Here is a 130,249-nt window from a genome sequence, read left to right as displayed (position 1 = left end):
CTTGCAGCCCATCACACCCAGGGTTCCACAAACACTAGCTCATGAGAACTTAGCTGGTGAACTGCCTGCCCTGGGGCGGGGGAGCTGACCACTGTTCCGGGGAGAAAAGGGTGTCCCCAGCCCAGAGCTGCAAGGCACACATGGGCCCAGACTCAGCATGGAGGCTGCCCCAGATCGACTGGGCTGGGCAGACAAGGAGCAGGCCAAGGTCCCACTCCCTTACAGACAGGGACAAGGAGACCGACCTGTGAGCCAGCCTACAGAGGACTCCAGCGGCCTGCATTTTCCAGATGAGGAATTGCATTTGGAAAAGAGAGAGGTAGCCCTTCATTTTCTTTTCTTTTTCTTCTATCATTTTATTGGGGGCTCATGCAATTCTTATCACAATCCATACTTACATCCATTGTGTAAAGCACATTTGTACATTCGTTGCCATCATCATTCTCAAAACATTTGCTCTCCACTTTAGATCCTTGCATCAGCTCATTTCCCCCCCTCCCCGCTCCCCCCTCCTTCATGAATCCTTGATAATTTATAAATTATTATTTTGTCATTTCTTATACTGTCCGACGTCTCCCTTCACCCACTTTTTTGTTGTCTGTCCCCCAGGGAGGAGGTTATATGTAGATCCCTGTAATCATTTCCCCTTCTCTACCCCACCCTCCCTCCACCCTGCCAGTATCGCCACTCTCACTGATGGTCCTGGAGGGATCATCCGTCCTGGATTCCCTGTGTTTCCTGTTTCTATCTGTACCAGTGTACATCCTCTGGTTTAACCAGATTTGTAAGGTAGAATTGGGATCATGATAGTAAGGCAGGTGGAAGCATTTAAATACTAGAGGAAAGTTGTATGTTTCATACACTGCACCCTGACTGGCTCATCTCCTCCCCATGACCCTTCCCTAAGGAGATCTCCAGTTGCCTACAGATGGGCTCTGGATCCCCACCCCGCACTCCCCCTCATTGACAATGATATGATTTTTGTTCTTTGATGCCTGATACCTCATCCCTTCAACACCTCATGATCACACAGGCTGGTGTGCTTCTTCCATGTAGGCTTTGTTGCTTCTGAGCTATATGGTTGCTTGTATATCTTCAAGGGAGGTGAGCACACAATGATATGATTTTTTGTTCTTTCATGCCTGATAACTAACTGATCCCTTCAGCACCTCATGATCACACAGGCTGGTGTGCTTCTTCCATGTGGGCTTTGTTCTCAGCTAGATGGCTGTTTGTTTACCTTCAAGTCTTTAAGACCCTAGATGCTATATCTTTTGATAGCCAGGCTCCATCAGCTTTCTACATCACATTTACTTCTACACCCCACCCATTTTGTCTTCAGTGATCATGTCAGGAAGGTTAGCATCATGGAATGCCAGTTTAATAGAACAAAGTGTTCTTGCATTGAGGGAGTACTTGAGTGGAGGCCCAATATCCATCTGCTACCTTAATATTAAACCTATAAATATATCCACATAAATCTATCTCCCCATCCTCATATATAGAATATTTACATATGTACATGCATTTATTTAGACCTCTATAAATACCCTTTGCCTCCTAGATCTTTCCTCTATTTTCTTTTATTTTCCTCTTGTCCTATTATCACACTCAGCCTTCATTTGGGTTTCAGCAATTCCTCTCAGTTACATTAACCTTGATCTACCAGGCCTCCTATACCCTCCTCACCACCAATTTGGATCACGTGTTGTTCCCTTGTCCCTGGGTTTGTCAACACCACTACCTTTCTCCCCCACCTCCCCCTCTCCCATGTCCCCCCGGAACTGTCGGTCCTGTTGTTTTCTCCTCCAAATTATTCATCCAGCCTATTTTATTTGGACAGACCTCTGGAGATAATAACATGCACAAAACCAAGACAGAACAAAACAACAACAAAAAGCCAATGACAAAAAAAAAAAAAAACCAACAAAAAAGAACACATCCCAAAAACAACCAAGAAAGAAAAACTTGTAGTTAATTCAAGGACTGTTGGCCTTTAGGAATGTTTTCTGGTCAAGTCTTATGGAGTGCCAAGCCCTGGTCCCAAAGTCTATTTTTGGTATTCCCTAGGGACTTCGTTGCTCTGTTCCCCTTGCTGTTCTGTTGCACGCCCTTAGTGTTTTGCCTCGGTGTAGTGGGATCAGATCGGGACAATTCCCACACTGTGTCTCCAGTGTTGTACCCTGTAGGGCTATGGGTCAGTGAGGGATGTCATGTCTCACAGTGGGGCCAGCCATATGGTTTTCTCTGTGCATTGGCTGCTCTGAGCTGGAATATCATCCTCAGGGCTTGGTGGGCCAGGATGTGCTCCACTCTCTCTTCCTCCCCCTTCATTTGCTCCCGTGTGCTCTGATCAGACATGTCCCTCTCCCTGAGCTGCAGCTTCAGTGCTGTCCTCTGAAATAAATTCTCCTGGGGGGAGGGAGAGAGGTAGCTTTTCACTGGAGCTCCTGGGTGGCACAGTGAACACACTGGGCTACTAACTGGTAGGTTGGTGGTTCAAATCCACACAGAGGTGCCTGAAAAGAAAGATCTGGCAGCCTTTGAAGATCTGATGGGCGTACATGCACACGTATATGGCTACGCATCCATGTGGCTGTGTGCGCGTGTATTCATGTACATAACAGAGCACACAGAGGACACGGTTATAGATTCAACTTTGACACAACTGTGCGTTTCATAAGATTCATTTCCCGAGTCTAGAGAATTAGACCTGTAGTGTTCTTTTCCTTCTTTCTTTTTATGTTTTTATTTTCTTTCCATTGGCATTTAATTCTCATATCATACAATTCAAAATTATAAGGGAAATGAATGTACGAATGTGCTTTACACAATTGATGTATGTATGGATTGTGATAAGAGTTGTATGAGCCCCTAATAAAATGATTTTTTTTAAGTTCAATCACATCAAGAAGGGTTGTACAACCATCACCAGTTTCAGAACACATTCTGTACTCTTGTGCTCATCGTGTTTAGCTCCCTGTTTCCCACCAACCTTCCCTGACAGGCCCCCAAAGAGCCATTCATTCCGTTACTGTCTCTGTAGGCTGACTTCGCTTGGATTTCACATACAGAAAAAAACATTAAACTAACAAGAATAACAAAATAAAGCACATAAAAACCTCAATTGAAAAGACAGCAGAAGAGATTAAGAACTAGAAGAAATTAAAATGACTCATATGGGAGATCAGGTGGTAGGGTGATACATTGTAACCTAACTGCATCTGCAGCAAGCCACTTTCCAATGCGCCCTGCCCAGTAGCAAGGCTGTGCACAGCCCTGGTCCGTGGTGGTCGGAGGAGATGCACCGGGAACATCCTCCCCGTGGACGGCCCCTTCACAGAGCCATAGTCTTGTGGGACATCTTAGTCGGTGAGTGAACTATAATTCACACAGCCGTGCTACATGGCCCAACAATCAATGGTCTTCCCTCGTCCAGAGAAAGAAGGGAGCCACAGACTCGGAGGAGAAAGTGGTCTGTAGGACGGAGGGTCTAGCCCAAGGCTCGGCAACCTCTCAGATGGGAGAGCAGATCCTCTCCCCTCCCAACAGTTTAAAAATTATTCAAGAGCCATAAATACATTTTCACAAACAAATGAAAGTGCCGCTCTCTAAATAATGCCCTTTGACGCGTTTCCATTTTACTTCAGAGCCACGTGTACACACCAAGCAAGATGCATGTGGCTCGAGAGCCTCGTTTGCCTATCTCTGGACAGGATGCATAGATGCATCACCCGGGAGGCCAGAAGCATTAGATGGTGCCTGGCCTCTAGTATTGACTGTTTGAATCGGGGTCATGAGAGAGAGTCTCTGATAGGACAGAAGGAAATATATAGGACAGAGCCTCAGATTCCGTCAAACAAACAAACAACAGACCTACTGGCTTTCGTGGAACTGGAAAACTCCCGAGTTCATTGCCCTGAAATACTCTTTACAGGCCCTGCGCCCAAGCTAAGCCCTGCGGCTTAGAACAAATCGCTGAGGTACAAAGTGGCTCAAAACTAATGAGCATGACCCGTAAATACTATGACCCTTTCAAGGAGTCACCTGCAGGAGGCCAGATGGTCCTCAACTCAAACCTCACTGCCTCAGCGCCCACGCTGACCCGTGACTACCCAGCAGGACGGGGCACAACTGCCCCTGGGGGGCCCCAAGACTGTCACTGTTTACAGGACCAGTCTTTCACCTGTGGAGCTGCTGCTGGTTTAGAACTGCCGACCATTTGGATCGAAGCCCAGCTCGTCAACCACTTCACCACCAGGGATTCATAAACAGTCGTTACTACTTTAACATAAAGATGAGCATGCGGGGGGGGGGGGGGCGACGCAGGGAGACTAGATGGAGGAAAACGGAACAACTAGAATGGAAACGGCGAGGCCTCAGACCTTGCGAAGACGGTCACCAACATGGCTGAGCGTCTTGGGGTGGGAGTGTTGAGTGGGAACCTAAGCTGCTGAATACATTTGGTAAAAACATTTCCAAAGAAGAATGAGAGAATCTTCCAACGTTGCCACTCATGGGTCACCATAGGTCCGAATTAACTGCTGAGGGGTGGGAAGGCCCCAAACCTGCATCCTCCCTTGGAGAAAGGACTCTTTCCAAGAACATTCCCGACACACTCAGTCTGGGTGCTGAGAATGCCCCGGGGGAGCGGGGTGGGGTGGGGGTGCTGTACCTGGAGCGCTGGCTCCCAGCGGGCCTGGCTCCCAGGGCGGAAGTCGCAGGCCTACTCCCTTGGCCAGAGTAGATGTCCAAGCAGCCCTGCAGAAGGACGGGAAGCATCGGGCCACCCACAGGAAGCCCTGTATCCAGTTGGGACAGGAAGGGCTGATCTCAGGTGGGCCTGGATACAACTGCACGTTGCTGTGGTGGCCGCCCAGCTGCTGCTTCCTGGAAGGAGGCTTTCCTAGTGGAAGGCAGATGCTTGCGTTACCCAGAAATGTTTCCACAACAGAACAGGCAGTCCTGACCTTGGGTCCCTCAGGGTCCTCACTCGGAATCCAAGAGGCACCTGGCGTCATCCTGAGACCTCCGTGCAACGTGCCAGTGCCAAACTGGGACCAAGGAAGGCCTCTCTGCCCCTCCCCCCAACAATCCCCCACCGGCTCCCCTCTGCCATGCTACAGACCCCAGACTGAGAGAGGGGTGCCTCCTGCCTCCCATAACTGCTTCGGGTGAGCAGCGAGGCTGGCAGCATGCCAAGTTCCAGAGGAGTGGGTGACCCTGGGGCCCTAAGACAGGAGAAGGGGCTGGACTTGGTGGGAACCAAAAGGGTGCAGGGCAAAGTGGGGCAAAGCCAAGAGCAGCTTTGTCAGGGAGGAAGGGGGTTGGTGGCACCGCTAGGGAGCAGGCACAGAAGCCAGCGTGCCAAGAAAAGCCACCAGCCAACGTGACCCAACAGGTCAGCGAGCAGCTGGGCCAGAGCCGAGGCTTGGCCGGACCCCCAGCCCGCAGCCCATGCCTCCTGTTCTCCTGTGGGCAGTCTCTCCATTGGCCCTTTAAGCCCAAGGACCGCCTCCCCCTGACAAGTGACCGGCCTTGACTGTGTTGGTCTATTTCTCAACCCGCCACCAAGCCGGCAGCTTTCCAAGTTCGCCAACAGCTGCTTCTGACGCTCCAACCAGGGCAACGGGCAGCTGCAGAGGGTCATGGGTTCCAACCAAGGCGTGCGCCCCTCCAGCCACACAGTGCCTTATGAATCCAGTTCGTGGCAACTCCCAGATGCACTCTGTGCCCTGGGCTTCTCACACGTGGCCCTCCCAGCACCTGGGCCAGAAAGCCCTTTCCCGTGGGGTAAGTGGGGGTGGCTGTCCTGTGCCCTGTGGGGTGGTTAGCAGCATCTCTGGTCTATGCCCACTAAGCAGCGTTTCCCTAAGCTCGTGGAAGAGTCACTTTTAAAAGTCCGCTCGACTCCAGCCCTAAGAGTGTTTATTCTACACTATTGCGATGCGAAGCAGCCAGCAGCCTGCACCTTGAGAAAGCACTGGAGTCCTTTGGGGGCAACACAGGCCCTCACCCCCACCCCGCAGGCACCTGGTTCCCTTCCAGTCCTTCAGCACGGGCTCCCTAGGACATCACCTCCACCCGCTGAACTGGAGGAGCCCGGGGCGAGCTGTCTCGACTGCACCCGACCTCACCCATCATCCAGCAACCAGGCACCCCAGCCTGAAGTGTTTGCTCCCCACTGAGGTTGTCCCTGCGGAGACCACTGCTTCACAGGCCGCCTGGCTTTGATTGTTGCCTTGGGTTGCTGGAGGAGCCCCAGAGGCCTAGTGTGACGCGTTGGCCTGCGATCCTCCAGGTGAGCAGTTTGAAACCACCAGCCGCTCCTCTGGAGACAGATGGGGCTGTCCACTCCCATAGCGAGTGTCAGTTCTCCCCTGTCCTGCAGGGTCACGGTGAGGGTGAGTCGGCCTCCATTGGATGCTGGACAGCTTGGGTGGTTGAGAGCGAGTTTGGGGTTGTTGTCCGTGGTGCCTCAGCATCAACGCCAAGTGTCTGCATGGGACAGAGTAGAACTGCCCCACCGGGGGCTTGGGGAGGGACTCTCCTTGGGGTTCCAGGCTGCCAGGTTTACAGGAGCAGGCAGCCAGGCCTTTCTCCCGCAGAGCAGCTGGGTGAGTTCAAGCTCTCCATCCTGCGGTTGACGGATGAACACTTAAATGTTTGTGCCACCTGCATCCTCTTCAGGATAAACTCACGGTCACTCGCTATGGGAGCAGACAGCCCCATGTGTCTCCAGAGGAGTGGCTGGTGGTTTCAAACTGATCACCTGGAGGATCACAGGCCAACGCGTCACCACTACGCCACCGGGGCTCCTTAGGTTTAGGATAGGGCACCGTGGTTTATATTGGAAACCAGGAGAAAGCAAGGCCCCAGGTGACAGTCCTGAACTCCTTTTTCGTGCCTGGCAAATCCTGAAAAGAACCCTCAACGATAAGGTCAGTAAGCCACACCTCACCATGGATTCCCTCCAAGAAAGCACTGCTGCTTTGGCCTCGAACGTGATTCCAGTTTAACTGGGTTATCGGCCGAGCGTTGGCTTGGCAGGAGGCTCTGGCGCCCAGCCAGCGTGGGAGAATGGAGTCGGCTGTGGGCAGCCCCATACGCAGATCTTCGACCCTGCCCTGTATAAAGACTCCGCTGAGTCCTCATGGGTACCCACCTTCATGCGAGACAGCTGTCCACAGACTTGCCAAACTGAGAATCCCAGACCCTCTCTCGGTGCCCCTCCTGAGCCCCAGGCTGTGAGGACAGACCCCATGAAGCCCACACCACGACTAGGTGACCACAGAGCAGGACCCCACAGGGTAACATGGGAGCATGGTGCCTGACTCTGCCGATGACTGGTCAGATGGGGACACCAGCCCTCCGCACCACCCAGGCCTGCCCCTGAGTCACAGAAGTTCAAGGCTGGGAGAGACCTTGACAGAGTTACCCCTGAGCCCCCAAGTCAGATCACAAAGGTGAAAGTGAGGTGGCAAGGTAGGAAGGACAGAGGTCCCTCTGCAGTGCTGCCCGGAACCAGGCCGACTCCAGTGGAGGCATCCCTCACTCAGGATGAAAGAGGGATCAGGGAAGTGGGTTCAGCGGTTCTCAGGGTTCAGGGGAGCAGGAGAGGTCACAGACTACAGCATCACATGCGCCCTGCCTCCCCATCTATCTGTCACCCTGGGCCCTCTGCCCCCCATCTGCCACCACCCCTGGGCCAGGACAGGCTCGACCCATCCAGTCAACTAGGTAGAGGTGCCTTGAAACTGACAGGGTTTTAAATTCCTCGATTTTTCAGAACGTTAACTGATATCCTTTAACTCGGCGGTGAAAGAAGTGCCGGTGATACCAGGAGATGCCAGGACAAGAACTGGGCTGGGGATAAGAAAACCCAAGTCTGGTCCCAAGTGTGCTATTTTCCAAACACGGTGGCATTCGGAAAACAGCCAGTGCTGGCAAGGGTGTGGGGGCTGGAAACCCGGACGCTGCTGGGGCGACTGGACAAGGTGGAACCACTGTGGGGAATAGCCCGGTGCTTCTTCGAAAGGTGGAACCAGAAAGACCACGTGATCCAGCGGTCCCACGCCGCCGAGGGTGGCTAGGGAGCTTCAGAGAGTCTGTGGAATGTGCTACCATCTTTTAGTCCGTTTGACACCAACACGTCATTGCGAGCTAATAACAGATCTCATACTATGCCCTCGTTCAACCACACCAAACCGTGTTGTACAACTGCTGCCATGATCCATTTCTGTTACCTGCTCCACTCCACTTGTCCCACGAGCTGTGTGAGCCCGTGTTAGTCCAGGTGGACTAGAGAAACAAATTCATAGACACTCATGTGTGTATGTGTAAAGGAAGAACTTTAGATCAAGAGTAATTGTACAGTAAGAAAACATCCCAGCCCAGTCCAGATCAAGTCCATAAGTCTGTTATTAGCCCATATGTCCAATACCTGTCTATAAAGTCCTCTTCAGACTCACAAAACACTTGCAATGATGCTGAATGCAAGGCGATCACAGGCCAGTGGGTGGAAGGTCTTGCGGATCCAGTGGCGGTGGACGCATCAACACCGGCATTCGTCTCCATGTGGCTCCTCCAGCTCCAGGGCTCTGCCATCAGCAGAACTCCATGTGGCTTGTCCACAGGACTGTCAAGCAGGGGGGGGTGTCCCGCCTCCAGGAAGGAAGACAGCGGTTCCCAGAATCCTCAGGAGAGGGCCATGCCCACACAGGAGCCTCATTTACTATGTCCTGATAGACAGGTTAGACTCCACCCCTTTGCTCAAGTTGACAGTAGATGATGTAACTGCCACAGCCCCCCTTGAATGGTTTACAGAAACGAGAGCTGGGCCAGGACCGTGCACACCCCTGTCCATCATAGCACTGAGCCAGAAATAATCCAAAGTGCCCATCCACTAGTGAATGAACCAGCCAACTCGGGTGCACCCACACCACAGGGGGACACTCTTTAATGCGCTGTGAGAGAGCACCTGGGAGTCAGTGAAACATCTCACACTGTGATGAGTCCAGAGCAAATGACGCCCAGCAGAACTGGTCGGTCATAAAAGGACTCTCGTTCACGGAGACCACTAGAAAGAGCCAAGGGAATGTTTATACGCAGAAAGAAACCTTTGGACGCTACCAGGGCTGGGAGGGGAAGTCGCTCACTAGAAGGTGGACACATATTAACTTGGCTGAAGGGAAGGGCAATACAGAACAAGCGGGAGCCTGCTCAGCACGATCGAGGCAAGGGAAGACACTGGCGGGCGCAGCGTGCTAGAGGCAGCGTAGGTGAATGTGATTACACGCACCAGTCTTCACGGACAGGGCTAACGGAGGCCTGGCACCGGATGCAGACGCAGTCCAGCTCCGCAGGTGGGGGAAAGTGATTGGGACTATGTTCCACAAGATACCTCTACCTCTGTATGTACGTGTGCTACAAATGCACCGTGAGCATAGCAGAGCATACAGGAGGTCACGTGGAGAACACCCACCTTGAGGGTCTTGAGGCTCAGGGCCACAGGCTTGGGGGACATCGAAACCCACAGCATAGCACGGTGCACGAAGTCAGTGTTCTACATCCTACTCTGGTGAGTAGGGACTGGGATCTTAAAAGCTTTCCAGCGGCCTTGTAACACACACCTATTAGTCTCTTCCCACATGTGTGAGTCCGGGTGGACTAGAGAAACAAATCCAGAGACACTCATACGTGGATAAGTAAAAGCTTTATATCAAAAATCAATTGTATATTGAGAAAACATCCCAGCTCAGGTCAGATCAAGTCCATAAGTCCGGTATTAGTCCATAGGTCTGATACCAGTCCATAAATTTCTCTTCAGACTCAAGCAACACATGCAATGGAAAATCTCAGGCCAGTGGGTGGAAAGTCTTGTGGATCCAGTGGTGGTGGAAGCATCTCAGTGCTGGTAGGGGTCACCACGTGGCTCCTCCAGCTCCAGGGCTCTGGCAGCGTGGCTCCATGTGGCTTGTCAACAGGAATGTGTAGCTGAGAGTGTGTGCATGGCCTCCAGTGAGCCGTTTATCTCCATCACGCCTCCAAATGAGGCCATCAAGCTGCGACCTGATTGACAGGATAGATTCCACCCCTTCACAAGTGGACAGGAGATGATGTAGCTGCCACACCACCCAAAGCAAAGAAGAGCAAGGATGTGCAGCAAACAGTTAGGACCCTGCTCACCTCAGTCTATATCACCCTGAGACCCGAAGAACTAGACGGTGCCCGACTACCTCTGCTCATCACTCTGAAGTGGATCACAAGAGGAAGTGCTGGGCAGAGAGGGAGAAAAACAGAAAACAGAGCTCAAAATCACACGAGATCGTACTTCCAGGTTGCACAGAGGCTGCTGAAATCCTCAAGTCGGTGGCCCTTAGACACCCTTCGATCCTGAACTGAACCCCAGAACTCGGCTTTCAGCCAAACAACAGACAGTCCTAGAAGGGGTAGAATCACAAATGAGAGCAGCATTTACCCAGGGATCAAGCTCAGAAGGCAGGAAGGGCTGAGAAAGCAGGTCCAGTGTGGGCATGAGAAAAGGGTGGTGACATCATGTGGACAGCCATCCATGCCCGAAACGACATGTGCATGCAGTGCTACATGGGAAACCAATGTGATGTGTAAGCTGCCACCCCCAGAAGGCACCCAAAAAACCATTGTCTTACCATGTCAGAAATCCAAATTGGGGTCTACCTCTTGAATATTTGTTCTGTGTTTTTCTGTTTATTAGGATTGGTGACCCTATAGAGACAGCAAGTAGAATACGGGTTTGGGGGGACATGTTAGGGGTGCAGTGGGGGAGGGGAGTCAAGGGGAGCTGATGTCAAGGAGTCAAGAAGGAAGCGTGTTTCGAGACTGACTGTGGCAGCAATCACACAACACTGCTTGATGTGATTGAACTACGGAATGATATGATATCTGTATTAGCTCCCAAGAAAAAGGGGTTTGTTTTTTTTGGTGGGGGGAGGGAGTTAAAATTCTATGCTTATTTACTTTGAAATACCAGTGATACATCCACTCCAGGTTAGCCAAAAATAATACATTTTCCTTTTGATAAAATACATTATTTATAAACATGTACTAGAAAGAAAATGTCGCTGTTTACATCTTCCGAAACCTTGGTGATGGTTTAACTGACAACGGCTAGCTTCTCCCATCTTCTTCTGCATCCCATCTGTGACGATATACTTCTTTGGTTGGGAGGGGGAGAAAATCCGCCGTCAGATGTCGGGAAAGGGAAGTAGAGCTCCCAGAAATAAATATTTCATAGCGCTTGCCCTGGTAAGTGGTGGGTGAGCAGCATCCAGCTGTCTCTCCAAAGGAGAGAGCATCCTAATATTGGACTCGGCGAGAGGGGCCGCCAGACAAACAACACAAGCAGTAGAAAGTACTTTACCTGAATAAATAAACAGAGGCAGGGAGTATCAAATAAATCAGGATATTGCACACACACACACACACACAAAATCTACCAAAATGTGATCACTGTATTGGTCCTATGAAAACACTTAGGTTTCATATGTTTCCTGTCTAAAGAGAAATGTTGTATTATGAACATGTTATTTCTAATTCACAAAAGAAATAAACCTCCAGAATGAAAGAGGGGTGTGGGGGGAGATATTTGAATTCAAAGGGGGAGTGGGTTTCCGGCCCCCAGGTGGACACAGTCACCACGCCACAGGGGAGGCATGACTTGCGTGTCCTTTGGAACACAGCTGTGTAGCAGCCAGGAGCGGTGAGTCAGGATCACCGGGACGGAGGGTGACTGAGTGAGAGGGTGGGTGGATGAGTGAGTGAGCAGGTGAGTGAGTCAGCCAGCCAGGCCTGGGCAGGTGGACAAATCCTTGCCCTTGGTGGAGAAAGGCCCTCTCATTCCCTGACCCACAGTCCACAACAGGAAAAACGGGAAGCAAACAGGGAGCTTACTTAGGAAGCACAAAACTCCTTTCCCTTGAAGAACCTCTCACATGGGAGCAGAGGTGGACGCTTCATTGAGCAATTCCTGCAGACCTGTCTCGCCCCAGATGTTGGGAAACCCCAAGTGGCAAGAGGCACGCTGACCACGTGCCGACTGCAAGGAGGGGCGAACACAGGCAAGCTGAGCTCACAGTCACAGGGGTTGTGGTTGGGGCTGTTGGGTCCACAGCAGCTCCACGTGGCAGAACACAGAAGGGTTCCCTGAAGGCTGCCCTTGACCATGATCTTTAGGGGGCCTTTCTCCCAGAGTCTCGAACCACTAACCTTTTCCACTGTAGCCTTGTGCCGGCAGGCCATGGCAGTGGGGAGGACGGGGAGGGCAGAGGGAAGGGAGATGAGAAAGGAAGAGCCAGAGGCCATGACTCGGCCGTCCAGCCAGCAGCAAGAAGGCTCAGGCAGCCCAGGCTGCTGCTCTCTGAACTGGTCTGTCCCCGGGCTGTGCCGAGTCCCAACCTCGGAGGACATGACCCAGCCAACGGGCAGCAGGGACACACTTCAAGCACAGGCGTGGTTTAATCATCAGAGACTTTTTTAAAGGCAGTGATTCCTTTATTTTTTTTCTAACATTATTTTTGAAAATGCCAAGCGTTAAAAAAAACTAAAACAAAGAAACCACCGTACACCCCCTACTTGGACTCGTGAGCTGATGACGTCCTGCAGTAGCCGTCTTTCAGAAACATTAGTGCACGCCCCTAAAAAGGGGATGTCATCACTGCCAGGCGCCATTGAGTCGGCTGTGACCCACGGTGAGCCTGGCACAACAGAACCAAACACTGCCCGGTGCTGGGCCATCCTCACCATCGCCCCCAAGCCTAGGCCTAAAAAGGCAATGAGTAAACTCTATATTATTTATTGCTTGAAACAAAATGAAGAAAACGTATCTATAGTCACTAAGCCTTGTTGTCAATTCCGACTCAGAGTGGCCTGAGAGGACCGAGCAGGACGCCCCCATGGGGTTTCCACAGCTGCAATCTCTACAGAAGCAGCGGCTGCTGGGTTTGAACCATCCACCTTTCAGTGATCACTCAAGCACTTAACCGTGGTGCCACTAGTCTGGGTTTCCCCCCTTCCTTTTGGTACAGGCAAGGAGGCCTGGTGGCTGAAGGCTGGTGGCAGAGCAGGGTCGGGGTTCAACCCCACCAGCTGCTCCTCAGGAGGAAGAGGAGGCTGTCCGCTCCTGTGAAGGTTTACCGCCTCAGAAACCTTGTGAGCATCACGCGGCGTCAGCATCGACTCCATGCAACGGGTTTGGTTTTGTGACATGTACAAATGAAATTTCTGATAGCACAGTTAGGTGCCTCAAAACTCACTGAGTTTTGATGCTGACTCTCAGTGACCACCGCCCTGCGTGGGTACCCGAGACTCACTGTGGATGGAAGTAGCAAGCCCAGTCTCTCTTCCGAGTTGCTGCTGCTGGTTTCGAACTGCTGACCATGCAGATCGCAGCCCACCGTGTGACCAAACCACGACCCCACTGGGGTGCCCACAGTTAGGGAGAGCCGAATTAACTTCTACATATAACAAAAAGAATAAAAACTACATACAGCACTACCAGTAACAGTATCTACCAAAAAGCAACTTAATTAAGCCCAATGGGTCATCTATGGGGCAGGAGACCTGTTTAAAAAATAAATGGGGCAGGTGGGAGCTATGAAATTAATCTAGGTTATTTGTGGGCCGTGGGGCTGGGACTGCACTTTGAAAAAGTCATTTCAAGCAAGGGTTTCATTTTTCTTTAAAACAAAGCAAAAATTCACAGCCATGGAGTCCGTTCTTTCCAATAGAGACCCTGCAGGGCAGAGTAGGACTGCCCCTTTGGGTGTCCAGGGCTTAAGCCTCGACAGGAGCAGCCTCATTTCCCTCCCTCAGAGGGGCTGATGAGTTCAAACCGCTGACCTTATGGTCAGCAGCCAGAGGGCACCCCGCCATGCCACCCGGGCTCCTCTCATTTTCCTTCAGCAAACCTCTTCTAGCAGAATCGTTAATGGCCTTGGTTAACGTGAACCCTCCCCACCCCCTGTCCCCGAAGTGAGAGCAAAGAGGCCTGTCCCAGGCAGGCAGGAAGGCACTGCTTAGCCTGGGGGCTGGGCAGGATGGGCCCCTCGGGAGGTGGTGCCCATCAACTGGACTGGAGGGGAGCAGAGAGACCAGGGCAGACCACATGCCGCTCCCCAGTTCTGTGTGGCGGCCAGGAGTTGGCCCAACTTGGCATGTCAATATTTGTCCTGACATAGCCCAAGATGGTATAGAGCTGCTGAGTCAGAACCGAGGGGAGGGCAGCGAGAGGGCAACGGGCTTGGTTTTTCTGCCCCCGTTTCATTCCAGTTGGAATCCAGGAGTGCCTGGGCCACCCTCAAAACAAGATAAACTCCCCCTGAAAAGGTGGGGGCTGGGTGAAGGTGCGGGGGCTGGGACGAGACATTGGTGGTGTGTCTCATGAGACAGACCTATTGGAATGGCAGGGAGGTAGATGCCAACCGGGCAGCACGCTCCCTGGGGATGGCTGGGCACCACCGGCTTTTTGGAAAGAGTCTGGAGATGGTGTGAGGCTGAGAGTCTAGAAGCAAAGGCGGCAGCGCCTTCAGCCCGGGAGGCCAAAGCGTCTGGAAATGTACTGATGTTTGGCTAAAGGGCACAGCGGGGAAGTGAGTGGCCACGGCGGGCGCTGGGGCAGCTGAAACTGTGACCAGTCACCACCCTGTAGCATGGGTGTGGGGCCGGACGGTGGGAAGGACCGGCATTTGTTGTTGTAATCCCGGCTCTTTTACTCTTGAAGATTGGATGACAAAGCTGGAGAACAGGGAGAGACGCAGCTGCAGGGTCAGGTGTGCATGTGGGCGAAGCCCGAGGTTCCAACGACATGCATGTCTCCTCATGCCAGGACCGTGGGCACCTGGGAAAGGCCTCCAGGGAACCCAGGAGGGTGTCTGCAGCCCACCGAGGTGAAGCACAGGGCGGCTCCGGAGTGACACACCCACAGGTGCCCCCAGTGTGGAGCAACTGCTGGGATGTAGCCCTCGGGGACCCTAGGGCAGCCCCTCCCTGGCACTCAACCCTCCTGGGTGGGCCTCCCTGATGGAGGGACGAGCTGGCTTTGAGCGTGTCCTGTCGGGTGGGAGGTGCCCGAGGGGGTTGGCTTCCGCCCTTTTTGCAGGATTATTGATGGGGATAGGTTGTTCTCGGCACATTCTTTGGCCAAGTTCCACCTACAGCTAAGGGCATACCCTTCAAGATGGGGGGGCGGGGCGGGGGTGACAGCTGCAGAGGGTGGGTGGCCATGATGGGTCACACGGCCAGCTGGGGCTCCTTGAGGATTATGCCCTCTGCCATCGAGTGCCGAGCTCCCTGGAGCAGTATGGCCCTACGTCGCACAACTCCTTAGCAGCAGGGTCCCGGCTGGAACCAGGTTACACACACACACACACACACACACACACACCCCATCTGCAGGAGTCCAGCAGAGAGGGGCCAGCTGTGGGTGGAAGCCCCTGCATCTCAGCAAAGACCTTGCAGTGGACAGAACCTGTGACCCCCAGGGAGAAGCAGGCCCGTGGGCTAGCCTGGGGCAGAGAAGGGGAAAAAACAAAAGCCGGTGTATACTCATCGGGCAACATAATCTGTGATTATAAATAGTTCATGGGCAAAGGAAGCTGCCTTGGCCGAGTGGCTCGGGTGGGGAGAGTGGACAACAAATTGGATCCCAGTTTGCAAAGTGATAGGGCGGCTGGAAACAAAAGCAAAGCCGGGGCTATTCTGGGCAGCATGCTGCGGGCCTGCGTCACCCAGGGGGCGTGTGTCCGGTCACCCGGCTCGGTTGATTGAAACCACAGGCTTCCCGTGGTCAGCACGCAGCACCTCGGGAGGAGAGGCTATGCCCGAGAGACCCGAGGTAGGGACAGCGAGGACAGGAAGGGCAGCTACTCTAAGGGCTTTGGTCAACCTCGGCTGTGGAAGCGGCGGGCGATGGGGTGCCGCAGAGTGGCCGTGGAGCATGTGAAAGGACAGTGACACCACAAAGGAGAAGCAAGCCTGACCCCAGAGAGCAGGGGACCCGAGACACCACAGGGCAGCTCAAGCCGAGTGGGTGGGCTCGGAGCGCAGGCCCAGCTCCAGAGCAGGTCATGCCAGGCTGAGGATCACAGGCTGGCATTTCCTTTGCCTTGGGGAGGGGGACCAAGAAGCAGCCCAGCAAACAGAGCAGTGGTGGACGGGCCTGCTGGGACTCCTCGCCTCAGGCCTGGATTTCCCCTGCTCCTCGGTCACATGCACCATGGTAGCAGAGCATGGCCACCACCGATCCCAGAGGGCCAGGGCGTTCGCCCTCCTACTACACAGAGGTCACGGGGCAGGCAGTCAGTGGTGCCTGAGCCTCTTCTGTCTTGCATTCAAGGCTCACTTACAGGACACCGAGCTCCATGCGCCCCCACTGGATTTAGGGACACTCAGAACACCACCCTCTAGGTCCTTGCCCATAAGAATCCCCACAGGATGGACAGGACAGGTCAACTACCAAGAGCAAGACCCGACCATGCAGTGGTGAGATTCCCGACCTGGACATCAGGGAGCTGGCTCTCAGGCCAGTGTTACACGCACACACGCATGCGCACGCACGCCGGCAGGCTGCTCCCAGGGCACCTCCGTTGGGCGTGCCCACAGCTGTTGGTGCTCATCCTTCTCCATCCTCAATCCCGGCCTCTCCTGCGTCACCACGAGGGCTTCAGCTCACCATGGCCCTCCTCCTCAACCCAACCCACCACCAGGGCAACCGCACCTGCTCCAGGTGTCTGTCTGGCTCCCCCATCCGACTCCGATGCCAAGGTCTTGTGCTACTGCACAGGCTTGCTCTCATCCTTTCTGGCTTCTCTCCACCTCCTCCTCTCACACAACAAAAGGAACTCACTTCCCCAGCCACTACCCCAAAATCAGCTGGCCATCCACCTCCTCTGCACGAGCCTCCCAGTCCTCAGGACCAGAAACGGCCCTGCTCCCCTGGCCACCATGTGCGCCCTCCATCCTGCCACAGGCTCTCTCTGGTGCCAGGGCATCTTCCTCTCCTCGCACCCAGCCAATGCTTACGCATTCATTCCTCATTCAGGTCCAAAGCACATCCCGTGCACTGAGTGCGAGAACACGCCTCGTGTAACTTCCCACCCACATCTGGAGCGGTCCCTCCACCCCACCTGCTTCCCAGTCCACCCCCCACCCCAGGTGAGCACTCCTCTGTGACCACACTGCTGTTCCTTCTCCAGCCTGCGACCCCAGGGACAGAATCTGACCCCTTACACAGGCCTGGGGGTTTACGTGTGTGTGATTGTGTGGTTCGCATGGGGCTCCAGGGGGACAGGGTGGGCTCCGTGAGGGCCAGGGCCATCTCGGCCTCCCCTGCCTGTGCTCACACACATGGCACTGACAGCAGGAAGCAGCGCATACCCACGCCACACTGGCCACTGCCAGCCACTCGGCTCCACCATACGCCACCACCAAGGGCGTGATGCCATTATCATGTGCCCATTGTACAGGCGCAGAAGCTGGGGGGGCCAGGAAGCCAAATGGGTGGTCAGTCAGTAGTGGGGCGTCAGGACCCCAGCCTTGCTTCCGAGGCCTCTCATGCGGACCTGGAGAGGACGCGCTCAGGGCAGGCTGCAGGGCTAGCTGAGCGTATTTACAGACAGGTGACGAGATCATCAGAGGGATCATGGAAGCTAGAAGCAAATGAAGGTGAGCTGCCCTTGGGCCACCTGCACGGGCCCAAGATTACATCCTCTAGTTACTGCTCCGGCAGGCTCCCAGGCTCAGGACAGCTGGCTGATCCCTGGTGGCAGAACTGCAGTGGGTCTTGCTTAGCCTAGACTCTAGAGCAAGGGTCCTCAAACTTTTAAAACAGGGGGCCAGTAACCCACCCAAGGGGTATTGTTTGTGTCTCCACAGGGAAAGAGAGACCAGACTTCAACCGATGCTCCAAGATGTGAATGCAACATGCTGGCGTGGAGTGGGGGACCAGTGGAGAGGTCTGGGGAGCTGGCCCCAACCCCAACTACTAAGGGGACATCTGCCTCTCCCCCCAGAATTCATGTCAAAGGACAGCACTGAATCTACAGCTCTGGGAAAGGGACCTATCTGATCGGAGCACTTGAAGGGGGAGGAGAGAGTGGAGCACATCATGGCCCACCAGGCCAGGTCAATGCTCCCAATTAGAACAGCCAGTCAACAGAGTGGACCACATGGATGTCCCTCACTGATACATAGCCCTACAGGTGACAACACTGGAGACACAGTGAGGGAATTGCACCCGATCGGATCCGCCACACCGAGGCAAAACATGAAGGGATGCAACAGAACAGCAAGGGAATGGAGCGGTGAGGTCCCCAGGGAAAGCTGAAGGTGGACTTTGGGGCCAGGACATGGTGCCCCAACAGACTGGGCTGGAAAACACTCCTAAAGGCCAACAAACAATCCTTGAACTAACTACAAGCTTTTCTTTCTTGTTGTGTTTTGTTTTTGTCATTGGTTTGTTGTTGTTTTATTGTATATTATTGCTTGGTTGTGCTGTCTTGTTTCTGTGTAAGTTATTATCTCCGCAGGTCTGTCTAAATAAGATTGGCTGGATGAACAATTGGAGGAGAAAACAATGGGACTGATAGTTCCGTGGGGACATGGGACACGGGGAGGTGGGGGGAAAGGTAGTGGTGTTAAATCCAGGGACAAGGGAACAAGCAATCCAAATCGGTGGTGAGGAGGGTGTGAGAGGCCTGGTAGGGCATGATCAAGGGTAATGTAGCTAAGAGGAATTGCTGAAACCCTGGTGGGGACTGACCATGATAGTGGGACAGGAGGGAAATCAAAGGAAATAGAGGAAAGAACTGGGAGGCAGAGGGCATTTATAGAGGTCTAGATAAAGACATGTATATATGCAAATATATTTATACATGAAGATGGGGAAATAGATTTATGTGCATATATTTATAGGTTTAGTATTAAGGTAGCAGGACATTGAGCCTCCACTCAAGTACTCCCTCAATGCAAGAATACTTTCTTTTATTTAATTGGCATTCTATGATGCTCACCTTCCCAACACAACCGCTGAAGATAAAGTGGGTGAACAACTAAATGTGGTGAAGAAAGCTGATGGTGCCTGGTTATCAAAAGATATGGCGTCTGCGGTCTTAAAGGCTTGAAGGTAAACAAGCAGCCATCTAGCTCAGAAGCAATAAAGCCCACATGGAAGAAGCACACCAGCCTGTGTGACCACGAGTTGCTGAAGGGATCAGTTATCAGGCATCAAAGAACAAAAAAATCGTATCATTTTGTGCTCACCTCCTGATATGATTGCTGAAGACAAATGGGTGCACAAGCAAATGTGATGAAGAAAGCTGATGGTGCCCAGCTATCAAAAGATATAGCGTCTGGGGTCATAAAGGCTTGAAGATAAACAAGCAGCCATCTAGCTCAGAAGCAACAAAGCCCACATGGAAGAAGCACACCAGCCTGTGGGATCACAAAAAATCAAGGGATCAGGTATCAGGCATCATCAGAACAAAAATTTTACCATAGTGAATGAGCAAGGCAGTGCGGAGTGGAGACCCAAAGCCCATTTGTAGGCCACTGGACATCCCCTTACAGAAGGGTCTTGGGGAGGAGATGAGCCAGTCAGGGTGTGACGTAGCAACGATCAAAATTACAACTTTCCTCTAGTTCCTAAATGCTTCCTTTCCCCTCCTCCCACTGTCGTGATCCAAATCCTACTTTATAAATCTGGCTAGACCAGAGGATGTACACTGATACAGATGGGAACTGGAAGCACAGGGAATCCAGGGCAGATGATCCTCTCAGGACCAGTGGTGTGAGGGGCGATACTGGGAGGGCATAGGGAGGGTGGGTTGGAAAGGAGGAACCGATTACAAGGATCTGCATGTGACCTCCTCCCTGGGGGACATACATCAGAAAAGGGGGGGAAGGGAGACGTGGGACAGAGCAAGATATAACAAAATGATAATTTATCAATTATCAGGGGTTCATGAGGGAGGGGGAGGGAGAAGGAGGGGAAAAATGAGGACCTGATGCCAGGGGCTTAAGTGGAGAGCAAATGTTTTGAAAATGACGAGGGCAACGAATGTACAAATGTGCTTTACACAATGGATGTATGTATGGATTGTGATGGGAGGTGTATGAGTCCCTAATACAGTAAGAAAAAGAAAACACACAAAAATTTTAAAAATTAAAAAAAAGAATTTAAAGAATGCACCCCCCCAAAAAAAGAGGGGGGCCAGTTCACTGTCCCTCAGACCATTGGAGGGCCAGACCATAGTTTTTTTTTAAAAAAAACTATGAACAAATTACTATGCACACTGTACATATCTTATTTTCAAGTAAAAAAACAAACGGGGCAAAAACACTGGGCAGGCCAGATAAATGTCCTTGGCGGGCTGCATGTGTTTGCGGACTCCTCTGGAAGAAAGGTCCCTCCTGTGCGCGGTGGCAACATTGGGAATGTCCAGAACTACTTACTATCTCCAGGCCTCTGATGGACGGACAGACGCCCACCGGGAGAAGAGCGCTGCTCAGATAGTGACAGACCCCACGGTGCCTTCCTCCTTGGTTGCACCTCCAATGGCCGGGGCCAGACTGCCCTAGAGCAACTCCCGTTACAGGCACCCAAGCTCCACTGCGAGGCCCGGGCCTCGCACCACAGCGCCTCCTGCCAAGACGCCCATCTTGTCTGGCCTGTCGGGGCCGCCATCTTTTAACTTCTCATGTGTCACAGGCTTCATGACGTCATCCCAGAGAGCTCAGGAAGAAAACACACTCGAAATTCAAGTTTATTTTCTCACGGGACACTCTGATCGCCCTCCTACCCGATTCTCCCCTCAGCTGAGACATGGTCCCTGGGCGGCCTGCAGCCCGGTGGCTCCTCACACGAAGTTCTGGGCGATGGCCAGCACCTTGGAGTATTCACCTTCCCTCTGACGAAGGCTGGTGGGGATGGGTGTCTTGATCCGGGTGCCCACGGGATTCCCGTTGTCCTCCAGGAGGACCACGTTGTTGGAGTCAAACCTGGGGGTCATGCGGGCGCCGGGCATGCGGTGCCCCACAATGAGCGCCTTCTTCTTCTGCCCCTTGATGGCCAGCAGGATCCGGTCGCCCACCTTGCCCACGCCGTTCTTGGTGTACACGTGGATGCAGCGCGGAGGGCGGTGGTAGGAGGTGCTCCCCAGGGCGCTGTTGTCCACCACACGCACCCGGGTCATCTTCTGAATGGCGCCCATGCCCCCGGTGGTGCTGGTGAGAGAGACAGACAGACACAGCCTGAGATCCGCGTCTCTCCCTCCTCGGAGGGCAAGACCTGGGAGAACTGTGCATTCACTACAGCCCCCCCAACACAACGGGAGTCACGACAGCAAGGCAGAGGCCCTTGCCAGGGCCCCTGGTGGTGCCAGGGCTAAGCACTTCACTCAAAAGTCGGCAGTTCAAAGCCAGCTAGCTGCTCCGTGGGAGAGATCGGTGATGTGCCTTAGAAAGAACAGAGCCTGGGAAACCCTGCGGGTCAGTTATTCTCCGTCACAGGGGTTCTGTGGGATCAAACCGATGCGATAACATGGGCGCTTAGTGATGGGAAGAGACATTAAAAAATCAGACTGGCGAGTTCTCCCTGATGGGTGTCCAAAAGCAGCCTTCAAGAACCTTCCTTCCCTGAAGGACTCTGAAAACCTCTAGGCACCCCACACACCCAGTGTTTACACCCTGCAAGACCTGCGCGCCCAGAACCACACATGGATTCCGTTTTTCCCTGGCGGGAAAGTACGTGAAGCGTTGGGAGATGATGTTTTCCTGTGGTCCTGGTTCCCTCTCCCGGTCATGTTGTCCCTCCTGGTAATGAGGGAGCGATCGGGGACAAGGGATCCCAGTGGTCCCGTGGGATACACATTGCTAGCCAAGAGGTGTGTGGTTCAAACCCACCGGCTGCTCTGCAGGAGAAAGATGGGTCTCTCTGTTCCCATGAACACTGACCGTCTTGGACCACGGCACCCCGGGAGCTCCAGCTCGCTATGAGTCGGCACTGACTCGGTGGCAGTAGGCTGGGGACCCGCAAGATGGAAATAAGTCTGTTTGCCTAGGAAGTCCGTCAGAAACTAGAGCTGAATCCGTATGATGGCATTTTGTTTTTTTTGACTTTTAGATGATCTATTTTATTAAAGTAGACTGATCACACATGGTCCAAGAAAACTCAAAGAGCAAACCAAATACAACCAGATGTTAAAGACTGGTCTTCAAACATCATAGCCAATGATGCCTCGTTTGCCTATGATCTCGCCAATATAAAACCACATCCACACTTCAGTGGCCACCAAACCACTCAGCAGAGCTTCCTTAACTGTGAGCTGCTTGAAGCGCCCAGTCCTAGCACTCTCGACTACTTTTTTCAGGCTCTAGATCGCTGCAGGGACCTCTGCAGGGGTCGGAGGAACCAGCTCCACCCGGGCACAGTGCCAAAATGTGGCTAGTCGAGGCTTCGAGTAAGTCACAGCAGCGTTCACCAGCCCCGGGGCCTTCTCCACCAAGTTACGGATAAACTGGGCCATGGTTCGAGGAGAGAAAGCCCGTGGCCCGAAACGGCCGGTTGAATCGATGGCATTTTGTTTGAACGTGTTCCACACGAGGAAGGAAAGAAAGCCACACCCACTGTGACCAAATCAATTCTGACCCCTGGAGGCCCTGCAGACAGGGCTCCCGAAGCTGTGAACCTTCCGGAGAGCAGAGAGACTCATCCCTTCTCCCACAGGGCGGCCGGGAGGTCTGACCACCGACCCTGAAGTCAGCAAACAATCCAGCCTGGCTCATCCGACAGTGCCACCGGGCTCCCTACTGGACAACCACTGGTTTTGTTGTGTGTGCTTTGTAACTCCTCCCTCCCAGGAACTGCTCTTTAAAGAGTTCCCATTAGAAGACGGAGCTCTTGTGGGGTAGCGGTTATGCGTCGGGCTGCGATCCGTAGGGTCGGAAGTTTGAAACCCACCAGCTGCTCCTTGGGAGAGAGACGGGGCTTTCTACTGCCATAAACAGTTACAGGCTTGGAAACCCAGGGAGCAGCTCGACCCCGTCCTACAGGCTCGCTGTGAGTCGGCATCAACTCGCTGCCTGTTGAGTGTTTGCGCATTAAAAGGCAGATAAACTATTGAGGCACCCGGCTGAAGTGGGATTTCAAATGTCCCGATGTGGAAGCCTCCACAGCTGGTGTTCTCGCTGACTCGGGCAATTCTGTCTGTGTCCACTGCTTCCAACCAACAAACTTCATCCCCACCCCACCTGGCCCTGCATTCTCGTCCCTTCTCCACCCTCCTGAAGCCTCCACTCAGCCCGGAGCGGCACACTCGGGGCTCCCGGAGGACCCCCTCCTGCCATTAACAGCTTTTTCAGAAGTCCCTATGTCCCAGCAAGAGCCTCTCCCCACCAGGACCCTCCAGCCACCAAGTCTCGCTGATCTGATCTTCTGAGCACCTCTCATTTCTCCCGACCACAAAACAAAACAAAACTCTCGCTGCCATTGAGTTGATTCAGACTCACAGTGAGTAACAGGACGGGGTAGACCTAACTGCCCGTGCAGGGTAGACAGAAATCCTCCTCCCTCTTCCTCAGAGAGGCTGCTGATTCCAACCTGCTGACCTCGTGGTCAGCAGCCAGTGTGTTACCCCTACGTCGCCAGGGCTCCGCTGGCCTTGAATTCAGCAGCTTTCCCGTCCCAGCAAGTCCTGCTGCTCCTCACACACGCCCACAGCTCTCTTCAGAAGACCCAAGAGGTACCCCCCAGCCTGGGTCAGGCTTGCTCGTGGCTCCCCCCGTCCCACACGATGACCCACCTGACCTGCCTCCCGAGACCCATCCTGTGCTCCCTGCACCAGCCAGCCAGGCACCACGCGCCCCCACCTCCTGCCCCCCTGCCCAGAGCCTGCTCCCCATTCCCTGCTGAGAAGGCTACCTCCACTGCCCTTCCACGTCCTCCCCTCGGCTTGGGTTTGCCAGAGCCATCCAAACCTTGGTTATTTATTGCACCTGGCAAATTTTCTTGTAGGTACTGGTTCCCCAGCCTGCTCTCCTTGGCTGTGAGTTCTCTCTGGGCAGAAGGGATTCTTATTCATGCCTGTCTGCTGCTCCACAGGGTGAGCAGGAGCATGGACCCGGGAGGCAGGTTTGCCTGCGGGGCGAGACCCGTGGTCTCCATTTCTGGCCTGGCCAAGAAGGGACGTGAAGCTGTCACACTTCTGACCTCGCTGGGGTTGGGGGCAATCAGCATACACTGCTATGGCCTTTAAAAAAAAAAAATCATTGTGTTTTTGAAAGGGAGGGTTCGAATGCACTTAGGGCAGGACAGGGGCCAGAGCTGCTTTATCCTTTAGCGAGCTGAGTCCTGCAAAGGACAGCCGCTTCTCCCACATCCCACTCTGCTCCGCCCCACCTGCCCCTGCACTGTGACCCCAGCAAGCCCCACCGTGGCTGGACTCCCCACTCCTCTCCAGACACGGTCCTCCGCAGCCTGGCTCCCACCTGCACCAAGGACTCCGGGACTGATTTCCCATGCACCTTTGCACGGTTTCCAGACAAAATCTACGGAGAGGGGGCTCAGTGCTTACTTCAGCTCAGGCTTTTTGCTGTCTTTGTTTTTTGGGGAGGGCAGCGGGGATTTACCTGAAGCAGCGCTGACTGAGAGCTCTGCCTACATGAGCGAGGGGCGCCCAGAGCCTGGGACAAGAAGCCATGGTGACCCGCAGCTGGCAGCTCCTGCAGGAAACAGGGAACAGAGGGTCTCTGAGTCCGAGTTGTGCACACAGAGGGAGTTTGCTTCCTGGAGGACTGGGGGGCAGGGGAAGAGGATGGCTAGTCGCTCAAACCCACGGCGGTTAGAAGAGGCACAGGGTGGGGACCCAAGGAACCAGCCCCATCTGGCTCCCATATGGCTGATTCCCATTCTAACTCGGGCTGGAGAGCCAGGCTGGGCTGGCTCACACGAGACAGCTCTGAGATGCCATCCTTTGACCACTGCCGCAGGCTGGAGGGCGGAATGAACCTCATGGTACACCCCAGCCAGCACCTCTCCCCAAGTCCTCCAGGGAAGAAGAGCTCCGCACGGCTGCCCAAGCCCAGCTCCCCGCAAGAGAGCTGACAGTCTGAACCAGCCAGGCCAAGTTTGCTGCCCAAGCCGTCGGTTCCCAGATGTCAAAGCACAGACACTGGTGCAGCTCAGAGCCAGCAAAGAAGATCTGGGAGGGCTGCCTGGCTGAGCCACAGAGCTGCCAGCTCTGGCACATGGGAAAACCATGGAGTGTGACCGCTGCGAGGGCAGGGTTGACGAGCACATGCGTGGGGGACAAAAACCTGAAAGCCAGCCCAAGACACAGGGCTCCAGCCCGCAGCACCTCAAGTGCACGGTTCCCAGGGATATGCCGTTTGTGCCCGGGTGAAGGGCATATTTGAGGTAAGCCGACAGCCAGTAATTCGAGCTACACCACATGCCTGCTCTCCCATCTCATCTGGCTGCGGAGCACCTGGGTCAAGAGCCCTGTTGAGAAAGACTCCGGGCCCGGGCCGACCACAGCGGTGTTTGCACATAACTTTGCAGGGCTTCAAAGCACCTCAGGTGAGGGCTGGGTCGCTAAGAGCTGGGGGGGGGGGGGAAGCCACCACAATTTCCTCCCACAGGAACCCCTGGACACGCCATGGACAAGAGGCCTTCAAAAAGTTCATAGGGGGAAGAAATAAAAAAAATGTTTGTGGATGATTGTATCAATAGACGCAGAAAAAGCATTCGACAACATCCAACACCAATTCCTGTTTAAGACACTAGCGAAGATAGGAATGGAAGGAAAATTCCTCAAGACAATACAAGCTATATATGAAAAACCAACAGCCAAAGTGGTAGTCAATGGAGAAAAGACTAACACAATCCCACTGAAAAAGGGAACCAGACAAGGATGCCCCTTGTCTCCACTCCTATTTAATATCGTGCTGGAGGTTTTAGCTAACAGCATAAGGCAAAGAAGTGACATCAAAGGTATACGTCTGGGGAAGGAAGAGGTGAAACTATCGTTATTTGCAGATGATATGATTTTATATATGGAAAATCCCAAAAGTTCCACAAGGGGAGTACTGGAAGCAATAGAGGAGTTTGGCAGAGTGGCAGGATACAAGATCAACAAGCAGAAGTCCATCGGACTGTTATACACATCAGATAAGACCACAGAAGAAGAGATCAAAAAGGTGGTACCCTTCACAATAGCCAAACACAAACTGAAATATCTAGGGATACACTTGACTGAAAAAACAAAAGATCTATATAGGGAAAACTATAGAACACTATTACAAGAAACCAAGAGCGACCTCAACAAATGGAAGAATATTCCATGCTCTTGGATTGGGAGAATTAATATAGTTAAGATGTCAGTTCTGCCAAAAGCACTGTATAAGTTTAATGCCATCCCGATGCAATTACCATCATCTTTCTTCATAGAAATGGAAAAACTGATTACCAACTTCATATGGAGAGGGAAGAAGCCCAGAATTAGCAGAGAACTCCTCAAGAAGAAGGACACCGTGGGAGGGCTTGCTTTACCTGACTTAGGCACTTACTATGCAGCCACAGTTCTCAAAACTGCATGGTATTGGTACAATGACAGATATTCAGACCAATGGAAAAGAACTGAAAACCCAGAAATAAAAGCATCAGCATACACACAGCTGATCTTTGACAAGGGCCCCGAAAATATCAAATGGGAAGCAGATGCCCTCTTTAACAAGTGGTGCTGGAAAAAATGGATATCAACATGCAGAAAAATGAAGCAAGACCCTTATCTCACTCCATGCACAAGAATAAACTCAAGGTGGATCACAGACCTTGAAGTTAAACCCCAAACTGTTAGGGCCATCAATGAGGGAATTGGGACCAACTTGAGAACTTTGGCGCAGGGAATACACAGGCTATCAGAAATAGGGAAGGACACAAACACAGAGGAGGCACAAATCGACAAATGGGATATACTGAAGATAAAACACATGTGTACATCTAAAGAATTCACCAAGAGAGTAATAAGAGAGTCCACAGACTGGGAAAACATCTTTAGCAATGACACATCAGACAAAGGTCTTATTACTAAAATCTACAATACTCTGATAGCTTCCAAAAAGAAAAAAACCAATGCCCACTTGAGAGACGGGCAAAGGACTTGAACAGAAATTTTACAGGGACAGAAATCCGAATGGCCAACAAACATGAGAAAATGTTCCCGATCTTTAGCCATAAGAGAAATGCAAATTAAAACAACAATGAGGTACCACCTGACACCCTCAAAGGTAGCCCAATTCAAAAAATCAGAAAGCAACAAGTGTTGGAGGGGCTGTGGGGAGACAGGAACTCTCATCCACTGCTGGTGGGCCTGTAAGTATGTACAGCCACTATGGAAATCAATCTGGCGATACCTAAAACAGATGAAAATAGAGTTACCATATGACCCAGCAATCCCCCTACTGGGCATATACCCAGAAGAGGCAAGGAACAAACCAAGACCAGACATCTGTGCTCCAATGTTCATTGCGGCACAGTTCACAATTGCAAGGAGTTGGAAGCAACCCAAATTTCCATCAACTGACGATTGGATTAAAAAACTGTGGTATATACATACAATGGAGTACTACGCATCACTAAAAAGCAGTGATGAACGTATGAGGCACATAGCGGCATGGGAAGAACTGGAGGAAATCATGCTAAGCGAAGAAAGTCAGGCACAAAAGGACAAGTACAACATGAGCCTGCTGAGGTAAGTGTTAAAAAAAATTTTTTTTTTAAGGCAAACGTGGCATAGGGGAAAAAGCTACTGTATACAAACATTTCTGGGGTGAAGACTGTGTAGTATGGCAGAGACCAGATCAAAACCAGGGATGCACATGGTAGACAACAGTGTAGGAGGTGGGGAAAGGAAAATAAAAGGATGAATATAAAGAAGAAAAGGGGAGTGGGGGCATGGGGCGCTAACCCACCCAAGGGGAGGGTATTGTTTATATCTCCACAGGGAAAGTGGGACCAGGCTTCAACCCAGTGCCGCCAAGGTGTGAAGGCAATATCCCGGCGTGGAGTAGGGCCCAGCACCAAAAGTTAAGTGGATTCCTGCCCCTCCCCCGAAAAGAATTTGTTTCAAAGGACGACATTGATTCTGCAGCTCTGGGAGATGGACATATCTGATCAGAGCACACGGGAGCAGATGAAGGGGCAGGAAGAGAGAGTGGAGCACAGCCTGGCCCACGAAGCCGTGAGGATGATGTTCCTGAGCAGAGCAGCCAGTCCATAGAGAGAACAACATGGCTGGCCCCACTATGAGACATGATGCCCCTCAGTGACTAAGGGCGATACAGGGGACAGCACCGGAGACACAGTGTGGGAATTGCACCTGACCTGATCCCACCACACCGAGGCAAAGCACTGGGGGAGTGCAGCGGAACAGCAAGGGAATGGAGTGGCAAGGTCCCCAGGGAATGCTGAAAGTGGACTTTGGGGCCAGGGCGTGGTGCCCCAACAGACTGGACTGGAAAACACTCCTAAGGGCCAGCAAACGATCCTTGAACGAACTACAAGCCTTTCTTTTGTGAAGTGTTTTGTTTTGTTCTTTGTCAGTGGTTTGTTTTTGTTGTTTTGTTGTCTGGTTGTGTACTGTTGCTTTCTTTTCCTCTGTCTTGTTTTCGTGCATGTTAGTGTCTCCACAGGTCTGTCTGAATAGGACAGGCTGGATGAACTATCTGGAGGAAAAACAATAGGACAGTTCTGGGGGGACAGACAGATCTGGGTGGGGGAGGGGGGAGGAGGGTAAGGAAGTGGTGTTAATAAACACAGGGACAAGGGAACAACATGGGACCCAAAATGGTAGTGAGGGGGGAGTGGCAGGCCTGATGGGGAACGATCAAGGGTAAGGTCGCGTAGAGAAGAGGTACAGCTGTAGCCCAGGTGGGGACGGAGCATGGTGGTGGGGCAGGAGGAAAGTCAAGGGAGAGGGAGGAAGGAGCTGGGAGTCAAGGGGCATTTATGGAGGTCTAGACAAGGACGTGTACATGCAAACATATATATGAGGATGGGGAAATAGATCTAAGTGTCTACATTTATAGGTTTAATATCAAGGTGGCGAAAGGACCTTGGGCCTCTACTCAAGCACTCCCTCAATGCATGAATACTTTAGTTTATTAAATTGGTACTCTATTATGCTCACTCTCCCAACACAACTGCTGAAGCCAAAGTGGGTGAACAAGTAAATGTGGTGAAGAAAGCTGATGGTGCCTGGCTATCAAAAGAGATAGTGACTGGGGTCTTAAAGGCTTGAAGATAAACAAGCGGCCATCTAGCTCAGAAGCAACAAAGCCCACATGGAAGAACACATCAGCCTGAGTGAGCGAGTGATCCCAAAGGGATCAGTTATCAGGCATCAAAGAACAAAAAATCATCATATCATTGGCTGCACACCTCCATGATAGGATCGCTGAAGACAAATGGGTGCATAAGCAAATGTGGCAAAGAAAGCTGATGGTGCCCGGCTATCAAAAGAGATAGTGTCTGGGGTCTTAAAGGCTTGAAGATAAACAAGCGGCCATCTAGCTCAGAAGCAAAAAAGCCCACATGGAAGAAGCACACCAGCCAGTGCGATCACGAGGTGCCAAAGGGACCATGTATAAGGCATCATGCAAAAAAAAAAAAAAAAGAATATGTGTGTGTGTGTGTGTGTGTATATATACATACCACATTAAATGAAGGGGGAAGTGCAGAGTGGAGACCCAAGGCCCAAGTGTCGGCCACTGGAGATCCCCTCATAGAGGGGTTTAGGAGAGGAGATGGGTCAGTCAGGGTGCGAGGTAGTACCGACGAAGAGCACAGCTTTCCCCCAGATCCTGGATGCTTCCTCCCCCCAACTACCAATATCCGAATTCTACCTTGCAGGGCTAGATAAGGCAGAGGTTGTACACTGGTACATATGAGGGCTGGAGGCACAGGGAATCCAGGGTGGATGATACCTTCAGGACCAAGGGTGTGAGGGGCGATGCTGGGAGAGTGTAGGGTGAGTGGGTTGGAAAGGGGGAACTGATTACAGGGATCCACATGTGACCTCCTCCCTGGGAGAGGGACAGCAGAGAAGGGGGGGAAGGGAGACTCCAGATAGAGCAAGATATGACAAAATAACGATGTATAAATTACAAAGGGCACATGAGGGAGGGGGGAGCAGGGAGGGAGGGGAAAAAAAAGAGGACCTGATGCAAGGGGCTTAAGTGGAGAGCAAATGCCTTGAGAATGATTGGGGCAGGGAATGTATGGATGTGCTTTATACAATTGATGTATGTATATGTATGGACTGTGATAAGAGTTGTATGAGTCCCTAATAAAATGTAAAAAAAGAAAAGTGAAAAGAAAGAAAAGAAAATGATGAGGGCAAAGAATGTACAGATGTGCTTTATACAATTGATGTATGTATATGTATGGACTGTGGTAAGAGTTGTATGAGCCCCTAATAAAACGTTTAAAACAAAAAATAAATAAAATAGAAATATTACCTAGAAGAAAAAAAAAGAAAAACAAAATTTAAAAAAAAATGTTTGTGGAAAGATAATGGAGCTTTGCCCAAGACAGCGGTTCTGCAGTTCCAGAGTATAAGCTTTAACTACCAGTAAGCCTCAAATCCAAATCCGACGCGCAGGGTCAGCAGTTCGAAACCACCCAGCACTCTGAGGGAGACAGACTGGGCTTTCCACTCCCGTCAAGTTACGGTCTCGGCAACCCACAGGGGTGGCGATGACTCGGTGCGGTGAGTGTGGTTTGGTCCGGAGGGTTTTCCTAGGGCAGCCCGTGAAGCAGCGGGCAACACGTCACTGCGGCCGGACGGCTAAGTGCAAAAGGCGGCAGCTAACTTCTAGAACGGTCACGCCGGACGCTACAGGACCTGAGGTCACACGCTTGTCAGGTTAGGCTAGCCTGCCCTGATGAACTCGGTACCCGAGAGACGCCGGCTGGATCGTGGTTTCTGTTCGATGGTATCGAGCCCGCTCCGATGCAGACACTGCCCGGTGTCAGGCCATTGGCTCAGGCGTCCTGTGTCAGAGCCCATCCTCTGTCTCATGGAGCTCTCCTTGACCAAGCAAGACGTCCACCTCCAGGGACCGTGTCCGAAGCACACAGGAAGCGCCCCGAAGTCAGGGCGCATTCTGACTGCCCTTCACCCAGGACAGATCTGCTTGTTCTCTGGGCAGCCGTCCATGGCGGGCTCGCTGTTCCTCGCCAAGGCCGCGATTCTTCTCCGGTCTTCCTTCTTCCTTGTCCGGCGCTTGCGGGCTCCGGAGGGAACTAAAACCACCGCGTCTTGGGCCAGGGGTAACTGAGTCCTCAAGATGGCACCTCTCCTTCTCGGGGAGCCACGGTGGTGCAGTGCTGAAGCGCTCCCCTGCGAAACAAAAGGTCGGTGGTTTGAACCCCCATCTCTCTGCGGGAAGAGAAACGGGGCAGCGACGTTACGGCCGCAGGCCTGGCTTTGCATCAACCCCAACAACCGCCATCAAGTCGATTCCTGGGACTACGAACCCTCATGGATGCAGACAGCCTCGACCTCCCTCCACAGAGGGGCTGGGGGGTGTGAACCACCAACCTTGTGGTCAGCAGCCCGGTGCTCGTCCAGCAGTGCTCCCAGGCAGCGCCCCTGCGTTTGGTTTGTTTTTTGCGGCAGTAGGAGCAAGAACAGCAGGTTTGCCCGAGTCAATGATAGCTGTAGGACTGCTTCCCTCCTGCTCCCGTGGGCACTGAAGGTGGGTCCACGCGACGTGACGCACTTGACAGCTCCCGTCAGCGGGATGTGGCTCCTCTGTCTCTTTACGGTGAGGCCTCACCCATCTGAACGCTGTGTCGCCTTCGACCTTCATCGGTGTCCTCTTGCATTTCCCACGAGGAGGGCTGATAATGAGTCTTCCTCAGCGCACAGACCGACTGAGAAGGGCGCAGTGATTACCCAACGGGGCTGCTCACCGAAAACCACCAGCCGCGCTGTGGGAGAAAGACGGGGCTTTCTACTCCTGTCGAGTGACCGTCTCGGAAACTCACTCCCAACTCCCTGCCAGCGAATCAGCGGGGACTCACAGCAACCCCGTGGGTTCCCGAGACCGCAACCACTAACGGGGGCTGAGAGCCCGGCCTCCTGCCTGGGAGCGGCTGGTGGTTTGGAACTACCGACCGTGCAGATCGCAGTCCAACGCGTAACCACTCCGCCACCCAGGCTCCTTTCCAGGGCAGTTCGGTCCTGTCCGACAGGGACTCGGCGTTGACTTGGTGGCAGTAAGTTTGGGTTTTGGGGGGCCTGATATCCCCTTAGTCTGCTCAAATAAGCGCTTCTCGGTCTGTGTCCAAGCTCCAGGTGAGCACATTGAAGTGTCCCTTAATAACGCCATCCACAGTTCATGGTGATCCGCACAGGACAATGCCTCTCTCTGTGCAGCCAGTGAAACACAGGCCAACCGCCCCCCCTGGTAGTCTCTGCTCTCAGCCAAGAGGTGGTGCGCACACCTGCTCACAGGCTGGTCACGAGGCCTCGGTGAGGTGAGCCTTGCACAGCACTTGGCCGGGCACTCGGTCCGCGGCCCTCGATGTCCACTGGCAGCAGCGTGGTCAGCCAGTCACAGCTCACTTCAGGATCGAGACACCATGGCGCACAGAGAGTCAACAACGCGTTCGACCTTTGCCGCTCACACGGGAAGAACCGGAAGCAGGCTGAGCCTCGGGTCTTTCAGTCACGTTCATCACCCCACGCGGCTGTGCAAACCTCATGCCACCCAAGGGTGCTCAGGATGTGGAGCCACTAGCCAGGGACCGGCTCTGGTTTCTTTCCTTACTAAGGTGCATCAAAGCCACCGTGTGCTGGGCACTAAACTGCTTTACACTCACTGTCACCACCGAGGTCTCACGGCTGCTCCCGAAAGAGACACACGTGAAGAAATGAGGCTGGAGAGGATCAGTAACGAGGGGTGCTGTAAATCCAACCTCAAGGGTCCCACGGGGAGGTGGGCTGCGATGCTATGAGCCAGCACTGACTCAATGGCCGCGAAAGAAGCAGGAGGGTAGGCCAGATGCCGAGACACAGGGGACTCTCCGAGGATTCGGGAGGCAGAGGCTGGAGAGACAGCTCCCTCCAGGGCTGACGGCGGAGAAAGCCTTCCCCAGAGCCAGGGCGCATGAGCAGCCGTCAGCAAGACGCACGTACTCTGTTCTGTTGTGCGTGGGGCAGGACCTAACGACAAGCAACAGTGGCACTGTCCCCAATGTGGACTTTTCGCCTCCTGAAGGGAGCCCTGGCAGTGTCGTGGGCCGCATCCGAGCTGCTCACAAGATCGGTTACAAGGATCCACATGTGACCTCTTCCCTGGGAGAGGGACAGCAGAGAAGGGGGGAAGGGAGACTCCGGATAGGGCAAGATATGACAGAATAACGATGTATAAATTACAAAGGGCACATGAGGGAGGGGGGAGCAGGGAGGGAGGGGAAAAAAAAGAGGACCTGATGCAAGGGGCTTAAGTGGAGAGCAAATGCCTTGAGAATGATTGGGGCAGGGAATGTATGGATGTGCTTTATACAATTGATGTATGTATATGTATGGATTGTGGTAAGAGTTGTATGAGTCCCTAATAAAATGTAAAAGAAGAGAAAAAAATGATTAGGGCAAAGACTGTACAGATGTGCTTTATACAATTGATGTATGTATATGTATGAACTGTGAAAAGAATTGTATGAGCCCCAATAAATTGTTAAAAAAAAAAACAAAAAAAAACTAAAAAACTGTCAACACAGATGACTACATCAGCAAAAAAAAAAAAAAAAGATCGGTGGTTCAAACCCACCCGTCGCTCTGAGGGAGAGAGACGAGGCTGTCTACTCGTACTCCTGTAGAGAGCTACAGTCTGTCTGGGGCTCTCTTTTTACCTGTTCTTTGTCCTCGCTTCCTATGTTTTTCTGCACAGGGAAGCCAGGATTCTGGAAGATGGCAACAGAAACAATTAACCACCTGGGGGCCAGCGGGGGCAGGGAGGAGGACATGGGGTGTCGGGAGCAATGGGAAGGAGGAGGAGGAAGATGTCCACCGCAGATTGTGGTGGTAAGTGCACAGCCCTGGAGATGACGGAACCGCTGAGTGGTAGGCCGTGCCGATGACAGCTCAGGGAAACTCGTTTGCAGGGAGAGACACAGGGTCAGACACCCGAAGGGGCAGCTCCGGGCTGTCCTGCAGGGTCGCCATGAGTTCGCATCCACTCGATGGTAGGGGGCCTCCTCTCGGGTGAGGGGATCCATGTGTTGGTGAAAGCCATCCTGCAAGTGCTCGGTCAGTCTGTCTGTCTGTCTGGTAGCGCAGCACCGGGAAAAGGAAGGCAGAGCCAGGGAGGAGGAATGACGAAGCTGAAATCTGAACCCCTGCTGTCTGCTTCTGAAACCTGTGCTCTTCATCAAGAGGGCAAACCTGATGATTGGCCTTAAATGTCAATGCCGCCCCAGCGGTTCCCGCAGCCCCTCTGGGCCCATCCCCAGCACTCGCGGCTGCTCGCTCACACGCCACACACCACGTCGGCCACACACCACGTCGGTCTGCTGACTCAGCGGAAACGCAGACACAGCCCGGGAGGCGCTCTCATCAGCTCCCAGCTTGCTCAGAAGACAAGTCGTCCCGTGGGTGGGAGAAGCGCACCCCGTGCTGGGCAATAAATAAAGCTTGGCTTAGAGGGAAAGAGAGAAAACGCCAAACAAAGCTCGGGAAGCAGCCCTTCTGGTGCAGGCTGCGGTTCCCTCGGGACAGAGGCGGCCGCTGCACTAGCCCACAGCTCCCTCAGGATGGGCCCACCCTGCCTCTCCACTCGGGCGCAGCTTCCTCAGGACGCTGAGGTCAGGCCAGGGACCCACTGCAGGGTGCTCTGTGCACCCCCGCCCCAGCCGCCTCCTCTGGGGACCTGCTCCCGAGCCGCCCCCATGGCCTGCACTCATCTCCACCCAGCCAGAGCCAGTGGCCCCGCTCCAGACGCACCTCCCGAGGCTGAGGACATGCAAGCCGCCTCCTCTCCCTGCTCCAGCGTCCACTGGCCAGACTCAGGCACTGAGCGCATTCAGGAGCTTCTCTGGGTTGTTTTCAGATACAGCTGAGATTCCCCTGACATCCTATTTCTTGCTACTCCCTCTCCCAGGCTCGGGACCCAGAGAGGATGTCATGGCCCGTGAGAACGCCCCCACAGGAATTCAGGAACCAGACGGATTCAGGGCTGAGGACTTCCAGGCCTGCCTTCAAAACGCACAAGTCACGTTTCCAAGGCTCCGGGCTCGTTCCAGTGTCCTGAGAGGAAGCTGCCTGCTAGGCTTTGTGGGGTGGGGGACCTGTTCACCACCAGACTCAGACCCAGGGGACCCACGGCGAGTATGGGCACTAAAGCACCAGAAAAGCGAATAGGGTCCCGCCCCCTCTGCCCCTACCCCTGGAAAAGGACTGAGCACAGTGGGTCTCAACCTTCCTGATACCACAACCATTTCATACAGTTCCTCATGTGGTGGTGACCCCCAAACATAAGATTATTTTCGTTGCTACTGCATCACTGTCATTTTGCTACTGTTATGAAAGGGTCGTTCGACCCCCAAAGGGGATGTGCATGACCCACAGGCTGAGAACCGCTGACCTAACAGATCCGAGCCTGGAACCTGGTCTAAAACCCAACTCACTGCCAGCGAGTTGTAAGCAGTCTCAAACCCACTGCCAGTGAGTCGGTTCTGACTCAAAGCAACCCTGTGGGGCAGAGTAGAATGGCCCCTGTGGGTTTCCAGAACTGAAAATCTTTACAGGACCAGAAAGTCTCGTCTTTCCCGCCCAGAGCAGCTGTGGTGGGGTTCGAACTTCTGACCTTGTGGTTAGCAGCCCAATGCATAGTCCACCAAGGCTCCTTTGGTAAGCAGCAGGGGTAGGGTAAGCAGTTGTTAAATAAAAGGAACAAAGTAGCCAGCAGGGCCCACCCTGCTCTACACAGAGGAAACGGGGACGTGGCAGTCTGTCTGTGCGCCGGGTACCCCCAACAATCTACAGGACCGCGAAGGGGCCACACAGGGACACCAATGCTTCCGGACTCCAAGGATCAGCTGCCCGGGGCCTGGTGCCTGCCCTGCCCCCTGTGGGGCCCACCTCATCCCACCACTAAATGATTGGTTTGCACTGGGGGCTGGGTGGTGCAGACAGCAATTCACTTCAAAGCCACTTGTGAGTGACCTTGGTATATTTCCCAACACATCCACCCTACAGACACAGCCCCAGTGGAAGGCCCGGCTGCTTTCGCAAGCAGTGTTGTTCCGAGCCTGTGTTTGCACAGGGTCCGCGCTTGCTGAGACTCCCCCTCCACAGCTCTCTCATGAGAGCCACACAGTGACCTCAGAGCCAGAGATGGCTTTACAGGCCACTTCCTGGTCAACACAGGAGCAGAGCCCTCCCTGCTCGCCATGTCTGAATGACCACCTTTCTCTTCAAAACACAAACGGGGGAGGGGGGGGGGAACTGAGAGAATGACTGCACACTATCCTGAGGAGCTCCTATGTAAGGTCCATCTCAGTGTAGCATTCACATCCCCCTGCAGCGTCGGGGCCAAGAAAGGGCTTCAGAGACACAGCGGAATGCTGGCCTCGGCTCACGGCCACCCTGGGGCCACCCCACCCCCCAGTGCCTGGCACTGGCGGTCAATGAGTGTGTATGTATTCAATGAACAGAATTACTCAGCAAGTCCACCTCTTAGATGATCTTAGCTACAGTGACTCCACTGCACACGTCCATGGAAAGCACCCACCCTTCCGGGGCTTCCCGGAGGGCTGGCAAAGTCCCCTGACTTGAGCTTTGAAGAGCAGCCAAATGCTGTTACTTAGTATCTCCGACCTACACTTTAATTAATTATACATTGTTTCAACTTGCTAATTCCAGTTTTTAGGTGCCCATGTGCCTCCGTGGCAGTGTGTTTGGCTTGGGTATTTTTTTAATGTGGTATCCTGGTGGGGCCATCTAGGAAGTGTCAGGCTCCTAACTCAAACCCGTCCGGCACTGGGAGCAGAGCTGAGGCCATCGGCTGCCAGGAAGACTGACAGTCTCAGAAAGCACACCTCGGGTTGTGACCTATGAGCTGGAACTGAGTCAGTGGCAGGCTTGGTGGGTGGGTTGGTTTGGTTTAGCAGGGGGAGTCAATTAGTGGAGACCTTTCTCGAGCAATGGGCCTGGGATGAAAAGATAATGGAATTTTCCCAGCAAATTTCTGAAGGCGCCTCACAGAGCCGGAGCCCAACAAAGCACACCCGGGCACACCCCGAAGGCCTCGTCAAAGGAGCTTCTGTCCGTGCACCACAGAAGGGATAAACAGGACGAGGGCTCGCTCAAGTGCAAAGCCCAGGCGCGAAAAGGGCACACGGCACCGAGGATGCAGATGGGCGCGTCCTTCCGAATCAGAGCAGGGACAAGCAGAGCCTGGACCCCTCAGAGGCGCCCAGGAAGGAGCTCCCAGGAGCCTCCACCCAGTCAAGCAGGCACACCCCCTCCCCAGGCCTGTTCCGGACTACTCTCCTTGGTGGCTTACACATTCCCTTCTACTTCACCGTGCAACATGGCTGTTGCCATCAGGTGCCATGGGGCCACAACCTGTGCACAACAGCACGGAACCCTGCCCGGTCCTGAGCCCAGTGTTGCAGGTGCCACATGTCCATCCATCTCCTCTAGAGCCTTCTCTCGCTGCCCCGCCACTTTAACAAGTGTGACGTCCTTCTCCAGGGGGACTGGTCTCTCCTGACCACGTGTCCGAAGCACGTGAGACGAAGTCTGGCCATCCCTGCCTCTGAGGAGCGCTCTGGCCGTACTTCTTCCAGGACAGATGGGTTCGTCCTTCAGGCACTTCCAACACGATTCTCGGCATTATCCTTCCACACACAGCACAGCGTTCTGAAGATTCCACCAGGCGCATCCAACGGAAATGCAAAGGCAAGAGAGCAATCCATGTGGCAAGAGCGGGATCGGCTCAGACTCACTCCATGGAGTCAGACGTGACAGAGGCTGCTAGGCCATCCTGCTCCCTGCTGCGTGCAGAGGCTGTTCTGACCACTACAATTTCCCGGGAATAAATACACCACACCCGGGGCATGGACTCCCCACTGGTAAACAGTCTTTTGAATGAGGCCGCTGTGGGGTCCTGGTTTACAACTGCCGGCACCAGCACCATGACAGGCCATATAAAACCAAAGTCTGGGGGCAGGCTTAAGCTCTAATTTCAAATTTCTGGACACTGAGGTAATTCTGTCAGAGAAGGCATCACCTGTCCCAGACTGACCAGTAGGGAGCAGCGACCACCATCCCCAATAGACCAGTCAAGAGAATACACCCCCGCGGAACTACTCGCCCACCACCACTGGACAACGCTGATGCCAGAAGTTTTCTCCAATAAGTTTAAAGAACAGCAACACTGGACTGCCCTCGGTCCCTAGCCCCATAAAAGCCCAGGGAACAAAGAACTCGGGGCTGATTCCCTTCTGGACGCTGGGTCCCCGCTGCGCTGGGCAGTGGAGGGAAGAAAGCCCTAGCTCGAGCTAGAAAAAGAAATGCCGTGTTTGCATCTCAACTGGTCGTAATTCTTCCGTGCGCCCAAGGTGAGCTCGCGTTCCCTTCCCCAATCCAACAGCCACCACATCATCTGAATGTTTAAAACGTAGGCATTTAAAAGGTGCCTTCTCAAGCTTTTCAATAAAGAGGGGCACCACATCCACCAGGGCCTCAGACCAACACTGGAGCTGGCGATGGCTCACCTCGCCGAAGCATGAGCACTTGGCACCTCTCCTAGGCAGGGCCTGGCAGGCTGCATCTCCCGCCCACCAGAATATAAGGGCGGTCCCTGTAGCTTCCACCAAAACAAACTTTTCGTGAACCTGTCTGTCTGGGTACAGAGGTGGGGGAAGAAACCTGGAAATTGTCCACAGGCTTCAATTGTCCACGGTCGTCCTGAAACCCCAAACTCACCGCCATCAAGTCGGTACTGACTCACAGCAACCTTGTAAGTCAGAGCAGAACTGTCCCTGTGGGTTTCCAAGAGCAGTCTGTAGGGGAATAGAAAGCCTCATCTGTCTCCCTCGAGGGGGCTGATGATTTTGAACTGCTGACCACACGCCCTTAGCAGCCCCAGAACCAGGACGCCAGCAGGGTTTCGGCTGGGTATAAAATGATCCCCCGGAGAAGTGGAGAAATGGGCCTCGTGACCAGCCAGGGCCAGGGGTAGCGCGCAGTTCCTGAACCCGAGGTCCATGTGCAGGGCCCCTCCAGCTGTGGCATCCATCAGAGGGGCAGAGCGGGGGACCTCCCGGCCCACGGAGCAAGGAAAGCTGAGCTTTGGGGCAGGAGGCTGGCTTGTGGCACGGGGTGCCTCTCGGTCCTTCATTGGAGGAGCTAGGCTGGCAGATCCAGGGAGCTTGGGCAGAATGCCTCCAGGCTGTGACTTCCAGAGGAGGGGCATGCTCTTTGAAAGAACTTTGTAGCATGCTCCTGAGCACTTGCGCATTGTGACCTATTACTCTCCTTGATGGAGCTTGTCAGCGTGAGCCCCGTCTGAGTTCTACGCAGCCACTGCAATGAAGCCTCACATGCAGGAGCTGGAGAAGCAGGCGGTGAACGGCAGAGCGCGGCTGGTCCCCACTCACGGGGCCCCTATGAGAGGCAGCGCGGCAAAGAGCCAGGCTTTTCTTCCCAGGGTGCCCACGGCCCACATTTTGGTTAGCAGCTGATCAGGTAACCATCTGCGGAAGAGCCCATTCCTCAGTGATTGACAAAAAGAAAAGGAAAAAAAAGCTTTTATTTATTTCACTGATACATCCTGGTGCTATGAAAGAACTTAATCCAGAGATTCTTAGAGGTGGTAGTGGTGGTGTTTTCGTGCTAATTTTCCACGATTCCAGCTGGTTTTCCAAGGTGAAGTTTTTTTTTAATTAAATCATTTTCCTGGGGGCTCGTACAACTCTTATTACAATCCACACATAGATCCATGGTGTCAAGCACATTTGTGCATTTGTTGCCATCATCATTCTCGAAACATTTGCTTTCTGCTTGAGCCCTTGGTATCAGCTCCTCAGTTTTCCAATGTGAAGATTTTAACGACACTAGCTCTGTGTCCCCACCTCACATTAGGAAAACCCCTACAGTCCCAAACACCTCGCATGTGGAGACAAGGGGTACAGTTGAGCTCTACTTACTTATGCACACGCACAGTTACTGTGAAGGCACTCCGGCGCTGTGGTTAAGCGCCTGGCGGCTATCTGTCAGGCTGGTGGTCTCACGCCTTCCTGGCTCCCCAGGAGAAACGACGTCCCCCAGGCCCAGGAAAGCCTGCAGGGCAGTTCCTCTGTCACCCAGGAACCCTGTGAGCCAGAATCAACGTGATGGCACCAAGCCACCAGCCTTCTCAGGAGGGCAGTGGTGGTTTGGCAGTGGGAGACCAGGGTTCGAGTCCTGGTCAGTGCCCCTCAGGCACAGCCACCACTCTGCCAGCCAGCGCAAGCTGGCATGTGGCTCGGAGGCTGGCCAGGTTACCACAGACCTCGGAAGCTAGCCACGAGCAAAGCCCGGTGATCAGCCTGAAAGAAATCAGCCAATAACACCCCCGGTCCCCAAGGAACGACCCCCATGCATGGGGACACCATGATGGGTTGACTTGATGGCAGCTAACGGCAACCCTTCGTGGTAGAGCCAGGCGTCTGGAGAAGGCAGGGGGCGCAGAAGACAGCAGGGAGAGAGAGAACAGCCCAGGGGTTCCTGGAGTCAGAGCAGGGATGCTGTTCATGGAAAACCTCTCCTCCAGCCCTCCTCCCGTCCCACTGTCATTCCGCAGGCCTCCCGACTGGGTCAGGCAGGGCCCTGGGGAGGGGTCCCTCAGACACAGGCATGGAGGGGCTTTAGCCTAGCTTGGGTCAGGGGGGAATCCCTCCCAGAAGTGCCCAGTAGGAACCAGGCCCAGGGAACAGCACACTGCTCCCCCGACCCTGGCCAGGGAGAAAAGTTTGCTCCCAGATTCCCAGGGTAGCTCACCAGGGGCCCCTTAGGTCACCCCGCCTGGAATGTGGGCGCAGACACACACTCCCTTTCTCTTCTAAAGACATGGGTGAGTTTTAGAAGTTTTTGAGGAGGGGCCTTTCTTATGCTGACTGGAGTCAAACGGCGAGCTTCCAGCCGTCACTTCCTAGGACAGCCCAGGACATGCTGCCGAGGGGTGTTCCTGAGATCGGAATTGCAGCCCTCTCTCACACCATGAAGGAGTCCTGAGGGCCGCTGCCAGGTTAAGCATTGGACTGCCATCAGCAAGCTCGGCGGTTCAAACCCACCAGCCGCTTTGAGGGAGAAAGTTGAGGTTTTCTACGAAGATTTCCCAAACTCCCCCAAACCCTCTGCTACCGAGTTGATCCAGGCTCCTGGCGAGTCCACAGGACAGAGTAGAGCTGCTCCCGTGGGTTCCCAGGCCTGTAACCTAGTATAGAAATAGAAAGGGTTCTTCATCTTTCTTCCCTGGACAGATTTACAGCCTCAGAAGCCCACAGGGGGCAGTTCTACTCCACCCAGTGGGGTCGCTACGAGTTGGGATCAACTCTGCAGCAGTGGTTTGGTTCTGGTTCACCCAGCGGCCGTCACGTGAAAAGATAAACTCAAGAGCAACCACTGATCTCTAAAAAGGATAAAAAATGCAACCTATTCTTAAACACCGGCCCCCACCCCGACACAACCGTAAGAACTGTCCAGAGGTCTAAACAATAGGGAACCCCACCTTCGATAGGTCTACCGTGGCAAGCCCTGCGGATGGAATGAAGGACGAGCGACGGGTCTAACAAGCTGGCTTCCCCTCCGACCCACGAGCGAGCGGTTGAGTGCAGTAGCACCCAGCGCCTGGACGGTTCCCGACAGCCAGCATGCTCAAACCACGGCCACCTGCGCCCCTCGACTTCATCACATACCCTCAGTTGACGCTCTCCAAACACGCTCTCCATAAAAGAGGGCTTCATCTGGAACAATGCTCTGCAGGGATCTGTCAGGTTTCCACGGGCTGGTTTCCAGCGCCAGATCGCCACGCCTTTCTTCCTCCCTCGCTGACGTCACCCCGTTTCCCCAGGGAGACCCAGCTGGTGTGGGAAAGACCGGTGGCTTAGCGTCCGGCATCTTAGCAAGGCGCAAGCTCGGACCAGCCGGCAAACGTGACAGCGGTAGCTAAGGGGCTCCAGAGAGTCTACAGCATGGACACCGCAACACGGGCTCCGGAGAGGGTCTTTCCTGAGGGCGCTTTGTGGAACCCGTGAAGGGACCGCGGCTACTGTGTTTCCTTCCGGCTGACTGACATTGGAGCCTGTCCGCTGACGCACAGACACTTCGCCAGCTTGATGGCAACAGACGGCGTGCAGTTCCTAACTCAGGGCGGACAGAAATAGATCAGCAACCCACCGCCTGTTCAGACTCACGATTGTGTGACCAAACAAGCGGGGGAGAAACGGAGGAAATACATCTCCCAGAAGCCTCCATGTCTACCTTCCCGATACCCATGCCAGCACCATGTGGTTGCAAAGGGAATATCACTGTTCCACACAAGGAACAGACCACCCGGTCCTGACGACCATGGAGTCAACAGTCTCCTAAAAGTCCCACAGAAGGTATACATCCAAAAAGTTTAAGGAAGGCTACGCCATGTCTTTCAAGAAAAATAAAAAAATTCAGATTCCATTTCACAAAAACCGCCGATTCCTACCCCAAACAATGCCAAGAATAATAAAAAAAAAATGTACAAGGACATCCCCCACCAGGCAGCCAACCATTTCCATCTTCAATCACACATTTTCAAAAACGCTTGTTGTCAGTTGCCCTCCAGGTAACTCCGACAAGAGCTGATGCTCGCTGGCATGCACAGTGGAAACGCTCCGTGGGGTTTTCAAGGCTGGCTAACCAAAAGGTCAGCAGTTCAAAGTCACCAGCCACTCCAGGGAAGAACAGGGCTTCCTACTCCCATATTCACATGCACTCCTGTTAACCTACAGGGAGCATCACTACCCTGTCCTATAGGCTCACGAGGAATCGGAATGGCAGGTTTGTTGGGTTTTGTTTTGCTAGGTTGTGTTTTGTTGGGGTTTTTTTGGGGGGGGGCCCTTTTGTAAGCAGAACACCAGGCCTTATTTCCAAGGTGATTCTCTGATCAAACTGACACCCCGTGAGCTAGTGGTGACGAGCTAACTTATATGCCATGCAGGGACTCCTAAGGGAAAATGCCCTTCCCTTAATCCAGCCAATCTACTTCCTGAACAGAGTCCCTGGTGGTGCACACAGGTAGCAAATTCAGCCGCTAGACAAAGGGCTGGGAGGTTGAGTCCACCCAATGGCACCACAAAGGCAAGCTCTGGGGAGCTGCGCCCCAAAGTCAGCCAGTGCAAAGCCTACGGGGTACAGTTCAACTGCCGCACATCGGGTCGCCATGAGGCCCCAGGAACTCCACAGAACCTGTTTTCTTCTCCATGTCCCGATTCCGATACCAAACCCTGTATACATTTTCTATGCCCAACCAAGTCTTCATTTTTCCATTGCACTTCCTGACCACCGAACTGCCTGTTGTCTTGGGCATGTAGGAACCTGCCTGAAGAACAAGACCCATTCCTTACCATGATTTCTAGGACGCCGACTGAAAATTCAAGACAAGGGGACTGATGGAAGCACCCAGAACCCTGATGCTTTGCAAACGTTTCTGGGACACACAGACACAAGTCCAAAATGCATCCATCTACAGGTGAGGACATACCTGAGGCCGCTGTCCAAAACAATACCTAACCTTTACCAAGGGCAACACACCCTGCGCTTGTCTGCTGCTGTGTTTTTGTTTTTATAATGGTCCTGAGCCACTCCTCTCATTTCCAAGCAGGGTTTCCAACTGGTTGGAACTAGTTCAGGCGTGGCTGAGGAGTAAAATCAAAACAGACCCAAACGTTTTACATTTGGGTCAATGGGACCGGATCTGGAAAAGCAAATAGTTTGGGTCGGAGCCTGGCCATGGGAGATGCTGGACAGGCCTGACACACCGCACTGGGATCCTTGCCAGGGCTGTGCAGTCACTCACACTCAAAGCCTCCATCTAGCTGTCACCTCAGAGCAGGGGTTCTCAAACTTCCTAATGCCGCGTGACTTTAATACAGGTCTTCATGGTGTGGTGACCATAAAAAATTATTTTCGTTGCTAGTTCATCACTATCATTTTGCTAGTGTTATGAATCTGGCGACCCCTGTGAAAGGGTCATTTGACACCCCCCCCAGGGGTCACGACCCACAGGTTGAGAATCACTGCCTTAGAGCCTGGGGTCTTTCTTTCCCTCTCTGCCAGTCAAGAGATTTGGTTGCTATGCTGCCCTTGTTTTCTAAGAGGAAAATTGTTTCCTCCTTTCTTTTTTCTCCCCCCCATTCCGCAACTTCAACCTGTACAATTCAGTGCCAAGGATTATACTCTCCGTGTTGTACAATCATCATTAAGATCCTTTTCCAGATTATTCCACTGCCATTAACATAACCTCAACGCCCCCTAAGTAACAACTGTTTGCCCTTCACCCATGGTAACCGTTGGTCAAGTTTGGTTTCTTTCTTTCTTTTTTTAAGTAGTTTTCTCGACATAGTATTCATATATCAAACACATCCATGGTTAAATCGCTTTTAAAATGAGTTGCACATACATCACTTTCCCCCATCAGGCTACCTGTCAGTTCATTCTCAATTTACAAAAGGTTCCATTCCAGTCCAAAGCCTCCTTTCTAACTCAGTAATGGCACTCGGTTTGGGACGAGTCCTTTGAGAAGCCAGCAGACAGCAGAGATGGGGGCAGTTGGCAGTAGGTAGGTAGCTCCCAAACTACTCGGGTAACCCGGTGGTGACTCTAGCACGTGTCCTTTTAAGAATTCCTTGATAAATTCCAGCCACCCCATCTCTCAGGGAGGAAAAGCTGGTTTACAGTCCGCTATGGGAAGCTCCCTCTGAGCTCGAAAAGCAAAATGCCTCTGGGAATCCAGAATGAAACCGAACAGGCTGGCGCGCCCGCCACCCCACACCCGTGCTTTTGCAGTCTGGGTGCGTGATCCGGAGAAAGGGGCTGCACACGTAGGCCCCGCGCGCGGGGGTCACCGAACCAGCCTCGTTGCCGGCGAGTCCCGGGAAGCCCCTGGCGCCAGAGCCACAGGTGGGCACGCAGAAGTGAAAGCGGGGCCTCCCTCCCACTGCACGGAGCGCGGGCCGGTGAGTCACGGGGTCATCTAAGACCCAAGCCGGGAGAAGGGAAGGAGGCACACTGGAGCCAAGGCGCCGGGTGAGAAGGGCGGCGCGCAAAGGCCTGCAAGCGGCGCACCTGCCCCAGGAGGCCGCACACCCCCGGGAGGCAGGTGAGCGCGCGCAGGGGCGCGGGGACCACCCCACCGCAGGACCCCAGGCCTCCCCTCCCCGTCCGGGCCCTTCCTCGGACCCCAAAGGGCCTCCGGCCCTGCCGCTGCGGCCTCTGGTCGCCCACCCCGCTCCGAGGCTGCGCTTCCCCTCCCGCAGGATGGACAGGGATTGGAAGGAGGGGTTAGGGGGATCGGCCCGCCATACCGCTCTCGCCGCCCCGGCCTTTCGCGCCGCCGCGGTCTCGGCACCGGCTTCGCCCCGCCCCCGAGTCTCCCCTTGCGCCTGCGCGCCGGGCCGGGCCGGCGGGGGAAGGTGGCGAGCGGAGGGTGCGCGCGCGGCCTTGCGTGTGCTGGCGTGGGGGGCGGGACCCGCGAGGCCCTGCCCCTCGTCCTCCCCCTCCCTCCTCCCGCTCCCCCTCCCCCACCCACTGCCGCGGCCGCCGCAGGAGCCCGGAGCTCGAGCCGCCCAGCGACTCCCCCTCCCCCCTTCCCCAGCCCCGCCCCGCCCCGAGCCGGGGCTCCAAGCCGGAGCCGAGTCTGCGCCTGGGGGTGAGTACGCGCCCCCTCCCCAGCCCCCGTGCTCCGCTTGGAGGAGCCCACCGCCACCCCGGGGCGGGGAGGGGGGGTGGACCAGAATCAGCTGCGCGTCCCCTCCCTTCCACCTCCTGCGGGACCCAGCGGTGGCGCGCGCTCGCCCCAGCCCCGCACCATCCCGCACCAGATGTGAGTCCTCGGGCCCGGCCGCGCGGCCAGATGTGCACCGCCCTCCGTCCCCAGCCCCCTGGAGATCCCAAGGGGTGGGACCCCCTGGGCGCCACTCTTCGTCCACCTGCCAGGTCTAGGTGCGCCGCGCGCCCTCCGGGGCTTCCAGCTGCGCCCCGCCAGCTCGCCGCCGGGGTGGGGAGGCAGCCGCCCCCGCCCCCAGGTTATTATTCCGGGGACCCGGAGTCCGCTGCCTTCGGCTGCCTGATCCTTTCTTCGGCTCTTCGGGTCGAACGTCCCCGCTGCCGGCCCCAGGTTGGGGCAGGTTTCCGGGTGCTGGCTCAAGGCCGGCCCCTGCCCGCGGCAGCCTGGGGACTGGGAGGCGGCCAGCCCTGAGTGCGTCCTCTGCTCGCTCCCCGCACAGGGCAGTTCAATCAGGAGCCCCTCGGGCTTGCGTCGGAGGGTGCGGCGGGGAGAAGGCTGAGCCTAGGAGTGAGCAGGAGGAACCCAGGCCCACTGCGGGAGGGGGTTCGCTTTGTCCCTCCTGGACAGCCCCAGAGCTCTGGCTCCTTGCTCCCCAGAAAAAATGGAAGGACGCTTGGGAAGTGGGGATAAGAGGTCAATGGGGCTGCCTGCCCTTGGAGCTCTGTCTGTGCTGCCTCCTGCTTGGCTCCCCTGGGCAAAGGCCTGACCACTCGGGGCACGGCTGAACGTGACTCCACCCTGGGGGGCCAAGTCGACCCTATTCAGCCCCACTCAGTGTCTGCCTCTCCCTGGGTCTCCAGCGACCCAGGAAGAAAGAGACTAATGTGCTGCCCCTCTCAAGAGGGGCTTCAGGCAAGGAGGGGAGTGGTAGCGCCTGCCAGCCTTCAGATCTGGTGTTTGGGCAGCCTGGCTCTTCCAGGGCACCAGAGGATCCAGGCTCTGACATGTCCAGGGTGACACATGCTTCTGTCGGTTCACCCGATGACAGTCCCTGCCTGCTGTAGGTGCGAGGGTGGGAGAAATGTGGCAAAGCAGAGGCAGGTGGTGGGTAGCCAGAAGCCCCCCCCTTCCTTTGGATATCCTACAAATGCCCTCCAAGGATGACAGATTCATAGAGACCTGGGTTCAAATTCCAGCTCTACCATTCTTGAAGCTGTGTGACCTTGACAAGTTACTTAACCTGTCTGAGCCTCCTCCGCTTCCTTTAATAAGTGCCTTTACTGCCACTTCCTTCCAAGGTTCACGGTGGGGATCTAAACTGGGTGACACACGTTCAGAGCCTGACACCTTGCCTGGCAAGCGATCAAAAAACGGGTCCTCTTCTTGGAATCAGACCCATCTTAGTCTAGCATCACCCTACCTGACTCCTCCCAGCCTGCCCCAATGGATCAGGTCTTATTTGAAAAGTTTGGGAGCGTTCCCTGCCACTCCGAGGCAGGCTGGCTAACATAGTACAATCCCTCAGACCTCAACAGGTCTCTCTCCCCTGCCGGTGGAGGGGCTCTAAGCATATTAAAATCGCCGGGTTTTGTATTCATTTCTACCAGTTTCCTTCCAGTAAACCAACTCCTTTCGTTCCATACCTTGTTTAAATAGGGGGGAGGGCAATTTTAAGAGACCATTTACCTTGAACTGCACTGAAGAGCTCTACACGGATCATCTTGTTTAATCTTCCAAACCGCCACACAGCTGGGCTCCAGTGCTCCTTTTGCACAAGAAGGTGGTTAAGTCATCTGCCCAGGTTAGAAAGGAGGGGGGCTGTCTCCCCGCCCCCTGAGGCTATTCAGCTTGCCCCCCTATGCTTACTCAGACAAGAAACTCCAGGCAGGGGTCAGCGAGAGGGAAGTTCAGAGGGTTTTAATCCTGGGTGGCATTTCTTCGGAGTGAAAGCTGCCTCCCCGGTGGAAGTGGAAGTGGCCCCTGCTTGGACTGGGCAGCAAAGTGCAGTGGCTAAGGGCATATGTTCCAGGACCAGGCTGCCTTGGTCTGGAGCTGCATCTACCACAGACTGGCTGTGTGACCTTGGTCAGCATTGGTACCCTCTCCGCTCTTCGGTGCCCTGTGGGCTGTGATGGCGAGAGGTTGAGTTAGTGTCTGGGAAGTAAACTGCTCCTGGCACCAGAGTAAGAGTTAAGTAAGCCCTGAATGAGTCCTTTTAACTACTCTTTTATTCCCCCTTGTGGATACATTTTTGCTCATCCTTGTAAACAAGGAGGGCGACGATGTTGATATCCTCTTGCTATGGGATTACATAGCTACATAGTAACAGAGCTTACCTCCCATTCAACGACCCTGCCTTCCCGTGGTTCAAAGCCTTCGATGAAATCCTCCCGGAACTGAATTACTTCCCAAGTCATCCTGTAGGAAAATAAACCAAAGCATAACTTTTAACTCCCCTACCCCCACCAGGCACATGCTTCTTAAGGGTAAAATAACAACCATAAGTTCACCTAAAATGTAGCAAGCCTCTGCCACACACACACACACACACACACACCACGCACACTCTCTCTTCACACTGACAGCTAAAACCTCAGCTCTTCAGTGTCCGACTGGAGACATTCCATGAAACAGCTGGCTGGAGCACCCCTGTGGAGGGAAGGCACTCTCTCCCCCACAATATTCTGTCTCCGGTCCCTCTCTTCCTTCCTTCATAAGGCCTCTCAGCCCAGTGCTGGCTTTGAGAGCAGCTACCCAGGATGAAAGAACCCAACAACTCCACCCCCACAATTAGAGCTTAGTGCAGCCTGGCCTCCACCCCTTCCTGCTCTGCTCTTCCCTGTAATGTGGGATTATTGGCCAGCATGCAGCCTGCCTGCCCTGTTTTGGGACTGGAGGGAGAAGGATGACCATAGCCACTCCAGCTGGGAAGCATCCTTCCTCTGCTGTGCCCCCTTGGGGAGAAGCTCCCAGAATTGTCCACCTTCCTTAGGATAGAAGTGCAAATGGGTAGTACTGGGTGCACTGATTGCAGCCTGGTCAAGCCTCCGGGAGTCTGAGAAGAGAGAGACAGGAGTGGGGAATGGCTGTCTCCATCACTTCTGGGGTGCACTGAAGTCAGAAGTCGAGAAGGGAGGCCAATGTAGAAGCCTGGTTACTGACCCCAGAGACTTGCATTTACCTTCCAGCTTCCCCGGTACACAGCCCTGTGTACATTCTGTGTGTGTGATGTTCACACACACCCATACCAACATGTGGAAGCCAAAGGCTCCTTCCATTTCCATAGGCTGCGTGAATTCACCCGACTCTTCCCCCACCACACACACACATTTACACACCTGAGCACAGCCATCCCCAGAGTGCTCTGACCTGAAGCCCTTTAATAAATACTTGTGAAGCAGCCGTGATCTGCAGAATCCCCTCCCAGACCCTTGACACAAGCATCCTGGCGCTAAAGAAGTGTCCTGACTTTAGGAGGAAAGTGAAGTAGGTTTGAATTCCAGGCCCATTCTTGAACTCAGTGTGACCTCTGTAGGACCTGCCCCTCTGTGCCCCATCACAGCCATGGCCAACTCAGAATTGTCAGGGAACTGAAGCCAGGGCTGTGTGGCTCCGGGATCGGTGGGCACTCAGTAAGTGGGGGCTCACTGCGGTGCTAAGTTTGTGGGAGTTGATTTGGGGGGTTTTGTTTTAAATGGCAGGTTTGCTGCAAAGGAGGAGCAGGGAGGCACATCCCCCAGGGCAGTTACTGGCCTCCTCACTGCACCTTCTAGAACCCATGCTGTCTGGGACCCCTGGGAGCAGGCCAAGCCCAGCCTCCCCTCCAATTTGACCTGCAGCTGGGGTGATAGGGGGCACACTGAGTCCCCCTCCCCGCAGCAGGCTGAAGGATGCTGGCCCTCAGAGTTGCTGTCATCTGCTGGAGGCTTGTTGTTCTCTCTTTGTCTGGTTTCTTCTCCCCCCTGGGAACCCCTTTCCCCCAAGGCAGAGCTTCAGTGTTGTCAGCAGCTGGGGCCCCAGGGGCCCCTCAGTTGGATGGGGGTGGGGCAGCAGTGCCCGACCACACTTTTCCACCTCCTCCCCTCCCTGGGAACCTCCCCAAGGCCTGCTACGCTATATCCCCAGGCTCTTCCAAGAACCCCTGCATCCGGGCCAATGACTGTGCTTATGGGGGAGGTGGAGACGGTGTCCGTCCTCCCCCTTTCCCCCAAGGTTCACCTTGAGCTGCCCACAGGACAGGAGGGCAGCACCGTGCCTGCCAGGGGCTTAGGCTGGCTAAGAGGTGTCCCCCCCCACACACCTCCTCTAACCTCCTTTGCCAGAGGAAAGCTCATTGGAGGACATGTTGTTCCCAGCCTGCCCTGCTCTGGAGGCAGGAACATAGCACTCTGGGAGTTGTAGTTCCCACACAACTCTGGTGACCCCTGTGCACAGAGACTTGGGGAGAGGTGAGGTGGCTGCGGGGGCAGATAGGAAGGATACAGGTGAGCAGCAACAATTGGTGCCAGGCGGGTAATACTAATCTAGAAGCCCTGCTTTTTAACTGACCCGCTACTCTGACCCCCAACCCTGAAGGCAGAGGGACTGGCGGCTCTGGAAGTGAGCTCTGTATTTGGAAGGGGCGGGGAAGGGGGGGTGGGGAGTGGGGGAAGAACTGCTGTACAGAATTGAAGGCCCTAAGCCAGCAAAAGCCGGTCATTTTTTAATAAGGGCAGAAAGTGATTGCTATGTGTCCACTGCTCCTGACCCTTCTGACCCCTCCCGGCTGCCCCCTGCAGGGAGAGTGTGTGTCTGAGTGTGTGCCTGTGGGGTGGTTGGTGGATGTCAGAAGTGCAGACAACTAGCTTGTGGAAACCAGTCTCCCCAGTTCACGCATGGCCTAGCATCTTGGCCAAGTTCCCCCCCACCCCCTCCCCAGGCCCAGGGTGGGGTCACAGCCCAGACGCTGAGGAAGGTAAATCCATGGGACTCCACCCTCTCGCTCCCCAAGCCCTTATCTCTGGAGGCCAGAGCTTCCAGCCCCTCAGGCAGCCAGAACTGGGGCGCCCCAAACCTACCCTGGTAGGGGGAGAGAGCTGGGGCAAGCCCGCGGACCCCTCTGCCCTCTGCCCAGGAGGACCATGCGGCAGTAGCGGCCATGCTGCCCTTCCTGTTGGCCACACTGGGCACCACGGCCCTCAACAACAGCAACCCCAAGGACTACTGCTACAGCGCCCGCATCCGCAGCACAGTCCTGCAGGGCCTGCCCTTCGGGGGTGTCCCCACGGTGCTGGCCCTCGACTTCATGTGCTTCCTGGTGAGTGCCCCACCCATGCATGTGAGACAGAGATCGTCAGGACTGACCACTGCCCCACCTAGCCCTGACTCCCAGCCTGAGCAGCAGGGAGAATCGAAGCCACCAAACCCAGACCAAGGCCTTGCCCCTGGCCAACCTTCCCCTCCTAAGAGCATTCCTGCGGGTGCGTAGCCTTTACCTCTGCCAACCAGCCCCTCTTCCCTCAGGCCCTGCTGTTCTTATTCTCCATCCTGAGGAAGGTGGCCTGGGACTATGGGCGGCTGGCCTTGGTGACAGATGCAGACAGGTAAGGCTCTGGGGCCCTTTTCCATCCCTGCACATGCACTCGAGAGAACCCCGGTGGCATAATGGATTTCACGTGGGCTGCTAACCTCAAGATCAGCAGTTCAAACCCAACCAGGCATGCCTCAGAAGACTGAGGCTTTCCGCTCCTGTAAAGACCTACAGCCTCCGGAGCCCCCAGGGGCGGTTCTGCTCTGTCCCACAGGGTAACTGTGAGTCGGAAACCCGATGTCAGCGAGGGTGGTGGTGGCGGTCTTGACGCATACCCATGTACGTGCTCACACACACACAAACACACACACACACCATGGTCCACAGTCCTCTCCAAGGACAGGAAAGAAGAGCCAGCCCTTTCTCTCTCTCTCTCTCTCTCTTTCTCTCTCTCTCTCTCTCTCTCTCTCTCTCTCTCTCTCTCTCTCTCTCTCTTTCTCCTTTGACAGCAAGATGAGGCGGGAACCAATCCTCGAGGAGCAGGCATGGGGGTGGGGTGCATGCTGGGCCCTTGATAGGGCCCCTGCTCCTTGCCAGGCTTCAGGTACCTGCCCCCGCCCCTGCTAACCCTGTCTGTTCTCTGCCCCCTTCCCCCCTAGGCTCCGGCGGCAGGAGAGGGACCGAGTGGAACAGGAATAGTACGTGGGGCAGCAGCCCCCTCACCCCCACTAAACTACCTTTCATTTTTCTTCTCTCCATGCTTCTGCCCCCTCCCCCACCTCACCCCCACCCCCCACCCCCTGATCCTCCCCTGCAGGTTGCTGGTTTCTTTTGCAGTTCTCTTCAGACTCGGGTTTCGGATTAACTCTGGCAGGCAGTGTGCTTTGCCGAGCAGGGGGCTCCCCAACTTGTCTCTGCCCCACCCACCCCTGTCCCCCTCGCTGCTCCTTTGGCTCCGTGCCCAGATGAGATCCCTTCCGGGCCATGGTGTGCCCCTTCCAGCGTGCCCTCTGCCTGCCTGGCCCCTGGTTGGTTGTAAGGGAGGGGCCTCCTCCAGGCAGTGCAGCACCCTCGCCCTTTTGGCAAAAGAGACAAAGTGGGGCGTCACCGGCTTCCCTCCCGGCAGGAGCTAGCTCTTCATCTTCCAGGGTTCTCTGCTCACCCCTTCCAGAGCCCAGCAGGGGGGCTGCCTGAGGAGCCCGGACTGTGTCATGTGGTGGTCTTTGTCTGTAGGGCCAGAGCTGGAGTTGAGGAGGAGGGAGGCTAGCAGCTCACCCTGCAGACTGCCTCCTGCCCCTTTCTGACCCAGCCTCTCCAGCGATCTCTTAGTGTCCCCACCCCCGCCTCCACTTTGCATAATCTTTTCTGATGTGCCCCCTGATGGTCAACCCCGGAACTGCAGGGCCTCTTAGCGTTCCTGCTTCACCGGCCAGAAGCAGCAAGCCCAGGAAGAGGCCTTCCTTCCTGCCTTAAAGGCTGCAGGTGTTGGGTCCCAGGTCTCCCTGAAGGGCAAGGGAAGTTTGAGGGGAGCAGGATAGAGGGCATGCATTCCTCCCTGCTTCAGCCTCTGTGCTTTCTGTGCCTTTCTCTGTCCCTGGAGGTAGAGTGGGGGCCTCCCCACTGCATCCCCACACCCAAGGGCTCATATACTCACTGGGCCTCCACTCTCTCCTCTCCTCTCCCCACCCCCAGTGTGGCCTCAGCTATGCACGGGGACAGTCACGACCGCTATGAGCGTCTCACCTCAGTCTCCAGCTCCGTCGACTTTGACCAAAGGGACAATGTGAGTGCCCTCCATACCCCCTCAAGCTGCCGGGCCACAGTGTCAGGGAGGCCGGCCTGGCCTTCTCCTTCACTCAGGGCAGCCAGCCAGTCCCGGAGCTCCCAATTCATGTCCCGTACATCACAGCATCCCATCCGCTTGGCTCAGCTCCTGGGAAATCCAAACCCCCTGCCACGGTCCAGGGCAGGCTCCAGCCTGCTCCCTTGCGCTGGCTCTTTCTGCTGTTGCCGGCAAGTCCCTCCCAGCCCAGTGGATTCACTCAGTGCTGCAGTTAGCAGCTGAGCAAGCGCTCAACCTGGTGGGCCACCGGGGTCCTTGGATGGATGTTTAGCTCACTGCCATCGAGTCGATGCCGACTCACAGCAACCCTGTAGGACAGGGGAGGAACGGCTCCTGTGGGTTCTGACACTGACTTCATGGGAGCAGAAAGCCTAGTCTTTGTCCCTTGGAGCAGCTGGTGGTTTCAAACTGCTGACCTTGGGGTTAGCAGCTCAACGTGTAACCCACCATGCCATTGGAGCTCCTTTGATTGGTCCTAAGGGCACCTTTTCCCCTCCAGCATGGTTTTAGAAATACTAAGGGTCTGTCCGGCCGTGCTGAGCAAAACATACAGGCTCCGTGGAATCTTCAGGAGGCGTGAGAGCCCGTGACCCTGGCTTGTCTGGGGCCAGTTGGCCCGCTTGTGGATTGGTGTGCGTGTGGTGGTCACAGCAGCCCGTCCCACCCTTCCATGGTGCACCCTGCACATGGTGCTACCTCTCTGGGGCCCCCAACATTCTTTGTGGTGGGAACTCTGCTCAGAACTTGATTCCTTAGAGCCCAGGTGGCTGGGTTAGTCCAGGGGGAACCTGGGGCCCCTGCAGCTCCCGTACCAGTCCCAGTGGCCAGCTTCCTGGGTGGGACTCCTGCCTGTGAGTGACACAGCTAAAGCAGTCCCCTGTCAATGCCAGCAGAGGCCTCTGGGGGTCTCCGGGCGCAGTCAAAGTCCTGCCTGTGTGGCTGGAGGACACCTTTCTCCCCAGCCTGTGTGTGTGTGGGGGGGGGGGGAGTTCTCTTTGCCCAGTCCCTCCCCCACACCCCACTCCCCTGCCTACGGCAGGCCTGGGGGCTGAAAGGCAGAAAATTGCCCCTGGAGCAGTCCCGATCACGGTGACCTAGAGGATAGATGGAGGGATTTGGAGAGCCTGGCCTGCTCTCTCTGGTTCTAGAGATCTGGGCCCCCTACCCTACTGAGAAGTCCAGACCCTCCCTACCCCCCGGGGTGTTATCAGGGTCCAGTGCCTGAAACATGGGGGTTTCCAGGTGGATAACCTACCTTGGCATTGGTCCTTTTTCTTCTTGAAGCCTGGAACCTGCCCTGTCCTCCCTCCCTCCCACTGCCCACCACGGGCTCACTCATGGGGTGTGGTTTGGTGGTTGTGTGGGGGGAGGCAGGGAGTGGAGAAGCAGGGGTGTCCTGTGTCTGGGAGCCACTGTGAATGGATGGGTGGAACTTGGGGAGGGGCATTCCGGGTGGGCGGGCTGGGGGCTCCGGCTGACAGTCCTCTGTTCCCCCCCCCGCCAGGGTTTCTGTTCCTGGCTGACAGCCATCTTCAGGATAAAGTAAGTGCACAGGCTGCAGACTCTAAAGAGAGACACACAGGACAAAACTCCAGGCCCATCAGCTCCCACAAAGACTGGGAGCCAGAGGCTCTGAGGGCCTTAGTACTTCTAGGCAGCCCGGCACCCTCTTTCCCAGGCCAGGAGGCCAAGGCCTGCATCTGTCCAACCCCTCCCCTGGTCTGTGCTGTCCCCGAACGCTCCCTTGCCCCCCAGTCTCTTCTGTGACCCCTGTGTCGGGGGTGAGGGTAGGGAGCCCTGCCCTCATCTCTCCCTGCCCCTTGGCCCCCTTGAGAGGAGGGACTGGAGCCCCCTGGCCTGGAGCCTCCTGGGGCAGCCAGCAGGTGGGGGCAGCAGTCAGGCTGGAGGCAGCCAGCCAGCCACAGGCAGGAGCAGAGCCGAGCAGGCAGAACTCAGGAGGCCAAGCCAGAGTCCAGCAGGCAGGCAGTGAGCGCTGAGAGAGGCAGGAAGCTCGGACAGGTCAGCACCCCTGCCGACCACTCCTCCTGGCCCCCAGGGCCCACCCAGCACCCACGGAGTGCTACTGCTTCCCCTGACCTCATCCTACTTCCCTTCTTCTTCCTCCTCCTCCTCCTCTTCCCCTTCGAACCTTTCTCTTCTCTCCTTCTCACCCCCTTCATTTTTTGTCTTCCTTCTCTCTCTCCTTCCCTCTCCAATCCCTTACCTTCACCTTCCAGCCCTACCCTCTCTTCCTCCCTCTCCCAGGAAACAGGGGACTAAGAGGTTCCATTTCATGAACCCATACTGCTGCCAGATGGGCTGGGGCGTGGGTGTGGGGGCGGGTCAGGTCAGGGAGAGGTAGCCCCCTCCCTCGCCCGGCCCACACCCTGCCCCTACTCCGCTGTCCCCAGGGACGACGAGATCCGGGACAAGTGTGGGGGCGACGCGGTGCACTACCTGTCCTTCCAGCGGCACATCATCGGCCTGCTGGTCGTCGTAGGCGTCCTCTCCGTGGGCATCGTGCTGCCCGTCAACTTCTCAGGGGACCTGCTGGGTCAGCGAGGACGGGGTGGGGTGGGGGGGTCAGGGGTAGGGCAGTGGAGTGGACATGCCCTGAGCCGATGCTGCCTCTCTCCACCCCCTAGAGAACAATGCCTACAGCTTTGGGAGAACCACCATTGCCAACTTGAAGTCAGGGTAAGGTTGGGGAAAAGTGGTCTGTGGACGGAAATCTCGCCCCAAAAGGGAGGGGGTTGGATCTGCAGAGAGGCTGATGGTCTGGGGTGAAAGTGGAATGGGTAGATTCTGAAGAAGGTCCCCATAAGGAAGAGGGGTCTGGCGGGGGGCAACTGGAGGGCAGAGTAGCCAGCAGGTTGACCAGTGAGGATGGAGCACTCTTGGCTCCTGGGCTAGAGGGCAGACACACACACCTACAGACTGCTGCCAGTGGAGGGGCCTGATCACCGGGAAGTTGAGGGGCAGCTGATGGTGTGTGCAGTCCCAGTGGCTCCCGTGGGCTCCCTGAACCCCCGTGCCCGCCCCCCAGGAACAACCTGCTGTGGTTGCACACCTCCTTCGCCTTCCTGTACCTGCTGCTCACAGTCTACAGCATGCGGAGACACACCTCCAAGATGCGCTACAAGGAGGACGACCTGGTGAATTGGGGGTCCCCCACCACCTCACCCAACCCCACCTCCAGCCTTTGGCCCCCTGGCGAGTTCAGCCAGCCAGCTGTGACTCCTGGCTCAGCTTCCCTGGTGGGTTCCTCTTTGCAAGAGGGTCCCCCATAACTGCGCTGAAGGCTGAGCTGAAGCGGAGGGCCCTGTGCGGGCCTGGCCCTCAGGAAGCAGCAGCCAAGGCCGATGGAGGGAGTGCTGCTTCCCTCCCCTTCTCTGAAGGTTGCTCTGTGGCAGACTCCCCTCCCGGGAAGGGACTCCTGTCTAAGGGACCAAGCACTCCTGCATGAAGCTCACTGATTTCTCCTAGAAAGCTCTTCCTTCCCCGCTTCCCCTGGGAGCAGGCTAAGACCTGCTCCCACCCCTGCCAGTTCCTCTGCTCACCCTGCTCCCATCGCCCCAAACACAGGTGAAGCGGACTCTCTTCATCAACGGAATCTCCAAATATGCAGAGTCAGAAAAGATCAAGAAGCACTTTGAGTGAGTCAAGCCCCACCACCCAAGGCCCAGCCCTGCAGCCCCCTCCTCACACTTCCCTCTCAAAGCTACCCTCATACTCCTCATCTTGGAGGGGCAGGCAGGGGTTGGACAAAGAGCGCCCCTCTCTGACTCCAGAGGGGTCTAGCACCTGGACTGAGTGGGAGGCCCCCAGAAGAGCAACAGAAAAATCTAGAAATGTCTCTGGCCTCCCCTTTCCCCTAGAGCAGTGGTTCTCAAATTGGGGGTCGAACTACCCTTTCCCAGGGGTCACCCAGTATATAATAGCAGCAAAATGACAGTGATGAAGTAGCAATGAAAATGTTATGGTTGGGGGTCACCACCACGAGGACCTGTATTAAAGGGTCACGGCATAAGGAAGGTTGAGAACCACTGCCCTAGAGTGAGGTGGAGCCCCAGCTCGGGCCTCAGGGTCTGTGGGTCCTGTGTGGAGTGCGTCCCCCTCCGGACTGTTGAGACATTGTTCCCGGGGTCTTTGGGGGAAAAGCTGGGCTGCATCTTCCCAGAGGTTCTCTTCTGTCTGGGAATCTGACTTAGGAGGGAGATGACTCCGCACCAAGCTCTGTAAGATGGTCAGAAACTAGAGAACAGGGAGGAGCCAGGAGGGGCTGGGCTGGGCTCACCTGCTCACCCCTGGGGCAGAGATCATGGGGGCCGGGGTGCAATGACATCAGAAAGGAAGGACCGCTGTGGGGACATGGCCTGTGCAGGACTAGGAATCCCCCCCCCCCCTCCACCCACACACACACCTTCTGCTCACTCGGCTAGCTTCCTCAAGAGCCAGAGATTTTCAAAGGGTCCGCGGTGTGGTGGTCAGCTTCAGGAGCCTGGCCAAGCGCTGGTCAGAGATCGGCCCGTCAGTGGTCAGGGATCGTGATGACGGTCATTGGTGTGCAGTCAGGTGAGGGGCAGGGGCGTGTCACAGGCTCCCACAAAGAGGTCCTGACAGCTGACCTGGCCCATCCACTGACGACTGAGGGCCGCCGTAGTCTTGGATCATAGTGCTGTCCCGGAATGCTCCCTTGCCCCATGCCCCCTGCCTCACCCCCCGCCCATCAGGATCTGCTTCCAGCCCCGTGCTGAGAAGGACGGTGGGTCCGTGTACAATCAGTGTTGGTGGAGGAAGACACATGTGTGCAGCACGTGTTCCGTGTGCTGGCCCTGCACTGCTCCTGTCCTCAGAACAGACTGAGCTGGCCCTCAGTCAGCATGCGGGAACATGGGGTCAGGCCGTGACGGAGGGTCAGCCGTGATGTCAGGCCGTGACGGGCAGCATCACCTGCAGTGGGTGCTCAGAATTGGAGGACGTTGGGCCAGCTATCTGTTTAGTCGTAGACGTCCATCAGTGCACCTGCTATGTGCCCGCTGGGGACACAGCACTAAACAATCCAGACAAGACCCCAACCCCCATGCTTACATTCTCATGGGGGACAGGCACCTACAAACGGTGAACAGGCGAACTAGGACCAGACGCTGTGGAAAGCAGGGGTGGGTGCTAAGAAGCACAGCAGGGACAGTTGATGGTGCTCAGGAAGGGTCAGAAAGGGTAGGCAGGGCAGGGGCTCCGATGGGGTGACCTTTGAGCAGAGATCCAATACTTTGGCCTACCTGCGTTCATACCTGTCTGCTGCGCACCTACTGTGTGCTTCAAACCAGGAGACCAAGACCAACTAGATAGACCGTTGGCCCCTTTGGACTCATGACCCCGGTCGATTTTAGCAGGTGGTCTGTGATTACAGTGAACCCACAAACATTGTAGGGGAACCCACACTGGAATGTATGGGGTATAGAAGGAGCCCTGGTGTGGTGGTTATGCATTGGGCTGCTAACCACAAGATCAGCACTTCAAATCTGTCAGCTGCTCCTCTAAAGAAAGACGGATTTCTACTCCTGTTGAGTGCCAGTCTCCGAAACCCACAGGGGCAGTTCTACTCTGCCCTGTGAGGTCGCTGTGTATCAGACAGATGCTGGCAGTGAGCTGGGAGGGCGGGGCCTTGACGTTTGCTTTGCGGGGAGGGCACATGCAGAGACAGTCTGGTCAGAGATGTGGGTCAGACTCTCAGTAAGGCTGGGATAAATCTCAGGTCAGAGTGAGGGGCCAGTCTTGAGTTAGGGTTAGAGGTCAAGATCAGGCTTATAGTCCCTGGCCATGGTTAGCGAGCACTCTCAGGTCCAGGGCCAGGGTCACCAGCCAAGGTTAGAGAGCACTCTGCAGACTGGGGCTTGATGGGTGGCTGATCGGAGGGGTCAGCCTGGTCCCGGCTGTGGTCAGGCCTTCCGGAGCCGGGCTAAGGGGTCGGCCTTCCTGGAAGGACTTGGGTGAGTCTGCATACAATGTGCACTCTCCCCAGGGAGCTCCCCCTCCCAAGAAGCCCCACCCCCATCGGGAATCTCATGGGGGCTCTCATTGGTCAGAGAAGGAAAGGCTCTCAGACCAGGACTGCCTGTGGGAAGGTGGGAGGGGAGGGTCGGGGGATGTGCCTGCCCGCAGGAAGTGATAGGCCCCTGTGTTCCAGGGAGGCCTACCCCAACTGCACGGTTCTGGAAGCCCGCCCCTGTTACAACGTGGCGCGCCTTATGTTCCTGGATGCCGAGAGGTACTGGGGTGCGTGGGCGGGGAGGGTGACTCTCAGGGTGCCCAAGCCATAATGGGGGGGCATCCCGGCCGCCACCCAGGAACTGGTTCCCCTCTCAGATGGTTCCCAATTCTGCGCGTGGGAGTGCCTGTTCATTGGGCTCTGCCGAGAGCAGAGCCTGGGTGAGTGTCCGGTTGTTCCAAGTGGAGGAGGAAGCCTAAGACCCCGCTCCCTCTGAGCACAGACTCTTCTTCAACTCCAGCATGAGAAATTCAGGGCAGACCATAGGGCAAACTTCCTGTATCCCAAAGGATGGCTGGGGGAGATCGTGGGTTTGGTGGCATGTCTGAACCAGGCATGCTTGCTCTCGGGAGGCGGGCACGGTGGGCCCCTGGCTGGGGTGGTGGGTGACTGGGTGCTCGGGTCCTACAGGAAGAAGGCCGAGCGGGGAAGGGTCTACTTCACCAACCTGCACAGCAAGGAGAACGTGCCCACCATGATCAACCCCAAGCCCTGCGGCCACCTCTGCTGCTGTGTGGTACGCGGCTGTGAGCAGGTATGCGCGTCAGGGACCAGGAACCCAGGGTGGCCCTGCCCCATCACCCAGGAACATGAGCACACAGTGGGCTGAGGGAGTAAAGCCTGGTTCCCGCTGGCCAGGCAGTGACCAAAGTGTCCAACCTCCAACCAGCGTGGGGCAGCCATAGCAGCCTTGTGCAGTGAGCCTGGGCAGGTGTCCCCACTGCTCTGTGCCTCCAGCTCCTCATCCGGAAAACAGGGACAAAGTGCCCTGGTGGTTAAGTGCCCCGCTGCTTCTGCCCGGCAGCTCTTCAAGAGCAAATCCTAAGTGATCAGCCTGTGTAAGGAGTACAGCCAAGGAAGTCCCACGGGAACTCCTACCCGGGGCACATGGGCTGGTCACCTCGAACACTTACAGCAACATCAGGGGCCATCGCACCCACCTCACTGGGGTGCTATGGGGCGCGGGATGGAAAGGCAGCAGCGTTTCCCTTCGTGATTACACGCTGGCCTGCTGACTGCAAGGGTGGCGGTTCAAAACCACCAACACCTCCGAGAGAGAAAGATGAGGCTGCCTGCTCCCGGAAAGAGTTCACCTCAGAAACTCACGGGGCAGTTCTGTCTGTCCTGCGGGGTCACTGTGAGTCGGCAGCGACCCCACGGTGGGGTGGCGTTTCCCCAAGACCATTAGGAAGTCCTCGGTATGGGGCCCGGCCCAGCGTGCGCTCAGGTGAGCCTCCCCCCCACCCCCGCTGCAGGTGGAGGCCATGGAGTACTACACGAAGCTGGAGCAGAAGCTGAGGGAGGAATACAAGCGGGAGAAGGAGAAGGTCAACGAGAAGCCTCTTGGCATGGCCTTTGTCACCTTCCACAACGAGACCATCACGGCCATGTGAGTCCCCGCCGCAGCCCGTGGGTCCCCCGTGTCCGGGGCGGGGAGGCAATGGTGGGGTCTCCGGCCGGCAGTAACCAGTGCTGCCCCCCAGCATCCTGAAGGACTTCAACGTGTGCAAGTGTCAGGGCTGCTCCTGCCGGGGGGAGCCGCGATCCTCCTCCTGCAGCGAGTCCCTGCACATCTCCAACTGGACCGTGTCCTACGCCCCCGACCCCCAGAACATCTACTGGTACGCGAACCCCAGGGGTAGTCAGGGAGGTAGGCGGGGACCAGTCAGGCACTAGAGTGACCAGCTCCCTGTCCCCCACCCCAGGGAGCATCTCTCCATCCGCGGCTTCATCTGGTGGCTGCGCTGCCTGGTCATCAACGTGGTCCTCTTCATCCTCCTCTTCTTCCTCACCACCCCGGCCATCATCATCACCACCATGGACAAGTTCAACGTCACCAAGCCTGTGGAATACCTCAACGTGAGGCCATGCCCCACCACACTCCTTGTACACCAGCACCAGCCCTCCCCAGCAGGAGGACCAGAGCGTCCCATGCCCACCTGCTCCTGGTCCGTTCAGGCTAGCCCCGCCCCACCCACCCACCTTGAGCTCCTATCCCCTCCCGGTCACCTCTCCCAGTGGCCTTGCACACACACCCACAGAGACCTCCAGGAGCCCTGGTGGCACACAAGTTAAGCATGGTGGCGAGCCGAGGGATGCGTAGTTCAGACCCACTCAGAGTCACCTTGGAGGACAAGGTCTGGCCATCTGCTTCTGGTGGGTCACCTCCTGGGGGGTCCTACAGGGCAGTTCTACTCAGACACTGGTCGCGCTGAGTCAGAACCGGCTTGGCACTAACACAGAATCGCCTATTGGGGGAGCCCAGGCCAGTCTTGTCCACCTCATGACCTCAGATCAGCCCCTTAGGAAAAGTTGTCTGACAGGAGACCCGGCCCAAATGAGGAAGGGAGGGGGCACTCTGCCCATCCTCCCTTCTCTCCTCCTGCCTCCCACACAGCAGGCCCCTGTTGTGCCATGCTGTTCAAAGGTCCACTGTGTGAAAACCCGGGAAAACCCGGGTTGCCTTGGCTCAGACCCCGGCCCTACTGCCTACCAGCTGGATGAGAGAACACCAGAAAGCCAAACCCACTGCCATGGAGTCTGCAGCGACCCGCTAAGACAGGGTACAGCTGCCCTGTGACTCTCCAAGACTGTAACTCTTTTACTGGAGTTCAGAGCCTCATCTTTTCTCCCAAGGTGTGGCTAGGGGTTTCAAAGTGTTGACCTTGTAGTGAGAAGCCCCCAGTATAATCACCATGCCACCCACTGAGACAGAAAGAGGTGCCCTCGCCGGGTCCTTTTGCCCCCCCTCCAGGAGCTCCTCCTTAAGGAGCCCTGGTGGCATAGAGGGTGCACATGGAGCAGCTAACCCTTAGGTCAGCAGTTTGAACCCACCCGCTGCTCCTTATGGGACAGGTGAGACTTGTTTCTGAGAATCCTAGGGAGCAGTTCTATGGTAGGCAGTCAGTGCCTGGCACACCGTAACTACCCTAAATGCTGTTCTGTTATTTACCACGGGGCTCTGCATGTGACACTGGACTCCCCCTGACCCCCATCAGTCACATCCCCCCCGTCTTCCTGCAGAATCCTATCATCACCCAGTTCTTCCCCACCCTGCTGCTGTGGTGCTTCTCAGCTCTGCTCCCCACCATCGTCTATTACTCGGCCTTCTTCGAAGCCCACTGGACACGGTGAGACACCCCCCCACCCTGCGCCCCAGCTGCCTGTGGCCTCTCGGGTGGAGTCCCGACTCCATTGCTCCAGGAAATCCCACAAGAAGCGGGGAATGGGTACCCAGGATCCTGCCTCGGGTCACCCACATCACTCCAGGACCCACTTGGAGTGGTCTGGGTTGACCTGGCTCTTCCCACAGCTCCGGGGAGAACAGGACAACCATGCACAAGTGCTACACCTTCCTCATCTTCATGGTGCTGCTACTGCCCTCGCTGGGGCTGAGCAGGTGCGTGCAGGAGGTGGGGGCGTGGCTGATGCAGGGAGAAGGGCATGGCCCGCCCCATGTCTCGGAGGCTCTCCCCGCCCCTGCGCACATCCCGTTCCAGCTCCCTGGCCACTTCTCTCCCCTGCAGCCTGGACCTCTTCTTCCGCTGGCTCTTTGACAAGAAGTTCTTGGCTGAGGCCGCTATTCGGTTTGAGTGAGTGACGGGGCCCCAGATGGCAGCTGTGGGTGTGGCTGTGGGGACACCCTTAGGACCCCTGGAGGCAGTACTGGGCATTCCACCCCCCAGCTGGGGAGGAGCCACACACAGGTGCACCCAGTGTGCATGGGGGCTTGATGTCGGGGCCCATCTCTGTGTGCTCAAGTTCACCTTCCAGGCAGATTGGGGACTTTGTAGCCCACCCTTGAGGGATTTCTGAGGGGTCTCTGCCACTCATAGTCTGTAGAAGCTTCTAGAATCTCCACGGTGGGGATTTGGGAGGAGTCTTTTGTGGTATCTGAACTCATGCTTTCGGAGTGGCTTAGGGACCCTCGTGGTGTCTTCAAGGTGTCTGGAGTCTCCATTGCCACTCTCTGTGGTTAGCTCCTGGGCTCACAGCTCTGGGAGGGCTCTGTGGCTCAATGTGGGGTTGGATCAGACACATGTTCTGGGAGCCCCTTGGGCTCTTTCCCAAGCATGACTGTGGCTTCTTTGGGATCCGTGTGGGGCTGCCGGGTCACACACTGGGGCTGGGTGTATGGGTACAGCCCACCCTGGTAACCCTGGGCTCACACTGGCTGTGTCCTGAGCAGCTACTGAGTCTCCTGGGCTAACCGCTCCAAAGATGGTCTGACGCTTGTCCTCTGGAGGTGACAGGCCCATATTGGGTCTCAACAAGGGAGACCCTTCTGGGTGCTTGGGGACTCACACAGCTGGAGTGTTTGTTTGGGGCTCTCACTGGGGAAGTCTTGGCCAGTCTTAGCTGGTATCAATCCTAGTGGTCTTAAGCACTCTTGCTGGGTCTTTGCTGGGGTACTCACACTTGGTTCACACCCGTGGCATGCCTGTCCTTCAGCATTCTTGGGGCTCGCTTTGGAGCTGTCTGCACACTGCGTCTGTCTCTGGGTTCGCATATGGGAGGCCGGGGGCACATGGGGCATGGCACGTGGGGGGTGAGGGCACGGTGTGGCAGTGATGGGCAGGCAAACATCAGGCACCCTGGGGCGCGCAGCCAGTGCTGGAGCACCTGGTGCCCGCAGGTGCGTGTTCCTGCCGGACAACGGCGCCTTCTTCGTGAACTACGTCATTGCCTCCGCGTTTATCGGCAACGCCATGGACCTGCTGCGCATCCCGGGCCTGCTCATGTACATGATCCGGCTCTGCCTGGCGCGCTCGGCCGCAGAGAGGCGCAACGTGAAGCGGGTATGGCTGCCTGGGGCAGCGGCGGCCCGCACAGCGCGCCCTGGTGGGCCCGGCCAGGAACAGCAGCAGTCAGCTAGGGCTAGGGCGCGGAGTGCAGGGTGGGCCGGGCCTGGGGCGCCCCAGTAAGGCTTCCACGACGCATGTGGCCCTGGGCCACCCCTTTCCACCCGGAGCTTCAGTTTCCCCTTGTGGTCAGCGATGGGTCAACACAAATAACCCTGCCAGCAATAACAGCCTAGCATGCTAACAAGGGCCACGTCGGGCTCCCTAGGCACTCAGCTCCCCAGCCCCACACCAGTCCCGCCCCTCGTACTCACTGCCGCGCCCCGCCCACTCCCAGCACAGTCCCGCCCCTCTCTCCACCTGCTTGCCTTCCCTCCCCCAACCTATGGGCCCTATTTCTGGTGGCTGCTCCCCCTGACCCCCTCTGGCCCTCCCTGCCTTCCCGCCTCCGGCCCCACCCTGAGCCACCTCCTGCCATCTCCCCCCCAGCATCAGGCCTACGAGTTCCAGTTTGGCGCAGCCTACGCCTGGATGATGTGCGTCTTCACGGTGGTCATGACCTACAGTATCACCTGCCCCATCATCGTGCCCTTCGGTAGGCACCGCCGCGCCGGGACCTGGGCCCTGCTCGGGGGGACCCAGGACCTCACCTACGACACACTAGCCAGGCAGGCCACCCCGAGTGGACAGAGCCCTGGTTGGGAGCCCGGCCCCTTGGGCCTCCCGCCTGGTCCCTGGCTCAGTCTGGGGCCCAGCCTGCAGGGAGGAGGGGGAGAACCAGCTGGGTGCAGGCAAAACTCGGCTGGTATGCTGGGTCCCCCGGAAGGAATCACCCCAACACAGCCCATTCCCCACTGTTTCTACTCCTCTGGGTATACTTGGATATAGTCCAGGCACTAGCTCACCTCTATAGGAACATATACTTCATAGGTACGCACGCGTACACTGGGCAGCCCTGTATATACAACCCCTTAACCACCCACCCCCCTCCCTGGGATACAAGGCTCTGGACTCCCAAGTGAATTTCCTAGTCTTCCTCCAAAAACCTTCTTGTTAGCTTCTAGGGCGACGGGCCTTGTCATGATTGGAACAGGATTTACAATTCCTCTGTGGGTTACGTGTGGGGCTGCTAACTCTCAGGTCAGCTGTTCGAAGCCATCAGCTGCCTCGTGGGAGAAAAACAAGGCTGTCTACTCCTATACAGAGTTACAGTCTGGGAAACCCACAGGGGCAGTTCTACACTGTCCTACAGGATCACAGTGAGTCAGCACTGACCCCATGGCAGTGAGCTTACGGTTTGCTTTCTGAGTGTAGGGACAGCCAGAGGGAGAAGGATACGGTTTTCAGAAGATTGTTGGTTGAGCCAAAGGGATATATTTCAAACAGTAGAAGGTCTAGTGAGGGCAGCAGGAAGAGGGTTGATCCCAGGAAGCAGATGTTCTGTGAGGCTGCCCGCTGTGGGGTGCCCCACCCCCCTGCGCTGGGGCCAGAGGAGGGAGCCTGGCCTGTTGGCCACCTCAGAAGGACCAGGACACCAGTGGTTGAGTGGCACTGGTTCCGAGGCCAGGCCTATGTGGCTGTCCCCAGGGCTCATGTACATGCTGCTGAAGCACCTGGCAGACAGGTACAACCTCTACTACGCCTACCTGCCGGCCAAGCTGGACAAGAAGATCCACTCGGGGGCTGTGAACCAGGTGGTGGCAGCGCCCATCCTCTGCCTGTTCTGGCTGCTCTTCTTCTCCACGATGCGCACCGGTGAGGGGTCGCACCCGGGGATGTGGGTGGAGAACAGATGGGACGGGCCATGGAGGGCCACCCTGGCGGGGTTCCAGGGCAGGGACCTCGGTGAGGTGCAAGTTCTGGGAGGATTGGGGTGGCATTCAAGAGGTAATAGAAGAATAGAAGCAGAATGTAAAAGAAAATGGAGATTGGTGGGGTGGTGGCTAAGGTGCCAGCTGTCCCCTGGCAGGAACACTGTAAGAATTTACTAGCTCTTCCTTGGGACCAAAGACCCCAGTATGAGCTCCCCTAAGGCTGACAGTCTAGGAAACGCTATGGGGCCACTGTACTCTCCCTATTAGGATCACGAGTGAATTGGAATGGACTTAACATGACTCCACGGTAACATGTAAAAGGATAAAACTTGGAATGTTTCAAATGGATATTACAAAGAAGAATAGAAGCTCAGGGTGGGAAGGGCTTGGGAGGCCCCAGAGCCTAAAGAGCTTCCCCACTTTCTTTCCCCACCACCACCCTGGCAGGATTCCTAGCCCCCACATCCATGTTCACATTCGTGGTCCTGGTCATCACCATCGTCATCTGCCTCTGCCACGTCTGCTTCGGACACTTCAAATACCTCAGTGCCCACAACTATAAGGTGTGGGGAAAGGGGGACAACTGGGGCAGGAGCCAGAGGGCTGCAGGGGGTAGGGGTGAGGAGCTCCTGAACTGAGGCTGCTGGGAGCAGGAGGGATGGGGGTCATGATGGGTGCAGGGTGAGGTCGCCCACTCCCTACTTTATTCTGGGCCCCTAGATCGAACACACGGACACAGAGACAGACTCCGTGGACCCCAGGAGCAACGGGCGGCCCCCAGCTGTTGCCACTGTCCCCAAGTCTGCAGTGAGTGCCCCATGCCAAGGCCGAGGGGCTGCTTGGACTCGGAGAGGGTGGGGGGGGGGTCATGTCCTCATTGACCCCAGAAGGACAGCTGTCCACCTCACACTCCCTCTTCCTCTCCACCCTCAGAAATACATCGCTCAGGTGCTGCAGGACTCAGAAGGGGATGGGGATGGGGGTCCCGGGAGCTCCGGGGACGAGCCCCCGTCAACCTCCTCCCAAGATGAGGAGCTTCTAATGCCACCGGACGAGGGCCTCACCGACACAGACTTCCAGTCTTGCGAGGACAGCCTCATCGAGAATGAGATCCACCAGTGAGGGGGGGCGGCCCTGGAGGCCACCCCCACCCCAGCCCCATGGACACTAAAATGCTAATAATTTATTAGATCTAAAGCCCCTTTGCCCCTCACCCCTGCTTTCATTAAGGTATTCATACCTGGGGGATCTCGACCCCCTCCCTGACCAGAGAGGGAGGGAGCCCCCCCAAAAAAAACTCAGTGAGGAGAGCCCCGAGCCGGCCCCGGGGCAAAGAGGGGTATGGAGGGAGCCCCCGCCCCCGAGCAGTGCCCCCCAGGCTAGCAGTGTAGCTAGGAAAGGGTTAATGCGAGGCAAGAGGGAACCTGGTTCCTGGCTGGAGACCTGGGGTGCACAGTAGATTGAAGGGCCACCTCCTGGCCTGACCCCCAACTCCCCCCTGGGCCCTGGCACCCTGCAGGTGCATGAGGGGGTGGGGGTGCTGGGTGGGCAGAAGCGCCAGGCTGGACCCCATAGGGGGAGTGGCCGGGGGGAGGGGCGGGGGGGCATGACTGACTGGAGATGGGTTTTTGCACTGGCTGGCATTTTGGTTCCTTTTTTTAATTTGGGTTTGTTTGGGGGTTTTTCCTTTAAAATAAAAATGAAAAGAAAAGTTCCGAGGCAGGATTTGTGCTGCTGTCCAGGCCACAGGACAGGCTGGGGGGCTGGGGGGAGAGCCAGTCCCTGCACCTTCCCACCAGGTGGCTTCCTGCACGGAGCCTCTGTTTCTCCATCTGCCAGGAGTGACTGGCAGGGTGGGGGAATCTCTGGGAGGCAGCAGTGGCCCTCTGCTCCCCAGGCCCTTTGACCTTGCCCAGCGCCCCCACTGGGTTCCCTGCCCTGTGGGTAGACATGTGCCCGTACTCAGTCCCCACGAGAGATGAGGGGCAACGGAGACAGACTGCGAATGCCACACTGGCGCAGAGAACCGGCTTCTAGCAGGGCTGCTTTTCAAAGGGGCCTCTGTTCGGCTGCTCTGCTCTGTGGCAGTGGACAGCAAGAAAGAGGGCGTGGCAGCTGGAGGAAATGCTGTGCTTGATTAAGTGACTACAATGGGTGGGGCGGTGGCTTATCTGGCAGCTCCCAAGGTTGGCAGTTCGAACCCGCCAGCCCCTGCAGAAGGATGTAACCTGTGGAGCAGTTCTACCTTGTCCTGTGGAGTCACTGAGTCCAAACCAGCTCGGTGGCAATGAGCTTAGCTCCCTCATGTGGCCGGGGTGGTGCTGAGCGCCTTCCATGCTGACCTCCTGGAGAGCATTCAGGCCGAGAGCGTTCCCTGCCACCACATGATGCTGACTCATAGAGACCCCTGTGGGTCTCTGAGACCACCCTAACTTTACTGGAGTAGGAAGCCCAGTCTTTCTCCCACGGAGCTGCTGGGGGTTTTGAACTGCTGACTATGCGGATGGCAGCCCAGTGGGTAATCCCTACACCACCAATAGCAGCTGTCCGCAATACCCGGAGTATTGCTACAGCTAGTCAGGGATCGCAGTACGCTGGGGCAGCAGACCTGTTCGTTCACCAGCTGCAGGTCAGAGGGGAGCCAGCGAGGAGAGGAGATTAACAGGAACGCTGTGTCCCAGGGGCATGTGTCCCTGCTTGAGGTCAGAATAGGTACCTTTCACTGTGGAATCTACACTCCACTGGGGAGACACAATGTGTCGCCACAGGAAACGATTGTTGACCTCGAGCAAGCAGTTGTCTAAGTCAGGCCAGTCTCAGGCTAGCCTTTGTTGACTTACCATACCACGTCCTAGCTTTTGATCACTAACAAGCAAACCGGACTTTCCCCAGTTATCTGCAGCCACCTGGGTTTGCCTGGGAGCAGTGTAGCAAGTTACAAAAGTCCCACAGCGTCATGTAATTTGGGCTACTTTGCATCCGCCCTACAAGGCTGGGTGGCTTTCTGTTGGGGGTGCTGGCTGAGGCTTGAGGAGGCTGTGTGGTTTTCCAAGACTATCAGCAGGGGAGGGATCCTCCAAAGTCCCTGCTGAGTGTCCCTGGATTCCAATGCAACTGTCCCCCAGAGACCCACCCCCACTTCCTGTCTCTAAGTCAATCTCACCCACAAGGCCCTCAGAGCCTAATGGCCAGCCCCTCCCCCATGTACTCCAACACCAGAGAGCAGGGCTCAGGGCTCCGTCCCTGTAAACCTGGCAAAACCTGCTGTCCCTGCTGGACCTGTTTCCTCCTCAGCCCAGGAGACCCCTAAGGCGTCTCCCCGTACCCTGCCTGTCCCCCATCCCCCACCCTCCAGAAGAAATGACGTTCTCCAGCCAGTATGTGCTCCCTTAGGAGCCTGGTGGGACAGGGCCGGAGGCCTTCCAGGGCTCTAGGTGGGCAAGCAGGGCCCGGTGTGGAGCCCAGACTTCCTAGCAGATGTGGCAGAGAGGGTGTTGAGCTGCCGCTGACTGCAGGCAGAAGGGGTCAGAGTCAGGGCCCTGGCCTTGGCCTTCAAGTGTGCATCTCACTTTCGGGCCTGCAAAAGGACAACTCCCAGGTGTGCTTCTCAGTGCCTGAGGGTGCAGGGAGCTGCCAGACGGGGGTGGGGGGCGGGGGGCGGGAAAGCTGGCTGTGAGTTTGGAGCAGGGAGGAGGCCAAACCATAGCCTCACTGTTGGTTGCTCCATCAAACCCTCCTTAAGACCTACTGCCCGCCGGCCCTGGGCACTGGACACGGAGTCCGCCTCAGAGCCCCTGAGCAAGCCAGACCTGCAGATGCCATTCCCCCCACCTGTCTTGCACAGCCGCCTGGGGCTGCGTGAGTAAGGGAATGCATCACCTCTTACTGTGTGCGGCCGGGAGCCCTGGAGGTGTAGTGGTTATGAGTTGGCCAGCAGTTCGCAGCCACCGGCAGCTCTCAGGAGAAAGCCTGGGCTTTCCACTCCCGTAAACAGTTACGGGCTTAGAAACGCCCAGGGAGGTTGCTGTCAGTCAGCATGAACCTGCTGGCCTTGAGTCTGGGCTTTTGGTTGGGACTCAGAGGGGCTCTAAAGAATGGAAAACCATTTTCTCCACTGTTTAGAGGTCCAAGTTCGGGGCGCCACTCTAGGGGGAGGCCCTGGCTTGAGCTTCAGGAAGCCGGCCTCATTGCTCTGTTCCTCCGTGACCTCCAGGAGGAATTGATCCGGCCCACATCCCTGCTTGGTTTATCTCCATGAATCTGCTCCACTGGGTGTAAATCAAGCCTTTGCCTGCCTTGAGCTGAATCTGAAGCATATGGGCCCAGTAGGACAGGGCAGAACCATCCCACAGAGTCTCCAAGGCGGTAACCTCAAGCTTGATCAGTCTCCCAGGGAGCAGCGGTGGGTTCTACAACCAGGGAATTCTGGTTAACAGCACTTAACCACACTCGGCTCCCAGCAGATAAAGATAGGCATCACCAAGAAAGACCTATTCCCAAAGAATGGGATCACACTCACAGGTATAAGGGGTGGGATTCCAACCCAAATTAGGAGGTGGGGATGGCGCGGGGACACAATTCCATTCACAATAAAACCTCTGAGGAGAGGAGACTGGCACCCCCAAGGGGCTGCCACCACATGCTCAGCTAACCCAACTGGACTGGAACACAGCCAGCAAAGCTGGAATGAGAGGGAAGAATCCTGGGCGCCTCGTCCAACCTTTTCACTTAACAGTGGAGACCCCTGCGCTCCAGAGGGGTGGCTGCTCAAATGCCCACAGTGCATAAGGCCAAAGCGTGCCCCAAATGGTGCCCGTCGCTGGATTCCAACCAAAAGCATGCCAGCATCTGGCCTGAGACTGGCCACGGGGGTGTGGGCCACCACCGACAGCAGGGCCCACTGAAGGGGAAGCCACGCAAGGCCCGGGAAGTGAGGTGGACAAGGGGAAAGGACAGCCGGGCGGGTAGGAAATAGGGTCCCAGGTAAGGAGTAGCTGCCACTGGCCAGAAGAGCTTTCAGGACTGGGGGCTCGGGGGGGTGGGGGGCAGCAGTGGTTTCACAGCCTCCAGATGAGTCACTGTGAAGGTGAGCAGCAGTGGGGACAAGCTAGCTGAGCTCTGGAAGTGACAGCCATGCGGACTGAGAGTGAGGTCCGAGAGCTGCTGTTTGAACAAGCTCCCAGGAGCAGCCTGGCCCTGCGAAGGCTCCTTGGTGCCATATTGGAGCTTAAACTCCGAGCACCCCGCTTGCAGAGGGCTGTGGGTGACAGTGGAAGCCCCAAATCCAGTTGAGGAGCCCCCATGAGGATTCAGCCCCAAATCCAGTTGGGGAGCCCACATGAAGTTTCAGCCTCCACTGAATTCCTTCAGACCACCCAGCAGGGGCTGAGAACAGTCCTGCCCTCCAGCAGAGTGCATTGGAAAGTGGACTGCCCGCCTCCTCTCCTGCCACCCAGTCTCCCTTAAGGACTTGCCTGGACATGAGAGTCCAAGTCACTAGTCCTGCCCTATGAGTCCCGTCCGAACATAATGTCCCACAGCCATCAAGTCGATCCCAGCTCAGAGCCACCCGCTAGCACAGAGTAGAACTGCCCCTGTGGGTTTCCGAGAGGGGCTCTAAGTCTTTATGGGAGTAGAGAGCCTTGTCTTTCTCCCTCACTGTGGCTGATGGGTTCAAACTGCTGACCTTGTGGTTAGCCACCCAACAAGTAACCCACGGCACCACCAGGGCAGCTTCTAATATGACGGGCATGCCCCCTTCTGTGGTCCCACCTGCCACTGTAATGAACCAACTGCTACCAGTGATGAATTTGTGTCCCCTGTGTCTCTGCCTTATTTAAGTAGCTGCCTGAGTGGGAATGCTCAGAGGCCGTTAGGACCTCCGTCCTCCAGATGATATGTCTCTGTACCCGGACTTCCTTCGGCCTGTTCAAGCTTCATAAATGTTCTCCTTATGGTATGTTTGAGACTCGGGTCTCTTTTGGGCCCTAAAACGCTGCCCCAGCACCTGTTTTCTACCCGGGTGGCAGATGTGCTATTGCTAACTGCCTGGCAGTCCATTGTCCACACAGCAAGGCCCGACAGACCTCAGCCCAAGCCTCTGGTCAACCGAGACAACCTAGCCAGCATGCCTGCCTTCCTTCAGTGGGGGCTCTCCCCGACCATGGTCTCCCAGAGGCTCCTGGCAGAGCTTAATGTGCAAAGTGAGGCTCAAATGTTTCCAGATCAGGCCCAAACAACACAGAGAGGGCCAGTAGGAGCAGGGCCTTCTGTTGGGTGGGAGGCTATAATAGTAGACGATGCCCACCCACACCCTGCCCCTGTGTCACCTCACAGACAGGACCTCAGACCAGAGGGGGCACTACTGGGTTTGAGCAATGCTCCGTGAGCAGAGCCGAACTCAGGCTCTGGGTGGGCTGCGTCTGAGAGGGACACAAGGGTAGACTCACAGAGTGGAAAGGCCAGGGAATCCCAAAGTCCATGTCACTTGCCTCTTTTGACCGCTGGGGGCAGCAGACTGATGAATAAAGGCTGGGACGTTAGGTTCAAGTCCTAGCTGACCAAGTGCTCAGGCTGTGTGACCTTGCAAAAGTTACAGGTCATTCCCGGGCCTGGCTGTTCTCATCTGTAAGATGGGAATCACAGCACTGTTGCAGCCAGCTGTTCAAGGATTCACTAGGGGGGCGCTTCCTCGCTTCTACTGGGTGCCATCGCATCCTGTGCCCCCTGAGTGGAACCACCCCACAGGGTTTCCCATGCTGTGACCCGTCCACAAGCACAGGGCGGGTCCTTCCCTGGGTGGGGGTGTCTCTAACCACCTTTCTGTGAGCAGCCAAGCACTTAGACAGGTGTGCTGCCAGGTCTCCTTACTGAACACTTACTATGAGACGTTGGAATCAACTCGATGACTGACACAGAGTTTGTCCAAAATTTAAAAAAATACAAAAAACTCTCCCTGCCCTGAGGGCAATTCTGACTCACAGTGAAAAGGTTGGAGATGTCCCTCAGTGTGGGATTTGGTCTGTTGAGAATTAGGGACCCAGGATGTGACAGCCCCCACCTCCACAGTAGAAAATGCCTTTTAATCTGTTACTCACTCAAAGATGCTCTAATTCTAATTCGGGAAAGGGGAAGCAGGACCATTGATTTAGATAAGCCTGCCCCTGGAGTAATCATGACATAAGCCGTTGGGGGAGTGTAAACCGGTTTCCTGTGAACCCTGCTCCTTTGCCCCTTGGCTCAATAGTCCTCCCACTGGAAAACCTGTTCCTTACCTCCTGGGACAGCTGCAAAGCCTGCTTTTTGTCACATCCTTGAAGGCAGTGGTTCTCAACCTTCTTAATGCCGTGGCCCTTTCACACAGTTCCGCCTGGGGTGGTGACCCCCCAACCATACCATTATCTTCGTTGATACTTCATCACTGTCATGTTGCTACTGTGATGAATAGTCATGTAAATAGCTGATAGGCAGGATGTCTTGTCATTGTTACAAATTGAACATCATTAAAGCATAGTGATGAATCACAAAAACAGCATGTCATCATCTATTGTGAAATATTTATTTCTAAGTATAAATAAATGAAATTTTGTCTTGAAGCATGGTGCAGCATGTGTAACAGTCTTAATACAACAACAGTAAACCACATTGCTACATTTTGCGACAGTGCATAAAAAGCCAATGTCAGTGTGAAGGTTGAGATCACTTCTATGCTGCATGTGGGCGGACCCGCCTGGAGACGGATAGAGGAGTGGTGTCTCGGTTCCTAAGACCCTCGGAAATATGTGTTTTCCTAGTGTCTTAGGTGATTCCTGTGCAAAGGTAGGTCAATCCCCAAAGGGGTCGTGACCCACAGGTTGAGAACCATTGCTTTAGGCTATATAACTTGCTGGATTTTAACAGAAATTTTAAACTGTGTGCAGGTAGAAACCCCGCTGATTCCTTCTGTCAGCATCTGCAGGAAGAAAACTTTGGAGTTTCTCAAATCAAACTGGTTTCTGTCTGTGGCTGAACCAGCACCCGTCTCCCGGACCCCTGGACAGCCACCAACAGTAGTGGACCTGTGTACGGTTTCTGAGGGGCAGATAGCCCCATCTTTCTCAAGAGGACAGGCCAGGGGGCTTTGTTTGAGACCTCCACTCTCAAGTATAATCTAAGGAAAACATTGATTAAGTCTTAAAAGGGACAAAGACACGGCAGGCATTGACATGAGGTCCAAATGGCGTCAGAGGTTGCACGGTCAGGACGCTGGTCAAGGGAGGCATGGATCCAAGGGAATGGTCACAAACTCGTGCATCACAGTGGCAGGTAGGACTGCAGAGCGGGAACAGAGCCACAATGGGACGCGCCATTATGTCAGAGGAGCTTACAAGGCTGGTCCAGGGCCTTCTGACCAAGGCAGTCAGGGTGACACTGGAAGGACACGCCTCGTGACTGTGTGAGCCCTGTGCTGTCCCCGAGCCCTGGTAGGGGACATGTTGACCTGCTACCCGAAAGTTCAGCAGTTAGAAACCACCAGCCGCTCCTTGGGAGAAAGACAGGGCTTTCTACTCCCTTAACGAGTTAGTCTTGGAAACTCATGGGGGCAGTTCAACCCTGTCCTATAGGGTCACCAACAGTTGCATCAGCCCAAGAGCAGCAGGCTTGGTTTGGATGGGTTTGGTTTGGTTGGGTTGGGTTGGTTTGGTGCTGTCCCCGGAACTTCAATCTCATGACTGTGTGACCCAAGCACCCCAAATTCCACCAAGGACACACTTAGGCAAGTCTCTAAGGCAGCGGTTCTCAACCTGTAGATTGCAGCCCCTTTGGGGTTCGAGCATCCTTTCACAGGGGTCTCCAATTCATAACAGTAACAAAATTATGAAGTAGCAACGAAAATAATGTTACAGTTGGGGGTCACCACCGCATGAGAAACTGTATTAAAGGGTGGCGTCATAAGGAAGATGGAGAACCACTGCTCTAAGGTCTCAGCTGCCCAGCTGGTTAGGGGAGTAGTTAGCAATCCGATTTTAACCCAGTCTGCCTGAGGGCAACCACTGTGCAGTTCAGGGTCCTGGTGGACTCCAGGGTGTGACTGATCCTGTGTGGAGACTCAGAATCGGTTTGGGACTTTCTCAGAAGCCCTAGTACTCAGAATTTACACTCCTCCAGGCTGGAGGGGAGGGCTGAGCCTGCCCACCAGCCCACCGCAGGCTTCCCAGGTGGGGCTGCCGACCACCTGTCCCCACAGCAGGTGGACCTCCGGTTTAGGCAGATTGAAAGGAACTGTGTTAGCAAGGCAGTCAGCAACTGACAAGGGAGGAGGAGGCAGGCAGCTGTTAAAGTGCATTCTGAGAGTTCTGGGGCGGGGGTGGGGTCTTCCTTCCCCACCAGAACTTTCAACTGTCAAGGACCACGCTAAGCCACCAGCATGTTCTGCTCTAGAGGTAGGAGGTAATGGTCCGTCCGTCTCCCACTCCTCACCGCCTCCCCCGCCCCCCATCCGACCAGGTGTTCCTACAGGATGGGGAGGGCATCCTAAGGGGTTGGGTACAGGTAGGCTTCCTGCTTCTCTGCACTGAGAGGTTGGAGAAGCAGGGCCTGTCAGCAGCTGCCTTGAGGGAGTGCTTGTGTGAGCCACGGAGCTCCAAGAGACTGCACACCCACCCCCCTCATCCAAAGGGACCCAGACCTAACACCAGCTTCCCTGGGCTGCCTCGGAGCCCACACCTGGGCCGAAAGGGGGGGTGTTAAGAGTTGGTGTCCCCCATCTATGGGGCCCTGCTCTGGGATGGGAACCGCTGGGTGGTGCCAACCGTCACCAACTGAAAGGTCTAGTGGCACTGGGTTGGAGGGGTGGGGTGTAAGGGGCACCCCTAGTAGATGGGAGGCCCCCAGAGATGAGCCCCAAGCACAACTCTCTTCAACAGATAGTTTTGGGGGCTTTTCCGGTGAGAGAAACTAAGAAGAAGCAGCCATTCAAACCTTCCTGCTAACTACCAGGTAGGCAGTTCAAACCCACCCACCACGCTACAAGAGAAAGATGAGGCTGGCTGTTCTCAGGAAGATTTCCAGACTTGGAAAGCCCCCTCTCTAGGGCTGTTTCAAGAAGCCAGGGGCTCATACCCTCACTTGTAGCGACAGGTGTGGCAGTGGCTACACCTGGTGGACCTGAGAGGGTCTTGGCAAGGGGGAGGGCTCATCTTGCTTTTCTATTGGAGAATCCTGTCCTAGGACAGTGATGATGGCCGTGGACAATCAGCGTCCAAGGACAGGACCTTCCTGGGCAAGACTGCATGGCTTTTTGACGCAGAGTGAGGATACACCCTGGTGGTATATGGTGGAGTACGGTTTGGGCTGCGTAACCGCAAGGTCCACAGTTCAATACCATCCGCCACTCCTTGGGAGGAAAAACGAGGCTTTACAAGCTGGAAACCCACAGAAACAGTTCTACTCTATCCTGTTAGGCAACTATGAGTCAGCGTCGACTCAATGGCAGTGAGGTTTGCTTATTGGTTGCGGTGGTTGTTTTGGGGGGAGAGTGGTCATCATGTCCAGCACTGAGGCCGTCTGGAAGGGCCCCGGAGCAACTGGAGGGTTTGCTGGTCGCGCAGTAAGAAGGGCTATCGAGAGATAAGGCTGGGCAAGTGAACAGAGATGGCCCTCCCTGCTGAAGAGAAATGTCTTCCCCCAAGAAGCCACGCAGCGGCAGCCCCCCCCCCTCCCCGTTCACACAGTCTGGAACCTCTGCTTACACTGAATCCCACTGTGACCTTGGGCCTCTGCTTCCTGTTGTGTTTCCGGGGCTGCTGCTCCTGGCACAACGACTCTCCTTGTTCGGTTCACTGAGACCCTCCGTTCTTGCTCTGCGGGACTCGCCCTCGATTCAGCCTAGGTACGGGCTCTGAACAATCCCAGGGCCCTGTGCCCTCCCTTCTTCAGGTTTTTAAAAATGGTGTGTTTTTTTTTCAATTTTTTAAAGTGTTATTATAGGGGGCACTCACTTTCCCACACTCTAAATCTTTCTCAAGGAGCGCCCCCCCTGCCCAGAAGGGGCGCTAGTGGACATACACTGGACTGCTGACTTCAAGGTCAGCCATTGGAGCAGCTCCAGGGGAGGATGACTGGGCTTTCCTACAGCCCCCAGGAAGAGGTGCAGTCTCAAGCTCACAGAGGCAGCTCTACCCTGACTGCAGGGTCACTGTGAGTTGGCATGGACTCCAGAGGCGCTTTTGAACTCTCCTACACACACACCCCCCTCACCCCCACAGCTCCATCTGGGATTCATGCAGACCACAGATCTCCCTCCTCCCACCTCCTCCTCCTTGTGGTCCTTTCAACAGAAGCTGTTGTGACTCCTGCTCAGGAGGCAGAGGAGGGAAGAAGGGGGACAACAGGCTGGCAGGTGGGTTTGGGTCTGTGTCTCCAGGCTGCACCTCACTGCCTGCTGGACCTGCTCAGGTCAGAGAGGAAGCGGGTGGGAGTGGGGTGATGATCGCTCTCATATATTCGTCACCTTCTCGGGGAGCAGAGAGCCCTCAGGGAGGGGCCTTTCATACCCTGAACTGTGCCGCACCTTGGAGATGTAGCAAGGGGACCTTTGTCCTCAGGCGGGTCTAGGGCTCTCCTCCCTGTCTCACTGTCGGTGCCAATTCACAGGGACCTTCTAGGACAGGGACTAGGCGGAGCCGCCCCTGCAGGATGCCCGACAGAAAGCCTCCTCTTCCCCCACCCCCACCCCCACGCCTGCAGGGCAGCCAGTGCTCTCCAACTGCTGACCTTGAGCCCAGTAGCCCAACTGGAAACCCGCCAGGGCTCCCTAGATGCTCTGCAGAGGACTCCAAATGGAGGGCCTTTCTTACACCCAGCAGTGTCCCTCCCATTGTCCGCCCCCCTCCAGGGCTCAGTCCCTAGGCCAAGACCTAGAGGTGTGGCTTTCGGACTGAACTCAACCTTTGAGTTGGTAGGACCCCATCCCCTAAGGGGAGAGGGGTGGGGCAGGGGGCATGGAGCCTCCTGACCGTCTGGACACTCCCACACCAATGGGAGCCTCAAGTTGACCTGCGTGGTCCCATCGTGTGTGCAGGGTGCAGCCTGGGGCTCCAGGTGCTCCCTCCAGAAGGAGTGGGCCGGTCCCCACCTCTCTTCTCCTCAGTGTGCACCCTTACTGCCTTGCTCTCTTCCGGGGGTTGAGGGGAAGCCTCCCACATCTAAGTGTGTTACCCCAAACTGCCAGTCCAGGTGCACCCCCGGTGGGTGTGGTTTGGATCCATGAAGACAGGCTCACAGGGGCAAAGTGGGTGATGGGGGGATTCTGGCAGGAGTGAGGACGCTGGGGGTACTCAGACTCAGTCCCCCTACTTTAGCCAGGCTCCCCACCATTTGCTGCCCACTGGCCAAGGTGCTGGGCGGACATGCGGCCTGGGCCCAGAGTGGTAACTGTGACAGTGGCCACCTCCTCTCCCACCAGGTCCCTGCCCTGCCCCAGCACCCACACTTCAGCTCTCCCATCACACCCCTCTATGCCTCAGAACAGATGGTTTAGAAGGCTGGCCCCACAGTGAATGTTGACCTTTCCCTGTATAGGGGAGCCCTTTGAGCTACTTAACACAAGGTTGTAGGTTTGAAAGCATCGAGCCATGGGGGTGGAGAAGGGTGGGGAGGAGGAGATAAGGCTGTTTGCTCCTGAAAAGATGTAAAGCCTCAGAAACCCAAAGTGGGGGGGGCACTTGTACCTTATCCTCCAGGGGCACTCTTACAGGGTGCCTATGAGTCGGAATGGCAGTGGGTTGGTTGGTTTTTGGTATTTGGTGTTTGGTGGACCATGGGCCAGGGTTTCACAACCCAACTGCCAGGAAACGGGGGGTAACAACACTTTTTAAAATGTGATCATCAAAGCATTTCCTTCATAAGCCCAGTCCAGAGGGGGTCGCAGGGGAGCGTTAGCTGGAACAGAGGGAGGGAAGAGAACACAGAAAGGGAAGCAGGAGGGACGGACGCTGGGTTACAGACAGGGGATGCCCGTGATGTCTTCAAGGACCTTGGCTCTCCAGTCAGCTGAGAAAGCGGGGCAGTGAGGGGACAGTAACTGGTAGGAGGGGAGCTTCTCAGGCATGCAGCTCTGTGGCCCGGCAGTCCCATGGGTGGGGTGGAAGCCCAGTTGGCTCAGCCCCGGACTTGCCCTCTCAGAGCAGCCCTCTACCCCCACAAGGCCACTTTCTCCCGCTGGCTGCTCCCTTGAGCTTCCCTTTTGCCTGCTTTGCTGCTGCTGTCCCCACCTGCGGGGAGAGACAGAGGAGAACTGATCCACGGGGTCTCCTGAATGTAGTCTTTACAAGAAGGGCCATGGTGCCTACTAACAGGAAGGTGAGCCGTTTGAGCCCACTCAATACCCTATGGGGGAAAGACGAGGCCATCTGCTTCCCTTAAAGAGCAGCCTTGGAAGGCCTGTGGGGGCCCTTTACCTCTGTCCTCTGCGGTTTCCTGGGGTCAGAATCTGCTCAACAAAAATGGGTTTGAAGAAAAAAAAAAGAAAGAAAAAAATTTTTTTTGTGTTTGGTGGATTTTTCATCTTTTGGGGGAACAGACAACTAGGTCTTTTCTTGTTAATCATTTTATCGGGGCTCTTACCATTCTTAACCGCATTCCATACATCAATTGGATCAAGCGTATCTGTACATATGTTGCCATCATCATTTTTAAAAAATCATCTTATTGGGGGCCCGTACAGATCTTATCACAATCCATTGTGTGTCAAGCACATGTGTACATTTGTTGCCCTCACCATTCTCAAAACATTTGTTTTCTACTTGAGCCCTTGGTATCAGCTCCTCATTTTCCCCCTTCCCTCCCCTATCATCATTTTCTAAACATTTGCTTTCTACTTGAGCCCCTAGTATCAGCTTCTCTTTTTTCCCCTCCCTTCTCCCTCCCTTCCCCGCCTTGATAAATGCTCAATTATTGCTATTTTCATCTCTTACACTGACCACTGTCTCCCTTCACCCACAATTTTGTTGTTCATCCCCCTGGAGTCGGGTGGGGAGTGTTATGTGTTGATCCTTGCGATCAGTTTCCCCCTTCCTCCCCTCAACTAGGTGTTTTCTTCCAAGATGCATTGGGCAGGTTCAAACCGGCCAGCTCTGGGTCAGCGGTTGAGCATCACCTGGGGACACTTGTTATCCTCGGTAACCCATTGCCCCGCGTCTCCTTTGCCATCACTGTTACGGCCCAAGGACTAGGTCCCCAGGTGAAAGCCAGTGGGTTGTGAATGGGGAACGGACTGCATCGGGTCACAAGGTGGGAGAGGACTCCATCGTGGGGTAACCACCAACTGGAGCCCTGCCCTAACTGCCAAACTGCTGAGCATGACTACCCAGCCCAGTGGACACAGGGCCTTCAAGCTCACCTCTCACCTGGCCACACTCACCTCTCACCTGGTGGGCGGGCTTCTTCAGGCCCAGCCTAGTCAGAGAGCGAGTTGTTTTGATGCTCTATTTTCCACTGTGTGTAGACACAAAACGTTGGGTGATGAGGTCGTCGATACACAAAGAGGGGTAGGTGTGTTTCCACACCCACCAGCCGGTCGTGCTGGGCATGGGCTGCAGGCCTTTGTGTGAAAGCGGCTTCGCTGAGACGTCGTTCCCACACCACACAGTTCAGCCACTTAGAGTGTTTCACCCATCAGCCTTTAGGAGGTTCCGAATTGTGCGGCCAACACAACGGTCAGTCTCAGAACATGAGCATCGCTCCGAAGAAGCCCCGTGGGCTTTCAGCACTGGGGCGAGCGCTCCCACCCCCACAGGCCCTCGCCAACCATGAGCCTAGCTGCCATCTCTCTAGACTGAGCCAGCCTTGGTGGACTGCTAATTGCAAGGCCGGCAGTTGGAAACCCCCAGCCGCTCCTCAGGGGAAAGAGGAGGCTCTCCACTCCCCGAAAGAGTCGCAGTCTTAGAAACCCCCACGGACCGTTTGACCTTGTCCTGTAGGGCCACTCTGAGTCGAAATCGACTCGACGGCAGTGGGTTTTGAGCAAGAGGGCATATTATTATTTTTTAAGAGGGCATATTATATTAATGGACTCCTACAATATGTGGTCTTCTGTGATTGGCGTCTTTCCTTTTTTTTCTCACTTGCTGCATGTAATTTTTTTATTTAATCATTTTATTGGGGGCTTGTACAACTCATCACAATCCATACATCCATCCATTGTGTCAAGCACATTTGTACATTTGTTGCCCTCATCATTCTCAAAGCATTTGCTTTCTGCTTGAGCCCTTGGTATCAGTTCCTCATTCTTTTTTCACCTCCCTCCCAGCTTCCCCCTCCCTCATGAACCCTTGATAATTTATAAATTATTATTTTGTCATATCTTACACTATCCGACGTCTCCCTTCACCCGCTTTCTGTTGTCCATCCCCTAGGTAAGAGGTTATATGTATATCTTTGTAATCAGTTCCCCCTTTCCACCCCACCTTCCCTCCACCCTCCCAGTATCGCCACTCTCACCACTGATCCTGAAGGGATCATCCGCCCTGGAGTCCCTGTGTTTCCAGTTCCTATCTGTACCAGTGTCCATCCTCTGGTCTAACTGGATTTGTAAGGTAGAATTGGGATCTTGCTAGTGGGGGGAGGAAGCATTTAGGAACTAGAGGGAAGTTGTTTGTTTCATCGTTGCTACACTGCTGCACCCTGACTGGCTTGTCTCCTCCCCGTGACCCTAATTTTTTTATTTTATTGAATCATTTTATTGGGGACTCATACAACTCTTATCACAACGACGTGATCGGCTTCTTTAGCCTAACGTAGCAAGGTTCACCCATGCCGTTGCCTGTATCAGTACTCCATTCCTGTTCACTGCCAAACACTGCTCCGTGTTATGGACGTGCCGCACTGTCTTGTCCCATCCGTCACTCCACAGACGCCTGCGTTTCCCCTGCTTGTCGACGATGATGTGTAACGCTGCTAGGCACATGCGCGCACAAGTTTCTGTGTGAGCCCACATTTCCTTTTTATTTTGTTTCTACATTTGGATGGGCACCCAGTCCACTGATCCTACACCCTGGCAGTTCAATCATCCACTCATATTAAGAAGCACCGCACAGTTGGGACCGAAATCCATGGGGGAGCATTTGCACCTGCGTCTACAACGCCTGTGGAGGGGAGGTGCTGAGCCACACCGGCACTCAGGGACTCAGGGACCCTGGGGGCGCGGGTCCCACTAGCAGGAGATGGGAAGGTGCAAAGGTCTCCCTGTCTTGCTCTCCTTCCTCTTGTATTTGTTTGAAGCGTCCTGGCGGGTGGGGAGGGGATGTCATTGTGACCTGGGATTATTTCCCTGAAGGCTAATGAAGAGTTAGTCTTTTTTTTTTTTCCATCTACTGATTGGCCATTTGTCTATTTTCGGGTTCCCTAGCAGATCCAAGGCAAATTCCTTTTTTGTTTTGGCTTTTTATTGTTTTGTTTTTATTTTGTTTTGAAATTACGGTGAAACACACACCCAACACAATTAGCCAAGTCAACAATTGATTTCTCATTCAGCCACTCTGGTTACAATTCAGTGGTTCTCAACCTTCCTGATGCCGCGACCCTTGAATATAGTTCTTCATGTGGTGGTGCCCCCGCCCCCCAACTATAACATTATTTTCCTTGCTAATTCATCACTGTCGTTTTGCTACTATTACGAATCAGGTGACCCCTGTGAAAGGGTCATTGGACCCCCAAAGGGGTCGCGACCCACAGGTTGAGAACCGCTGAGTTACAGCCTTCATGTGGCCTTGCCCCTTCCCAAATGATCTTGGTGCTCCCTGAGCAGGAACTCCCCCCACACCCCCTCCCACCCATCAGCAAAACCACGGAGGGCTTGTGGTTTCACACTACGTGGTGGCCCACACGTCCTCTGCTGGATGTTCCATGTCACCCAGCAGCCTGCTTCTAAGGTGTGTCCTGCTTAGGCTCCCATTCAGCATCCGGGAGATGTCCAGCGGCTTTGCAGCACATGGCCATGCTCATCCTTCCTCCCCACCCACCTCCTGCCTCTGCCCACCTTTCCTGCTCAACTTTGTTTGAAAGTGGCTGAAGTGATTGTGTACCCAGGGACTTCATTCCCATTTATGGCCGAGTGATAGTCCACTGACTGCTCGTACCCCCAAATCAAAAGCTCCGGAAGCCCCTGCTGTGAACCATGTCCATCTGACACCACAGCGACCCTGTGGGACAGAGCTGAACTGCCCCATCGGGGTCCCCAGGCCCCCGGGTTTGTCCAGAAGCAGCCTCCTCCTGCACTTTGTGGGTAGCCTTCTGTCTCTGGCCCTGCTCCCCCTTCTGGGTCTGTCTGTTTGTCTGCCCATTTGCACAGGGGGCTGTCTGTCTGTGTCTGTCATTGAGGTTCGTGTTCACCTGCAAAGAAATGGCGGATCGCATCAGCCACAACCGACTGCGGGCCAAGGGCCTGGGCCAGCACAACAACGCAGAAGTCTTCCGAAACCAGAACTTCGAGGAGCTGCAGGCTGCCTGTCTGAAGACGGGGATGCTGTTCGAGGACCCCTTGTTCCCAGCAGACGTCTCGTCGCTGGGCTTCAAGGATCTGGGGCCCAAGTCCAGTAAGGTGCAGAACATCATCTGGCACCGGCCCAAGGTGAGCCCTAGACGGGGGAGGCCAAGGACTGAGCAAGCCCCAATCCCTGGGACAAATCCCAACCCTCTTCTACCACAGTCTGGCCCTGGCACGATGCTCCCCCCGCCCCCCGCTCTCCTGCTGGGGACAGTCCTGGACATTCTTAAGCACAAACTCTCAGACTCCCCTCAGAAAAGTTACCCAAACTCCTACAGCAACCTGCAGCTTCACGGAGTCAGCCCTGGGCCCTCCCCGCTCCGCCTCCATGCCTCCCCTAGAGCAGCGGTTCTCAACACGGGCGTCAAGCGGCCTTTTCACAGGGGTCGCCCCATTCATCACAGTAGCAAAATGACAGGGATGAAGTAGCAATGAAAATAATGTTATGAAATTTAAAAAATAATGTTACAGTTGGGGGTCACCACACCACATGAGGAACTGTGTGAAAGGGTCACGGTCTTAGGAAGTTTGAGAACCACTGCCCTAGAAGTCTGTGGGAGGTTCCCCCTGGCAAAGTGGACGGGAGGCTGGGTGGAAGGCAGGCTGTCAGGGGACCCCAGACCCCACCACCCCTTCACCGCAGGAAATCACAAGGAACCCGCAGTTCATTGTAGATGGAGCCACGCAGACAGACATCTGCCAGGGCGGGCTTGGTGAGTGGGGCTCGGGCAGGGCTGCTCTCCACGGGGAGGGGAGTTGAGGGGCCATGCGGAGGGGGAAGGCAGGGTGTCTTTGGGGGCTGGGGAACTTGACCCGCTTCTGTTTCTTCCTCCCACACCTTCTGGGAGTGTCAGACTTGGCCTGGCTCCCTCAGCCCTCCCCCTCGCCTGGGGATGCGGCCAGGACTTGCTGCAGCCTGGCTCTTGCGGCGGGGGTGGGGGGGGGTGGGGGGATGGGGGGTCACTGTTCTGACTTCTCTACGACCACCTAACAAATGACCCCAGAGCTCTGTCACTACCACCACAAGCGGCGGCCATCACATCAGGTTCCCAGTGTGTCAGGTTCCCGGGGTCAGAATCAGAAGCGGGCGGTGTCTCTGGGTGGGTCTGGTCCAGGGTCTTTCACGGGGAGCTGTCAGTCCGTCATCTGAGGGAGGCCTCTTCGCAGGGCCGCTGGAGTGTCCACGCCATGTGGACGCCCTCGGGGAGGGCCGTCTTGGGCACTCTGAGGTGAGGGTGGAGTCTGAGGGAAGGAGTCCGGAAGACCTGGAGGCCAGAGATCCCTCTTCCCTAAGGGTCCAAAGAACCAACCTCCGGCTTGATCTTGTGGGTCCACTTGACTAGTGGGGAAGCTTCAGGAGCTCCTTTCCCCAAAGTCTGTCCTCCTGCCCTCAGTGTCTCCCTACTGACCTCTTCCCCGGACACACCTGAGGGGAAGGGGCATTCTTATTGGCTCATGCCCACCCCCTCAGAGCCAGGGGTCTGCTCCCCTGGGACCTGGATTCTGGGACACACACACACACACACACACTCACACACACCTGGATTCTGGGACACACACACACACACACACACACACACCTGGATTCTGGGACACACACACATACACACTCACACATACCTGGATTCTGGGATATACACACACACACACCTGGATTCTAGGACACACACACACCTGGATTCTAGGACACACACACACACACACACTCACACATACCTGGATTCTGGGACACACACACACACACACACACACACACACACCTGGATTCTAGGACACACACACACACACCTGGATTCTAGGACACACATACACACACACACACCTGGATTCTAGGACACACACACATACACACACACACTCACACATACCTGGATTCTGGGATATACACACACACACACCTGGAGTCTAGGACACACACACACACACACCTGTATTCTAGGACACACACACACTCACACATACCTGGATTCTGGGACACACACACACACACACCTGGATTCTAGGACACACACACACACACACACACTCACACATACCTGGATTCTGGGACACACACACACACACACCTGGATTCTGGGACACACACACACACACTCTCTCTCTCACACACACACTCACTGGTGGTCTTTCCAGGGGACTGCTGGTTGCTGGCTGCCATCGGCTCCCTCACCGTCAACCCCACGCTGCTGAACCGTGTCGTGCCCAGGGGGCAGAGCTTCAAGAAGAACTACGCCGGCATCTTCCACTTTCAGGTGAAGGCAGGCAATCTGCGAGGCAGAGGTGCTCAGTGCGTGCGTGCGTGCGTGTGTGTGAGAGAGAGAGAGAGAGAGAGAGAGAGAGAGAGCGCCTGTGTATACGCTGTGAAGTGAGCCCGTCTTCTTGCCTTTTGAAGAAAAAAACAGCACTTATCAGAGCAAGTCGCCATCGTTTGACCCTCCCCCCCCTGCTGCCACTGCATGTCCATGCCCGCCGCACAGCGCCACGTGGGGGGTCCTCGGAAAATCCACGGGGAAAGGAGTAACAGAATTTTTCCATGAACTTTTTGAAGCCCTCAGGCTGACACAGTCTTTAAACTGAGCAACGTGGGGGGAAATTCACCGTGGCACAGAATACCTGTAGATCCTGAATTTTGAAGAGGCTTTAAGACCGCGGAAATCCGAAAGTCCAGATGCCCCTTGCCCCTCTCTCTCCCAGAGGAAGGGCCGGAGCAGAGGAGAAGATAGTAGGGAAATAAGTAACTATTCGGGAAACGAAAAGTAAAATTGAGCCAATCTTTATATTCCTGCCTTTCATGAAAAAATATTTAAATCATTTTATTGGGGGATCGTACAGCTCTTACCACAGCCCATCCATCCATCCATCCATCCATCCATCCAGTCAAGCACACTTGTACATTTGTTGCCATCATCGTTCTGAAAACATAATTCTACTTGAGCCCTTGTATCATCTCATTTTCCCCTCCCCCATCTTTAATGAAATTAAAGTGAACTTTGTATCATTTTTTAAAAAAAAGACGTGAGTGAGGTCTCTGCCAGGTGGTCACTGACACGGGAATGTAACCAGACAAGGCCACCAGGAGGTGCTGGGTGTGTGTGTGTGTGTGTGTGTGTGTGTGTGTGTGTGTGTGTGTGTGTTTTCTGTATATATGGGAAGAGACCCAGTGTCCCACCGAGGCCCACCTCGCTGCCCGCAGATTTGGCAGTTCGGCCAGTGGGTGGACGTGGTAGTGGATGACCGATTGCCCACCAAAAATAACAAGCTGACTTTCCTGCACTCCGCCGAGGCCACTGAGTTCTGGAGCGCCCTGCTGGAGAAGGCCTATGCCAAGTGAGTGCCCGGAGCCAAGGAGGGGGGCTTGCCGCTGTGCCCCCCCACCCCAGCAGCTGGCAGGCCCGGGGGCAGCTAGCATCAACGGAAGGAGCAGTGCAGCGGTAGGTAGGGCAGCCCTCCTTGGCCCCCTGCCCTACCACCCCAAGGTCCCAGCTCCCACCTCCACCCCTCGCCCACAGGCTGAACGGATCCTACGAAGCACTAATAGGGGGCAGCACCGTGGAAGGCTTTGAGGACTTCACTGGGGGTGTGGCCCAGAGCTTCCAACTCCAGGCACCGTCCCAGAACCTGCGGAAGCTCATTAGGAAGGCCCTGGACCTATCTTCCCTCATGGGCTGCTCCATCGAAGTAAGCAGAACCCCAGGCCCCTCAGGCACCAAGCTTGGTCCTGCCTCCGGGCCTTTGTACCTGATGCCGCTTTCATCCCACAGGCTCTTTCCCCAGATGTCAGCTCTGTATCATCCACCTTCCTGCTCAAGGGCCCCTTTCTTTCCTGTCTATCATCTATCTATCTATCTATCTATCTATCTATCTATCTATCTATCTATCTATCTATCTATCATCTATCATCTATCTATCCATTTAGATGTTCCACCCCATTTACTCGCAACTGGGCTCTGATTTTACTCCCCAACATTTATCATGACCTGAAATTATCCTGCTTATCTGTATCCTTACTCCTGGCCCACCTTCTCCAGAAAGTTGTCACCCTGCAGGAGGGCTGTGAACTCACTGGACCCCGGGACCGGGCTGGTACCTACACACAACAAGCTCCCCAAATCCAAACCCTGTGGGTTTCTGAGACTGTCACTCTTGATGGGACTAGATAGCCTCGGCTTTGTCCTGCCGAGCCTCCGGTGGATTCAAACTGCCAGACTTGTGCACACAGTCCCCTACACCACCACAGCAGGTTCTCCACACATGCACACTCCGATACACAAAAGAGCTGCCCACGGTGCACTTAGGCAGTGACCCCTCAGAATTGAAGACATGCTTTCATGAAAGTCTGTACAGAATGTTCGCAGCCGCTTACTCATAAGGATGAACAGTTGGGCCCACTGTGGTACAGCCTGACCACAGAATACTGCTCAGCCACTGAGAGGAACACCCTGCAAACACAAAGGGAGAGGGAGGCGCAGAAACCAAACTCACTGCCTCCGAGGGGATGCTGGCCCTGGAGGACAGGGTAGAACTGCCCCTGTGGGTTTCCCAGAGCAGAGAGCCCCCCTCGCTGTTCTCCTGCAGAGAATTGTGGACGGAGGGCGTACACCGCTGGGGAAACTTCGCCCAGGAACTCCAGAGATCACATTTTACTTTTTTAAGTGTGACCTTTGGAAATATGTGAGGGCCCATGAGTAAAATTCTGGGCTATGCAGACTTGGACCAGAAACTGCCACACCCTCATCGTGCCTGTCCCTGACCTGGGATCCAGACATTTTCTGTTTGTGACTGGAGGTGACAAGCCCCACCCGGTGAATCAGAGGCTCCTGCTTGTCACTTGTTCCTGTCAGTCCTGGGGGGCAGCTCAGAAGGTAGTGTGGCCAAGAAAGGAATTCCCGTAGAGCTGGGATGTCCTAGATCTTGACGTGTGTGTGTGTGTGTGTGCCTGCATGTGGGACAGGAATGCACAGAAACATGTGTGACCCTGAGGAAGACCAAGGAAGACAGACTGGGATTGGAGCTCCCTGGCTGTGACCTGGTACTTCCATTTACATTGGGGGTCAAATAACCCTTTCACAGGGGTCACCCACTTCATAAAAGCAGCAACATGACTGTGATGAAGTAGCAATGAAAATAAAGTTATGGTTGGGGGGTCACCGCCACATGAGGAACTGTATGAAAGGGTCGCTGCAGGAGGAAGGTTGAGAACCACTGACTTTAGCAAGCCCACCAGGGCGAGTCGGCCAGCGCCTGGGGAACCCACACCAGTGCCCAAATAGGGTGTCCGTCTGTCTGTCTGTTTGTTTGTTCTTCCCATGAGCCCTGAGAGCAGTCCCCTGTACCTGAGCAGATCCTGAGGCCCCTCCCTCTGCCCCCTGCAGATGGAAGACAGCGGCGAAGACATGGAATCCATGACCAGGAGGAATCTGGTGCGAGGACACGCTTATTCAGTGACCGGCCTTTATGATGTGAGTCCTCACACTGGCCCCTGACGGAGGAGAGCCCCCTCCTCACCGTCTTCCCCTGACCTGTCACCTACACACACACACCCCTCTCCTGCACCCCGCAGGTCTTCCACCATGGTACCATGAAAACACTGATTCGTCTCCGGAACCCCTGGGGCCAAAAGGAGTGGACTGGGGCCTGGAGTGACAAGTAGGTGGCCAGCCCAGGGCTCGGCTCTCGGGTGAGTCAAGGATACCGCAGGCCTGCAAAGTTGGGGGATGCCATGGGCGGCAGCAGGCCAGCCCCTGGCATCTAACTCAGGGCCCCAGCAGGCAGCATTCTGGACTGAGGGGAATGGGGGGAAGAGGGGAGACGAGGAGGGGGAGGTACGAAAAGGGGTTGCCTCATCTCCTGCCCCCTGCCCCTCTCCCTCCACTCCCACCCTCTGCCTCAGCTCCAGGGAGTGGCTTGAGGTGCCACCCGACATCCGGAAGCAACTGTGGCAAAAGAAGGAGGATGGGGAGTTCTGGTCAGTGTGGCTCTGGTGACCCCTCTTCTCCCGCCCCGTCCCTCCCCTCCCTGACACCCTCCCACCTGTCCCTTGGGTGGGGAGGCACTACCCTGCCCCCTCGTGCCCCCCACCCCCCAGGATGGCATTCCAGGACTTCCAGAACAACTACACGCTGCTGGAAATCTGCAACCTGACGCCGGACGCCTTCTCCGGGGACAGCAAGAGCTACTGGCATACCTCCTACTACGAGGGCAGCTGGAGGCGGGGAAGCACCGCGGGGGGCTGCAGGGACCACATGGGTGTGTGAGCCAGCGAGGGGCTACCAAACCAGGCCCCGGGTGGGGGACAGAGGTCACAGGCACAGGGGCCAGCCCACTGTCCAGCCCCACGGAGGTGACAGGCCTGTGGCTGAGCCCGACCGGTCTGTCCACAGACACCTTCTGGGCCAACTCGCAGTTCAAGATCAGCCTCCTGGAGCAGGACGACCCCGAGGACAACGAGGCCATGTGCACCTGCCTGGTGGCCCTGATGCAGAAGCACATGAGGAGGAGGCGGCGGTTCAGTGACCTGGAGACCATCGGCTTTGTCATCTTCCCGGTGAGCATCCTCCTCTTCCGGCCCCCCACTCCCACCTCCTCAGACCCCTGGGAGCGAAGGAGTGCCCCCCACGGTCCCTCCTTCTGGGAGGTGCTTCACGAGACAGGCGGGACCGGCAAGGTTTTTGTTCTTCTCTTTCTCCCCCTCTTCCACATCTCAAAAACCTAAAGCCCATTGTCCCAGAGACTGTCGTGATTGATGGCCACCGTGAGGGGCGGTCACTTGCCCAAGTCCACCCAGCTCCCGATCAGGCGCAGAGCCTGTGCTTTACCTGTATAGCCATCCTCCCTCCCAGAAGCCCCTTCGGATGCCCCCACCCCAAGCTCCGGGCACCCACCCCCTCACCCCCGTGCAGGGTCAGGATAAATCCCCAAGGAGCACTCCCCATACCTGTGCTTCAAAAATTCTGGAAGCAGCCACGGACGCGTGCACTGAGCCAACACGTATCTCTTTGGCTCTGTTGGCACTTTCCCGTGGTGTGGGTGGCGGGGACAGCTCACAGCTTTCTTGTTTCTAGTCGGGGCAGTCCCACCCCGCCTCCTCTGTGTCCTCCGGGTCCACCCCCTTGAGTTTTGTGTTTCGTGCCACCCTTTCTCCCCTCCTCATCCCGGGACCTTTGGATGTGACGCCTTGCAGAGGAGTTGGGGGTGTTCCGCTGGGCACCATCTAGCTCTTCCGTGTCTCGGGGTCCCGCTGGCCGAGATTCTTGAGGCCCATTCTGTGAGTCTTTTTTCATCCTGCATCTCTTCCCTGGGGACAGGGGGAGACCAAGAGTTGCCCATAAATTATCTCAATGGTGGTCGCGAGCGTTGGAGACCCCCGTCACCACTCACCACGACAGGATGTGGAGCATTGGTTATGTGGACTAGATTGTGCCACTTGACCAGGTGTCCTCTGAGTCGCTGGCCCCGAGCTCCCAGGCCCAACTGTGGCAGCAAAGCCCTGGCTAACTCAGGACTGACGAGGCAGCACCCTTGGAGGACTTGAAAGGGGAGATGGGACTGGCGCCCCCGAATGGCGGGTGGGCGTAGCTTCTGTGCTTTCTCTGCACCAGGAGGTGAGCAGGATTACAGAGGGATTTCTAGCGCCGCCATCGGGTCGGGGTTGTTAGTGCAGGAGGAAGGGGGTCGGGATGGGTGCGCTCCTGGAATGAGGAAGTATATGGGTGGGTTTCTTTCCCAAGGGTTAAAATTCCCTCTCGGTGTCTTTTTTTTTTTTTCCAACAAGAAAGATAAGCTTGTAGTTCGTTCAAGGACCATTTGTTGGCCTTTAGGAGTGTTTTCCAGTCTAGTCTGTTGGGGCACCACACCCTGGCCCCAAAGTCCACCTTCAGCATTCCCTGGGGACCTTGCCACTCCATTCCCTTGCTGTTCCGCTGCACTCCCCCAGTGCTTTGCCTAGGTGTGGCGGGATCAGGTTGGGTGCAATTCCTACACTGTGTCTCCAATGCTGTCCCCCGCAGGGCCATGGGTCAGTGAGGGGCCTCATGTCTCATAGTGGGGCCGGCCATGTGGTCCTCTCTGTGGACTGGCTGCTCTAATTGGGGTCATCGTCCTCAAAATTCCCTCTTCTGATTTTTCTTACATGTCCCCTCTTTTGATGCCCACATTCTGGGCTACTCGTGGGCAGCACTTTCAGGGCCCCCCTCTCGGTTGGTGTACACGTGGTACCAGGGCATGGAAGGGGCAGCTTTGCTGTTGCGGCTGACAGTGGGGAGCTTGTGGTGGGTCCCCTGACCACATGGAGTTTGTTTTTGGTCTCCTGACTGCCAGGATCAGACGTCCAGCCCCATCAAGCGGTGGTCCGGGGAGTACAAGGGCCTCAGGGTGCAAGGGTCCCCTTTCCACGTGTCAGTTCTCCTTCTCCAGGGCCCTGCCCCATCCCCTTGAGGGTATGTGCGCACCCAGACAGCGGGGCAATCAGATCCTCACAGTTGGGTCCTAGGCAGGCATCATCGGTGCATCGAGGACAACAGGGTCTCGAGACAGTATCCGTAAAGGCCAGGTGTGGAGCTGTGGGGACTGTCAGCAGATTAAAGACCCAAACAGGCCGAAAGGAGCACCCGCAGGAAGGTAGACCATTCTCCACGGGCAGTTTTGGTTAGTCCTAAGTGTGAGAGCAGGGGTGGGGGGCTCCAGCAGTGACCGTTCATGAGGCGCTTGGTCTCCGCAGACTCAGGCAGCCTCTGGTTCTGTGACCAGGGCAGGGTGGTGGCCTTTCCCAGCAAGTAGCTCTCAGCTCAGGGTCACTTGAGTGGGCTCAAAGGAGTCCAGCCGGCTGGTGGTCCATGTAGGGGTAGCTGGGGAATGAGGTTTGGGCTTGGATGTGATGGATCCACAGGGCGTTTCCGGTCACTGACAGCAGTTGGGGTTACCAATATTACAGTATGGGGCCCAGTGCGTGCTGGCCGTAAGGGGTCCTGTTTATGGCTTTTCCTCCACACCGAGTCAGCGGGCAGAAAAGGATGGCCTGGGCTTCCCAAGGGGCCCTGACACCCACCTAGCAGGACGTGGGGGATGTTTCTGAGGGCAGCTTCGGAAACTTGGAACCCTTCAGGCCCTGCAGCCCCAGGGCAGTGGGGTCACCCCTGAATTGCCTTACTAGGGATGGGCCTCCCAAACATTATTTTAAAGGAGAGGATCTGCTGGGCCCCAGGGTGCACGAAGCCAGGAGCAGGGCGAAGGCAGGGCCTTGGGCCATTGGTACCCAGTTTCCTGGCAAAACTTTCCCACTGTGGCCTCCAGGGTCCACTTCATGCTCTCTGGTCTCCCTGATCCCTGAGAGTGGTAGGCCAAGGGTTAAGTTCCACTTTCTCCCCAAGAGGGTGGCTAGTTACAAAGGACAGTCCATTGTCACTTCCCATAGTCAGGGGCATTCCGTATGGGGGTGGGGGCAGGGATGATTTTGTGAAGGAGATGTTGGGTCACCTCTCAGGCCTTCTCTGTGCAGGTGGGTCTGCCTTTAGCCATCTGGAGAAAGTGGGGACCATTATCAGCAGGTAACGGTACCCGTCAGCTCTGGGCATGTCAGTGAGTGTCCGGCAGACCGAGGGCAGAGGCCTTGAGGAGAGCCTGTTTTACAGCAGTTGAGGCTTGATGTTAGAGCCTGTGTCCACTTGAAAGGGGTACCACCCCCCTCCCAAGCAGATATAGAGGCTTTGCCTTCTGTGAAACGTGGTGTCCAGGGAGCGGCTACTCTGTGGTGGTCCTCACAGGGCTGGCCCCATTGCAGACAGAGACGCACAACACCCCCACCCCCACCCCAGCTGCCGCAGGATGGCTTCCGGGAGGGATGCATCCATCACGCCTGGCTCTAGAGTCGGACACATTTCCGCCTCCTTGTCTCAGTTGTTGGGCACTTTACTGACCACTTCCACTAACTGGGTGATGCTCATGCCGCCAAAGCCCTGAAGGCACTGGACCTTTCTCCTGATGTCAGGGGGCCGGCTGGACCACACACACAGAGTTAGGGAGTTGAGCGAGGGGGGGGGGGCGGGGGGATTCTTCTGGGTCAACGGGGGCATAGATGCGACCCGCCTCCCAGAGCCCACAGTCATCTTCTGGGCGGTCTCCGGGCTTCTGGCCCCCCGTGCTGGCTTTGACATGTCTGTGGGCTTCCGTCCTGCAAGATGGAACCCCTGCAAAAGGGCCGCCCCAGACTGGGTCGGGGCAGCCTGCCCCTCCAGAGGACGGAAGTCCCAGTCTGGCCAGACGTCCAGGGACCCTTAAGTTGCCCACTGTGTGAAATCAAGGGGTCCCTGGGGGGGCCAAGTATTTGTAGGTACTTCTGAGCCTCTGGGGCGATAGGCCTTCTTCATTCCGTATTGAAAAGAATGGCGAGAAGCTGGTGGCAGCCATCACAGCTAATTCAACCATGGCCTGGAGCTTCTCTGCAAGGGGGTGTGTGTGTGGGGGGGGGGGTGGTTTTGGTGATACTGCTGCTCCAGGTGAGGGGTCGAAGGAGCTAAAGGGCAGTTAAAGAAACATGGGCAGTTGGGGAGTCAGTGCCCGTCAGGCTGCACAGTCGGGGGAGGCTGGGTCTCTTGGACCCCGGGAATTGTCCAGCAGGTTGAGGTGGATGGCTACACTCAGTGGAGGGGAGAAGACGGCTAACACTGGACTGGAAATGGCTGGGTGGGCAGCAGTGGTGTGGTTGGCACCTGGCGTGTCGGGGAGGCTGAGGTGGGTGGCAGGCTCTCAGGGGCAGTTTGGTGGACTTTGTGCCCGCGTTTGGCTTTTCTTTTGCGCAACAGAATTTGGATTCTGTCCCCCGCTCCCCCAACTTGCGCATCAATACCAGGCCCGTGGAGGTGAGGAGTGGGCCACAGCTAACCAGGAGGCGATAGAGGGGAACTGGTCAGGGTGGCCAGGGCTCCCCGTGACCACGTCCCGGACTGCAGGGCGGGTGGAACATGCCTTCTGGGGGCTGACCCACTCTGAAGGATGACCATGGGACCTGGCACAGCGTGCATGGGTGCAGAGTTGTCCTGGCCCCAATTTCTCAACAGCCCACCGTGATGAGACTGTCTCACATGGGGGGCTGTGGCTAGCGATGCCCCCCCACCCGTGGTATATGTGGAACCATTGACAGACATGGGAAGGGGGTGCCCCTGAATGAGGCCATGCACATGTCGCCTGGCTGCACCCCTCTGGAGAGCTTAGGTCCGTCATGACTAAGGTGCTCCATTTAACCCCCGGGCCTGGTCAGCATCCACAGGGAAGGTGTCCACTGATTTACCGTAATTACCTAATGCTCTGTCTGGTGGTAGCAGGGACGGGCTGGCCTCAGCGGCCTACAAACACACACACACACACAGTCTTGCCTTCCTTGTGGGCTCTGAGACTCCCAGGTGCAGAGACTCACCTCCAGACATCGAGCATCCAAGGTCAGCGGGGAAAGGCTGCTGCCTCCAGCCTGGGCTGGGCCGCAAGGCACCAGACATTCTGAGCATTCCTGCGGGTGAGGGGTGAGAAGTCTGGTAGACTGGAGACTCTGGGTTCACATCATCTTCAGGCAAGCTGATTGGTCCTCAGCACCCTGCCCCTTTTCACAATCTCCTGCTAACTTCTGGGGAGAAGGATGAGGCGGCTGACTCCCACCAAGGGCTCTAGTCTGGGACGGAAACCCTCAGGCCCGCTGTGGTGAGTCGGGATCCACTGGACCCGGCAGGGAGCTTGGTTCCCGCAGGATGTGACTGACTGAGGTCCCCAGGAAGGGCAATTCTGAAGATGCGCCCGCCCGAGTACTTCCATCCCAGCCCGGGGCCCTTCTTAGAGGATGGGACTGCAGCTGGGCAAGCGGCCTCACCGCTTTGGGGTCACATGGTAGAAATCACCCCACAGCAATATAGATTCTTTGTTTTGTTTCGGAAACAGGCTCACGCATCACAAAAGGATTTAAGGCCCTTTCCATTCCACTTTTCCTCCCTCTCTACCCATTCAGCCCAGTGTTGAGGTCCGGTGGTTAGGGACTCTGGAGGGGTTCTAGGGCTCTGGCCCTTCCCCATTTTTACCTCGTTCACTATTATGATTTGTGGCATGCCGGTTTGTTTTGTTTTTAAATCATTTTATTGGGGGCTCATACAGTTCTTATCACAACCCATCCATCCATGTCACACATTCGTACATTTGTTTCCATCATTTTCACTGGACTTGAGGCCTTGATATGAGCTCATTCCCTCCTCCCCCCTTCCTCCCTCCCTCATAAACCCTTGAACATTTTTTTTCATGTCTTACCCTGATGGATGTCTCCCTTCACCCACTTTTCTGTTGTGTCCTCCTGGGAGTGGGTTATATGTAGATCATTGTGATCGGTTCCTCTTTTCTTCCCCCTTACCACTCCCCCCCCAATCTTCCCCTTACCCTCCTGATATCGCTACTCTCATTACTGGCCCTGAGGGGTTTCTCTGTCCTGGATTCCCTGTGTTTCCAGCTCTGATCTGTACCAGTGTACATCCTCTGGTCTAACTAGATTTGTAAGGTAGAATAGGGATCATGATAGTCGAGGGGGGGGGAGAAAGCATTAAAGAACTAGAGGAAAGTTGTATGTTTCATTGTTGCTACACTGCACCCTGACTGGCTCATCTCCTTCCCAAGACCCTTCTGTAAGGGGATGTCCAGTTGCCTACAGATGGGCTTTGGGTCCACATTCCACACTCCCCCTCATTCACAATGATATGATTTTTTTTGTTCTGGGTCTTTGATGCCTGATACCGGATCCCATCGACACCTCAAGATCACACAGGCTTGTGTACTTCTTCCATGTGGGCTTTGTTGCTTCTCAGCCAGATGGCCTCTTATTTACCATCAAGCCTTTAAGATGCCTGATGCTATATCTTTTGATAGCTGGGCACCGTCAACTTTCTTCACCACACTTGCTTATGCACCCATTTGTCTTCAATGATGTGTCCAGAAGGTGAACATCACAGAGTGCCTGCTGGGTTATTAGAACAAAGTGTTCTTGTGTGGAGGGAGTACTTGAGTAGAGGCCCAATATGTGCATCTGTTACCTTGATACTTAACATATGCTCATTGATGTATTCCCCTATCATTATATGTAAATATGTTTACATGTGTACATGCCTATATTTAGACCTCTAGTAGCATGACCTTTTATGTTTGGAATAGGACACATGCAAAGAAAAAACACACTGGACGCAGTTTGCCAGGCTCACCTCATCAAGCAAGACAACATCCCAGGAGACTCCTTCTCCCCGTAGATGGGGCGCTCTCTCTCCTCTCTTTTGTTCCCTTGGTGCACTTTTAATTGGGAATGAATACCTATGTCACTCCACAGTTCAACCACATCAAGCAATATTGTACCGTCGCTTCCACAATCAGTTTCCTGTGTGTTTGGGGGTTATTTTACCCCCCCCCCTTCCTCCTTGCCTGCCTGTCCCTTCCCTCTCCCCCTCCTCCCTCCCCCGCCTCAGGGCAGTCTTCACTCTTTTCCTTTAGTGTGAAAACCTCCCCCGCCACCACCACCTCCTTTCTTCCTCTATAATAATGGTGTGCTATCATGTCTATCTCTGCGAGTTTTTACCCCAGGAAACTTCGTGTGCACTGTGCTCTGCTGTCCCGAGCAGTGTGATTCTGAATGCCAGAAACACTGATAGCTGTCAGTCTGTCCTGAACTGCAGCCCCCCCCCACCCCCCCCCCACACACACCTCACTGCTCACATCTCACCTGGCTTCTGCAGGCCTGAGTCCCTTTGCTCCTAGAAATCTGACCCTCCTCTTTCTTCCCTCCCCAGGTCCCAAAGGAGGTATAGAAGACGTGGGACTTGACTGGAGGCAGGCCCTGCCCCATCCCTGACTACATAGAGTTGGGCAAGCAGGGAAATTCAGCAAAAGGCTTGGTGGGGGTGGGGTGGGGGGGTCTGGGTTGAGGCTTCCAACCCCCTGGCAGCCCTGGATGGGGGTTGCAGATGGAAGAGCCCTTGCTGGGGTTACCTGCCCCTTGGGCAGTGTCCAATCCAAGACCATTGGTGGGGGTGCCTCCCCCTGCCTTTGTGCAGCCAGAAGACACCTTGAGGGACCCATGCCCCCCACCCCACCCCGGGCACCCGGTACCCACCTCCAGGGCACATCCAGTTTCAGAACATCAAGAATATTCACCTGAAGAAGGAGTTCTTCCAGAAATACCAGGACCTTGGCTTCTCGGAAATCTTCTCCCAGTCACGGGAGGTGAGCAGCCAGCTGCAGCTGGCCCCCGGAGAATACATCATCATCCCCTCCACCTACCACCAGAACAAGGAGGCCGACTTCCTGCTGCGTGTCTTCACGGAGAAGCACAGCGAGTCCTGGTGAGGTCCTGCCCCAAGCTCAGAGAGCCGCCCTCCGGGCTGCCCTGGCTCTGCCCCTCTGATACCGCCCAGGAGAGCTAGGCCCAGGAAGGGGAAGTCCCAATCAGCAGCTGAGACAGAGTTAGAACCTGGGTCCCTTGGAACCTGTTCTCTATGGCTTCCACGATCCAACATGCCCTGGCCACCCCCAAGGAAAGCCCTGTCTCCCTGACCCCTGGCAGTCCCTGACCCCCACCTCCCCACCTCTCCCGCAGTGAACTGGATGAAATAAACTGTGCCGATCTACTTGAAGAGGTGAGCAGGCTGGGGCCCAGGGGCTACTGAGGAGTCCAGGGCTGGGGGTTCTGGGTGGGGTCCTACAGCCCATTCCTCATGGCGGCGGTCCCTACAGGAGAAGGTCTCTGTGGCGCACTTGGACCAGGAGTTCCTGAATCTGTTTGAGGCAGTGTCAGGACAGGTGAGCCAGCTCCGGCGCTGGGGGCTGAAGGGAGGTAGGACTGAAGAGCTGGGCTCTGCAGTCCCGTTCTGCACCCCCCCCCCGCCCCCCTCCAGGATGAAGAGATGAACGTGTATGAACTACAGAAGCTGCTCAACAGAGTCCTCTTCAATCGTGAGTCAGCCACCCCACATACACCCCTGTCCCCTAACCCCTGCCCTCAGACGGCACCCCATCCTGGACACTCCTCGTGCCACCCACTCCCCCACACCCCTTAACCTCCTCCCCTCCTTACAGTCACGGAGCTCAAGATCAAGAAATTCCCCTTGGACGCCTGCCGCTGTATGATCAACCTCATGGATGTATCTTCCAGTCCAGTGGGCCTCCTGCCTTCCCACCCCCAGCCTGGCCCAGGACGGCCCTGCCCACCTCATTGGTGGAGAGGAGGCTCCGGGGTAGCCAGCCAGCAGCATCTGTGCTGCTGGTCATGACAGGACTGGGAGCCCCAGTCTTGAGCTCCCGCCTGGGCGGGCCTCGCTGCCCCCTGCCCCAGAAGCCCCTCCACTGTGGCCCTTAACCACCATGCAGAGGGATGGCTCGGGCAAGCTGGATCTGCCGGAGTTCCAAGTCCTGTGGAGGAGTATCAAGAAGTGGACGGTAAAGGGCACGGAACAGGGTGGGGGGTTTAGACTAAGGCGGAGTGGAAGAGGGGGGGTTCTGAAAGGAATGGAACTGCAGCTGGGTGGTGGGGGTGTCCGTGACCACACATGCCCCCCACATGCATGTACGCGTGCGTGTACACACACACACACACACACACACACACACACACCAAACAGGAGGATCTGTCAGCGGCCCTCCCACCTCTGCCTGTGCCTTCAGGACATCTTCCGGGAGTGTGATCAGGACCAGTCGGGCACCCTCAACTCCTATGAGATCCGCCTGGTGTTTGAGAAAGCAGGTAGCCAGGGATCGGAGCAGGCTTCAGGGCAGCGAATGGGAGGCGCCGGGTGTGCTGTGGAGGAGGCTTCTTCCTGCACCCACCCCTCTCTCACCCCCAGGTTTGAAGCTCAACAACAAGGTGATGCAGGTGCTGGTGGCCAGGTACGCCGACGAGAACAAGCTCATGGCCTTCGACGGCTTCCTCATCTGTGCCCTGAAGCTGAGGGCCATGTTATGTGAGTCGGACCCCCGGGACCTAGCTTCCCATCCTGGCTTGACCCGTTCCTGGCTGTGTGAGAAGGGCAAGCCCCTGGATGTCTGTCTGTCTGCCTCCCTTCCCCCATCGGAGAAAGGTGGATAACGAAATGCCAGTCCTGCCCTCACAGGAAGGAGCCCTGGTGCGGGGAGTGGGTAGAGTGCTGGACTGCTAACCCAAAGGTCAACAGTTTGAAACCACCAGCCGCCCTACGGTAGAGAGATGAAGGTTTCTCCTCCTGGAAGGAGTTGCAGCCTCAGAAACCCATGGGGCCAGTTCTATCCTGTCCTGCAGGGGTCTCTACCAGCCAACATCAGCCCCCTCGCAGTTGGTTTGGCTGGTTGGTCCTCACAGGACCAACCTGAAGAGTCAAAGGACTTCATTCACAGAGAAGATGTGCAAGTGGATAGCTCTAAAGCCCACTGCCATCGAGTTGATTCTGACTCAGTCTGTCCCCGAGAGTCTGAACTCTTTTCAGAGGCAGACTGTCAACTGGTGGGTTTGAACCACTGGCCTTGCCGTTAGCAGCCCGGCACTCAATCCCTGGGGCTGTTCTATGAGAGTTGCCAGTGTGCATTCCCTGCCAGGCTGGGAAGAGCAAGGACTAGAGTTTCCTGTGCCCCACCCTGTTAGGAAAGGGTCTTCAGACTCAGCTCTCAGCCCCTCTTCCCCCTGCCCCCTCTTCAAAACAGCCTACTTCCTGACCAGTGACCCCAAGAACACTGGATCCATTAGCTTGAGCCTGAACGAGGTACCTGGAGGAGGGGGCTGGGAGGGGAGCTTGCAACACCCCACAGCCCCATCCACCCTCTGATTTTTCTGCCCCACCCCCAAGCCCTTCCCACCCACAGACCCGTTTCTTCTCCCCTGTAGTGGCTGAAGATAAACCTCTGGGGGTAGAGCAGCTCCCAGAGGCTGGCTTCCCAGCCCCCTCCACCATCCAGCAAGCAGGGATGGGTTCCAGTCTCTGCCGATGGAAGGGGCTCCGGAGAGGGGTGCACCACCTTAATGCCAGCAGGGGGACCTACAAGCCCACCCTCCCAGCCTCCAGGGTTTCCCTGGGGGCCCCCCACCCCCACCCCAGGCTCCCGGTGCCCAGATGGACGGGGCATCTCTGCAAGGCCCTCGGCTTCTCTGTCTGCCTCTCTCCTTCTCCGAGGATATTTTTCGTTAGGGTTAGGTGACACTTCCCCAGTCCCTCTGGCTGGGGAGGCCGAGAACACCCTCCCTGGCTTCTGTCCCGCTCACACCTGGACACCACTCCTCCGGACAAACACACATACACACACCCCACACCCCCTTCTCCCTGAGAGCACAATAAACAGCCCCCTGGCGCTGGCTTCCAAGGCTCCGTGTCTCTGTGCCAGTTAAGGTTGGTGGCGGCGACAGCGGCTGAGAGGAAATCCATTTCCCAGCAGAGCTGGGTCTGGTAGGTCCCACCCACGGTGGGCAGCCCCAGGAAGCCCTGGGAAAGGCGTGGTTGTTGCCCACAGTCGGTGGCGCCTATTGGCAGTTGTGGGCCAACACCAAAAGCAAGGTCAAGGGTGGCCCTACAGAACGGGGTGAGAACTGGCCCCATGGCAGCTCAGGACGCGGGTAGAAAGCCTCTCCTGAGGAGAGGCTGCTGGTTTCAAACTGAACTGCTGACCTCGAGACTGGAAGCCCGGAGTCCCAGGCAGACAAGACTGAACTGGTTGCTGTCAAATCCGCTCAGACTGGGGCGCCCCGCCCGCCTGTCAGGGTGGATCTGTGCGCCCCAGGTGTTCAGCGGAGGACTGCTGGAAGCCGACCACCACGTCCATCTTTCACAGCCCCTCAGGGTAAACTCGAACCTGCCGCCTCTGGGCTGGCAGCCGAGTGTGGCAACCATGGGGACCTGCCCAGGGACTGAGAGCAGGGTTGACAGATGAGCTAAAGACCCTGGGGCTGAGCTGAGGTTGAGCGGGCTGAGGAGAGTCACCACAGGTGAGCGGGTTAGGTGTCTGGAGCGGGTCCTACCTTGGTCCTTGGCTTCCAGCGCTGAAAGAATTCAGGCCGAGGCGCATTTTGTCACTCAGATCAGTTTTTTTGAAGGACGGGAAAAGGTCCAGGTTTTATGGTCTCAAAAGGGCACGGCACACTATTTCTGGAAAGCGTGCCAAGCTGCGCAGAAGCCGCGCCCGGGTGCGGTAGGGTGTGCTCACCACTGGGCACGAACCACCACGTGGAAAAGAACCCCCACGGGTGTGGAAACTGGGGAATCCCCAGAGATGAAAAGGCTGAGAGCCTGGGTGATGTATGTGGGGGGGCGGGAGCACACTGCCTTCAAACCTGCCACAAGACCAGAGCTAGAGAGAGAGAGACAGAGACAGAGACAGAGCCCGCCACTGCGTATTTAACTCCTCTGGATGGAGGCCTAGTGGAAGGTGTTGGTTGACTTCATGGGCTGGGTTAGGCCCACCTGTGTGATGTACCTAGGGTACTGGTTTTACTCGGGCCTAGGATGGTGGGTGAGGGCATCCTGGTCTGTGCATCCTCAGTTTGGGTCTTCCCATAGGTGTCCGAAGGCTGCCTGATTCCTTTCCATCCCCTCTCTGCGGGCCTTTGTGGGCACTGAGAGACAGCCCCATTTGTCCCCTAAATCGAGAGACCTAACAAGTTCATTCCCTGTCTCAGGGGCATTCTGATGCAAATGATTATTGGTTAGAAAGCACCTGCTAAACCATTTCCCCTACCAAAGGAGTGGGAATGGGGGCCCTGAAATCACCTTGGCTTCTCCCCTGCGGGCTCATCTCCCTTGCCCAGCCTTCTGCTCTAGGGAGAGGGCTGAGACAACCTGCTGCAGCCCTTGACCTGCGCTCCCCCCTCCCTCCAGGTCTCTCCTTAGCTCCCCACTCTGATCTTCTGATTGCACCCCAATGGCCTCCCTGATGGTCGCTGAGAAGGGGCCAATGCATGAGTGCACAAGTTGGTCAATCTCTGGCAGGGAAAGTCCACAACTTCCCTTAGATTAGGGGCCTGTGAACCCCCCTCCCCACCACACACACACACACACACACACACACACACGTCTCTGTGTATTGTCAGCAGCAGACGGTTACTGGTTCCCAGTTGGCTCCACAGTAATGCTCAAAGAAAGCCAAGCAAACTCAACTGGCCTCCAGCAAGTCTGTGCTGACGCAGAGTGACCTAAGTGCCCCTGTGAGCTTCCAAGACTGTTAACTGTTAACAGTATCTCTCCCGAGGAGCACTGGTGCTTTGAACTGATAACCTGGCAGGTAGCAGCCCCAGCAGAACCACCACACCCTTCTCAAGCTCCTCTTGCTTCCATTTAGTGAGCAGGCTGAACTGAGAAGGGGCTGAGATTCCTGCCCTCCCTCTGCGGCTCAGCAGCGGCCTTTGTGACTTCAAAGACTCACCGGTCAGCCTCCTCTCTCTGCATAGCCTCCCACTCTCACCAGCCAGGCCTCCCAGGAAGTACTTCCTGCCTAGCCACCTGTTCTCTCTTCCTTTCCCATCTCCGGTCTTGTGTGAGAGAGGTTCACACGCCCTTTAAGAAGTCGCTTAAAAGGCTGATTCCCTGCAGCTGGGCACCCGAAAGCCAAAGCCACCCAATGAAAAACACATGGACAAGCCGTTGATAGGCTTTCTACAAATAAGCTCATGACAAGATGCTCAAGTCCTTACAGGTGCTGGACGCCACTGTTTGCAGCTGAGCAAAACGGGGTCTGTCCCGAGTCAGGCTCACAGCCTGGGGGTCCTGTTGGAGCCCAATGTCTCAGTTTCCAGGCCCAGCACCCTGGTTGCAGGGCCTCCTCTGTTTCCATGAACCTCCCAGCGCATCCAGCATGGACTCCTTCTCCAGGACCGGCCCCCTTTGGACAGCACGTCCATAGCACTTGAGATGAAGTCTCGGCCCCCCCGCCCTTCGAAGGGCCCTTCTGGCTGTACTTCTTCCAAGAAGAAGAAAATAGCTGTTGATTTTGTCTGACAGTCCCCGCCCGCCGAGTTGCCCGCCCCCACCCCATCGTTTGGAATGCATTGATTTCTCATTACTCGCTGTCCCACTTTCACAGGAGGAGATTGAAAAACATCAAGGCCTGCCTTAAGTGCACCTTTGTTCCCAAAGGGACAGCTTGGCTTTTCAACATTTTGGTATAAAATAATTTAAAAGTTTATTAGCTAAAGAAAAAAAATTAATTCCTCAAAAGTCACTTCTCATGAGGTTCCCTGTAAAACAGCTCACAGAAAATGTCTTTCTGGTGCTTGATCTTTTAGCATGTTAAAGCAGGTCTTTTAGCAGCAGATTTGCCCCCGTGCAACATGCCGTCTTGCCTGTTGCTCCCACGGCCGGGGGCTGTGGATGTAAGTACAGTGACAGCCCCGACGGCTTCCGTCTTCTTGCCCTTCATCACGATGCTGCTGACTGGTCCCACGATGAGGATTTCCGTGTCCTTCGTGTTGGGCTCGAATGGGCACTGAAGATGCCCTACCCTCCTCGGTCTTCAGTTGTGCCATCTGCACATCCCAGGCTGTTGATAAGCCCGCCTTCCCTCTCCCTGCCACGCTCTTCTTCATAGAGCCGGCTTCTCGGGTCACGGGCTCAGACTGAGTACGGATGGTGAGAGAGGATAGAAGCCTGCCGGCAGCGCACCTCTCCTGATTTTAAGACGTACAGCGTCTCCCCCGCCCCCACCCCCAGCTTGTTAAAGAGACTGCCTCTTGGCCCCTGATGCTGAGGGAGGTGAGACACCAAAGGACAGACGGGGTACGCTCCCACTTACATTAAACCATCTGGAATAGGCAAATGCAGGCATTTGAGGCACGTAGCAGAAGTGGATGGTAATTTAATAGTGGTTTTAGTAGGGGTGGGAGGGGAAATGCGCAGTGAGGGTCTAAGAGATACCAAACTTCTCTTAAGAGTGATGAGGGGGCGGGGGAGAGGAGCCGACACCAAGGGCTCAATAGAAAGTAAATGTCTGGAAAATAATGATGGCAACATGTGTACAAATGTGCTTGATGCAATTGATGGATGGATTGTTACAAGCGCTTGTAAGAGCCCTCAGTAATAAGTCTTTTAAAGAGTTGTTAGGTTTCTCTGAGGGGAAATACCTCCGTTCCTGGCTGCGCGCAGGAGGAAAATTCACACCGAAGCCTGGTGTGTGATCCAAGTGGGTTTTGTAAAGGACACCCTCGCAGGACTGCACACCCACACGTGGCGGCCCGAGGATAGAGCGAGACCATGACACAGCCCAGAGGAAGGCAGAGAAGCAGCTGAGGTCTGGGTGGTCTGGAGGTCCCCATACTTGGGGCCTTCCGCTGGGAGGTGTCATCGAAGCTATTGGTTGACCCCATTAGCTGAACTAAGCCCACCTGGCCTACTTTGGGCCAACCCAGGTGTACCACCCACCTGCTCAGGGACCTGAATTTGGAATGTGTCTGCTTAGTCTTTACTGGCGTCCAACCTCCTGTGCAGAGTAGGGGGTGGGGGCTCCAGGCATGGAGAGGGACACCCCGGGTCCCTGGCTCTAGCTACCTAACAGAGTGATGAAAAATACTTGGAAATGCACAGTGCTGATAGTGGCACAGCATTTCGAGGGTTACAGTCACTGGATGATGCCCACAAAATGGTCACAATGGCAGATGTTTTGCTATAGATATGTTTTACCATCATAGTGTATATTTTAAAGACTTGACCATCCCCCCACCCCTGCCCCACATGTTACCTCCCTTCTAGGAGCCTCGGCAGCGCAGCCTCCGCTAAGCACTGGGCCCGTGGTTCCGACCCAGCAGCCAATCTGCAGAGAAAGCTGAGGCCGGCTCAGAAGCCCTGTGGAGCGAGCAGACTCACTGCGAGACATGGGCAGTTGGTCAGCTTCCCTCTCCTAGACTGGCAGTTCCCTGTCCTCCAGAACTCTGCTCTTTAAGGACGGAAGGTCCCTGAGAGGAGGTCAGGGAGTATCAGGGCAGTCCTGAAAGGAGCAGGTCCTTTGCCCGTCTCAGCCACGCCGGGCGGCGACAGAGCGTCCTGGGCCTCCTCCTTGTCCTTGTTCTTTGCTCGCGAGATGAGCTGGCGCCAGCCAACTTCAAGGCAGGACGAAGAGGAAGCCGGAGAAAGCAGGGCCGCCACTTCTGGTTTGTAAACAAGACTCCAATGACTCATACACACGCTTGGTAGCTTCAGTCACAGATTTACCTGGACCAGCTGCGTGGCCTTGGGCCATTCTGTCACTTCTTCACAGGCTCCTTGTCCTTATTTAGAAAGCAGAGGGAGGCGGTGCCTCCCGCAGAAGGGTGTTTTGTGAACAAGGGTGAGACTGAAGTAATGACTTAGCTCAGTGCTGGGCACGCTGACAAACACTCAGGACCCCTGCGCGTGTGAACCCCACGGGGGTCAGAACAGGGCTGCACTCCATAGGACTTCCATGACTGGTGTTCAGAAGCAGATCATCAGAACTTCCTTCCAAGCCCCCCGTAAGCGGACTCTAGCACCCAGCCTTTCTGTTAGCAGGGGGGCTTGCCAGCCCTTTGCTCCATCCGTAGATGGTACAGATTCAAAGGCTTAACACTTAACTAGATTCCACTACAGCTCCCGTACCCAGTTGCTGTACGGACCACCTACAAGTGGCATCATCCACTCAGAGTACCGCCAGGCGCACCCCCCAGAATGGTGTATGACGGACGTCATGGCTCTGTGTTCCAGAAGTGAGATCAATGAGCAGGCATTCAAGAAACAGACTGCAACCTTCCTCACAAAGCACCACTCGCTTCCACTTCCAGACTCTCAAAGGGAAGTCCTCCCTCCACTTCCTCCTCCCTCTATAGCTCCTGACCCCCAGGGCTCACCACGCCCTCCTGACCGCCTCTGCCACCTCACCATCCCGCGAGCCATCTCCTGGCTCTATGTCTGTGTGACTTCTTACCCAGCGAGTGGAGGCAAACCCAACTATGTCCTTGCCATCTCTGCTCCCCCTGCACTCTCCAACAGCCCCCCCCCAAAAAAGTCGATCCCCACTAACACCCTTACACTTTCTGCTCTTGCCTTGCAGTCTTCCTCATGGGGATGCAACGCCTCTGCTCTGGGCCACCCCGTATGGTGCAGGATAGAACTGCTGGCCACGGGGTTCTCCAGCACCATGACCTTGCCGAGGTCTTTGGGGGCACTTCGGGGAGGGTGGGAACTTCCAACCTTGTGGTTAGTCCCAGGCACTCACACCACTAGGTGCTGAGTTTTACTGGACAAGGGCACTAATCCTTGTGGCTTGCACCACCACCCCACCCCCAGCTGATGCTGGTTGACCTTGCCAGAGGGGATAAAAGGCCCTAAATTCAAATCTAAAGACCTGCAATTAAATCTTAAACAAGACAGAGCCAAACAGAATCATTACCCAGACAAGGGAAACCATGCACAGGAGGCTAGAGTAGTGCTGAAAGGTTGGCAGTCAGTGGCTCACTACAAAGCATGGAAAACAAAGGGGATTCCTCATGACATCCTGACTGGCAGCAGACCCTTTCCTCACAGTAGCAAGGGAGACTGCATCGGAGAAGCGTCCACGATTGGGATCCGCACACTCACACAGTTTAGAACATCTTACAAGATTGGTTCAGGATGTTCCCACCACCTTGGTTGGGATCAAACTCAAAACCAGGTGGTCCTCTGAAAACTCACTGCCCCTGAGTCAATTCCCACTCATGGCGGTCCTGTGGGACCGGGTAGGATTGCTCCCGTAGGTTTCTGAGACTGTAACTCGTTACCGAAGTCGAAAGCCTCATCTTTCTCCCATCTAGTGGCTGGTGGTTTCAAACTGCTGACCCTGCAGTTAACAGCCCAACGAGTAAGCTGCTATGATATGAGAGCTCCTAAGCACCCCAATTTCCATCAAGGGCAAGTTCCCGAGGGCAAGGCTGCCTCTTCCAGGGCTGGCCAGGGAAGTGTCAGCAAACTCACCCTGCTGAGGGCAGGGCTTTTCACATTGCCAACCAAGGAAGGGAAGTAATCAGTGGAGTCTAGGCCCAGACTCAAATCGCATTTAGAATAGCCACACTAAGCCAGTCTTCTGAAACCTAGTGCTCAGGATTGAAATACTAATTGATCTTAATCTCTTAATCGAGGCCACACAGTATTCCAGATTCCATCCCTTGACAACCGACCACCCCACCGGACCTGAACTTGATGTGTAGAAAGTAGGCAACTCCAGGCATTTCTTCCTGGGAGAAAAGCTAGCGAGTTTCTCCCAGTTTCTCACCACACTAGGGAGCCACACAAGAGACCATAAGATGGGACAGCACAACAGACAAGATGAGGGAGCTACAGGAGACTGTAAGATGAGTCCGTCAGTCCGTCCTACAGACAAGATAGCAAGCTGAGCAAAGATTTAATAAACAAAGCATGCTTCAATCACAAAGAGATTTGACTTGCGATTTGAGGAAGTTCACAACATCTAAAGGTACAACATTGGATTTTTGAAAAATCATTTTACTGGCGGCTCGTACAACTCTTACCACAATCCATCCATCCATCCATCCATCCATGGTGTCAAGCACATTTGTACATTTGTTGCCCTCATCCTTCTCAAAACATTTGCTTTCTACTTGAGCCCTTAATACATAGTTTTTTTGGGGGGGAATCCATTGCTTTTTTTTGTTTTGTTTTGGATACTCCCCCCAAACACACATCTCAACAACTGTTGATTCTGAAAATACTCTGGGTGAAAAAAAGGGAAGCAGAATGGGCGCCCTAGCATGAAAGCCTTCTGGCTCTCATTCAACAATACCCTCTTTGCAAGAAGGGCCTGAACAAAAGACTGCACACAACAGGTTTAAATGGTTGCTTGAAGGTGAATTGGCTTGGGAGATGGATGAAAGGAACAATCAATCAATTAAAAGGGCCTGAGTCTCGATCTAAGGTTGATTAACTCAATCTCCGGATCAACATGCGTCTCTTGTCCTTCCTGGAATGCCATGAAAGCAAAAAATAACTACATTTCCCAGACTTCCTTGCAGCTAGAGTTCCAACCATCATTGAGATTCAGCGCTTCACACGCGCATATTCAAGCACTTCCTTAGATTCTGCGGCTTTTGTTGGAAGGCACAATCATGGAGTCTCCCGCCCCGCACCACGAACACCCCAAATCCCAGGTGGTGATAATAGAAATGGAGTATCCAGCACCTGTCTCTGGCTTTGTGGTGCCCAGGGTCAAGAAACGTGGGGCATCCGTCATTCTCCTGCAGTGAATAACCGGAGCCAGCAGGGGCCCTGGCTTCCCACTGTCCAACAGGTTTCTCCCAGGGGAGGAGCTGGTGGCCTGCTTGGGGGCCAGACATGCAGTCTGACTTTGGACTTTGCTTCTGAAACTGTATCCTTAAGACTGTCTTTCTCAGTCCTAATACTCAGTAATAAATCTCTTCCTTCTTAGCCACATGAGGGTGTTCTGCTTTTTGCAACTGAGTCCCAGCTGAGAAAGCAATCACCATCTGAGCCACAGCCTCCATGGCCACCCTATCAGATGATGGGACGCAAGGGTAATCACTTGGTAAAGAACTGCAGACACACACACTCAACAGCTCCTAACTCACTGCCACTGAGTCGACGCCCACTCACAGCCACGTTACAGGACAGGGGGGAGCTGCCCCTGTGGGTTTCCGAGACGATAACTTATGTTAATTAATTAATTTTTAAAAGATCATTTTCTTGGGAGCTCTTACAGGTCTTATAACAAACCATACAGCGATTGTATCAAGCACTGGATCCACAAGACTTTCCACCCACTGGCTTGTGATCTTCCTGCACTTGACGTCATTGCATGGGTTGCGTGAGTCTGAAGAGGACTTTACAGCCTGGTGTCAGACATATGGGCTAATATCGGACTTATGGACTTGACCTGGACTGGGCTGGGGTGTTTTCTTAGTATACAATTACTCTTTGATAGAAAGCTCTCTCTCATACACATACGCGTGTCCCTGAGTTTGTTTCTCTAGTCAACCCAGACTAACACACTGTACCTATTAGTTTTCTAGCCCAGGGCCCAGTCGATGTGTGCTTTGCGGCTCCAGCTGGGCCACATTCCTTGTGTGCACACACCACACCCACCCACTCCCACACAGAGAACCCTTGTTCCCACGTGAACCCCTCAGTCAGCTGCTCTCCAGAAGTTCTGCCATCGGAACCCCCCAGCCTCGCCCAGTGGTACACAGTGGCCTTCCGCAGCCATAAAGAGCCCAGCCTTTATGAGGCAGTTCTCCTCTGGTCCTGTAAGGTCACTATGAATCTGAATGGGCTAAATGGATTTTTGACTTCAAATAAAGGAGGTTGACTCTCTCCATCCTGTGAACTGGCCTCATCTAAATAGTTGAAAGCCTTCTAAGGAGAACTGCAAGAGGGGTTCTGCCCCAAGACTGTAACACAGGAATCCTGCCTGCACACCAGGTACAAGACTGCAGTGTCCCCCACCCCCTTCCTGAGCCCCCAGCCTGTCAGGCTGCCCTATAGACTTCAGAACTGCCAGCCCCACACTCACGTGAACCAATTCCTTCAAATAAAGTTCTCTCCCTCTCTCCCTCCCCCTCCCACTCCCTTTCCCCCTCTACTCACCAGCCCTCCTGCTTCCCTGGAGAAACCTGACTGGGACACACAGGTGAGTCCACACACATACATGTCCTTCCTCTGTCCATCTGTCAGTGAAGAGAGCCTAGGAGCAATGAAACTCCAATAGCAACGAGCACCTCACACCCAGGTCTTGGTTTCTGATGAGCAGAGCCAGCACGCTTGGAGAAATCTCTCATTTATTTCAGACTATGGCAGAAAACACACAAGAGCACCCAGAGCTTCTGATAGTGACAGAAAGGAAGGAAATGCTTTAAAATACACACAGACACACACTCACCAAACATGCACACACACTGAGTCCGTACACACACATTCACCAAGCACCCCACCCCCCAAACAAAATGAGAGTAGGTCAAAGAACAGAACTGCCCCACAGCTTTCTGAGACTGCACCTCTTTATGGGAGTAGAAAGCCCTTCTTTCTTTTGTGCAGCAGCGGGTGGTTTTGAACAGTTGACCTGTGCTTAGTAGCCCAACGCGTAGCCTACTAACCCGCCTGGGCTCCTCAGCTCTCTCTGTCTCATCCAGCCCATCCCCACTCAGAGCGACCCTCTAGGGCAGAGTAGAACTGCCCTGTGGACTTCCGAAGCTGTAACTCTTTATGGGAGTAGAAAACTCCATCTTTCTCCCAGGGAAGATGTTAATTATAGGAGAACATGAATGTGGGGCAGACAAGAAATCGTTCTTGTCTTTGCGACTTTTCTGTAAATCTAAACTACCATATATACTCAAATAAAAGCCGCCCCGAGTATAAGTCGAGGTACCTAATTATTACCTGGGAAACCAGAAACACTGATTGACTCGAGTATAAGCCTAGGGTGGGAAATGCAGAAGCTATTGGTGAGTTTCAATAATCAAAACAAATGAAAATAAAATTGCTACAAATTGAGACATCAGTGGGGTAATGTATTTAAATATTTATTTTAAATAAAAAACATAAATAAAAGGACAAGTCATTTAACATTAGTAAACCAGCACAGTAAGTGGAAAATAGGTTCAACAAAAACAATAAGGTATCAACAATGATACCTTAAGAGGACTATTCCCTGAGCTCAATCAGCAACCAAGCTAAAATGTAAAGAGTTAAAATCCTTCAAAACTGGATTCATCATCATCATCGTATCCCAGTGCAGAGCTTCAGCTGGTGGGAGGTCATCATAGATGCTGTCCTCGCTGGGGTACCACTGACCCGTGTGTAAGCCAAACCCCAGTTTTTCAGCACATTTTTTGTTGTGAAAAACTCGGCTTATACACGAGTATATACAGTATTCCAAAATAGGTTGTTTTTTAAAGTAGTTAAAATATACATCTTAGAGATATTTTATTAGTAGTATGGTCTTTAAATTATTTTTGTAACTATAATATGCTGTATTGAAATCTCATTATTTGACAAAATAATAATAATTTACGAATGATGAAGGGTTCACGAGGGAGGGGGAATGGGGAGGGAGGGGAAAATGAGGAGCTGATATTAAGGGCTCAAGTAGAAGGCAAATGTTTTGAGAATGATGATGGCAACAAATGTACATATGTTCTTGACACATGGATGTATGTATGGATTGAGATAAGAATTGTACAAGTCCCCAACAAAATGTTTTTTTTTTTAAAGAAATCTCATTATTTAGCAGTCTTCTCGTTGCTGGTTATTTTTAATCTTCTAATATAAGCAATGGTCCAGTACTACCCCATGCATATGGCATTCTGTACCTGTGCAGACACTTCCATGAGATACATTTCTGAACCTCAATAGCTCTGATAGAAATGCCCTCCACGAGGGTTCCTGCTGTGCTTAGGTGGCATTGGCTTGGTTCTGACTCACGATGACTTCACAGATACCAGAAGGAACACCGCCCAGGAGTTCACCATCCTGGCCATCCTAGACTGCTTTGAACCCATTGACACCGCCTCTGCATTCATGCATTTTGTTGAGGGCCTCTCTCTCTCTCTCCCTCCCTCCCTCTTCTCTAACCCTGTTTTAGAGTACAAACGAGGGCCTGGATCTCCCTGTATGTTAGGGGAACATTTGGTAAGTCTCAAACAGGACAAAGGAAAGACATATCATCTGCATAAGGGCGGCCACTCACAAGTGCTCTGAATGGTGTCTGAGGTTAGAGTCAGGCAGCTCCTGAGATAAGGCAGGGAGCACAAAGGACACTCTCGAACTCACGATTGGCAGCAGATCAGTCCATCACAGTTGCAGGTGGGACTACAGAAGTGGGGATGAGACCATGACTGGTCACATCCATTGAGTTTGAAGAGTTTACAAGACGCGTCCAGAGCCTTCCAACCCAGGCAGGCTGGGCGGCGTGGCTGTCGTGCGAGGGGGAAAGTGTCAGAGTTCACCTGCCGTGAATCAAAATACTAGAAACATAATGTAATTTAAGATTTAGTTTGTTGGATCTAAAATCTAACAGCCCCTTCTTTTGCAGTGACGATTCCTTTTCAGCTTAATCAGGAGGATGGTCTAACTCGTCAAGGCCATTATGATAAACATCCTGTGCTAATTGAAAGGTCATCGGTTTGAAACAGTCAGCCAGCTCCACAGGGAAAGGAGTAGACGATCTACTGTGAAGATGTGCAGGCCCAGAGACTCCTGGGGGCAGTTCTACCCTGCACTATAGGGTCACCATGAATTGATGGCAGTGGGAGTGATTGGCAGGGGGGTGATTGATAATGTTCTCTAACATAAAATGACAGTGATGTCGCTAAGGTGAACCAGAGACATATATAAACTATGGATGAATGAATGGATTTGAGACTTGCACTTAATCTGAGCCCCAACCCAATTAGTTCTTTTTGTTTCATTTTCCGATTAGTTCTTATGATGCAGCCCTGCTGCATGCTCGCCCTTATGAAGAGATCACTGAAGAGACAGGTGCTACAGCAAAGTGTAGTGAAGAAACTAGATGGTGCCTGGCTGTCAGAAAGAATAGTGTCTGGGGTCTTAAGGGTTTGTTTTCAAACAAGCAGCCATCTAAGTGAGGGGTCCACTAAGTCCACATGGAAGAAGCACACTAGCCTATGTGATCCAAGGATTGTAAATAATGTAATCGAATCTAAAGGAGGGAATGGAATGAGAGCTTACATTGTGACCACCTGATTTGCAAAAGGTTATGGATGACCGTGGAAGCCCAAATCCATTGGCAGGGTCCCACATGGATTAAATCTCTGGTGAATTCCCTCCAGTCATAGTTGAAGGAAGTGAACAGCCCTCTTACCAGACAGAGAGCATTGTAAAGTAGATTACAGCAGACATAGTTAGGTTAAAATGTGTTCGGTCTACCTTTTGTCACATTCTTAAAGCTGTTTCAGTTCATTAAGGGGAAATACCCGTGGGCCCAGCCCCTGGTGAATCCCCTCTGAGCACGGACCGGGAGGTGCACACTCTTGCTGATATGCAGAACGCACTGGGAAGTGGATTGGTGAAGATGCAGGGAGGTTCAACGTTAGCACCTTATCCTTTTATCTGCCTGATGGTCCATTTAAATTAGTTCTAGCTTCTCATATTTCTGCTGTCTTTTTGATGGAGGTTTTTAATTTTTTTCAATCTGCTTTACTTTGTAACTCCTGTTAGTTTTTAGTTGGTTTACTTTTTAATGTTTTCCTGTATATGAAATCCAGGATGAATAAATCCAGAGAGACAGTAACTGGATGAATGGTTCCTGGAGGTGTGGCAGGGAATATTGTGGGGAAGCAGGGAACTAATCGCAATGAACACAAGATTGAGGAAAGTGTTCTGAAACGGACTGTGGGGGTGACTGTACCACTCTGCTTGATGTGATCGAACTATTGAATTGTATGATATGTGAATCACATGCCAAAAAGAATTGTTGGGATGTGGGGGGGATATAAGTAGCCAGGCAGAAGCATCCCCCCTTTGGATGAACAATGGAGTATGAGGCTTCAGTGGGTGATATATGGTAACCCAACCCCTAAAAAAAGAAACGGTATAGATCAGCGGTTCTCAACCTGTGGGTCGAGACCCCTTCGGGGATTGAAGAACCCTTTCACATGGGGTCACCCAATGCATAACAGTAGCAAAATGACAGTGATGAAGTAGCAACGAAAATAATCTTATGGTTGGGGATCACCATCACTTGAGAAACTGTATGAAAGGGTCACGGCCTGAGGAAGGTTGAGAACCACTGGGCTAGATCATTGTTTCCTGTGACCATTGCAAAGCCTGCTTTCTCTCACACCGCTTGGGAGATCAGTTGTTTCCTAAGAGCATTGTAAAATTGGGCGGGGGAGGGAGGTTGGTCACATAGTTGGGGTTTATAACTTGCTGGATTTTACTGGATTTTTGAAGCAGTTTTGGGGGTAGCAAACGTCACTGCTTCTTTCTGTCTCACTTACAGAATAAACGTAAGTTTCTCAATTCCACTTGGCCCTTGTCTTTGGCTGAGACAGTGACAGGCATTCCTGGAAGCTTGTTCAGGGCAACAATCGGATACGACTCATGATTCTGTGACCTTCAGTGTGGGGATCTCCATCCAGGACAGACCCTGGCAAACACCTGAGGGAGACGGCTCCTTCCTGGGCTGCTTCGGGGACTAGAGGCAGCCCGCTTTCTAAAGTAACCTGCCTACGGCAGGACTGTTCACATCCCGGCCAAGGTCAGAAGATAGTCTTTGCTGTTGTTGTTAGGTGTTGTTGGGTCTATTCCAACCACCAGGACCCCCTGCACAACAGAACGAAACACCACTGCCAGGGGAGCCAGCCCATGACAAATCATCATAGGTGCAATTATGAGCACACAGTGATGGTTTTTGCTCTTTGGTGTCTGTTACCTGATCCCTTCAACACCTCGTGATCACATACATGCCTTTTTATCTTTATCAAGTGTGTGAGGTGAATAGATCCAAGATGCAAAATGTCTTATAGAATCTTTTATTATCCATTCAGGAGCAAGATGAGTCTGCCTCCTCCCATAAGAAGGAAGGGGTGGAGTCTATGGAGTCTAGTCTGGCCTTCTCATGAGTATTCCGGGAACTTTCTCTCTTGATTCTGCTATCAGAAGAGATCTATCTATCTATCTATCTATCTATCTATCTATCTATCTATCTATCCATATGTGTGTGTGTGTATATAAAACCTTCCTGTTGACAAGTTACATGGAGCTATGTTGACTGAGCTAGAGCCTTGGAGCTGGAGGAGCCACATGGAGACGCACACCAGTGCTAAGATGCTTCCACCACCACTGGATCCACAAGACTTTCCACCCACCAGCCTGTGATCTTCCTACATTTATCGTCATTGCATGTGTATGTGAATCTGAAGAGGAATTCATGGGCTAATATAGAACTATGAACTTGATCTGGATGTCTTCTTGATGCATAATTACTTCTTGAGATGAAGTTCTCTCTTACACACATATGAGTGTCTCTGGATTTGTTTCTCTAGTCAACCCAGACTAACACACTTGAGATACATACGCACCCAGTTGCAGGTTTAAAAGAGTTATAAGATTGGTTCTGGTGTTTTAAGGTCCACTCAAAGTTCATGCGACCCCAACTCATAGTTTCTTGCTATTGTCATCGTTGTCGTGGTTGTTGGGTGCCATCCAGGTTGTTCTGACCCACAGGGACTCTATGCACGACAGAACACTTCCCAGTCCGGCACGGTGCTTACCCGTGTTTCTGTGCCTGAGCTCACTGCTGCACCCACAGTGTCACCCCATCTCCTTGGGGTCTTTCTCTTTCTCACGGCCCTCTACTTCACCAACGCAATGTCTTTCTCCAGGGACTGCTCTCTAGAGGCTCACAGCATGTCCAACGTATGCAAGACAAGTTGGGAATTGATTAAACCGGCCATCAAGATGCATTGATAATTATTGGCGATTGGAAAGCAAAAGTTGGAAACAAAGAGGAAGGAATGGCAATCGGAAACTGTGGCCTCAGTGATAGAAATGAAACTGTAGATCCCAGGATGGAATTTTGTTTTTTTAAAAAAAGAATTTTATAAGATCAAGGGCTTGGTCATAGCAAATATCTTTTTTCAACAATACAAATGGGCACTATCTATACATATGGACTTCCCTAGATGGAATACACAGAAATGATTGTTCTTAAGTATCATCAAGATAGTTTGACTCGACAAGGGAACAACAAGTGATCCAAAATCAGTGGCGAGGAGGGTGTAGGAGGCCTGATAGGGATTGATCAAGGGTAATGTAATTCTGAGAGGAATTACTGAAACCCAAATGCAGGCTGAGCATGATAGTGGGACAAAAGGAAAGTCAAAGGAAATAAAGGAAAGAGCTAAGAGGCAAAAGGCATTTATAGAGGTCTAAATAAAGGCATGTGCATATGTAAATATATTTATATACGAGTATGGGGAAATAGACCTATGTGCATATGTTTATAGGTTTAGTATTAAGTTAGCAGATGGACATTGGACCTCCACTCAAGTACTCCCTCAATGCAAGAATACTTTGTTCTATTAAATTGGCATTCCATGATTCTCACTTTCCCGACACGATTGCTGAAGATCAAGTAGGTACATAAACAAATGTGGTGAAGAAAACTGATGGTGCCCGGCTATCAAAAGATATAGCATCTAGGGTCTTAAAGGCTTGAAGGTGAATAAGCAGCCATCTAGCTCATAAGTAACAAAGCCCACATGGAAGAAGCACACCAGCCTGTGTGATCACGAGGTGTCGAAAGGGATCAGGTATCAGTCATCAAAGAACAAAAACTCCAAACATTGTTAATGAGGGGCAGTGTGGAGTGGGATCCCAAAGCTCATCTGTAGGCAACTGGACATCCCCCTACAGAAGGGTCGGGGGGATGGAAGTCAGTCAGGGTGCAGTGTAGCATTGATGAAACATACAACTTTTTTCTAGTTTTTAAGTGCTTTTCCTCAGCCCCTCTGCCCCCCCAATCATGATCCCAATTCTACCTTACAAATCTGGCTAGACCAGAGGACGTACACTGGTACAGATAGGAACTGGAAACACGGGGAATCCAGGACACATGATCTCTTCAGGACCAGTGGTGAGAGTGGCAACACCAGGAGAGTGGAGAGAGGGTGGGGTGGAAAGGGAGAACCAATTACAAGGATCTACATATAACCTCCTCCCTGGGGGATGGACAACAGAAAAGTGGGTGAAGGGAGATGTCGGACAGTGTAAGGTATGACAAAATAATAATAATTTATAAATTATCAAGGGTCCATGAGGGAGCGGAAAGCAGGGAGGGAGGGGGGAAAAGTGAGGAGCTGATAGCAAGGGCTCAAGTGGAAAGTGTTTTGAGAATGATGAGGGCAACAAATGTACACATGTGCTTGACACGTGGATGTATGTATGGATTGTGATAAGAGTTGTACGAGCCCCCAATACAATGATTTTTTTTAAAAAAAACTACTACAAGAAAGGAAGCAAACTTGACCAGCGGCTCCCATGAGTGAAGGAGAAAGAGCTGCTGCTTGGGGGACCTTGGGTTTATGGCAATAGTGGCGGGGTAATCTGGAACAGGATTTCAGTACTGGCTGTGCAGCACAAGGAGCAGTCATCGCCGCTGAACTGTACATGTACACGTTGTGGAACTGGAGAATGTTTTCTTGTGTATATTTTTGCCACAATTGGAGGGGAAGATTACATGAACAACAATGGGTACAAGGAAGGAACGGTTCTAGAATTGAGTGCGGTGATAACTGTACAGCTCTTCTTGATACGACTGAATTAATGACATGTGGATGAAGGGCGAATAAAACTGTAAAAGAGCAGGGGAAAAAAGATTTAAAAAAACAAACAAATGATAGTTCGACACATAGCAGCCCTGTGCACAACAGAACAAAATACTGCCCCATCCTGTGCCGTCCCCACAAGGGTGCAGTCCCTCTGTCAGTCCGTCTCCCTGACAGTCTTCTTGTTCGCTATCTAGTTCATCCAACAAGATGTCCTTTTCTGGGGACTGGTCACTTGATAACATGCCCAAAGTATGTGAGTCTAAGTCCCGTCATCTTGGCCTTTAAGGAGCATTCGCTTGTACTTCTTCCAAGACAGATTTATTTACTCTTCTGGAAGTCTATAGTCCTTGTAATATTCTTTGCCAGCCTGTGATTAAGATGCATGAATCCTTCTGCTGTCTTCCTTGTTTACTATCTAACTTTTATACCCATATGAGGCTACTAAATTACCATAGCTTGGGTCAGGCACATCTGAGTCCTCAAGGACAATCCTTGCTTTCCAACATTGTCGGGAGGTCTTGTGCAGCAGATCTGTCCAATATGATACATGGTTGGCTTTCATGACTGCTGCTTCCATGAGTTTGGATTGAGGATCTAAGCAAGATGGAATCCTTCACCACTTCAGTCTTCTCTGTGACGCTGTCTATTTGTTCAGTTACAAGTGATTAACAGACATAGCGAGACCCCCATCTTGAACTTAGATCAGACAGCATGCACAAAGAACTGAGAAGCCTGTGTGTTAATTTCTCCTTACACCGCAAACGTGGGCAGGGGAACTGGACCTTGCTCTAACTTCTTTCTTATGACAAGTCCTGGTGGAGCTGCCAGGGAAGCACTGAGCTGCTAATTGCAAGGCGGGCCTGAGAACTCCCCAGCCTCTCCGCAGGAGGAAGATGAGACTCCCTGCTCTCATCAAGATTCACAGTCAACCTGTCCAGCAGACAGACTGCAGCGATTTACTGTTTTTGTTTGTTTGTGTTTTATGTAGGTTTGTTTGGTTTTGTTTCACCGTATGTCTATCTATATAAGATAGACAGGATCAACAACCCCAAGGAAAAAGCAAAGGGACCAGCGGTTCTGGGGGCCATGGGAGAGGAGGGGGTAGGGAGGGGAAGTGGGAGCCAATAAACTCAAAGATAAGGAAAAAACAAGAGATCTAAAATTGATGGTGAGGAGGGCGTATAATGCCTGGTGGGGGTTGATCAAGTGCCATGTATCCAAGAGCAATTACTGAGAGCCCGATGGAGAGTGAGCATGATAGTGGGACAGGGCAAGGTGAAAGGAAACAGGGGGAAGAAGGAGGCAAGTGCCATTTCTAGAGGTCTAGCTATAGGCATGTATATATGTAACTATGCTGATTTATAATGAAAGGGATAAAGGCCAATGTACATATATTTAAATGTTAAGTATTAAGATAACACACAGACTTTGGACCTCTCCTCAAGGCCTCCCTTAACACAAGAACACTTTATTCTAATGACCTGGCACTCTTTGATACTCACCTTTCTGACATCATTGCTGAAGACAAAATGGGTGCATGAGCAAACGTGGTGAAGAAAGCATATGGTTCCTGGTTATCCAAAGACATAGCGTCTGGGGTCTTAAAGGCTTTAAGTTAAACAAGTTAGCAGGGAAGCAACAAAGTCCACATGGAAGAAGCACACCAGCCTGTGTGATCATGAGGTGTTGGCAAAATCAGGTATCAGGTATCAAAAGATCCCAAACAAACAATTATATAGATGTGAATGAGTAGGGGGTTTGGAGTGGAGACCCAAAGCCCATCTGTAGACAGTTGTGCATCCCCCCACAGAAGGGTTACAAGGAAAGGGTGATTGAGCCAGGGTGCAGTATAGCACAGATGAAACACACATCATTCCTCTAGTTCCTGAATGCTTCTTCCCCCCACTACCATGACTCAGTTCTACCTTACAAATTTGGCTGGACTGGAATACACACATTGGTACACATAAGAGCTCTTCACACATGGAATTCAGGACAGATAAACCCTCAGGAACAGTAGTGGGAGTAACAGCGATATCATGAGGGTAGGGGGGTGGTGGGGGTAGAGAGAGTGCAGGGGAGAAAAGGGGACTCATCATAAGATTAGATATACCCACCACCACCCCGCAGGGGGACATATAACAGAAAGGTGGGTGAAGGGAGACAATGGACAGTGTAAAACACTAACTAACAGTAATAATATATAATTGATCAAGGATTCAGGAGGGCGGGCGGGTGGAGGATGGAGCCGTGGGGAAGAGGACCTGATACCAAGGGCTCAAGTAGCAAGAAATGGTTTTGGAAATGTGATGACAACATATGTACCAGTGTGATTAATACCATTGAATGATGGATTGTTATATGATTTGTAAGAGCTCCCAAACAAAATGATTAAGTAAAAAAAAAAAAGAAAGAAAGATTCACAGTCAAGGCCACCCTACAGAGGGGTATTTGGCGCCCTGTCAATGGCAGTGTCAGTTTGATGGTTGGTTGAGAAACCCTTTGGGGTAATCCAGTCTCCAGATCGCAAGCATAATTAATGTCCTACTATAGGACAATTTCCAATTCCGTGTTTGAACTTTTCATCCTAATGATTCTTAGGACCCACACAATCGAATGCTTTCATGCAGTCAATAAGACACAGGTAACATTCTAATCACATGTCCAAAATAAGCATCTTACCATCCCCATCTCTCAGGAGCGTCCCGGCTGTGTTTCCTCCCAAATAGATGTGCTTGTCTTTCCAGGCCATCCAGGGCGTGCCCTGCTACGCCTGCCCATGCCACCGCTCAACGCAGCGACTCTGCTGTCTTCATTCGTCCACCTTCTGAGTGCATTGGAGGCCATTGACCCAAGACAATGGCTCAGGTCAAGTGCACCAAAGAACACCAGAAAGATGTCTACGTGTGTTTTATCATGGCTGCGCAGAAGCTGTATGTGGGTCAAAAGGCGGGTGTTGAATCAAACTAGGAGATACTTGGTGATTCAAAAATCAGAAAAGATGTGCGGCAGGGTTGAATCTTTTTGCCTTTCATAGTCTATCTGTATTTGACCAAAGATCTGTACGCTGGATTGGAAGCACAAAGGGTGGTCAAGATTGGAGAAAGACTTCGTTGACAATCTACCAAAGATTACACCAATGTATCGGTCTCATTGTTACTAGGTACCATGAAGTCGGTTCCGACCCACAGCAAGCTGCCCGGTCCTGCGCCATTCTCACCGTTGTTCCTGTGCCTGAGCCCATTGTCGAGGGTGCTGTCAATCCATCTCAATGAGGGCTTTCCCCTTTGCCGTCTGCCCCTCCAACACCAAACATAACGTCCTTCTCCAGGGACTGGCCTCTCCTGACAACATGTCCAAAGCATGTAAGACACAGCCTTGCCAACGCTGCTTCTAAGGAGCACTCTGGCCGTACTCATTCCAAGACAGAGTGCACGGTCCTTTTCCAGGAAGCCATGGTGCTTTCAATAGTCTTCTCCAGCATCACAACTGAAATGCGTCGTTCTCTCCCGTCTTCCTCATGCCCATCTTTCACACGCATCGGCGGCCATTGACAACACCGGGCTTGTGTCAGGCCCACCTGAGTCCTCAGTGACACTGTTGTTCTTCAGCGATCTTGTGCACTGAATCTACCCAGTGCAACTCGTCTTTCATCTTAATTCAAAACCATTTCGCCGGGAGTTAATACGGCTATCACGTCATTCCGGGGTTCAATCACATCAAGCAGTGTTGTCCAACTGCTACCACAATCAGTTTCAAAATGTCCTCTTCCTTCCCGGACTCCGTGACCTCAGCACCCTTTACCCCCCCATCCGCCTCTTTGGATCTCTTATTGCTGCTTCCATGAGCATCAGCTGTGGGTCCGAGCAAGAGAAAATCCTCGGCGGCGTCAGTCTTTTCTTCGCGTATCATGATTTGACCCGTCTGTCTTTATGGGTTGCAAATATTTCCTTCTGTTTATCATTTGCCTTTCCCCTAGATTTTTCACACCTGCCACATGGACTCTGCCCCTTTGTCCTGATAGAAGCATTCTTCCCCAGGACCTGCCCCTACAAGAGCCATGTGTCCCTTAGCAACCCACTCCTCCACTGCGCGTTATAATGAAATTTCCTCTTCTATGTCAACAGCACAAATCATCCCCTCTTTCTTTCTGTTTATTATAAATCATTTATTGGGGATGCTTACAGCTCTTATAACAATCCATATGTCAATTGGATCAAGCATATCTGTCCATATGTCGCCATCATCATTTTCAAAACATTTTCTTTCTACTTGAGCCCTTGGTATCAGCTCCTCTTTTTACCCTCCCTCCCCTCCCCTCCCACTCTCATGAACCCTTGATAAATTATAAATTATTATTATTTTCATATCTCACACTGTCCACTATCTCCCTTTACCCACGTTTCTGTTTGTCACCCTGGGGGAAAAGGGGTTAATATGTTGATCCTTGCGATTGGTTCCCCCTTTCTCCACCTTCTCCCCTCAGCTTCCCCCTACCCTCATGGTATCACTGCTTCCATTATGGTTCTGGGGTGGGGGGCATCTGTCCTTGATTCTGTGTGTCAGGAGCTCTTATCTGTACCAGTGTACATGCTCCAGTCTAGCTGATTTGTAAGGTAGAACTGGGGTCATGATACTGGGGAGGAGGTGGAGATTACATTAGATCTTTTTCTAATTCCAGAAGTAATGTATTCTTGTTCGATGCTGTGATGGTTCAATTTTATGTCAACTGGACGTACTTGGGTAAAGGCATGGGCGGAGCCCAAACCATCCATCTCGTCACAACCTGATGGCACCTCCTTGAGGGTGTGACCTTTTTTATCAGAGATACCCCAGCAGAACTGCCCCTCCCTCTCTGTTGGATCCGGATCCTACTCCTGGTTCTTTGTCTCCACTCCCCAAGGCTGTCTTGGCTACCTTGCATTCATTCAGCATGCCTTGCTTCCTGCCAGCTCCACATCCATAAGCTTGCAGCCTGCCTGCTTCACCTTCCAACTTCCTCTGCATCAGTTTCCACAGCTACATGAGCCAGGAGAAGCCTCCAGCTGACTTCTGATCTATGGACTTGAACCTGACTGCTGTCTAGAAAACTCAACCTAACACAGACACTGTCGAATCCATTCTGACTCATTGCAACCTGTGCACAGCAGAACAGATCGCTCCCTGGCCCTGCGCCATCCGTCATCCTCACGACTGTTATGTTTGGACCCATTGTTGCAGCCACTGTGTCAGCCCATCCCGCCGAGCATCTTCCAAGGCCCTCTTTCGTCTCAATTAGAACATGTTAAAAAATAGAAAAATCGCACAGAATGAAGCCATAGCTCACTTTCCACCCTGTGTTCCAGTTAAATCATTTCCTGTTTTTGATTCAGTGTCTGTTTGTCTGTCTGTCTGTTAGCCAAAATAAATGTCTTCAAGTGGTGCAGTCTCACTGGGCATCTACAGTTGCACTTTCTGACCTGTTAGATTGCTCCATCTGTTTATTCTACCCTAAAGGAGGGTGTCTGGCCTGGGGACGCCCCCTCCTGCTCACCCTGACGCAGCCTCATTCTCATTCCTCCTGCCATCCCTTCCCCTCCAACCCTTGCCGCTGCCCCCACCTCTCCCTTCAGAGAAGTCAGACTCTGGGTCCCACCAAAGCTTCAGAAGCACCTTACTGGGACCTGAGTTCATCCCTCGCCCCACCCCATCACCCGAAAAGACTGCTGGGTTGTTCGTTTTCTGTGGATGGCACCAGCCATGAGAGCTGTCTGAGATCCCCCCAGCCAGGATTCTCTGGACCTTGCCTGGGGGCCACTCTAAACAGTGCCGGAAGCCACTTCCCACTTTTTGACCTAGTAGCACCACGATGAAACACCCAGCTGCTATCCAAAGAGTTCCCATGGGAGAAAGGCTCGGCGGCGGTCTTCTCCCATGCGGAGTGCAGCCTGGGAAACCCTCTGGGACATTTCTCTGTCCCACGGGGTTCCTATGCGTTGAAAACTCCCCCAGGGCTGTTAACAGCAACTGCTTGGCCTTCATCCTTCTAAGTCCTCTTTCACCTGGGCCCTGCCCCCCTGCCTCTAGCACCCGCTACCATGCATCCCACACCAGCTCTCCCCTCTTCTCAACACACTCTTCACCTTCTCTCTTCCCTGGGCGTCCCTCTGAAGCCCCTGGTTCCCTTCAGGCTGCAGCTCAGAAGCTCCACTTTTCAGGAAGCCTTCTCTCACATCCCAACACACCCAGCCCCATGCTGGCCGGTGCCCTGGACTCCTGGCTTCCGGCCCCCCCTGGAGGAGCACTTATCTGGGTGTCTGATCATTTCCTGTTTACGCTCTGTCTCCTCTACTGACCAACCCATGGAGGAAAGAGGACTTGTCCTTGCTGAGGTAGTTCAAGTGCCTGGGGATAGCAATCATTAAAGAAATTTATTGACTGCAACAATGTGCCTGCCAGTTCCAGCTGTGACCGGTCCATTTTCATTCGCTGCCCCGGAGGTGGCCCTGACGCACGTTGACACAAGCGGTCAGCCTCAGGATTGGCTGCTCATTGGCGATTGTGAGCCGCAGGGCATTCCCTGAGTGCTTTTGGAAGTAGATCCCCAAGCCTTCCCTCCAAGTCTGGGTTAGTTTGGGAGCTCTGCTAAGAGGCTCCATCATCAGTCTTCCACAGGGGCATCCAGCTGCCAGGTCAGCAGTTTGAAACCACCAGCCACTCCGCAGGAGACAGACCCACTGGAGCAGGTCTGCCCTGTCTTGCTGGGTGGACATGAGTGTGCATAGGCATTGGCAATGCGTCTAGTTCTTTTGTTTAGCAGGCACGTCATCGAGTGCTAACTCCCGGCGTTACCTCTCCTCTGGATCACGTTGCATTTGGAACGAGAGGGGCTGTCTCAGATGAAAACTGACCCTCACATAAGAGCCTCCTCTCCTGGGAGGACGCTAAGCCCAGTGGTCATTTCCAAAGATGCATTTGTGTGCAGACACCCACTTCTCTATCTTCAAGAACGGAGATGTCATCGGAGCACAGTTCTTCAACCATGCTTCCATGTCCTGTTCGTCCACCTTCGCATCGCCAGGTTCCAATCGAGTGAACACTTCAGCGGAACCAAGCTCAAGCGCGTTTAAGAGAAAGAACTGTGTGATCAGAGGGGTTGTGGGCTTCCCTTCAGCCTTTACTCTCTCCTGGCATTCCAAGTGCCCCCAGGGATGCTCAGAAGGATGTCACACTCCTCATTTCAAGACTCTCTCCCTGAGAGAGAGGGATGCCGTGAAGAAGGGCAGCGGGGCCCCTGGGGAGGAGGTCCCCAGGTAAATTCGCAACCTGCAGCAGAAGAGAAATATGTGTGTGTGTGGGGGGGTGAGGATCTGATATCAAGGGGTTAAGTGGAGAGCAAATGTTTTGAGAATGATGAGGGCAATCAATGTACAGATGTGCTTTACACAATTGATGTATGTATGGATTGTGATAAGAGTTGTATGAGCCCCTAATAAACCGATTTTTAAAATGTGGGTGTCACAGTCTCCCGGGCTGTGCCGAAGTGGACTCCCTACAGACAGAGAGAGCATGCACCTCAGGGCCACCTCCACTCACCTCGCTCCTTGGACTTCCAGGTTCCCACTGCTGAGCCTCATCATGGATTTCCTGATAGCCGACACAAAGCACTGACCACTCCGTGTGCAGCCTGGAAGAAGAGAAAGAGGGTGGGGAGAACTAGTGGGAGGAGAGCGTGGGAGGTCCGGAGACAGGGCAGAAGTGCACCCCTTTTACACGCGGCAGATCATCGCAGATATTTATTGATTTATAGAAGGTTTTTGACAAGCCGTCATTGAGCAAGTCTATCTGGGTCATTGTTTCCCAAGAGGCTAGTGCTCAAAGCATGCCCACAGCTTGGCAATTCTCACAGCATTTCAGTTGTTTCCACACACTGCTATCAGACACCAAGCAGCCCGCAATGATCACTCTGATATGCGTTGGAAAAGGCCCCAAAAGAATCGCCCCCCACCCCACTGTATGGTGACATACGGTGGAGCTGAGCCAGCAATGTCTCTGAGGCAGGCTTCTCACCTGTTCCGCTGTCCAGTAGGCTGAACAAGAACAACCGACAGGAAGAATGGAGTCGCTGTGTGTTCGTCTCCAAGGTGTTCACATGTTACCATCTGCCTTCCCTTCTTGTTTCACTGTGCGCAGGCATGCAGGTGCCCTCCTGGCATCGTGGTTACAAGTCGGGCTGCTAACCGCAAAGCATGCAGTTCAAAACCATCATCAGAAAGCAAGAGACCCCAGAACTCGAAAGGCGAGGCTCACCGAGCCATTTATCCCTCCACCCTTCAATTAACCCCACGTGTGTTTGTCGGCCAAGTAAAAGAGGCTTTCTACTCTCACGAAGAGGTTCCCCATCTCAGAAACCCAGAGGGACAGGTCTATGTCGCCCTGTTCATGAGTCGGAATTGGCTCTCTGGCAGTGAGTTTTTGAGACGCCTGGCAATGCCGTGTGTACCAGCACAGAACTGCGTTCCATGGAGTGTTCAGGAGCTGCTGTTTTGGGAGTAGACAGAGCCCTTTCTTCTAAGGTGCCTCTGGGTGGACTCGAACTGCCAACTTCATGGTGAGTAGCCAAGGGCACTGAGCATTCGCGCCTCCTAGGGCCCCCAGATAGATCTCTGACAAGAGATGCCCACATTTCCCACACACACACCTCAGTGGCATTAATTTCACTCTTCTTGTTTGCAGCCGCCGCCACCCTCTGTTTCCCCAGGGGGTGCGGGGGGGGGGGCTGTTAAAGGAATAGAGCAGCTCAGGCACAGCTACAGCCAACCCTCCACACCTGGATCCCCCTGTCCCATCCTGCCCCTTGGAGAGACTCGCTCTGCTGAAGCTGCTGGCCGTCCTTCTCACTCAGGAGTCTTCTTTAACTACATGGATCTGGACCCACACTAGACAATGGGCACTGTGAGAGCTGGAACCTCTCAGGACTCTGCCTGGTGTTTCTGGTCTCATGCGTTTTCCGCCTCTGACAGCGCACAGCCTTACCACTTGGCTCGATCTCTCTCCCACTAAGGGGAAGTGAGTGAGTTAGTTTATGGTGCCAACCTGGCCGACAAACACACGTGGGGTTAATTGAAGGGTGGAGGGATAAATGGCTCAGTGAGCCTCGCCTTTCGAGTTCTGGTGTCTCTTGCTTTCTGATGGTCGGACCAGGGTGCAGCTGCCTTAGCCAGTTCCCTGCTTCAGCTGGCAAGGCTCACTTCCTGCAAGACATCCCTGAGGAGAAGCCACATGGACCTACCCTGATGCAGCCCTGGGGGTTGGAGCAGCCTTGTGGAGACCCCTGCCAGTGCTGAGATGTTTACACATTCACTGGCTCTGCTTTCCTCCTGCAGTCAGCATCATAGTGTGTGTTTTGTGAGATGGAGGAGGACTTTGTGGATTGGTGTCCAACATATGGGTAAATGTTGGACTTGTGAGCTTGAGCAGCACTGGGTTGGGCTGTTTTCTTGATACGCACTTAACCTTTATATAAAACTCTCTCATATGTGAGTTTCTGTGGATTTGTTTCTCTAAAGTACCCAGACTTACACAGGAACATAGTTAGTTTTCCTTTTCTGACAGGGCTGAGCCTTGTCCTCATTTTTTCTCTCTCTCTCCCTGGAAGATAGTGCATTTTCCTTCTCTGACATCGGACAGGTTCCTGCCTTCACCAGGGCACGGCTGTCCTAGACTTGGCTGTGTTGTGTAATCTTACTGTGTGTGTGTGTGCACGCGCTCCATGCTGTCACATGAGCAATGCCACACAGTGAGTGGCTGGACGAACAGCTACATGTTTCCTCAGGAGGCTGTCGTCTGAATCCAGGCTGTGGGCTCGATGGAATGGTCTTCGGGGTTCTAAGTTTCTAGCACAGGTCAGCAGCCCTCGGCATCTCTGCCCTTGTAGGTGCACCTGCCTCTGTTCTCGCGTGCTCTTCCTCCCGTGCCTGTGTGGCCAGCTGTGTCTGTGACACAACGGATGGCATCAGGTAGCCTTTCTTGCCTTGATTCCACCCAGTGATCGAGTGGGACTGTCAGGAACCCCAAGGAGGGGCTGGATCAGTGAGTGTTGCCATCTGGCCACTGGGCTTAAGATGAGTCATCCGGAGACAAGAAGGGGAGACCCCACTATCACCAAGAAGAAGAGCGGGGAGTGGAGCTGGTATTTCTGCACGGAGAACCTCTCAGCTCAGGGAGAGAGGGGAGAGAGCAGGGAGGGTGGGGGAGAGAGAGGAAAAGGGGGAGAAGGATGGAGAAGAGGAAGAGAAGAAAGAGGAGGAGGAGGAGGTGGCAGGAGAGAGAGAGAGAGAGAGACCCCCTAATGTTTGAGCAGGTGAGAGACAGCAGGAAACATTGGCAGAGAAGGAGAGCTGGGGCAGAGAGCTTCGCAGGGCAAGGAGGAGAAAGCTGAGCACCTGCGGGGAGGGGGTTGCTGGGGAGGAGGTTGCCTGGGACATTAGGCAGAGCTGGGCCCTCTGACCCAAAGCCCGAGCTCACACTGTCCTCGCAGGTAGCTGGCGGCCACGAGTGAGGTGCCTCTGGGCACTTTATCAGTGAAACAAAAAAGCTTGGTCATATGTGTGGAGCAGAGACGGCAGCGGAGGAAGGCCCAAGCAGAGCGCCAGGGGCAGGCCAGCCCCGCAGAAGCTGTCCTGACTGAAGACCTGTGCGTGGAGCCGTCCCTGCGACGTCCTTGGCAAACCTCAGAACCGGTGAGCGTGGGCTGTGAGGGCTGCGTGGACACCAGCAGAGGCGTCCACCACGCTTGCTGGCCGAGGGGAGGCTGGGGCAGAATTGGTTTGAAAAACAAAGCAAAACCGTGACCCTCCTCCGTCCCATTGTGAGGTTAGGAGAGGAGGTGGGGTCACGTTTACATTTACATGATCTCTTTGTTCTTTGTGTGACACCCCTGGGGAGACTCCTTGCAGAAGCTGCCTTGTCCTGGTGTGGCTCCACTCAGCGAGCCATGGAGACCACAACCTCACTGTGATCCAGGGGCAGCACAGTGCAGGACAGTAGAACTGTCCCCGGGGGATTGCAAGACTGTACCTGTTTACTGGACTTGAAAGCCTGGACTTTCTCCTGCGGTGCGGCTGGTGATTTTGAACCGCTGACTTTGCGGTAGGCTGCCCAGCTAGGAACCACTCTGTGCCACCAGGGCTCCCCCACAGAGCATTAGGGCACCTTCAGCTTTCTTTTGGGAGGCGAGGACACAATTTAATCCAAAAGGGACGTTTACATTTGGCGCACGTAGCTCTGCAATGGGACTGTTTCACTCGATATCATGTTCTTGGTTTTTTTTCCTTGTGGTAAACATGCAGCGTGTACAACAACACAGTTGCTGTTCCAGCGTTTTTCACATGTAGAATGCAGCCACACTAGTTACGTGCATGGGGTGGTACAGCCATCACCAACACTCTCTGTACCCACATTTCTCTGTTGACCTTCCCAGACACTCAGTGCCACCTCACCACTGACCCCTGGTAGTCACTAATGAACTTCAGTCTCTGTACATTCACCTATGCTAGCTATTTCATAATGGAGTCCAGGTGCCATAATGGATTATGGGTTGGGCTGTTAACCACAAGGTCAGAAGTTCAAAGCCACCAATCCCTCCTTGGGAGAAAGATGGGGCTTTCTACTCCTGTAAAGAGTAGCAGGCTTGGAAGCCCACAGGGGCAGCTCTACTCTGACCTGTAAGATCTCTAGGAGTCGGAATCGACTGGATGACTGTGAACTTGGTCGTTGTGTTTTTTTAGATATTTCCTATAAGTGAATCCGTATACTATTTGTCTTTTTGTGACCGAGTTGTTTTACGCAGGGCGCGGCTTTGGGGGATGTATTGGGGGATGTATTTGGGGGATGTATTTGGGGGATGTATTATAACATGTATTGGGACTTGTAACTCCTCTTTACGGCTGAATAATCCTCCATGGGGCAAACGGACTGTATGTTGCTGACACATTTTCTGTGGACTGGCCCTGGGGCGGTTTCCGCCTGTGAGCTGCTGTGGAAGGACCCGCAGGGGACACTGCTGTGCAGTCTCTGTGGAAGCCCCGTCTCAGAGCCTTTCGACTCCACAGTAGCCACCGGGCTGCTGGGCCCAGCTTTCACCTCTTGATGAACCTTGTCCAACAGCCTTTCTCTGGTCCCC

At 54.3% G+C, this 130,249-nt stretch overlaps 3 protein-coding genes and 1 pseudogene across 5 annotated transcripts; 2 read left to right on the top strand and 2 right to left on the bottom strand.

Moving 5' to 3' along the window:
• Positions 1-20,780: 20,780 nt before the first annotated feature.
• On the bottom strand, positions 20,781-45,748 carry MRPL14 (mitochondrial ribosomal protein L14). The gene is made up of 3 exons (XM_075555027.1): positions 45,647-45,748; positions 24,661-24,753; positions 20,781-21,258 (listed from the first exon to the last, which is right to left on the bottom strand). The coding sequence occupies exons 2-3, from the start codon at positions 24,729-24,731 to the stop codon at positions 20,892-20,894; spliced, it is 438 nt and encodes a 145-aa protein (XP_075411142.1). The 5' UTR covers positions 24,732-24,753; positions 45,647-45,748; the 3' UTR covers positions 20,781-20,891.
• LOC142452935 (ATP synthase F(0) complex subunit g, mitochondrial pseudogene) lies at positions 22,184-23,732 on the bottom strand (annotated as a pseudogene).
• On the top strand, positions 45,342-68,018 carry TMEM63B (transmembrane protein 63B). Of its 3 annotated transcripts, none has more exons than XM_075555025.1 (24): positions 45,342-45,441; positions 51,182-51,364; positions 51,571-51,650; positions 52,237-52,275; positions 53,270-53,360; positions 54,925-54,962; positions 55,832-55,974; positions 56,066-56,117; positions 56,467-56,575; positions 57,006-57,076; positions 59,611-59,691; positions 60,103-60,226; positions 60,948-61,081; positions 61,176-61,313; positions 61,398-61,551; positions 62,716-62,822; positions 63,005-63,091; positions 63,219-63,284; positions 64,328-64,490; positions 64,983-65,088; positions 66,081-66,248; positions 66,755-66,870; positions 67,028-67,114; positions 67,241-68,018. In XM_075555025.1, the coding sequence occupies exons 2-24, from the start codon at positions 51,206-51,208 to the stop codon at positions 67,427-67,429; spliced, it is 2,502 nt and encodes an 833-aa protein (XP_075411140.1). In that variant the 5' UTR covers positions 45,342-45,441; positions 51,182-51,205; the 3' UTR covers positions 67,430-68,018. The 3 variants fall into 3 exon arrangements, with proteins under 3 accessions (XP_075411140.1, XP_075411138.1, XP_075411141.1); XM_075555023.1 differs by lacking the exon at positions 45,342-45,441 and adding an exon at positions 45,868-45,990; XM_075555026.1 differs by lacking the exons at positions 45,342-45,441; positions 52,237-52,275 and adding an exon at positions 45,868-45,990.
• A 15,669-nt stretch (positions 68,019-83,687) lies between these two features.
• Positions 83,688-101,132, top strand: CAPN11 (calpain 11). Its single transcript, XM_075554090.1, has 21 exons — positions 83,688-83,915; positions 84,475-84,544; positions 85,965-86,083; positions 87,025-87,158; positions 87,341-87,513; positions 89,211-89,290; positions 89,392-89,477; positions 89,722-89,796; positions 89,917-90,077; positions 90,212-90,375; positions 97,628-97,639; positions 97,968-98,179; positions 98,434-98,473; positions 98,571-98,636; positions 98,732-98,789; positions 98,913-98,977; positions 99,204-99,272; positions 99,498-99,576; positions 99,677-99,793; positions 100,506-100,564; positions 100,687-101,132. Exons 1-21 carry the CDS (start codon positions 83,688-83,690, stop codon positions 100,711-100,713), a joined length of 2,094 nt encoding a protein of 697 aa, XP_075410205.1. The 3' UTR covers positions 100,714-101,132.
• Positions 101,133-130,249: the final 29,117 nt, after the last annotated feature.

This window comes from Tenrec ecaudatus, chromosome 7 (assembly GCF_050624435.1).
Source record: "Tenrec ecaudatus isolate mTenEca1 chromosome 7, mTenEca1.hap1, whole genome shotgun sequence".
Classification (NCBI taxonomy): domain Eukaryota; kingdom Metazoa; phylum Chordata; class Mammalia; order Afrosoricida; family Tenrecidae; genus Tenrec; species Tenrec ecaudatus.
The sequence above is the reverse complement of the archived record's forward strand: the minus strand, read 5'-3'. Positions and strand labels throughout refer to the sequence as shown.

Excerpts from the sequence above, each read along its gene's own strand:
- MRPL14 (XM_075555027.1), bottom strand. The coding sequence starts at position 24,731 with ATGGCTTCTTGTCCCAGGCTCTGGGCGCCCCTCGCTCATGTAGGCAGA. Across the intron at positions 21,259-24,660 it reads CTCAGTCAGCGCTGCTTCAG|CACCACCGGGGGCATGGGCG; the intron begins GTAAATCCCCGC and ends CTCTCTCACCAG.
- CAPN11 (XM_075554090.1), top strand. The coding sequence starts at position 83,688 with ATGGCGGATCGCATCAGCCACAACCGACTGCGGGCCAAGGGCCTGGGC. Across the intron at positions 84,545-85,964 it reads CATCTGCCAGGGCGGGCTTG|GGGACTGCTGGTTGCTGGCT; the intron begins GTGAGTGGGGCT and ends TGGTCTTTCCAG. Across the intron at positions 89,797-89,916 it reads AAGGAGGATGGGGAGTTCTG|GATGGCATTCCAGGACTTCC; the intron begins GTCAGTGTGGCT and ends CCCACCCCCCAG.
- TMEM63B (XM_075555025.1), top strand. The coding sequence starts at position 51,206 with ATGCTGCCCTTCCTGTTGGCCACACTGGGCACCACGGCCCTCAACAAC. Across the intron at positions 51,651-52,236 it reads TTGGTGACAGATGCAGACAG|GCTCCGGCGGCAGGAGAGGG; the intron begins GTAAGGCTCTGG and ends CTTCCCCCCTAG. Across the intron at positions 60,227-60,947 it reads TGGTACGCGGCTGTGAGCAG|GTGGAGGCCATGGAGTACTA; the intron begins GTATGCGCGTCA and ends CCCCCGCTGCAG.